At 41.7% G+C, this 111,882-nt stretch overlaps 1 protein-coding gene and 1 long non-coding RNA gene across 2 annotated transcripts; both read left to right on the forward strand.

Annotated features, from left to right (window-relative positions):
* Positions 1-548: 548 nt before the first annotated feature.
* Positions 549-71,067, forward strand: LOC127654616 (uncharacterized). Its single transcript, XM_052141843.1, has 2 exons — positions 549-566; positions 69,983-71,067. Exon 2 carries the CDS (start codon positions 70,363-70,365, stop codon positions 71,065-71,067), a length of 705 nt encoding a protein of 234 aa, XP_051997803.1. The 5' UTR covers positions 549-566; positions 69,983-70,362.
* Positions 71,068-71,192: 125 nt separating this feature from the next.
* LOC127654690 (uncharacterized) lies at positions 71,193-72,296 on the forward strand. The gene is made up of 3 exons (XR_007971963.1): positions 71,193-71,245; positions 71,324-71,416; positions 71,561-72,296. It is a non-coding gene; the product is annotated as an uncharacterized LOC127654690 (long non-coding RNA).
* The last annotated feature ends 39,586 nt before the right edge of the window (positions 72,297-111,882 follow it).

Here is a 111,882-nt window from a genome sequence, read left to right on the forward strand (position 1 = left end):
TCACAAAACTAATTTTTTATTTTGGAACTTTAAATCTTAAAGGGATAGTTCACACAATAATTAACATTTTCTCATCATGTACTCACCTTCATGCCATCCCAGATGTGCATAACCTTTTAGAAAAATAAACATAAAAGTAATCCTTAAGACTCCAGTGGTTAAATCCATATCTGTGGAAGTGATATGAGGGTGTTGGTGAGAAACAGATGTGTTAATCAATCAGCATTCTTTTACTATTTTATAGGATATTTACAATCACATCATCTATCTGTATCTCTTATTATGCAAGCTCTGTTTTGACTCATCTGTCGGTTTTTGAAAGTTGGAAAGCAGTTACTTGATTTCTGTATATGAGTCATTTGTTCTAACAAGTGATCTCAACAGACATCTGTTTCACAAACACGATGAAAACCTGGAGAACGACATGTTCATGCAGCTGTCTTGATTAATCTGGGCCACCCTTAAATGGGGTCATACCATTGACATTGTGTTCAAGTAAATGCACGCAAAACCCTATTCATTCAATAACGTACATTCATTCAGAACATGGACAGAGCGCAGCTAACGTAAGTGTCTAACTGCTTGTGCACAGTTCAGTTAAATTATAAGGTTTATCCTCTTTAACTTAATGCTGTTGATCTGAATATATGAAGCATGCTGTCTGCTGAAAAATAAGAACAAAATTAACTTATTTAATAAAAAAAAAAAGAATAACTTTTTTTAACTGTTGTAAAAAAAAACCTTAGTCACAAAAGCACTATGTAAACAGGCATCCATGTAAAAGTTAAATTAGGCCCTATAATGATGGCAAATTATCGCAACATGAAGTAGTATTCACAACAAATAATAAATCCTTCCTTTTGTACTGAGATTTCAATCACCAATGTAGAACAAAGAGGACATGTATTTACTATTCTGTGAACAAGATAGTATAGGAGTAGTTAAGAAAGTGCATGATAATATTTACATCTTGGGTAATCTATCCATGGAGCCATTATTTGATTGCTTTACATTAAATGTATTGTAACATGTTGAAATAATGTTGTGTATCCATTAACGTAATACAATTAATTAACATGAAAAATTAACAAAACTTTTACAGAATTTTAATCTTGATTAATGTTCATCTCTACATATACTAATACAGTTTAATAAAAAAAATTAACATGGTAATATAACATCATTAAGAACTAACATGAACTAACAATGAACAATATGTATAAATTAACATTAACTACAATGAACAAATTCATAAAAAAATATTATGTCATGCCTTTTAATTTACGTGTACCTGAATTGTGGAAACTTCATGTTTGGCCCCTGAAGGGTACCAACTGAGGCACACAGGGCTGCCACCTGAGGTTATCGAGACCACTCTAAGTGCTAGGGCTGCCTCTACTAGAAGAAGTTATGTCAATAAATGGGGTGTCTTTGAAAGATGGTGCAGTGCACATAATGCAGACCCAGATAACTCCCAGATTGCTTCAGTTCTGGACTTTCTGCAGGAAAAAGTATTAGCAGGCACATGCCCTGCCACTCTCAGGGTTTATGTGGACACTCTGTTGGCTTGCCACGCCTTGATTGACGGGATGCCATTGGGGAAACATCCTCAGGTCGCTCGCTTTGCAATAGTCCTTGAGGGTCTGGTTGAGACCCCCTTTGAACCTCTAGAGTCAGCATCTGATAAACTTCTGACACTCAAGATGGTTTTTCTTATGGCGATTGATTTGTAGGTTATGTCTGTCTTGCCATCCTGCTTAGATTTTGCCCCAGGAATGGCTAAAGCAATATTGCACCCTCATCCTGACTACCTGCCTAAGGTTCCTTCCTCGGCCGTATATCCAGTCACTCTCGAAGCCTTCTGTTCCCCGCCGTTTACAATGCCGGATCAGGAACAACTTCACGGACTGTGTCCAGGCTTACATCCACCGCACTAGCCAGTGGCATAAGTCAGGGCAACTATTTGTTTGTCATGGGGGCCATAAGAAGGGGGCTGCCACCACCAAGCAGACAATGTCGCATTGGGTGAGGGAAGGTATTGCCCTGGCCTATGAGGCTCATGGTCAAGCTTCGCCAGTAGGGATCAGGGCTCACTCAACCAGAGGGGTTGCCTCCTCTAAAGCCTTGGCTAGAGGTGTCCCTCTGTTGCATGTTTGTAATGCGGCAGGCTGGTCCTCTCTGCGCATCTTCATGAGATTTTATAGTTGGATATTCATGCCACTCCGGGCTCTTCTGTCCTTGACAGTCAACATCACAAGCTCATGTCTGAGACATCTCACGCTCTTGTGAGCACAACTACACAACCGTAAGGGGTCCAGACATCCACAGTGTTCCCAAAGCACTAAATCAGCGCAGCATGAAAGTGTAGCTTTTGATAGGGATCGTCTTGGGTTACTAAACTATAACCCCTGTTCCCTGAAAAAGTGGAACGAGAACAAGGGTTACAGTTAAGTAACCTGAGACGTTATTGTTACTTGCTATCACAGAATCTCAAATGTATTCTGTTCTGCATCTAAAACAAAATTCAGTTACTGTAATCTGATTATAAGAATTATAATGTAATGTATTACACTATTTTAATAAAAATAATTAGATTACAGTAACTAATCACTTGATAATCATCAGATTACACACAACACTGAAAATCATCACACATTGATCTCTGGGGAAAAAAACCCCTTGCAAACACCACAATCCAATAATTCTTTGGTAAAGATTCTTTAAAAGACTTTGCAGTGTAACTGGTAGTAAAGATAACATTGTCTTTTTATTTTCTGAGCAACCTTTGGCCCAAAGCGTCTTGCACTGAAATGAACACATTAGCAGAATTGTCACATGAATGGGTAAATGTGGCATCCTATGGCACAGCGGGAACTGACTTGCCCTTATATCATACTCTACACACCAGGGTCTGTATTGTGTCTGTTGACGGGCACCTGTGCCAGCTGCTCATACCATGCCCTCTTTATTTGCAATGCTCCACAAGTGTTTAACATACAGCATGAGAATCAAGAAAAGTCCCAGTTCTTTAAACAAATATGCATCATCTATTCTCAATAACAGTCAATTGTCAATTGGATTCCAGGGGTGGAAAGAGTACTGAAAAATCATACTCAAGTAGAAGTACGTTACTTCCCAAAAATGTAATGTGAATAGAGTAAAAGTAGCTGTCCTAAAAACTAAGAGGAAATGAGTAGCTCATTTAAAAGTTCTCATGAGTATTGAGTATTGAGTACCGAGTTGCAAAACCTATGCCCCATTATAATTAACACTGTATGCCAAATTTTTAAATACATCACTTATCTAAGATAAACACTACATCTGATTCGAAAATATAAAAGGGACACATGATAACTGAAATGAAAAGATTAAAAAAGTTATTTTAAATACACAGATCACCATTTTAAATCGTAATGTATGAAACAATTACATTAAAATCAGAAGAATATCTCAGCTCTTTTGGTCATACAATGAAAGTGAATCATTATATTGAAGCTCCACAAATCACATAAATCAACATAAAAGTAGTCTAATCCATGTGACTCCAGTGGTTTAATCCATGTCTTCAGAAGCGAGATGATAGATGTGGTGAGAAACAGATCAATATTAAATTCCTTTCTTACTAATTCTCCACCCTGCTCTGTCAATCTTCACATTAACTTTCACTTTCTTCTTGTGTTTTTGGTGATTCACATTCTTCATGCATATCGACATCTACTGGGCAGAGAAAATAATTGCTAGCAAAAATTGACTTAAAAATGTACCTGTTTCTCACCCACACCTGTCATATCAATTTTGAAGTCATGGATTAAACCACTGCAATTGTATGTATTACTTTTATGCTACTTTTATGTGCTTTTTGGAGCGTCAACATTTTGGCACCCCTTCACTTACATTGAATGGACCTACAGAGCTGAAATATTCTTCTAAAATGTTTTATTTGTATTCTAAAGAAAATCATAGACAGACAGCATGAGGGTGAGTAAATGATAAGATAATTTTCATTTTTGTGTGAATTATTCCTTTAAGTAGCACATGGGGGGACAACACATTGTACCCCTTTTGAGATACAATGTCCCACGTTGATTTAGTTCTTGTATCTTTTAAGCCCAGAAATTGTTGTGTTCTCATTCTAATGTATAATGCACAATTTTCTGAAGTTTGTGACTGGTGGAATGTTCTGCTGAAGTATTGCTCTGCAAATGTTGATACTTTTCTATTTTTATAAAGGATAAGCATAATTATACATAATTTTATCATCTGTACTTTCCTGGTAATTTATTATACTAATTAACACACTCTCTACCTCACAGGTCAGTATTATTGAAAAATGAACAATATTTTCAAAATATTGTATTGTTAAAAATGTCACTGTTTTATTCTATTACATTAATACTTTTAATGTATTTTTAATACTAAAGTTATTCAGCCAACAGTAGTGAGTGGCTTTCTCATTTTGTTGTTATTGTTGTTTGATTAATAACCTTTATATGACATAGCCTACTAGACAGTGCTCAGTTCGGATAAATGGACACTTCAGGCTTTTTGTCCCACTATTTTAATTCAATTACACATAAACGACTTAGTTTACGTTAAATTCTCATCAAGACGGGTGTTGGTGGAATTATAATGTGTATTTGATCATTTAGGTGCATTAGCACTCAAACATTAGTCGCCTGTCAATCAAACAACATGCAGCAACAGATGTCAGGAAATAAAAAGTCAATCTTTTATATTTCATCTAGATCAACCAACCAGTGGTGCTCTTGCGATCACGATTGTTTGATCGAGGACATTCACTTTTTTCTGATAAACATCTAGATCATTTTATTGCCCAGCCCTCTTGATTACACTGCATTAATCTCTCACAGCAGCCCAATAATCTCAGTGATAGATAGTTAAATTACAGGCTATGTTATAGACACAGAATTTAGTAAGCAGAAATGTGAAATTTACTTTGATATGTTTCTTCAAATTAGAGGCAGAATGAATGCTGATATCTGGCTTGAGCAAGTTAAACTTGTAAGTTTAACAAGTAAGAATTTGTAATTCGTTAGGCCCTATAATGATGGCAAATTATCCCTGTTGGTTTCTCAGCTTGATGAGGACTATGCTTATGTAAACCAGTTAAGCCAGTGTGGAGTACAAAATGTCACTTCTGTCAACACTTTCTACAGTGAGTTTACTTTCAGCAAATACTTGAGGTAGGTGTAAAAGTATTTCATGATGTCCTGTGTTATACAGTACTTGGCTTGGCACCAGGGGCTGTTTTACCAACATTCCCTTTCACAAAGACACTGTGAAATTACTTAACGAGTGCTGTTTACTTTCAAGCATTGATGTATTTCCTAGTGAAACAGGTTGTTTGGGCTGCCATGATGTTTGGCTACTCGCTAATCTATTGCTGGGTTATATATGCTAAAAGTGAATTTTGTCTATGTTTAGAAGTACTGTACACTATTGCATATACTGTAGATGACCAAAAAGCACATGGACTAAAATGTCACTAACAGTCACAAAACTAATTTTAATTTCGGGTCTATAAATCTTAAAGGGATAGTTCACACAAGAATGAACATTTTCTCATCATGTACTCACCTTCATGCCATCCCAGATGTGCATGACTTTCAATCTTCTGCTAAACACAAATTAAGATTTTTAGAAGAATAAGCATAAAAGTAATTCTTAAGACTCCATTGTTTAAATACATATCTTTGGAAGTGATATAATTAGTGTTGGTGAGAAACAGAATAATATTTTATTCCTTTTTACCATCAATCTCCACTTTCACATTCACATTCTTCTTCTTTTGTTTTTGGCTATTCACATGCTTCATGCATATCGCCACCTATTGGGCAGTAAGGAGTTAAATATTGTTTCTCACCCACACCTATCATATAGTTTCTGAAGTTATATATTTTAACCACTGTTTTATGGATTACTTTCATGCTGCATTTATGTGCATTTTGGAGCTTCAATATTTTGGCCACCATTCACTTGCACTGTGAGGACGTACAGAGCTGAGATATTTGTCTAAATGTTCACCATGGTTACTAAACAAAAAAAGACAGGAATCTACCGTTAAGATGTTTTTGTAATATGACCCCAGATCAAGTTTACTAAGGGCAAATCTGATATTTCAGAGGTACTTGAGATGGAATGCAATGAATGTAAATAGCACTCCTCACGTAATAATGTTATTGGTTTTGGCAAGGATATACCCAGATATCAAGAAGTCGGCGGTCCGCTTGCGGTGCGCCGGCGGCAGTAGAAGCGGCAGAATGGCGATATCGCAAACACGTTCGACGGCGGTCCGCCGGCGGTAGCCGCTTTTTAAAAGCGGCAGCCGCCTTCCTACCGCCTTCGATACGCGGACGGCCAGCCGCCGCTCCGCCGCCGTTATATCGAAGGCGGACCGTCGGAGGAAAACGCTTTTTTCAAGCGATCTGCCGCTTGCTTATATGTATATATATATATATATATATATATATATATATATATATATATATATATATATATATATTTATAGCATGCAGTTTATCAAGAATAATGATTGATCAAACCAGACAAATTTCCATTTGGCGTTTTAATTCCACATTTCAAAGTACAGTCTGTCATTGAAACAAGATGTCAGATCACTGAAATATAAATAACAGAAAAATACAAACATTATATATACACACACAAAAGAACATGCAGGTTTCCAATTTCTTTTTTTTTTTAAAAACACTATTGTAACACTTACAATAATTGTTAATAATATAAAGAGGTCAGCTCTGGGATGAAAAGAATTACCAGTAAACACAAGCAATGAGGATATTTGGCACCAAAGAAAGTGCAGGATACCAAATAAATTGAGGTATAACATCATATTTACAAGTCATTTCTAACAATAGGTTAAGTGGTAATAATTTAGAGTAAAGCTCTGGAGTAGAATATACCATTATAACTGCAATGCTGACTTGTGGCACAAGGATTTACAAGCTATATGTTACAATAGAATAACAGTTAAACACTGTGATGGAATGAAAGTAGAATTTTTGGTACTAGTTAATGTGCAATATCAAGTATCAGAGGTATGAAATAGGATTTACAAACTATAATAGAATTGTTAAGCACTGACGGAATGAAATAAGCCAATACTAAAGTCACGGTAAGTAGAATATTTGATACCAGATAATGTGCAAATATCAAGTATTAGATGTATAATCTAGGATTTACAAGCTATATTTAAAAATAGAATAGTTAAGCACTGTAACAATGAAATAAGCAGCAAATTGTATATGAAATAATTGAGATCTTTGGTATCAAGGAATGTGCAGGTATAATATACATTTTGACATTGAACTTACACATGACAACAAGTGGGAATAAATATAATTAACAGCAGAAAATTTGGCTGTAGAGAACACAGCCAATCAGAATGTCTGGAGAGGTTGGGGACTTCTGGGCTAAGAATCACCGGTTTTCCCCGACCTCCAGAATGAGGCAGTGCAAATTGGCATATCTTCAGTGATTCCTCGTGCGCCTGTATAAAAGGACAAACCATCCCATATTCATCCAAGGAGCTGCCCTCAAAGCAGGGTCACGAGAAAAAAAAAAAAAAAAGAGCAATTTCCACAGTGAACAGTGTGGATTGGGTGAGTGTAGTCTGACACTTTTAGCAGGCTTTTTTAGGGGTCTTGATGTTACTGACTGCAGGATAAAGAAAGGGTTCCAGTTGTCAGTGATGCTGGGGTGTCAGTAGTCAGCCTAGGTTTAAGGGTTCGGCTGTGGGTCCCTCTCAGCTGTGCGGCGCCTTTTCCACCTTCATGTTCAGATGCTCCTTTCAGGTAACGCGTAACGTTAACCTGGATCGCCTCATCAGTGGCATCCTGTGTTGCTGGGTTCTTCCGGATGGCTCCTGTAGAAAATAAAGATCTGTCATTCCATTTGAATGGCATAAGGTCATACACATCTACTTAAATATAAAAAAATATCCAACTTAATTTGAACAATGGTCTTCAGGAACATGTCTCTAAAACATGCTTTATCCCCTACACCAGTCCAGGTTGTATTGATGGAAAGGTGATTAGAGAAGATACTCTGAAGCATTCGCCACACGGTTGTCTTTAGGTCCCTCCCACATTTGATTGCCAAAAACCGAAGCTGAAAATACAAAAAAACATGTTACAAATTACATTTCTCTGAAGCTTCTCATAAATATAAAATGTGACAGGCTGTGGATTCAGACTGTAGAATATGCAGTGTACGATCTTAATTGTACTTTTTAGATTACCCTATACCGTTATAAACGAAATCGGCACACTTACAAATCGTTGCTGGAGCTCTTTATCCTGCCTCAAACTGTTGTCAAGCAACGCCAAATGTTCCTGGGTGTCTAGGGGGGAGTAACAGATCCCCTGTCAGGGATAACTCTCCAACAGACACATTGGCACTGAAACGTTGCAGCATAGCATTTTGTCGTCCATGCTACGCACAACATCGCCAAACTCCCAAGACATCGCAGCATTAGGGTTTGATCTGCACCTACAGGGGTTCCCAGAATAAAAGAATAAAGTAGTCAGTCCTGGACCTTCAAATACTAAACTATGACATTTATATCTAGGTCTACTACATGTACAGGTGGCCCCAGTGGGAATTACACCAACAACCACAGGTGTTGTTTGCAAGTTGTACCCGATTGCCCAGTGCGAGCAAATGTCTTCAACATTGTCCCAACTTGCTTCACCTGCTCTTGAAGCGAGCCGCTGTCATCTGGGAAGTAACAATATATTGATATAATACACTAAATATAATAGTAATATAATATAACCACAATTATCATACCAGTAACTTTCCCTGTAATTTCTATCCACAGTATGTTATGCATGGCATACAAGTTCATAATGAAGAACCCTTATGATAACATCAATTTCATTTTTTTCTTTGAAGCAGAATATTTGTTTGTAAAAGGGAGGAAAAAGAAAATGAAATATTGGTATACAGATTTTGGTTGATATATCATACTGTACAGTGAAATGTGCTATTGTTATATCCCTACTCACCTGAAGGACGGATAGATCAGGCAAATCTCCAGTCAGGCCTTTGTAGAGTGTGTGCTCCTGCATATCCACAGGTATTTTAATTCAAACATGCAACATATTGTAATAAATCTACAATATTCAGCCTTTACCTTACACCCTCGGTTGTTGCTCTACACTTATTATATTAAATACTTATTTATATAGCTTGCTCACTGTATAATCATGATAGCCTACTTATAACACAAGATTGCATCTTAAACGAATGACTGAGTTGAAAACTTGAATAAGAACGCATTTTACACAGAGGGGACCAGTTAGGGAAACTTACCTGCCTACAATAACTGTTTTCATTTGAGTTACATTAATCATGAATAACCTTAGCCGAGTCCCCAGGAACATCGGGCTATTAAAGTAACAAGCCTATAACTGCGGTCTTATTAATTCTAGCTTCACCATACACTCAACTGTGAGGTTTATCTGTTTTCCTCATGGACCTGTAACACAATGCCCTGACAGTGACTTCACCGGTGTCCTGATCTTTATTAGAAACTGAGAGGAGACCAAGTTAATATAATTGATATCACAATTATCACAAAAATTAACAAACAGTCTGCTTTAAAACTAAGAAAAAACAAGCTTCTATACTAACGTTACATTAAAAATGAACACGTGGTGAACTAGCTTAGCCGCTATCTGCCGGCACACCACATTAGATTAAAACACTTACCCTTGTAGTTGTGCAGATAACTCGATATGTAGAGTTTAAAGCCCTTGTCCCTCTTGCTTGTCAGAGCAGGGGACCAGGCATCAACAATGCGATGAACATCGCTGACGCGTATTTTCGGAAGATTCTGGAGACGTCGAGTAAAAACAGACATTTTGGGCGACGCGCAAGTAAACCGGAAACAGATTTGGCGACAGCGGAACTTCACTGTTCAGTCTTTGTCATGTGTTTTAGCAATACATTTTTAACATTTATAATGCGTTTAGATTTTTTTATTACCTTTACAGGGACTTTAACACTTTCTTAAACATTTGTACAGGTCAAATTGCAAAACCTGTAAAAGGTAAAATAACAAAAAAAATCGAGGTTGGAAAAAATGTAGACATAAACGAAATTTCTGTGCAAGTGTGAAACCAGAGGATAATTTCGCTTTTTCATTGAGTTTATCCTTCACGTCAAAACAGGGATTTTCATGTTTATGATAGATATCACCATGGTTGCAAATTAATAAAAAATAATTAAAGTATAGGCTACCCGATATTTTGGCCATGTTGCAGATGTCTTTCACTGTTCACTGATACAGGCATTGGTGAAAAGTCTAACTTCATCAATTTATTCTGCTAAATTGTTCATACCCTGTATTAAATATCTATTTTAAAACCTAATCAGAATCAGAAAGATATTTATTGCCAAGTAAGTTTTACAAAAAGGAATTATTTTTGGTTTATTGGTGCATGTCTCAATGTGCATCAATCAAATAAATGTAAACAATTTTCACCTGTGCATAAATAATTCAATATATTTTACATATATTACTGTATAATCGCTTCAGAGTTTCAAAGTAATTTAAATGTCATTTCCTAAACCTTACCTTATCATGGAATCAAGAGTCAAGAATCTGTTATAAACCCTAATGGCTTTGGAGCAAAAAATAATAATAGCCAACATGGCTGGTCGATTTTGAGAGTCTAAGCTGTCCTCGTATTTCAAAGCGGCTTGCCGCCGGCCGGCCGCGAGGCAACCGCCAGAGAAAATGAAGCGGGCGGCCCGCTGTCTGAACGCACCTATAGCCGACAGCTTGGGGACGGCGGCAAAACGAAGCCGTGCGGACATTTTTTGCTATCTGGGAAATGGGCGTGACGAATTCGGCGGCAAACGCTTCATCCCCGCCAGTGAGACGCACCTATAGCCGACAGCTTGGGGACGGCGGCAAAACGAAGCCGTGCGGACATTTTTTGCTATCTGGGTATGTGACTTTGGTGGAAGGCTTTCGTTATTTATATGTTTTATAGAGCTGAAACATATCTGGGTGAATCTCACAAAAACTGCAAGAAAATGCCCAGGTCACATTTGACCCCAAAAGAAATAGGAATATAATATATTCTGTTGATCATGTGGTAAAACATGACCTGCACATGTTCTTGACAGGGCTTATGAGATTCAGCCATCACTTGGATTCTCATGTTGCATGTGCCCAGGGCCCTCAAGTAGATCTGCTATAAATTCAGTTAAGATTTTAATCAGAACATCTAGTTCAGAAATGTTGCCCTTATATTTTCAATCAGTAGAGAGAGGAGTGACATCGAAGGTACTGATTGTGGTGATGTCTTTGGCTTAAATAGTTTACATTACCCTGAAATATTAAATATTGTATATTTGAAAAACCAGCAATATGATCTCATCCCCTCTTCTGTACTAAAAGAGACTATTGTGCAATATTCAGTCAGTATCGATATGTGTAGGTGTACTATTGTTGTTGGTATGTGCATACAAATATTTTATTATTATTTATTGTTTTACTTTGAGGAAGTTACACTGCTATGGCGTCATCTTCGCCACTGGAGGAAGTCTTCCGATCCCTCGCCAGCATCCACCAGGCCCAACACCAGGCCTTCATAGATCTACAGGCGGAGCAGCAACAGCACATCGAGGCACTCCTTCGAGGCCAAGAGGAGGACCGCTGGGCATTGCAGAGCTTGGCACCTCAGGAGGGGGTAGACACCGGGACCCCAGCAGCAGCGAACTCCCAAGTGTTGCTCACGAAGATGGAGGTGCAAGACGATCCTGGGGCATTTCTGGAGCTCTAGGTGCCTGGCCCAAGCCCTAGATTGGCCGTGGACATAATGGGCAGTCCTGACCAGGGAGGCCCAACAGTCCAGAGTAGCACCACCAGCGGTTCCAATCCATGATGCTCAGCAAAGCTGGCTGCCCGTTTGCCATTTCTCAACAGCTCCATGATGCCTGCCAGCAGTGGGAGCCCAGCGACGTAGGGCATGTCATTGATTTTGTGGTGCTGGAGCAATTCATCTCCTGACTACCGAACGAATTGATGGCGGAGGACCATTTAGCAGCGTACCTGGGGAGTGGCACGCTCCGCTCTCTCTCTCTCTCTGTGAGCCCACCCCGGCCCTCCCCCTCCTTCCTTCCAACCTATCCCATTCCCCCGGAAATGGTGGAACAATCCCCCGAGAGTGTGCCTCTCTCTCTTCCGGCTCTACCCATTCTTCCTCTCAGGAGGAGGAAGCTGCTGCCACCGGTATGGGCTTGAGGTTCGGGCCAGTATGTTGGAGTTGCGTATGCCGCTGCTTACTTGGATAATATCATTTCTTACATTAATGATTGGCAGCGGCTCATGCAGCATCTCGGGGCGGTTCTGAGGTCACTGCGATGAGTGGGACTCATGACAAACCTGAAGAAGTGTGCAATTGGACTGCAGGTACAGTATCTGGGGTTCCACTTAGGGCATGTGCAAGTGCGACCCCAAATTGATAAAATTGCAGCGATTGCAAACTGCCTGAGTTCTAAGACCAAAAAGGAGATGAAACAGTTCTTGGGGCTAGCTGGCTATTATTGATGGTTTGTGCCTAATTATTTGAACGTCACCAGCCCACTAACTGATTTCACTAAAAAGGAGCTCCAGACTCAAGTGGACTGAGCAGTGCCAACAGGCTTTCACACAGGTAAAAATTGCACTTTGTGGTGGGACTCTTCTGCATTCCCCTGATTTCTCGCTCCCTTTTTTTTTTTTACAGACGGATGCAATGGACAGGTGGCTGGATGCTGTTCTTTCCCAAGTGGTGGAGGGGGAGGAGCACCCGGTGCTGTATATTAGTCGAAAGCTCTCAATGAGAGAGACGAATTACAGAACCATAGAGAAGGTGTGTTTGGCAATCTCCGCTACTATTTGTTGGGACAAGCATTCATCCTCTGTTCGGACCATGCCCTACTCCAGGGGTTCTCAACCTTTTGCAAGCTGGGGCCCCAGTGCTCCCCACCCCGCCCCGCCCCATGCTTTATTGTTGTTATTATTATTATTATTATTATTATAATTGGCAGTAGCACCAGACTTCTACTGTGAGCTTGCAGGCATTATTATTATTATTATTATGAGTAGTAGTAGGCCTATCATCATTACTAGGCTATTGCTATATAATTATATGAGGTTACATGCTTTATTGTTGTTATTATTATTATTATCATCATCAGTAGGCCTATTATCATTACTAGGCTATTGCTATAATTGGGAATTGGCACCAGACCTCTGATATTAATTTATGCTTTATTATTGTTATTATTACTAGGCCTAATAGTAGGCATCATCTGCATTTTTACAGAAGCTTGCTGGTAGGTGATGTTAATGTGAGACCTGAGCCTGCTTTGCCTTGCAAAGATCCTCAATTCTTGGCTCAATGTTTGATAAACATAGCCTCAAATCATCCTCGATTTGTGCACGATTGCGGTATTTCGTTTTGAGTGCAGTCATTTTTGAGAATCCTGCCTCACACAAATATGTCGACGCGAAAGGAAGGAGAATCTTCAAGGCGACGTCACAGAGTTCAGGGTATTCCTGCATCAATGCTGCCCAGAATGACGAAAGAGGGCAGGAGCTAAAGAGTTCCTTCAGTCTACTGTCACTCTTCAGCTCAATAAGCTGTTCCTGCATATCAATTGATAGCTCGTTTGCTGTGCACACAAACGGATCTCGAACCCACGCAAAAGAGCGATAATCCTCTTTAAAGTACGTCGCAAATTGTTTTCTCATTGCTGACAGGTGCTCAGACGCTGATTGAAATAGGGAGGAGAAATCGTGTGATGTGCCTGCATCAGTGATAAAGTCTGCAAGGTTGGGGAACATGTCGCAGTTCCCTCGACTGATGCGGCCATGCCAGAGGTCTAGTTTTTGTGTGAAGGCATGCACTTTGTCTGCAAGGAGCAAAATATGAGTTTCGCGGCCTTGCAAAGACAGGTTGAGGCCATTCAAGCGGTCAAATATATCGACCAAATAGGACAGAGACGCAAGCCACATAGTGTCATCCAGATGCTTCGCCAGATCTGATTTGATTTCTGTCAAAAACCACTTCACCTCCTCTCGCAGCTCATACAACCGCTGTAACACCCGCCCCCTGGAGAGCCAGCGAACAGTGTGCAGAAGCAGCTGTTCGTGCCCTGACCCCATCTCCTGGCAGAGGACCCCAAACAAGCGAGAGCTTAGCGGCCGTGATTAAATGAGATTTATTATTTTCACGGATTGGTTCAGCACGGAGTCAAAGAGAACCGGCATTTTTTTAGCAGCTAGTGCTTCGCGATGGACCATGCAATGTGTCCATTTCACAAGTGGAGCTACTTGCTGAACGCGAGCAGCTAGGCCACGCTCACGACCCGTCATTGCCTGCGCACCATCCGTGCATAGGCCAACGCATCGGTCCCAAGCCAAACCATTTTCACGGATAAAAATATCAAGGACATTGAAAATGGCTTCTCCTGTAGTGTGCAACTGAAGAGGCCAGCAAAACAGGACATCCTCCTCAATCGCCTTGTCCCGCAGATACCTGACATAGGTGAGGAGCTGTGCCTGCCCAGCAATATCAGTGGATTTGTCCAGCTGCAGTGCGTAGTAAGGACTCTTTTTTACGAACTCTATCAGTTGCTCTCTGATATCATTGGACATGTCTACAATTCTCCTAGCGACTGTGTCACTGGACAGTGGTACTGCTCCGAGTTTGGCTGCTGCACTATCGCACATCATTATTCTGCACATGTCTTGCGCTGCCGGCAAAATGAGAGTCTCGGCGATTGTATGCGGTTAACCCAGTTTACCGATCCTTTTGGCCACTACATACGATGCCTCCAAACACTGTTTAGACACAGTGCTGTGCACTGAAATGGTTGCCTGTTGCTGATGGAGGCCATCAAGCTTTCTTTTAAAATATTCAGCTGGTTTATTTTTAATGCCAGCATGCTTTGTTTCGAGGTGCCTTTTTAATTTGCAGGGCTTCATACTGTCATTTGCCAGCACCTCGGCACACACGACACACTGAGGTCTCAGATCAGCTGTGACTGTAAACCCAAATTGCAGGTATGCTTCATCGTACCTTCGAAGCTTTTTTGCAGCTGGTGGTGCATCGGTTGGCTTGTTGGTCCTCACAAGAAATTTCTCCATTTTGATGTGTTTTCAATCAAGTTTAGGCAATATGTAACTGTGTGTGTGGTGTATGTTGAGAGACGTATCAGGGGCTAATCAGTCGGGACTTAGGCACAATCTTTAATTAAACAAACAAAATAATTATTTTGCAGACAATTCAGATTTTATTTTAATACTTAACGATTGTAGTCCTCGTCAGTGTGTGTGTGTGTGTGTGTGTGTGTGTGTGTGTCTTAGTCGTGTGGGTAGTTTTAGCTAAGTGTAGCAACTGCCTAGCAGTTAAAAAAAAAATACTGGCTAGGGCTGAGATTTGATCTAATCTTAAAAAAGAATGTTTGTGGGTTTAGTCTTTAAAAAGACTATTGGGGTTTTGTAGTAAAGGCCTATGTAAATCGAGATTGATAAGACTAGCGAGAGCTGGCACAAGCGAACTTGGCAAGAGACTAGACTAGAGTGAATGGAAAGCTATGTCGTGAGTCAATTTAAATGCAGTGATTTATTGTTGTGTGAGAGTGAGTGAACATTTACATTTATACCCCGCTCTGTAATCCAGGGCAGGAACGGCGGCGGCCATGCGCATGCGCGATTCATTTGCAGCCTGGACGCGGATGGGTGTGTGTGTCTCCTCTCTGCTCTGACTGCTGCGCGAGGCTACAGAGGCCCAACCTGTGAGTGCTTTTGGACGGGAGAGGGGCTCACGGCAGCACCCGCTGTTCGTGGAGCACAGTAGGCCTAACTGCAGAGTGATTCGTGCTTTCGAGTCTCCAAACACCACCAAAGTCTCCAAAAACACCAGTAAAAGTCGCTGGATTTGTCGCTTTTGACAAAAAAAAAAAAAGCCGCCAGGAGGATGATTTGTTCGTGTTATAATCAGTGCTTGAACTCTCATTTTTACAGTGAAAAACAAAACTTGGAGATATTGCTGTTACAACAATGTATTGTTATTTATTTAGCATAGCGCATCTCACAGCAATACTCAATCGTGTTTTGAATGATTCAGTGTTGTGAACGAATTGGTTGAGTCAAAGATTCAATGACCCATTCACAAATATCTGTCTCATTCTTGATGAATCGGCCGTTTGAACGAATCATTTGAATGAACGACTCAATGACTCGCTTAATGAAACCACTTGCTTATCACCTGCATTTGCGCTCACTATCGACAAACCAATCAAATTTGTTCAAAACTTTTTTTTTAAATCAGTCCAAACACATTTAAATTTTTATTCAGGAGTTATGTATATACAAAACTATAACTTTTTATGACAGTAGTTTAGTTATAAAAAAAATGTGCCCAAAAATTTTTTTTTCCCAGTTTTTTTCCCTTCCATCGTAGCCTACTCGCGCCCCCCCGGGAGAGTGTCCGCGTCCCCCCGGGGGAGAACCACTGCCCTACTCCAATTGCTCCACCGCATGAAGGATGCCAATGCCAGGATCAAACATTGGTATCTGGCACTCCATCCATATAAGTTCGAGATGGTCCACATACTAGGGAAACGGATGGCTGTTGCATACTTCCTCTCCAGAAAGGGGGTATGCAGTCCGGACAGTTCCCCCAGCCTGAGTCGGACGGTGGTGGTATGTGGAGGTGAGGGCATGGTCGAGTGCCCATCTGGGGAAAGAGAAAGCAGTAAGGACATCCACCTGAGATGAATTGTTACTAATTACGATTTCTATGTGTACAGTGAGATTCGTGGGAGATAAAAGATGGCCCAGTCCACATAGAGAAGGGGGGTTGCTGAAAAGCATTAATTTGAGTGTGCCCACTGAAAAATGGAACATATATACATTTACTGTGAAGCTGTGAGAAATAAAGCCCTTTTAAGTTGGATCTTGCCATCTCTAAGAAATTTGTAACATTGTATTATTATTATTATAGTCAACTGTTTGGCATGTGACAACCTAATGTAACTTTAATATAATTTTACTGTATTTATGTAAACTTTAGTCTGATGCCTGTTGGTTTGTGCTATAAATCATTGCAGAAACTTCCCTACAGGCAGCATTATTTTACCCAAACCACTTACAAATGTGCCCAGTGGCACTTTGTTCTCAAGGTAGTGTGATCACTATACAGAGTATTGTTAAAATCAGGCTGGAAAGTCAGCTGAAATGCATGAGGCTTATAACGTGGTGAGACACATGATTTGGTCCAGTAATGAATTGCCTGATAGAGTTTTGCATACAATGCTCACAAGAGTTGTGCATGACAGTGTCCACAACAAGAAGTGAGATCTGAGATTTAGGAAATGAGAACAGAGTTTCAGAGGAAAATCCTGGTTGTAAATTAAATATACAAATATAGATAACAGAATGTTTATTAGTTTACCACATTTATAGGTTTAAATCACAAATAAAAGCCATAGGTATAATTTAATTAGATCATGATTAAATAATAAAAAAAATTCTTTCAGTTTTACAGCAAAAGAAAGAAATTATATTGTGAAAAACAATTAAGCCTAATTTAAGACAATTGAGATTGTGACATTATATTCATGACACTTAAGGAACCCCCATTATATTATTCTAATGATTTGAATGCAATAATCAAATAAATAAATTAAATAACAAAGTGTTCATGCATGATGGTAGTATTTGCTGAACTGCCTTTCATTTTTTTTTATTAAAATCTCCCCAAAATTAAAAGTAGTATAGTAAATTATGTAATAATAAAATAAAAATTGCTGTCTGCATTACAGTAGAGAGAAATTAGAGGGAAATGTTGCTTTATTTATTTATATATATATATATATATATATATATATATATATATATATATATATATATATATATATATATTAGGGCTGTAAATCGATTACAATTTTTTTATCTAATTAATTACACAGTGTCCCGATTGTCGCATTTAATCGCATATACAAATATTTGCTGAGAAAGGCCCTCATATAACAATAATTCAATATATAATGATGAAATAATTATACATAGTTATCTTTAAATATTAAAAAATTATAGACATCTTATATATATGAACATAAGCCAATCATTGGCATATATACAGTTCACAGCAATCCATTTCACAAGTGAATTTGTCAATCAGTGTGAGATTTATTATGAGGGCTTATTTAAGGACCCGTCAATTTACACCAGCGTCAGACATGCTTGTGTAGTGTCTCAGGTGAGTTGCGTCATAAACATAAAATGTTTAGGTCACTGTGTCAAGTTAAATATAGTTTAATACTCAATCTTTAAACAAATCTTGAGTTCGCTTTTGCGCTCCTTCAAGTGTTTTGAATGCAAGAATTTAACGCATGTTACAGGTGTGGGCACCCCTGCTTTAGACAATTACACAATTAGCTTCTGATAGGATTTGTACTGAATTGGAGGTATATCTGTGGAGGTATTTTAAGGCCTAGCTTCAAACTTAGTGTCTGTTTGCTTGACATCTTGGGAAAATCAAAAGAAATCAGCCAAGACATCAGAAAAAAATGTGTGAACCTCCACAAGTCTGGTGGGAGCAATTTCCAAATGCCTGATGGTACCACGTTCATCTGTACAAACAATAGTATGCAAGCATAAACTCCATGGGACCACACAACCATCATAGCGCTCAGGAAGGAGACACATTCTGTCTCCTATAGATTAACATAATTTGGTACAAAAAGTGCAAATCAATCCCAGAACAACACAAAGGACCTTGTGAAGATTTTGGAGGAAACAGGTAGACAAGAATCTATATCCACTATAAAACAAGTCCTATATCAACATAACTTGGAATGGTTCTCAGTAAGGAAGACGCCACCAATACAAAACTGCCATAAAAAAGCCATACTACAGGTTGCAAGTGCACATGGGGACCTTACTTTCTGAAGAAATGTCCTCTGGTCTAATTAAAAAAAAAATGTTGTTTGGCCATAATGACCATCATTATGTTTGAAGGAAAAAGAGTTTGCAAGCTGAATAACACCGTCCCAACTATGAAGCATGAGGGTTGCAGCATCATGTTGTGGGGGTCCTTTGCTGGAGGAGTGCTGGAGGTGCACTTCACAAAATAGATGACATTATGAAGAAGGAAAATTATGTGGATATATTGAAGGAAAATCTCAAGACATCAGCCAGGAAGTTAAAGCTCTGTCGCAAATGGGTCATCAAAATGGACAATGATCCCAAGCATACCTCCAAATTTGTGGCAAGGTGGCTTAAGTAAAACAAAGTCTAGGTATTGGAGTGGCCTTCGCAAAGCCCTGACCTCATTCCGATAGAAAATATGTGGGCAGAAATTGTGAAAAACTGAGTTTAAATGTATTTGGCTAAGGTGTATGTAAACAGACTTGAACTGCATATATATATATATATATATATATATATATATATATATATATATATATATATATATATATATATACAGTGAGGAAAATAAGTATTTGAACACCCTGCTATTTTGCAAGTTCTCCCACTTAGAAATCATGGAGGGTCTGAAATTGTCATCGTAGGTGCATGTCCACTGTGAGAGACATAATATAAAAAAAAATCCAGAAATCACAATGTATGATTTTTTAACTATTTATTTGTATGATACAGCTGCAAATAAGTATTTGAACACCTGAGAAAAGCAATGTTAATATTTGGTACAGTAGCCTTTGTTTGCAATTACAGAGGTCAAACGTTTGCACACACTGCAGGAGGGATTTTGGCCCACTCCTCCACACAGATCTTCTTTAGATCAGTCAGGTTTCTGGGCTGTCGCTGAGAAACACGGAGTTTGAGCTCCCTCCAAAGATTCTCTATTGGGTTTAGGTCTGGAGACTGGCTAGGCCACGCCAGAACCTTGATATGCTTCTTACAGAGCCACTCCTTGGTTATCCTGGCTGTGTGCTTCGGGTCATTGTCATGTTGGAAGACCCAGCCTCGACCCATCTTCAATGCTCTAACTGAGGGAAGGAGGTTGTTCCCCAAAATCTCGCAATACATGGCCCCGGTCATCCTCTCCTTAATACAGTGCAGTCGCCCTGTCCCATGTGCAGAAAAACACCCCCAAAGCATGATGCTACCACCCCCATGCTTCACAGTAGGGATGGTGTTCTTGGGATGGTATTCTTCTTCCTCTAAACACAGTTAGTGGAATTATGACCAAAAAGTTCTATTTTGGTCTCATCTGACCACATGACTTTCTCCCATGACTCCTCTGGATCATCCAAATGGTCATTGGCAAACTTAAGACGGGCCTTGACATGTGCTGGTTTAAGCAGGGGAACCTTCCGTGCCATGGATGATTTCAAACCATGACGTCTTAGTGTATTACCAACAGTAACCTTGGAAACGGTGGTCCCAGCTCTTTTCAGGTCATTGACCAGCTCCTCCCGTGTAGTTCTGGGCTGATTTCTCACCTTTCTTAGGATCATTGAGACCCCACGAGGTGAGATCTTGCATGGAGCCCCAGTCCGAGGGAGATTGACAGTCATGTTTAGCTTCTTCCATTTTCTAATGATTGCTCCAACAGTGGACCTTTTTTCACCAAGCTGCTTGGCAATTTCCCCGTAGCCCTTTCCAGCCTTGTGGAGGTGTACAATTTTGTCTCTAGTGTCTTTGGACAGCTCTTTGGTCTTGGCCATGTCACTAGTTGGATTCTTACTGATTGTATGGGGTGGACAGGTGTCTTTATGCAGCTAACGACCTCAAACAGGTGCATCTAATTTAGGATAATAAATGGAGTGGAGGTGGACATTTTAAAGGCAGACTAACAGGTCTTTGAGGGTCAGAATTCTAGCTGATAGACAGGTGTTCAAATACTTATTTGCAGCTGTATCATGCAAATAAATAGTTAAAAAATCATACATTGTGATTTCTGGATTTTTTTTTTAGATTATGTCTCTCACAGTGGACATGCACCTACGATGACAATTTCAGACCCTCCATGATTTCTAAGTGGGAGAACTTGCAAAATAGCAGGGTGTTCAAATACTTATTTTCCTCACTGTATATATATATATATATATATATATATATATATATATATATATATTCAAAAAGACTCTATGGAAAAAACAGCAAAAGGAGGAGTTACCTTGCCCGGAGGAAGCCCGGGGCCCCCGTTGGAAGCCTGGCCCAGATGGAGGGCTAATCAGCGACCGCCTGGTGGCCGGGTTTGCCATGGAGCACGGCCGGGCACAGCCCGAAATGCGACGTGACACCCCCCTCTACATCCCTTGGGCCCACCACCCATGGGAGAAACCGCAGGAGTCACTGATATATGGTTGGCAGTAAAGCCCGTGGGTCTTGACGGACCAGACCCGGGCAGCAAAGGCTAGCTCTGGGGACGTGGAACATCACCTCGCTGGGGGAAGGAGCCGGAAATGGTGAGGGAGTTGGAGCGGTACCAGTTGGATCTGATGGGGCTTACTTCGACGCACAGTCTTGGCTTTTGATCCATACTCCTGGATAGGGGATGGACTCTATTCTTCTCTGGAGTTGCCCAGGGTGTGAGGCGACGGCGGGTGTGGGGACACTCACGAGTCCCCGGCTGAGCATCGCTGCGTTGGCGTTTACCCCGGTGGACGAGAGGGTCGCCTTCCTATGCCGGGTTGTGGGGGGGAAAACTCTGACTGTTGTCTGTGCATATGGACCAAACAGCAGTTCGGAGTATTCTGCCTTCTTGGAGACCCTGAATGGAGTCCTGAATAGGGCCCCAGTAGGGGACTCCATAGTGATGCTGGGTGACTTCAACGCGCACGCGGGAAATGACAGGGACACCTGGAGAGGCATGATTGGGAGGAACGGCCTCCCCGATCTGAACCAGAGTGGATGTTTTTTGTTAGACTTCTGTGCTAGTCATGGATTATCTATAACAAACACCATGTTCGAACATGAGGATACTCATAAGTGTACGTGGTCCCAGAGCACCCTAGGCCGAAGGATGATGATCGATTTTGTAATTGTGTCGTCAGATCTGAGGCCATATGTTTTGGTCACTCGGATGAAGAGAGGGGCAGAGCTGTCAACCGAGGTCAGGGGATGGGGAAAGACACTGAACAGACCTGGGAAGCCCAAGTGAGTAGTGCAGGTGAACTGGGAATGTTTGGAGGAGGTCCCTGTCCGCGAGATCTTCAACTCACACCTCCGGCTAAGTTTTTCAGGAATTCCTGCGGAGGTTGGGGACATTGAACCGGAGTGGGAAATGTTCAAAGCTTCCATTGCCGAAGCCGTGGTGGAGAGCTGCGGCCTCAAGGGCTTAGGTGCCTCAAGGGGCAGTAACCCTCGAACACTGTGGTGGACAATGGTAGTCAGGGAAGCCGTCCGACTGAAGTAGCCTTCCGGGATATATTGTCCCGGAGGTCTCCGAGGCAGTTGCAAGGTACCGACAGGCCTGAAGGGCTGCAATCTCTGCTGTGAGGGAGGCAAAGCAGTGGGTGTGGGAAAAGTTCGGAGAAGCCATGGAGAAGGACTTTCGGTGGAAGGAACAATTTTGAAGATCTCCTAAATCTCAACATGCCGGAGCCTGATGGGGAATCAGATTAAATTTCCCTGTGGGAGGTTACTGAGATAGTCAAACAACTCCGCAGTGGCAAAGCCCCGGGGATTGATGAGATCCGACCAGAAATGCTGAAAGCTTTAGATGTGGAGTGGGTGTCATGGATGACACGCCTCTTCAACATTGCGTGGAAGTCTGGGACAGTGCCCAAGGAATGGCAGAACGGGGTGGTGGTTCCCCTCTTCAGAAAGGGGACCAGAGAGTGTGTGCCAAATACAGGTGTATCACACTTCTCAGCTTCCCTGTTAAAGCTTACTCCAAGGTGCTGGATAGGAGGGTTCGGCTGATTGTCGAACCTCAGATTGAAGAGGAACAATGCGAGTTCCATCCTGGCCATGGAACGATGGGCCAGATCTTTACTCTCGATGGGCTGGAGATCTCTGTGGCAGGGCGGAGGGCGGGGCCGGGTCGTGATACTACACACCCGGTCCCGTATTAGGCCTTTATCCCGGAGGCATAATTAGCCTAATACGGGACCGGGTGTGTAGGATCATGACCCGGCTCCACCCTCCGCCCTGCCACAATCTCATAGCTGCTTTTTGCAGATATATGTGGTCTTCATGTCATCATCGTTCCGTGACCTTCAGCTCTAACTGAATCGCTTGGCAGTCGAATGTTAAGAGGCTGGGATGAGGATTAGCTTTAGCACCTAAATCTGAGGCCATGGTTCACAGCAGGAAACCGATGGAGTGTGTACTCCGGGTAGGGAAGGAGTTATTGCCCCAAGTAAAAGAGTTCAAGTACCTCAGGGTCTTGTTCACGAGTGAGGGGACAATGGAGCGGGAGGTTGACCAGAGTATCGGGGAAGCGGGGGTGGTATTGCACTCGCTCTATTTCACCGTTGTCACGAAAGAGAGTTGAGCTGGAAGGCAAAGCTCTCGATCTACCAGTCTATTTTCATTCCACCCTCACCTATGGTCATGAAGGCTGGGTTATGACCGAAAGAACTATGTCACGAGTACAAGTGGCCGAAATGGGTTTCCTCAGAAGAGTGGCGGTCTTCTCCCTTAGAGATAGGGTGAGGAGCTCCGTCATCCGTGAGGAGCTCTGAGTAGAGTCGCTGTTCCTTTGCGTCGAAAGGAGCCAGTTGAGGTGGTTTGGGCATCTGGTAAGGATGCCCCTTGGGTGCCTCACTAGGGAGGAAGACCCAGGACTAGGTGGAGAGATTACATCTCCACACTGGCCTGGGGACACCTCGGGGTCCCCCAGTCAGAGCTGGTTTATGTAGCTCAGGATAGGAAAGTTTGGGGCCCCCTGCTGGAGCTGCTATCCCCGTAACCCGGTTAAATATGGATGGATGGATATATATATATATTGTAGGACTTCAAGTGCACAAGGCAGTGAAACATTCCAAAGGCGCAAGAGCCATCTGGAGGAATAACCTTACGGAGTTATTTTAGTTGCCAAAAGTCTCTCCCAGTTGCATCCTGAACACAAGACAAAACAAAAGAACTGTCAGAAAGATCGCACTCCCCTTGGGGAGTCCCCTGTTGAGAGACTGAAGCTCCTTTCAGGTTGTTGATCTGAGATAATTAATAAGTGCCAAATGGTCAGTCAGGAGACTAGCCATTCTGATAAAAAACAGCAAAACAGCATCATTGAAAAAAGGGGCCATTGGTCATGGAGGCCCTGCCCCCCACAGGATAGTGACAGTGAGTCAGTATGACCTTCTGAACTTTTCCACACAGCTCTGAACTTTTGAACTGTAACAAAGATACAATATAATTTTATACAGTACCCCAGGCTTAGCCTGACTATATAATCTACAATAACATATAATGAAGCATCACTATCACCAGAGCAACCATTATAATCCATTATAAACCATTAACTTGAGCGGGATAAGCTGTTTACACCCATGGTCAAGATAATTTCTGACTGGTTAGATGTCTTTTGGGTTGTGCCCAGAAAGGTTAAAACCTCATGACACTGAACAAACTATTGAGTCATGTCAGTGAGAGCCCATGACTAGTAAGAGTCCATGCTAAACACAGGGTCTATGCCTAATACGAGTCTACGCTGTATTAGTTTATGTATTAGGTTTAGAAAAGTTTAATAAATTCTAGTTTGTATTCAAAGAGAAGTGTCTTGTACTTGATATACACACACACACACACACACACACACACACACCGATGAGCCAAGCATTATGACCACCAGCCTAATATGCTGTTGGTCCTCTGTGTGGTGCCAGAACAGTGCCGACCCACCAAGTCGTGGACTCAACAAGACACCTGAAGGTGTCCTGTGGTTTCTGGCACCAAGACATTAGCATAAGTTGTAAGGTGGAGCCACTGTGTAACAGACTTGTTGGTCCAGCATATCCCACAGATGCTCAATCTGATTGAGATCAGAGTTGGGGAACATTGTCAGAGCAGAAGGAAGCACGTTTTCTTCCAGGATAACCTTGTACGTGGCTTGATACATGTATTCTTCAAAAAGACGAATCTGCCCGATTCCAGCCATGCTGAAGCACCCCCAGGTCATCACAGATCTTCCACCTGGTTGTCTAATGGCCTTAAAGCAACAGTGTTTCGTACCCACTGTGAATGCTGTACATTATGTCCTTTTATTATGTCCTAAAAAAAAATTTCAAGGAAGGCAGAGAACATTTAGAGATTAATAAATCAACAAATTTAATATTATTCTGAAGTTTACAGCATCTGAGCTACATGCCTTGTTTTTGTGTTAATCCACTACAAGTTAGGTGTGATTCTCGTCATCTTGTGAGAAACTTTCTCATTTGTGAAGAATGACTCCAACTTCAGAAATTAATCTAGAGGTGAACATTGTGTTCCTCTGTCTTTGTCTGACAAATGAACTCACAAGAAATGCTTCAGTACAATAACAGTACAGCTTTAGTGGTGTTATGAGCTTGTCTTATTTATTCTATAACTTCTCTGTGGATTCCCAGACAAAAGTGCAATACATTAAAGCCCCAATGGAAGTAACAAAAAAAAATATTTTGCTCCGCAACCAGTTTTTAGATTTTCTGAAATATCCTAGCCACAATGGTTTTTAACAACATGAAGGCAAATACATAATTTTATGGGTAAACTCTGCAGTGGCATGGGGGACGTGGACATGAGCCAGGTGACGAGCCTTACCGCTCTCTCTCTCCCGCAGACGGACACATGACCATGCCCGCCATGCCACATGCAGAGAAGCTGCATACTTTATACATTTTTATACAATTAATTTGCATTGTAAGGGCCTCACCGTAACCTCGATTTTTGTTTCTTTTTTTTAAAGGAGGGACTATGTAGTCTAAATTATTTATTTGTGGTAATCAACATTATGCTACAAATGCTGATGATTGAGCTTAACATGTATTGAACCCTGAATATTCATTTATTGTAGGCAGGAAGAAAGTGAAACATCATGTTGGTTTCAACAATGTTACTGGGAACCTGTTATTGTTCCTTACAGTTAAGCCAATGGGATCATCAAAGCTGAGAAGTTCCTCATACAGAACATCAAACAACATAATACAGTAAAATCTAATTTCCATCCATTGAACATTACTTTTTATATTCCAATGTAAAGTGTGTGCCAAACAAGCTGGGCTGCATTTCCCAAAAGCATCGTAATCTAAGTAGATCGTAGAAACCACTGATCTTAAGAAACTTAAATTGATGTCTACAATAAGCTTAAGCTTATGATTCTTTGAGAAATGCAGCCCAGGTCTATATTGTATTAAAGGGGCCAAAATAGTTTATGTTTTAGTAAAATTACTGTATGCTTATTCTAAGCTGATCTAAAATGTCAAAGCAGTGACTTCTTAAAGTGATGTTGCTAGTCTTATCAAACATGTGAGCAAGGGTCATGTTTTTCCTTCCATAGCTCAGGTCTAAATTTGTCAAAGCACTGTATAAATACAGTAATTATAGCCCTTCAAATGGACTGACGCAAAACAATACTAGTTTGCAGAAAACTAGATCACTGCAAATGGGAAAACACTGGAAATGCCCAATGCGGCGATGCAACATACATTCAGTTGACAGAATCCTGATCCTATGTATGTTGCGTGGCATAAAAATAATTATATTTACAGTTATCATATGCGTGAATTGATTACTATGATTTTAATCCATTAGATTTTCTGACCATTGCTTTAAAATCAGCTTGTGACTGCATAAAGCATAATCAGGGGTTTAAGCGCTTAGCACTGAAACCCTATTGTAATTGTTACAATTTGTATTATTATTAAGGATTCAAGCCTGAAGGGCTGAAACCCTATTGTAACTGTAAGGATTTTTAGGGGTTCAAGCACTTAGCGCTGAAACCCTATTGTTATTGTTAAGATTTGTATTATTATTAGAGGTTCAAGCAATTAGTGCTGAAACCCTGTTGTAATAGTTACGATTTTTAGGGGTTCAAGCCGGAAGGGCTAAAACCCTATTGTAATTCTAAGGATTTTTATTATTATTATTCTGCCATAAAACTGATCGTGCAGACCAAACCCATAAGTCATAGAGAGCTGAAACTTTGAGGGAAGGCAGTCCCTTAGAGTACTACAGCGTATCAAAGTTTACTTCATGTTTATGTTTTGACCCATAACTCCTAAACCTTTGATTTGCACACTCAAGTGTCTAACATCATTGAATTCCTTTGCTCAAGACGAACAAAACTTTATCTCCGATTTAATTTCCATCATGAACATTTTTGCAATATTTTGCATAATTTGGAAAACATACTTATTCTAACTCCTCCTAGGCCGTATGTCCGATTTGCATGGAAATTGGGGTGTGTCTACTATGGACCCTCCACACAAAAATGTATCAAAGGAATTTTGTATGTATTGACCAATATCTACCAAATGAAAAGGCCAAATGTTATGAAACTTCATACACATAGACAATAGGACATTCTGAGGAGGCAAGCAAAGTCACGAAAAGTTTAGCCTATAGGGGGGTGCTACAACAAAAAAACGCTCAAAACTCCATAACCATATGATCAATGAAGTTGAAAATTGGTATACATCTTGTAGGGGCCAAAGGCTAACATATCCTACAATATCAGCTGGACAAATAAAAAAACATGGCCGCCAGCAGCCAATCAAATTTCAGCAGCTAATAACATCAAATCTCAATGGCCAACCATTACGAAAGTTGAAATATTTGTAGACCGTATCAGAATTAGGCTGTGTACCAAGATTTATGAAAATCGGCCACAAGGTGGTGCTATAACAAGGAATTTTAGGTTTATGCCAATAACTCTGCAACCGAGTTGAATAATCACAAAATATTTTTTTCTTCTAATTCCTTGCACCAAGACCTACAAAATGTATATCTTCATTTTATTGCATTTTATAAAATGTTTACGCTATTGTAATTTTATAATAAAGCAACTTTTTTTTAACTCCTCCAAGGCCGTGTATCCGATTTTCACAAAAATTGATGTGTGTCTACTATGAACCCTCCTGAAAAAAAGCATTCGAAGCATTGCGAAGATATAAACGTATTGGTCAGGTGTTTAAAATTGGTATGCTTGTGGTAGGGACCAAATACTAACATATTCTACAATAACTCAAAAACATGGCCATCAGCAGCCAATCAAATTTCAGCAAAATGGTTGAATAAATGGTGTGTAAATTATTGTATATTATCCAATGTTACCTGCTATTATGAACTATATCTAGGACTCCCTTGGTCAATAATTATCAAAGAAAAGTTTAAGTTTTGGAGATTGGGTGCTTTGTGGCTTTATAACAGTTAAAAAGTGATATTTAGCTATATTTATTATTATTATTATCGTGCAAATCGGACCGTAAGTCCTAGAGACTTGAAACTTGGTCAGATGGTAGTAGTATTGCTCACTACTCAGAAACATGGACTCGGCCAAATTGGTCAATAGGGGGCGCTACAGCAATCAAAAACACGAAACTGCTCATAACTCCTAGACCAGGGGTGCCCACACTTTTTTGTGTGATGATCTACTTTTAAATGACCAACTCAATAAGATCTACCAACTAAAAAAACACAGTTTCATTTAAAATAAGAAAATGCTTGTTGGGACTATTGCATGTATGCACTACATGGAATTCATCTTCTAATTATTAAAAAAAAAATATATAATAATGTTCAATGTTGATATCATTCAGTTTTAAAACTAAACCCAAAAACACATACAGCACAATAGATTACAATAGCCAGGGCATTTACCTTATTCTGATGACTTGCACTGAATTGAATCAGACAGTTTTGCCTAATCCGGGCAGTAGCATCGCAATTTCACGCTCTGTTCTCAGAAGTCCTTGGAAGGCACGTATGCACAAACCTAGTTGTCAGGGCAACTGAATAATCAAAATCTCGCCTGGTCAATATTTACTCGTCAAGTGCAATTCAGACAGAAACTAAAAGAAGGAAAGACATTATATTTATTTGTATTAAAATTTAACGAAAGTACATTTTAATTTTGTGCGATCTACCAGCATTGCCTTTGCGATCGACTGGTAGATCGCGATCGACGTATTGGGCACCCCTGTCCTAGACCATTTGTCATAGACTCAAGTGATTTATACCATTGAAATCCTTGGCTCAAATAAAACAAAACATATATATATATATATATATATATATATATATATATATATATATATATATATATATATACAATTTAATTTCTGCCTTTAATTTTTCATTATCTTGAATTTTTCATAAAACCTACATTTGCAAACTAGTCCTAGGTTTTTCGTCCAATCACGACCAAACCAGTGCCAAATGATTCTATGGATTCTCAATATCAAAAGTTATTAAAAAAAGTTGGAACTTTGACATCGGAAGTAGGAGTGGCCAATTTTACGTGAATGGCTATAACTCTTGAACAAAATGAAATATATTCACCAGACATATCATGCTTATGTAAGAGGTCAATCTTTGATTACCAAGAAAAGTTGGCGCGGTTTTGCCACGTGACGTTATAATACCAAAAAACATGAAATTGGCTGTAACAATGAAACCGTTAATCCTATTGACTTCAAATTTGCATACATTGTGTTTGCTTTAGCTTTCATCATTGTCTATATGGACATTCATGTATGTTGAAAAACATGGCCGCCATTGGCCAATACATTTTCAGCAGCTATTACACAAGGTTAACAATGATCGATCGGAACAAAACTTGTTGGACCTATTTGACTCTTGGTCTGAGGGGGTTGTGCAAAGTTTAAAAGAAATCGGCCACTAGGTGGTGCTATCACGATTTTTGTAGCTGTTAATGGTTAACGGTTTTTGCAGTGTTGTGAAAAAATACATGTAATATATATCACCTTATTGCTCTTCTCATTCTAAACAACTTTGCCACAAGAAGCATTGATGTCTGTCAAACTGTTCTGTAAATATTTCAGATAATGTTAAAAACATACTTTAGCGAACTAGTCCTAGGTTTTTCGCCCAAACGGAACCAAACCAGGGCAGGAATATGCTCTGAAGCCTGATTATAAATACTTATAAAAAATATGTTGAAATTTCACTCCCCCTTTCGAGGCTGGATCTACCACCGCACCATACTTTCCACACGAGCCCTAAGACGGCCGTGTGACGTGTCTACCACTTTTCCTCCCCAAGAAAAAGGGCAGGTGTGGTCTCCGCAGGATCTGGGTAAGACCCCCTTCCCTATATGCGTGTAAGGCCCCCGGCCGTGATTGCTCTATGCGAGAAACATAGAGAGAAAAGAGGCCCAGCCAGGCTGGCCCATTCCCATGTTGGCAAACATCGCCTTGTTCCCCTCTCAGGGTAACTAGAAGGATCCCGATGTTCGTATGGGGCATTGGGGAAGGGTACGTGCAGCCGGGTACAGACGATGCGTGGCACTGGATGAAGCCCTGCCCGCCTCTGTATCGGCAGTTCACGTACACGGTTCAGCACATGGCAAGATTGGAATGGGTCCCCTAGTGTCGCTTCTCCGACACAACGTGGAGAGAGCGACAGAAGGGGAACGTTTGGTTACATATGTAACCTCCGTTCCCCGAGGGAGGGAACGACACGTTGTGTCTTTCCTCCGCCATGTCGCTGAACCGAGCCACTGTTGTGGCCGGACCATTTCCGGCTCCTCAGAAAAATCCTGAATGAACTCCCGTATGTCCGGGGGCGGGACATGCAAATACTGGCTGCCAACTCTCATTGGCCTTTTTTCATAGATCAGAGGTGGATATCGGCGCTCAAGAGAGACCCCTAGTGTCGCTTCTCCGACACAATGTGTCGTTCCCTCCCTCGGGGAACGGAGGTTACATAGGTAACCAAACGTTTTTTTGCTCAACCTAAATAAAACCAATGCAGTACAATTCTCTGGACTCTCTAGGTCAACAATAGATATAAATACATTTTAATTTTACTCTTTGGGTATCTATAACAGTGTTATTTAGAAAATGGGCATGGTCAAGTGTACAAATAAGCCCATAACTCCTAAACAAAAACTCACAAAAATAGGTGAGCACATGCAACATTTGATTCTAAACAAGCATGCAGTTTTTAGGGAGATTAGACCATAGGTGGCGCTATGAGCTTTAAAAAGCTTTAAAAAACATGTATTTCCTTAGTAAATTGCCTGTATTGGCTGTAAATGGTCTATTCCATCTATAATCTAGGTGGTTACATGCTTTCTAAATAAAACATAATACCTTTTTACGCATGCGCTTAAAGGCCTTAAACCGCTTGAACCCCGCTAATTGCTGCTCGCAGCTATGTTATTATTTATATTTTGTTTTTGAACAGATCATGCTATTACATACTTATGTCATTTTTTGGCTCTCAAGTCAGTGGTAAAACATGCCCATTCTGAGAAAGGTCCACAGAATTCCTGGCCGAGCACCGGCTACCAGCAAAATTTTGGTGGAGAAGGGTTACAACAGAACAAGGAGAAAAAAGAGAAACAGCAAGTTTTGAGAGATTAACCCTGTCAAACACAGTTAGAGAACAGGGCTGCTCACATCTCTCTCCTTCTGTCCAATTACACAAGCATCATTCTAATGCAGTGGTAACTAATGAAATTGTTGCGATGATGATGAATGGTGGATGGTGAAGAAGTACAGATGGGAATGTAATTACTAATGTTCAGGGATCCACCAAAAAGGAAGGTTCAAGGAATCATGGCAACATCATCCGTCATATGACAGACAACCAATAGAAATCACATCACTTTCCATTTCAGTCTCTTGCCTGGTGTTCTTTCATTTTATAGTTAACTGTACATGAATTATGATATCACAAAGATTGGCTGTAAGTCTTTTGGTTAAAGATTTTCAGAGCAACACACATATCAAAATGTGTGGGGCTCTCTTTATTTTCTTTTGATATTTTGTTGTCCAACATTATGCATTAATATTTATACATGTTTAAGTGTGACTTAATGTCCAAATACCTTTGCGACAGCATAATAACACATAAACCTTATTTAAAGATTTATCTGTAGAACCTTCTAAAATACATTTTACTGAGATTAACCCTCGATAAACATTTGAGAGTAGATTTATATCAATCCTTAGAGACTCCTCTTTTCTGCTTAGATTTGTAGTCTTTTCCACCCCAACATTCTATTAAACTTCTACCATTTAAAAGTGTCTTCTAGTGCAGATCCTTCTTGACCCAGACAAAGCACCACAGTTTTCTTTTCAGGCAGTATTGTTCTCTATCCACAATTCAGCCCTCTTTTACTTTAGACATGGTCAATTCACAAGGGATTTTCTAACGATTCAAAGTGAAATTAGCCGTGGATGGTTTCAACATAACAAATCTCTTGTGCCACAGAGTGCCAACACTATGAGAAAAGCTGACCATATATTATATAAAAGTTATTCATAATGATTCAATCTTGGCAGTTGTGGTTAGACTGATGAAAGAGATGAAAAGCGTGAAGGTTCTTTGGGTAAAGCATATGAGTGTTTGTTTAGAACTTTGAACAAATACCAATTATTTTTCAGTGTTGAGAGGTTAATTAAACATCTGGCATGAGATGTGACAAGAGGATGTAGAGAGATATCTAGCATTGCTTACCTCACCATGCTTGTTTCTCTGTGATGCATAATTGCTGGTGTAATTGCTGGTGTCTATACTGTGATCAACTAATTCAGATGAACATTCTATTAAGGTTCCATTAAAGTTCAACATTAGATAACAACATTAGTTAACATGAACTAACAATACTTTTACAGGATTTTTACGTTTATATATACACGATTGAAATCTGTGAAACACACATTTACCTGACCTCCTCAGGGAGGAATAGTCTAGACTTGTCCGAATAGGGCTTTAGCTGTCACAGATCTCTGTATTGCATCAACAGTTTCCTGTCAGCATATTCTGACATGTTTTATTTCAGTAATAAGTCCCACATTCCCACATTATTTGCATCCACATGTGATGAGTCACTCAAAATGTCTCCTGTGACACCCAGTCTAAAATATTTGTATCCTTTTTCAATCTTTGTAATCACTTAAAAAAATGTAAACTAAAATCCTAAAATCTTTTTTGGTCTGATTATTTAAGATATATACATCTAACAGGTTTTCAAAAGTTGTTTTGTTGCATGACTGCTGATGATCAATTGTACAACAGAGGCATGAAAGCAGAATGCACCGCCTGCAAATTAGGACACACAGATCTGCAAGATCATGCATGCTTATTGGTTTTATGTGTGTAAGCTGGGATTCAAGGCAAAATGCTTTGCATATATACAGTATTATTAACCCAACATATTCAATTGAGGGTGCTCAAACTTTCGCAACTCTGCAGAACTGGGCCTGCATTTAGCTGGCAGCTGCACTAACATGATGGCAAAACAACAAGATACATTACTTATCTATTAATTTATTATCGAATACTAGTGTAGCCTACTAGCTCACATTTTACTGCACTACATCGAGAAGGACATCTTCATGCTCTCTGGTAATGTGATGCGTATGATTCCAAAAGGAATATTTGCTAATTCTCACGGTCTCTCCACACTCCCTTTCGATTTCTTCATTCATAGCTTTGATTAATACTTTGCATTTATTGAGGTTATAAGGCTTGCAACGTCACTAAAACAATGTTAGAGCTCCATAAACTCAGTCCTATTGCTTATTTAGCAGATTCTCAAATCAGCATATAACAAAGCGCATTTTGGCTTGAGCGACACTGAGCGGCCTTAGAGAGTGGAGCGGAATCTTCATAAAGGCTCTCTCCGCTCAGGTGGAATTATCACTGCTCCACTCAACACTCCGTGCTCGCTCCGCTCACATGCACTAATTACTTTGGGGAAGTAATCAGATTACTAATTACTTTACTTTGAAGTCACTTTCTAAAACCAATCAAACCTGCAAAAAAACAATAGTGACACTCTTTTAGTATTTTAATATTGACTGAAAACAATAACAAAATTACAGCAATATGACAAAGACAGCAACTTGGCTAAAGAGATCCAATGTATTTCTAAATATGCAACTTAACTTTCTTATCTCAAATATGCTGTAGTAGGATCTTCAGGTGTGTGTGTGTCCTTCTTAGCTGTGTGTGGCATGTACAGTATGTGTACAGTATGCTTGTTTACCTGTGTTTGTGTTGGTGTGAAAGACAGCGGCAGCTGCAGAGGGACACACGAGGGAGGCACGTGAGGATGGGATAGAGCAAAGACATTTGAGGAGTATTTGTTGCCGGCCCAGCCTTGCGTGCCTCTCTCCTCCAGACAGGGCTGGGAACCTGCTGACATAGAGCTTGCTGAGACTGATTGTGAGTGCAAGAAATCTTGAAATTCTTAACTTTAACGCCATCGCCTCCTCTATTCCATGGTGGTTTGTTAGAGTGCACGATCATTAGCTGGCACAGCAACACACATAAAAATACTAATATAGGAATGTAATACATTTTAAAATGCATTCTACTTAATTAATATTATTATCTTTGCAGTAAATGTGTAATCCAAGTAACGTGATTTTATTCATGTCTGTAACTGTAATCATATTTTTTTTTTTTTTTAAAGTAACACATTACATTACTGTGTTACCTCAAAATGTATTTAAGTTACACCCAGTACTGCTTCTGAGCCATAACATATGTCTCTGTTTGTACTGAAGCAGTTTAGTAATGTGCTTTAAGATTTATAAGGCTGGCAGTTTTTCAACCTTTTCCTTTTCCGGTGATCCGTTGGTTGTTTATTCTATTGTAATTAGTAACTAGTTAATTGTTTTGACTGCTGCTAAAGCTGTTCATGAATGGAGATGTGACACGATACCTGTTACTTTTCTCAGCTCTGGTCTGGTTGGATCATTTGTGATTACTGGATTATGAGATTTCAGTTATTATTTATAGAGGATACAGGAACAGATTTCCTTTCGTATGTCCAGTAAAATCATCTCAATTCATATTTTTTGGCAGAAATATTGTCTTGAGTACAATTGTCATCAGTGACTTAAAAAAACATCCTTAGAAACAGCCAACAGAGGATTCCGCTTTTAAGGTCGGTTAGTGTCCAATAGAGGAGCACGGGTTACGTCATCATATATCATCAAATGAATGGAAGGGATTCAGACTAGCTTGCTCGTATTTTTGAATGAAGGCCTCGAGACAAGAGTCTCAAAACAATCCACAAATGCAAAAGCACATTTATGAACATCCTTGATGCAGAATACAAATTGTAAAGGTCTCAGTATTTGTGTGCACATTTGAGGACTGTAAGGTTAGCAAAGACATCATTGTATATTTTATATTTGTGCATTCTGATGCGTGCATTTGGGAATTTAGCTGATGTCCGGATCTGTTGTGTGCACTTGTGGATTGCCTTGTGTGTGTGTTGATCTGTTGAGTGTATGTGTGGATTGTTATGTGTGTGTGTATGGACCAGTTGCGTGCATTTGTGGATTGTCTTGTGCCTCTGTGGATCTGTTATGTGCATTTGTGGATTGAGCAGATGTGTGAATCACACTATATCCATTTTTTTTTTAATTGCTTCGTGCATGTGTGTATCTATTGTTTGTGGATTGCCTTGTGCATGTATGGATCTGTTGTGTGTATTTGTGGATTGTCTGGGCATGTGTAGATTTGTTGTGTGCATTTGTGGAATGTCGAATTGTGAAATGTTTTGATACTGTTTTATATCCATATAATATGGGCTGCATACTGCGTTATAATGGTTTGAAGAAAAGATGGGAACCTTGATCATTCTTATGAGATCAGGATATTTTCAACCCCTTTTCCTAGAAATGATAAATAAATTTGATTTCCTTTTTCCTTTAGTTAAATCCAGAAAGAAAGCTTTGAAGTCATCTTCAAAGTCTACTCTATTGCAATTATCCCCATATTTCAATACATCTGACTGTTCATTAGAGATATCTCTCAGTTTATCCTCTTTCTTCAGTCATTTCTGTACCTGTGACATATGTTATGTTACGTATGTATGTACAGCACATGAAATAACTGACAGACTTGATACTTGACTTGAACTCCATCTCAAAGACTTGAGACTTGACATGTCTGCTATTAATCTGTAGTGTATATCCACAAGTCCCATGATGCTTTGTGGGCGATGTGGGGGGAACTTATGGTTAAGTGTAAACAATTGTTTTGTAATGTACTAACACAGCATTAAAAATGACAGAAACTTGAGAACAAATGATCACAGAATTATAGCGAGGTGATATTGTTCTTTCCCACCTATCTGCTAATGGTTATTGATTTGAGGATGATGGCCAAATATCGGAAATTGAAGCATTTTAGTTATTTTGTTGAATTTATACATCTATGAAAGATCCTGAGCAGACTTACCTGGAAAGCTATGTAGCCTGTTATCACTTTCACAGCTGTAAGGTTGGATATGTTTTGAGAACTGTAGATAATTGTTTATTTTAAAGCATACAGTGGGTATGGAAAGTATTCAGACCCCCTTAAATTTTTCAATCTTTGTTATATTGCAGCCATTTGCTAAAATCATTAAAGTTCATTTTTTTTTCCTAATTATTGTACACACAGCACCCCATATTGACAGAAAAACACAGAATTGTTGACATTTTTGCACATTTATTAAAAAAGGAAAACTGAAATATCACATGGTCCTAAGTATTCAGACCCTTTGCTGTGACACTCATATATTTAACTCTTAAATATATTTAAGGTGCTGTCCATTTCTTCTGATCATCCTTGAGATGGTTCTACACCTTCAATTGAGTCCAGCTGTGTTTGATTATATTGATTGGACTTGATTAGGAAAGCCACACACCTGTCTATATAAGACCTTACAGCTCACATTGCATGTCAGAGCAAATGAGAATCATGAGGTCAAAGGAACTGCCTGAAGAGCTCAGAGACAGAATTGTGGCAAGGCACAGATCTGGCCAAGGTTACAAAAAAATGTCTGCTGCCCTTAAGGTTCATAAGAGCACAGTGGCCTCCATAATCCTTAAATGGAAGACGTTTGGGACGACCAGAACCCTTACTAGAGCTGGCCGTCTGGCCAAACTGAGCTATCGGGGGAGAAGAGCCTTGGTGAGAGAGGTAAAGAAGAACCCAAAGATCACTGTGGCTGAGCTCCAGAGATGCAGTCGGGAGATGGGAGAAAGTTGTAGTAAGTCAACCATCACTGCAGCCATCCACCAGTCGGGGCTTTATGGCAGAGTGGCCCGACGGAAGCCTCTCCTCAGTGCAAGACACATGAAAGCCCACATGGAGTTTGCTAAAAAACACCTGAAGGACTCCAAGATGGTGATAAATAAGATTCTCTGGTCTGATGAGACCAAGATAGAACTTTTTGGCCTTAATTCTAAGCGGTATGTGTGGAGAAAACCAGGCACTGCTAATCACCTGTCCAATACAGTCTCAACAGTGAAGCATGGTGGTGGCAGCATCATGCTGTGGGGGTGTTTTTCAGCTGCAGGGACAGGATGACTGGTTGCAATCAAGGGAAAGATGAATGCGGCCAAGTACAGGGATATCCTGGACGAAAACCTTCTCCAGAGTGCTCTGGACCTCAGACTGGGCCGAAGGTTCACCTTCCAACAAGACAATGACCCGAAGCACACTGCTAAAATAACGAAGGAGTGGCTTCACAACAACTCCGTGACTGTTCTTGAATGGCCCAGCCAGAGCCCTGACTTAAACCCAATTGAGCATCTCTGGAGAGACCTGAAAATGGCTGTCCACCAACGTTTAACATCCAACCTGACAGAACTGGAGAGGATCTGCAAGGAGGAATGGCAGAGGATACCCAAATCCAGATGTGAAAAACTTGTTGCATCTTTCCCAAAAAGACTCATGGCTGTATTAGATCAAAAGGGTGCTTCTACTAAATCCTGAACAAAGGATTTTTTAATAAATGTGCAAAAATGTCAACAATTCTGTGTTTTTCTGTCAATATGGGGTGCTGTGTGTACAATAATTAGGAAAAAAAATGAACTTAAATGATTTTAGCAAATGGCTGCAATATAACAAAGAGTGAAAAATTTAAGTGGGTCTGAATACTTTCCGTACCCACTGTATATTGAGTCTAGTCAGAACCTGAGGAGTGTGTTGTACCGAGATTATGTACTTACTTCAGATACAGGGGAGGTCCAGACATCAGGATGCTCATGTATTGCAGGATGAGACTGTCATGCTGCTGTTTTTCAGATAAAATTCTGTTATTTTGTATGAGATGACTGTGTAGTAAGCTTAATCTAGCTTTATAATTGCTAGTTTTCTGTCAGAAAACGAACAATTAGTTAGTCTGTCTTAAATGATTCGAGGTGGAGGTGGGGGTCTGACTGGGAGTAAAAGGAGACGAAACAAGAGGATATAATAAAGATACATAAGAATAAATGGTAGGTAACCGGATTTCCTCACCTTGCGATGCGGAAAGGACATTGAGAACATTGAGTCAGCTTGCAGGACTCTACACACAGTGACAGGTTCCTATTTGAAAGCCACACCCTTTGGCCAGGACGTAAGGCAGGTGCAGCTCAACGAAGATGATTAGCCTGGTGCTGATACTGATGGAAGGCCTGGAGAAGCTTGAGCCTAGTCTTCCTCCAGGTCAGGCGGTAGCGTTGAACAAAGCATAGAGCAGATGGAACTCCAACCTCTGCCTCTTGGTCAACCCAAACTGGCACTCAAAAGGGGAAATACCAGTGGGCAAGGAACGCAGTGTTATGGGCGTACTCTGCCCACATGACAAAATCCAGGATTTTGGATTGTTCGCTGCCATACGCCTCAGTGTGGCCTATAGGTCCTGGTTCAGTCTCTCAGTTTGTCCATTGGACTCCGTGTGGAAACCAGAAGACAGACTAACTGTCATCCCCAGCAGTTGACAGAAGGCTTTCCAGAAGAGGGATGAAAACTGTGGTCCTCTATCTGTGAAAATGTCCTGAGGAATCTCGAAGACTCAGAACACATACTCAAGTGGTTCTTGGAACTCGGTAGAGATGTCTGGTGGCTAGGGAAGGTGCATGTGGCGTGACAGGTGGGTCCCCCCTTAAGGATAGTGTTAGTGGACCAGTCAATATGGGGGTTATGCCAAAGAAGCCAGGGGTAGCCCAAGACTACTGGGAATGCTGGAGACTGGATGAGATGGAGAGATATCTCCTCCTTTTGTTGAAAAATGGAGAGGCATAGAGTGTTTGATGGGTGACTTCTCCACGGCCCAGAGGTCGTCCATCCAGAGCAGTAACAACCGGGGGAGATAAAAGGAACTCAGAGGGAAAGTTTAGCTTCTTGGCTATGAAAGCGTCCATAAAATTTCCTGCCACACTGAAATCCACCAAGGCTTGCAGAGAATGTCTTACGTTGCCCCAGGAGAGTGTGACTGGAAGGCAGTAAACCAGTGTCGGTGAGGGGAGAGGTCATAGACCTCCCAAGTCTGCACAGGACAGAGCAAAGGGGAAGAAAATGTATTCCATTCTATATTACTAACAAAACGAGCCTCATAAAAAGTGCATTAAACATTACATAAATGAAATAAACATTAACTCTAAAAGCAATGATAGTGCATGGCCAAAGTTTATAATTCTAAACACTGAGACCTCAAGTTAATTTTAAGTGCTTAAAACAATAGCAGCAATGTAATCTATAAAAAAGTAACTGTAGTCCAATTATGTAAATTAAATGTAATTTAACCTAATTACATGTACATGATTTTGTAATCTGATTAAGTTATCCAGATAGCATGTAATATGTTACAAACCAGCACTGCTTGTAAATTACCCAAGTCCTGCACAGACTTTCCAAAATTATACTTACAAATATTTTCAATAAAAATGTATTTCTTAGAGTGATCGCAATGTTTTGACTGGCAGATTATGTTGATTGTGAAGACATATCGGTAATTGTGTAGATTTTCTGTTATTTGGAGGCCCATTGGGGCTTATTACTGGGCTAAAGGCCAATGTATGTGGCTCCTGGCACTACAAATGCCAGTCAGTTTTGGGGGCGTTATTCCTACAGGAGAGGTTGATGGGATTGTTTCTCTGCTTTGCACTGACCCTGAGGCTGAGGACGTTAGCACTGCAGTGCAGCCACATCCATCTCTGTCAATCCACTACTGCGAGATTTCAGGGCAGAGAGGACTCTGGGCTGTCAGGTTATAACTCCATACCTCAATCCTTAAAGAGCAACATGCAGGTTGGACACCCCTATATAGCATAGTGTATGTTGATGATAAAACAACTAGATTTTCTGAACTGGAGTAATATATATTTAGCCATTAACGATATTTTGAGATAAATTGTGATAAAATAACTTCCGCGTCTATAAAGCATTAACCGGAAGTGACGATGGGCGAGGGAGTCTGGTCAAGTTCAAGCTCAGGTTACAATGGATGCAAATGAAGAAACCGAGTCTCCGGTGTGGACGAACATGCCTATGATGGCCCACAGGCCTATAATTATGAGCAAATTAAGAGTTAAAAGTAAGACTTACTCTGCTAAGTCCTCATTTTCGTTGCACAGAATGTCTGCTAACGTTAGCACTTTGTCCTCCAGTCCAGCCCGCGCCAAAATCCGGTGTAAACTTTGACGGTGGACTTGATTCCATCGAGTGCACCGAGGGAACAGCATCAGTAATCAGCCTCACGTGGTCCTTACTCCGAAATCCCATCCGAGACTCCAACAAATCTCCAGGTCAATAATTCTCCGGAGTGAAATGTGCGCCACAAACGACCGAGTGTGTGGTAACAGACGCGGCAGTGAAGTCTGCTCTCTTCACCTGCACAAAACGCACTCAAGACCGAAAAGCCTTGTTTTTTCTAGAAGGAAAATTATGGACACGATGTCCTGACAGGCTGGAATTCGTGCAACCAGCACAAACACAATAATTTACCATTATGGCTTCTCTAAAACTTTCTGTACTGCTCTAACTACATCAACACCCACAATGAGAGCTGACCGCGAGCTCTTTTGTTTGCCTCGCCCTACGTCATATGACGCGTTGATAGCGGGAAAGGCGTATTCCAGAGCCTAGCACATTTTCATCAAAATCTCTACATCAAATGAGATTTCATTAGTAATTTCTACATATGTGTTTTTAAAAGACCTCTGCAGACAATATAAAGTATTAATTCAGTTATAAATTCAACCTGCATGTTGCTCTTTAAATATGTGTCTATCTCACACAACCTCTCCCCTTCTATACAGCTCTAGCCTCTCCCAACCAGGAAAGCCTTGCATGTTTATATTGCAAGAACATTCACTAAAATGTCTGTCTCAATCAGCTATTGTTAGTATAAACTCATTGTCGAAAGGAATTGTTGAAAATTGAGGTTTGCAAAATGAAAGGGGCTTGGACTTTTGTAAGCAACGATTTTTAAGAACCCATAAGGCCAGAACAAAAGGAAAAGACAAGTCTTGAACTTAAGAACGTCAAGCTCCAAAAAGAAACACACACACACACACACACACACACACACACACACACACACACACACACACACACACACACACACACACACACACACACACACACACACACACTTTAGTTTTTGTTGGTGTGGCTGCCCTTATGAGAACTCTCCATAGACATAATGATTTTTATACTGTACGAACTATAGATTCTATCCCCTAACACTAACCCTACCTGTAAACCTAACCCTCACAAAACACTTTCTGCATTTTTACATAATAAATAAATAAATAAATAAATAAATAAATCATTTAGTTCGTTTTTAAGCAATTTGAATTATGGGGACACTAGAAATGTCCTCATAAACCACATTTATAGCATAATACCCTTGTAATAACCAGTTTGTAACCTAAATAAATGTACATATAAACCACCCAAACCTGCACACTCACACACACACACACACACACACACACACACACACACACACACACACACACACACACACACACACACACACACACACACACACACATAAACCTTTGGAGTACTATAAAAGTAATCAGTTTTGACAATACTAATGCGATATTAAAAGACTTCTAAAGCCATCTTATATCTTTGTGTGAGGAACTAACTACAATTTAAGTTTACTCTTATCCTCTGCTGAAACTCATATTTAGTCCACCACATCATGACTCATCGTAGACAAGGATAAGCCTATATTGTACTTTTGGTTACTATGTTTTTTCTGTTGTGGTTTTTGGGTTTTATAATTCTTAGAACCTTCTGAGAACAGTAATTTCATGTTTCAGGAGGTGTGCTTTCAGGGTGATCTGTGGTCACTCAGCATGGCACAACTCTATTTTGTTCACATGTAAAAAAAAAGGATGCAATGTTTTACATCCACAATTCTGCTAAATTACTACATACAAGAGCTCCTTACACAGGCTTACACCAGAAGAGAGAGAGAGAGAGAGCATGCAAGAGGAAGAGAAAGTGTGAAGATGCAGTTGATTTAAGCTATATGCTTCATAATTTGCCACCTGCTGGCTTGCTGCATGTAGTCTAAATTCATTGTTGCTGAAATTGCATGCACTAACCATGACAACACACATGATATACAGTAGGTTTATCCACTTCATAACACTTGCCTGTCCTGTTCTATGTATACATACGTGTGAGCGTAGTGAGGTATACCTCTAGAATGATGCTAAAACATGGGTCATTCCTTATGAAAAATGGGCAGGGACTTGAGGATGTGGCTTGTCATCTGGGGTGGAGGTAAACTGTTAAAGTAGATTCATCCATCCTGTATATTTTCAACCAAAGGGAAGACCACTATAGCTAAAGTGGTCTCATCCATCTCGCATGCCAGTACTGGATAAAAGCAGTGCGTATGATGAATGGGAAAGGCGCCCTTGTTAAAAATATGAAGCAGAAAGAGCAGAGAGTGATGAGATAGAAGGCTACACACCACAGCTTCAGTGATGCATCAGGAAACATGGGAACACACACTGAGGGTGTATCAGTTAGCCCTTTTTGTATTCTGTATTTTTTACTGGCATTTTTTGGTCAGTATAGTCAAAGTGTTTGATAGGTGTTAGACATCAACATAACATATTTGATGTATATAGGGATATATATATATATATATATATATATATATATATATATATATATATATATATATATATATATATATATATATACGTATATATATATAATAATATAAAAAAATACAAAATTTTTCACATATGGATGTATGTCTATATAGCATGTGTAGAACGTAAAATTATATTTTATTTAAAAATGATTTTTAACCATTTTAAATCAGATTTTAGGTTTTAAATAATACAGTCTCACATTAATAAGGAGCATGAAGTTGTTGTCATGGTAACCAGAAGCTGACTCGCTGAAAGACTAGAATAAAAGCAATGGCAAGTCAATGTGCAATTGCAAAGAAAAAGCATTTATTTATCTGAAAATTATACCATAGAAAATAAATAGAAAGACAGTGATGATATTTAATTTCAAAGAAAACAAATAAGTGAGCCTAACAACTGAAACTGGGACATATAAAATTTGAGAGAATTGCTAAAGAAAATCTAATGAAACTGGAACTGTCCTGGGTAAACCCCTTGTTTAGGGGCTAAATGTTAACAGCTAAAGCTGCTAAAGCTCACAAGTGACAGAGAAGCACTTTTCATCTACATGTCTAAGTGCAAAATGGAAATACCCAATTATGAGTCTTTGGCTAATCACACGTGGTTTTGTGCCTCTATATTTAACACTTCTTGTTTCACTTCCTGAAGGGACCTTTTCCGTATCATTTAATCAAGTACCAAGGGGAATATTTTATTGCTCAGAAGTAGCTCGTTCATTGATCAGGAAACTCAATGGAGTTCTCAATTGTCTCATTAAAGTATCAACTTTGTCTCAGTTGTTTCTCCTAAAATTCCTTAGGAGAAATAACAATAAATAGAAACAAACAAATCTGAACACAGTTTGTGACATTTTTGAGATTCCCTCTGAAACTCCAAAAGGAGTTTTGACATTACTTGGGTCTTTGTTAGGAGAAATATCTGAGAAGAAGGAGACTTAAGCCCCTGATATACTTCTGGAGAAGTTCTTCGTTCAGGGGTAAAAAGAAGTTCTAAATAGCTGCGCAATGGTTTACTGTTCCTGAACATTTAGACACTGTCACACCACTAGGGGAGGTGTTTATAAATGACTTATGCCTCATTCTATGAGTAGAATTCACATGAAGTCAGTTAAAGATGTTTTAACCACTTGATGATGATTTAAAGTAATATATGCAGTAGAAAATGTTTAATGTGTCTTTAGAGTCTGAATTCATGATAGTAATATGCTAACACACTATACACGGGCATAATACTCTGATTACATGATGATATTAGAATTTATGTTGACACTGATACTACTGCAAAGATGGGTGTATAAAAGATAAATAATGGGCAAAATACGATAAGAATGACGATAAGAGAGGCATACTGTATCTTACAAAAGGCACATGAGTAAATGGCCACTTGAGAGTATTTGAGTAGATTTGATTCCTTTTGTGGACTAATTAAACAAACAAATGAAAACAAAACTGCATGACATGGTCTTGCACGTGCCAGTGTGTTCATAAAAATGAAAATGTAAAATTAAAGTAGTAGGTTGAGCTTCAGGTCACACCTACCGATGATGTGGACCAGTGGCAGCAAGAAGGTGTTTAGCAGCTGGTTAGAAGCCGGTTTTACTTAAAGTTTGCCCAGTTGAGCTGTTCTGAACTACTGAAACAAATGCAAAAACTCCTTTTTGGACAGATTTTGTTCTAAATTATGTCATACCCATTTGTTTTTTGATTTCGTATGAAGTATACAGTATATGGGCCTTTAAACATGTCTCAATTTGCTCTCAATTTCCATTTGTTCTTATTGCTGTCAAGGAGAAACAATTAAGATATTAAAGAGATCTCATTTGTGATTGTGCGTATGCCCTTTCCATTGCTTGTATAGTTCAGTTAGATGAAACATCTGTTAACAGCTGCACTTACATTTAAATTTAACCTTTCACAGTGTAATTCTTCACTTTGAAGTACACTCAAGCTGACATTTACTATATAATGTGATTTATAAATGTTAAATCAAATTTAATGCAGAGTTTAGTAGTTTATGATTTTTTTTTAATATATAGTGTTAGGACATTGATGGCACTGAAATATCAAATTCTAGGATTATCTTGGTAAACTTATCACTAAAACTTATTTTTTCCCTTCTTTTTTCAGTTGGCTTTCCTATAAAAAACATAGAAGAGAGTAATAACGTATTTTTGTGTATATACAATGAATTGCTCTCACCTATCAGAATGATCTTTTCACAGGGAGATTCCTTTTTCTGGACTAAAAGGCAACAAGGTAACAACTGAAAGGCAAAACATGCAGAACAATATATTTTACATTTAGATTTAGATTTACATTTAGTCATTTAGCAGACACTTTTATTTTTTCAATTTTTTTTGTGTGTGTACAGTAAGTGCAAGTTAAGTTCAATAGTAAGAGCAATTAGTGTGGACTGGTTAAGTGCTCATGGAACAGATGTGTTTTCAGCTGGTTCTTGAATGTTGAGATGGTATCAGCAGATTGTGTTATGGTTGGAAGCTCATTCAACCACAGTGGAACAGAGAAAGTGAACGATCGGGAAATAGACTTTGAGCCTCTTTGTGATGGACTACCAGGCCCACTTGTTCATAGACCGCAGAGAGCGAGTTGGTGAATAGACCTGGAGAAGTGAATTGAAGTAACATTGCGACTCCATTGGCTGTCCTGAAGGCCAGAGTCAAAGCCTTGAATTTGATACAGGCAGCTACATGTAGCTAGTAAAATGCTTAAATGATGCCAAGACTTTTTCTTACATAATGAGACAGTCAAGTTCATACCAGGAAAAAGACACTGATCTAACTTTCTGCCAAGAAAAATGTTGTAGAGAATCTCCAAAAGGAGCATCCAAACCTCAGAGGGGGTGTAACCAAGAATGCAAATTATTGAAATTATTGGAATCCAAACATGCAATTATTTATGAGTCAGAATGGTTTAACTTGTCTGTTGTAACGCTTGCTCATGTTTGGGCCTCAGAAGTCACAGAATAAATCAGCTGCTTAGACCATATCACACCAACAGATGTAAATAACCAGGCAGAAAAAAACAAGTGTTATCTTATCCTGTATTGCATAGTACATTTGTGAAAAATAGCACTTTATTGGCTGGTAAGGATCCTAGTGGAAAGTGCTCAAATCTGGATGAAATCTGTAATTGCTTTGCTTTGAGTTCTGTTCACACACCAACATCAAAGCCCATAACACTGCAGCAAGCTAATTCAAAAAAAAAAAAAAAAGGCATCATCATGCAGGCAAAGTGGTCTAAAAAAGTGCTTCCGCTATAAATGTTCTGGTCCTTAAAACTCTGAGTGTAAAGGTGAAGAGTTTATTTTTTTCAATGTCAAAATATGGTTTTCTGTCCCTGCGTACTATACAGAGACATCTGTAGGTAAGCCATTTGTTGGACGATTCCACTGAAAACATTAAACACTATGGCCATGTCCAGAACAATTTTAAAGTTTAAAACCACTACGTATTAGCCTTCCATCCACACTGAGTCAAAAAAACACATTTACAGCAAAAATTTAGTTTTTTAAAATGCTCACCAAGTTGATACATTTGAAAACACTATCTTCAAATTGTTTTTTGGACAGGGGAAATGGAGATATTTGAAAAAGATTATGTATTTGTTGTCATGTGACAGTCAAGTGATCCATTCAACACAGAAAAATCAAGATTGCGGCCCATGTTGTAGCTGTGTGGTTGTGCCTAATATTCACTTTGATAGTGTTGTTAAAGATAAATGCTTCTGTAAATAAAGGCGACGGGAAGTTTTCTCGGTAGCTGTCCGGAGACGGAACATGAAGACACAATTGTGTTTCAGATTGTACATGGAACAGTGATTTTTCGCATTCGCAGTAGGGAGATTTAAGCGGGAGGTTTGTCTGTTACTATAGACTGTTCTTTACTGTTACGGTAGACTGCGTAATCTGTGTATAGAGAGCTGCAGAACTGCAACTCTGTACATATCGTAAATGGGTCATTACTACCTTTCTTTTACAAGTTTCTTCATGCTTCATCATAACAGGAACATATTAAATATTGTATTAGTCATACTGGTCAAGCTAAATTATGTTTAGCTTGATTAGTATGTCCATTCAGTTAAATGGGCAGCATCAGGGTGGATATTCAATGGATAAATGAGCCACTACATGGTCTGTGATTGACATCTTGTAAACATATTTGTAAACTAATATTTATTATTTTATTTCTGTTAACACAATATTTATATTGAAATTTTATCTTCCCATAATAGGGTGGACATGTTATGCTTGACTACATTTGACTAACACCACAAAATGAAGGAAAACATAAATAAAAACTTCAAATAAATCAAAGTAATTTTGCAGAATGGCTGATGCCCACCTCCAGTGTGCGTGATGTCATTTCCTAACATATATCTTCAATGAAATGTCAAAAAACCTCCACTATCAGTGTTACAATGACACATTTCCACAAATGAATACATGCTAGTAAGAGAATGTAACACTAAACTCTTAACTGTATGTGAGGAAAAAAATAGAAATCCAATGATTTCACATTTATTTTTGTCAAAGATGTTTGACGTGCAGTTTTTGGGATATAAGGAAGTGACAGTGCAATAGAAAAGGAAAATTTAAAGAAAATGCCAAATTGAACTTTTAAGCCCACAGGAGTGTATAACATTATAAATATTTATTCTTTTTAACAAACCTATAAAAATTGTAATCGGGTGCAATTAAACAATATAAATACCACACCCACACTTGTAATGTGGACTTAAATGACACAGAATTGTAGGAATGACACATATTTACAGGCTTTCCTGTGCGAGACACTGCTTAGCATTGAAAAACAGATGGATGCGCAGATGAATGCAAAAATGCGTTCAGTGTGAACGTCCCCTACTAAACTTAAAATGAAAAACACTTTAATACAATGACCAGAAAGAAGAGAAAAATTGAGAGGAAAAGGCTTAACATGAAAATGGTGTATTTTTCATTGGATTAGTGTAATTGTTTTGGCAGTAAATAGTGTTTATCACAAGGGAAATGAAAGAAAAAGTGAAACATTTAAAAGTGTTTTAAATAAACCTGTTTCTTTCTCTCTTCCAGAAAGAGCTCTCATATAAACAGTCAAATGTAATGGCATGTCATGAATAGATGTGTTTACTGGTGTTTTAAAATCTCAGTGGTGGGAAACAATTAACATGCACTAGAATGCTATATGATTTTGACAAAAGTATCTTGTTTCTGACAGAAAAATGACAGAAGGCATCCACTGATCTTTCCCCCAGCCGTTTCTGTCAAGTGTAGCATCCGTGTAAAGCAACATCCGATATCTCGCACAACTCACTCAAAAGGTGGGTGTTTCAGGTCCATTTCTCTCGATTTGTGAAACATTCTCAGCAGTTTGGGTGTGTGATGCTGAAATACATGACAAATGTCAATTATCCATTTTCATGTCAGTCGATGATAATGGTGAAGACGGTTGTCGGGGCAGGTAATAGTAGAATTCAAGTGATAATGCACTAATTACAACAAAGAATGTCCAGTTTTACAAAACAGCATCCAATACAGTACAAGGGAAATTAACACGACAGTATATTATGGACTTCTGAAGTGGGTATACCGAGAGTATATGCAAATATTGATTCTTAGAAGTCATTATACGCAAACAGCCCCGAGAAAAAAGAAAGAATACAGACTGCACAACTGGATTTAAGAGTTTTCAGACATTTTAGTGTGGACAAGCAACTTTTGAAAAACAGCAATGTGGATGGAGAACGTCTTGAAAAAGAAAACACAGTTTTAAAATGATTAATTAAAAGATTAATGTGGACGTAGTCTATGTCATATGTCTAAATCCAAAGTTTGCATCACATCCTGTCTAATCAGATTTTTTCATATGGTCAGTTTTTAAAGTCAGTGTAGGTGAAGCATTTGCTGCATTTGACATCTCAAAAATACAGTGGATACAGTTTGGTGGTTGACACATGAATAAACATGGCATCTAAATAAGAGATTGAAACCAGTTACTAGTTTATAAATGTCCCCTTTTTATTTTTTATTTTGAATTATGGCTATGAAGAAATAAGATTTGTAGTTAGTAAATATGTGCTTGGTTATGCCTAAAGCTTGATTTTTTTTCTTGATCTTTAGACATGTTGTGCCTCAGATGCTTGTCTGAAAGTAAAGTCCTTGAGAGATCATACAAAATAAAAAAAAGCTTCATGTGATGTCACTGACAGACAAGGCAGTGAGGCATCAAGGCAACTGCCTTAGGATTCAGATGCAGCCACGGTTTGCTTGGACAGACCGTAAGAACACATGAGCAGTTGACGAGCAACAGATGCACAAGTGGCGATTGAATACGTTAAGCAGTTGGCCATAACTTGTCTCAGATGAATATGTGTCGAAGTACTGTTGGCAAGGAGCCACTGAACAATCAAGCTGTGTGTTCCTGTCTCATGGTATTTAGTTAAATTATGCCATGTTCATTAATCCACTAAGCAACTGAATTGGCTCCATTCCCAAAAATCTGAGATTCTTTTTAATCATGTTCATTTACTCCCAATTAGAGTTGTGTTTCTTGGCCACATAAAGTGCATAATGGGCATAATTGCAGAAAGTCTATTCATTCTAATCTGAGAAGCAGAAACCTGTTCTGTGACAAGAACCATCTTTGATTGTTTACAGAAGTCCAAAAATGTGTTTTCCCCATATTTTCTACCACAGATAGTTTGTATGCGGATGGCACATGCTTTTCTATTTTGTCATGTAATGCAATAGCATTCAAGATTTAAGTGTGCCTCAAGTTTCCAAATACTTTTTGGGGCCACTGTATTGCACATATACAGGAAATTACAAGGATATAATCTCATTAGAGGGTACACCTGCTCATGAAAACCCCAGGCCAAAAACAAATCATGAATGGCTCCAACTCGTTATAAAAGAGCTTGCTTGTTTGACAAAACACTAGAATATGATGCATCATCCAAGTGAAAGTGACCACCTGGCCTGACAAATCGTCTAGGTTAAGGATGTAACCTCCGTTCCCTGATGGAGGGAACGAGACGTTGTGTCGAAGAAGCGACACTAGGGGTCTCTCTTGAGAGCCTTTTGCATCTCTGATCAATGAGAAAAGGACAATGAGAAATTGGCAGAAAAGAATTTGCATGTGCCGCCCCCGGACATACAGGTATAAAGGGAGGGAAATGCATCTGTTTCATTCAGGATGTTTCTGCAACAGTGGCTCAGTTCAGTGACGTGGCCAGGAGGACACAACGTCTTGTTCCCTCCATCAGCGAACGGAGGTTACATCCGTAACCTAGACGTTGTGTCAAAGAAGCGACACTAGAGGTCCAATTTAAATCACGCCATGTGCTGCCATGTACGTGTAATGCGGACACAGGAGCAGGCAGGTATTTTACGTGCCAAAGCGACCAGCTGTGCCAGGCTGCATGCACCCTTCCCCAATGCCCCATAAAATCGTCAAAGCCTTCTGGTTCTTTACTCCGACAGGGGGGAACAAGGCGACATGCCAAGCATGGGAGCAGGCCGCGCCTTTTCTCTCTCTATGTTTCTCGCATAGAGTTAAAGCGGCTGGGGCCATCTTAACGCTATCATACGCACTCAGGGAAGGTGATCTTTCCCAGTTTTCCTATTCTTTCAGGGGGGAAAGACCCTGCCGAGGCCACACCTGCCCAGACTGGGGGAGGTAAAGAGTGGTGAAATGCATCACATGGGCTTTTAGGTCACATGTGGAGAATGGTGCGGTGGTAGATCCTCCCTCATTGGGAGGGAGGAGTTGCTACAAACACAGGACCGGGGGTCCGCTCACAAGGGGACCGTACCACGGAAAATACGCACAGGGGAAAAAGTCCAGCTAACAACTCTAGGCAGTTGATGTGCCAGCGCAGCAGGGCCCCTTTCCAATGGCCTGCAGCTGCGTGCCCATTGCACACGGCACCCCAACCCAATTTGGAGGCGTCTGTGGTGACCAGGACGTGTCGGGACACCAGCTGCAAGGGGACTCCTGTCCGTAGAAAGCAGAGGTCTGTCCAGGGTCTGAAATTTTGGCGGCAGGCGGGGATGGTGAACACACGGTGCTTACCGTGGTGCCATGCTCGTCTCGGGACACGAGTCTGGAGCCAGTGCTGAAGCGGTCTCATATGCATCAACCGTGAGCGGCGCGCATACCCGAGGAACCAATCATCCAACCGATAAGGCTGTGGGGAGAACGGAGGGTTCCAGTCCAGTCCCATGCTAACCGCGGCCCGGGCAAGCATGTTGGACATCTGGGTGTCAGCCTCAGACTGGGCGTGCTGGTCCGAAGTCGGCAGCCCAGTCGAGTCATCCGTGTCAGAGGCCGGACCACTCTCTGAAGCAGCGGCGAGCTCATCTGGCTCAGGGGCTCAGGAGGATAGGCAGGCTAGCCGTGAGGCGAGCCGCTGTTACCTCGAGCCCGGATGGAAGTCAACGAGCGTGTTGGGGCAGGTGGTTCGTGGGGACGCATCCGCTGCCATCCCCAAATTGCCTCCATCGCCAGCTGGGTGATCCTCAATCCCGTGGGAAGAAAGAGCGATACAGGGGGCGGCTGGAGTGGCATTCCTTCTGAGGAAGGAAAGCCGCGACCGCAACATTGCCATGGTCATGTTCTCGCACATGAGCCATCCACAAATGCTGCCTCGGTGTGATCGCTGCCCAGACACATGAGACAGCGCCTGTGGCCATCAGGAGCAGAGAGCACTCTACCGCATCCAGGAACTACACCGGGGAGGAAGGGTATCTTTATAAAGATGCATCCTGAATGTGCTGTGCACCACGAGGAGTGTTGATGGCGTAGTGGCTAAAGCACAGGGCTGTTAATCAGAAGGTCGCTGGTTCGAACCCCACGGCCACCACCATTGTGCCCTTGAGCAAGGCACTTAACTCCTGGTTGCTCCAGGGGGATTATCCCTGTAATAATTGCACTGTAAGTCGCTTTGGATAAAAGTGTCTGCCAAATGCATAAATGTAAATGTAATGTGATCTTTTAGAGAAATAACTCTTTTAACTGCGCTGTCGAAGCGCCCAGGTGCAAAGCTGCACTGCTGTGCAGAGAAGGAGAAAGCCGCTGATATGCGCCGTAGATCCAACAGCAATCGCTCAGAGATGGGAGGAACAGTGTGTGACTCGCAGCTCGCTGCATATTTCATCGGTCGGCTCCGAAGAAAATTTCTGAATGAAACAGACGCATTTCCCTCCCTTTATACCCGTATGTCTGAGGGCGGGACATGCAAATTATGTCTGCCAATTTCTCATTGGCCTGTTCTCATAGATCAGAGATGCAAAAGGCTCTCAAGAGAGACCCCTAGTGTCACTTCTTCGACACAACATCGAAGTGAGCGACAGATGGGGAACTTGAGTTCTGAGACATGCAGAAGGTGGGGCTGCAAAATGAAGTAAACAGTTTAAATCCTCAAATACATCCTGCCTTTTATTTACATTTACATTCAATCATTTGGCAGACTCTTTTATCCAAAGCGACTTACAAAAGAGGAAAACATAAGCGAATCATCTTAAGGAGACATATTACAAAGTTTCACTGGCATCAGAATAGTATTCAAAACATATACAAGTGCAAATGTTTTTTTTTTTTTTTGGGACCAGTTAAGTGCTCTTGGAAAATATGCATTTTAAGTAGTTTTTTAAAGACAGAGAGGGAGTGTGCTTCACGGATGGAGTTGGGGAGGTCATTCCACCAATGTGGTATGATGAAGCTGAAAGTCAGAGAAAGTGTTTTGGTGCCTCTTTTTGTTGGTACAACAAGGCAACGTTCTGTTGTGAACTTTTTCTTCGTCGTCGAAGCAGAGACCAGGAGACGTTGGGATATCTTTTAAGCAGAAATTACTCTTTATTGAGAACTCGCTGTTGCATCGCTGTAGTCATCCAAGTCTGACTCTATAACTCAGTACGATAGGGTTTTATACCTTTCAAGGGTGAGGGGACTTGATTATACATAGAGGTGGAGACACTCTGAAACAAAGCATGTAAATGAGGTACAGGAGTCACCTCGTTAAAGGAAATTCCCCAGCCCTGATCTCATCAGCATAACTGTGATTCGCAACTAATCTAATCAGCCGGACTATTTAACGACTGGGTCAGGGGCTCCAAGAGTCATTTAAAGACAAAAGGTGATAGTCTCAGCAATCCGACTAATTTAACTTACAATAGTGAGATCAGGACAGGCAGGAATCTCCTGTTGGAAAGCCTGACAGGCAGGTCTATGACATTCATTTATACCTCAAATAGTAAATTCAATCTACTAAACTTTCTCAGTTTATAAACTAATGTATTGGAACCTAAATTAAACATTTAATAAATTTGTAATACAACAGTTCCTTAGCCGAACGCAGGCTGCTAGTGGGTGTGTAGCTCTGCAGAAATTATTTTAGGTATGTTGGAGCAGAACCAGTGACTGTTCTGTATGCCAGCATCAGAGCCTTGAATTTGATACGTGCATCAACCGGTAGCCAGTAGAGAGAGACAAGGAGTGGTGTAACATGTGCTCTCTTTGGTTCATTAAAGACCAGGCATGCTGCTGCATTCTGGATCATTTGCAGAGGTCTAATTACACGTGAAGGGAGGCCTGCAATGAGAGCGTTACAGTAGTCCTTAGGGTTGTGCCGATGGACGATATCATCGTCCATCGTGATGGCTGAACAACATCACGATGTAGAGCCACCATCGTGATGCCACGCCCCCTTTTGCGAGTCTTGCTAGTGTGACTCACTAATCCTAGTCTCTTCTATAGTTAACCTAAAAACTTTGCAGGGATTGCTCTGTAAATTAAATTGAGAATATAACTAATGCATATATGCTATTTTAAATACTGTGGTATATGCCAGAGACGTGATGTGTTAGTCTGTGAAAATACCGTGTCAGGCAGGCTACACAAATATTGATCTTGACATTGTTAGCTTCTTGTCTTTTTTACATGTCTTACACTGTACATTTAGATTAAAATATTTTTATGTTGTAGGCTACAAGAAAATAGCCTTTATTAATTAATTATTAGTAGTTGTAGTGTCTCAGAAAATCTTGCTCATTGTCACATAGCTCTTGTATACACTGAAGCAGCAGTTTAAGATAAACCCAGACCAGCGAATGTCAAATAACTTTTTGTCTGGTTAATACTTTTAAAGAAAAATTTCCTTGGCCATAAATCCATAATGTCAAATCAAATGAAAGAAACAAGGTGAATATGAATAACACACATTTATTAAAACATAGAAGAACAACAAATAAAGAACAAGAAAACGGAACAACACTCAGACCGAAACTCGGCATTAACATTTCACTTATAATTAGCAGCACAATTAACTTCAGCACAGGCTACAAAATAAATTATGTTATTGAAATATTGTAAAGTGGTCATATGAACTACACAAATGAACGTTTAAAAAATAACCTATGCAAAATCGAATAGCTCCACAACGGATGGCTGAAAAATGCGTAAAGAAGTCTAATATCTTTCACCATAGACCATGTTTAAATTTCGATGTTTCTGGCCAGAAATACCAACATATTCACTTTATCTGGTTTTAATAAGCTGCGGATTGGAGTAACTACACTACCCGCTGTGCTGAAGACCCGCTCTGATGGAGTACTGGTAGCACATATGCACAGATATTTCCGTGCTAATCTTGCCATGAACGGAAACCTTTTGTCGTTCGTTTTCCACCAAGTCAGTGGGTCCTCTTCCCCATCAATGGCCATTTCCTGCAGGTACATGGTCATTTCTGCCTCGACCTTTTGCTCATCAGTGAGTTAAAATAACGAAATTATAGTTTTTAAGTGGAAACTAGTATTTATGTAAAGAGATATATTAAAATAAATAGTGCACAACTCTTAAGTGAAAGCTAAAAAAAAAAAATGCTTCACGTGTCGTGCAACCTACTGATAAAGCGCCGACGAGTCATTAGTTGGGTTGGTAAAATAACGAAATGATAAATTTTTTATATAATTAATTATATACCCCCCCCCCGACGATATCATCGTCCATCGTGATGTTTTACTGTCAACATCGTCAACTGCCAATTTAGGGGACATCGCCCAACCCTAGTAGTCCAGTCTATTTGTGACAAGTGACTGAACAAGCAGTTGTGTGGCATGTTCAGATAAGAAGGGTCTTATCTTCCTGATATTGTAGAGTGTAAATCTACATAATCTTTCAGTCTTTGAGATGTGGTCCGTGAAATGTAGTTTGTTATCAATGGTTACCCCTAGATTTCTGATAATTTTTGAAGGTGTTACTGTAATCGAACCCAGCTGCACGGTGATGTTGTGTTCAACAGCAGGGTTGGCTGGAAAGACCAAGAGTTCAGTTTTGGCTGGATTGAGTTGAAGGTGGTGTTCGATTACCACTGAATGCACCAACAACTCTTTTTGTCACTGCAGGATAGGTTGGCAGGGCTTTTTTATTTTAAAAAGGAAAATTAGCAAGATTATGAATTGGTATGCTGTGCATAGACCTAAATGTAACTAAATAGATTTTGTTATCTGTGGCCTGTTGCATGAGGCTAGTTGAACAAACTCAGCGTTTCAGAGTAAGTTTCATGGTGAGAAAACCAGAGACAGCCAAACTGGTTGAGATTGGGTACAGCGATCTCAAGAGCCTCAGTACAAATGTTTTCTGTCAACTCAGAGGTCCAAAATGTATGCTTAACCCTGAAGCTCATGCACATGAATGAGTGATGTTTGCCACAAACAACCAATGGATGAAGCTTGGAGAGTCGGCTTGATTTATTCTCGCGAGACAATCAGCGTGATTTACATCTCTGCTAAATATAACTATAAAAATATGAAGAATTTAAACATTTACATAGCATTGTCACGATTCCCTTGTTGTCTGCCCCGTGTTTTCTGTTTCACTCGTCACTGATCACATTCCATGTCATGTTTTCCTTATTGTCTGCCCCATGTTTCACTTGTCTTTCTAAAAACTACACTTCCCACAATTCCCTGATATCATCATTGCATCATTGTTCTCACCTGTGTCTCGTTTTGTTATCATCATGTCTCCTGTGTATTTAACCCTGCTGTTTCTTCATTCCCCTGTCGATTGTTGATGTTTGTGGACGCCTGTCTCCGTGCTCTTTCTATGTTTATCCTGCCGGTTCAACCTTTCATGTTTCCCGTGTTTGTTTTATTTCCCCATTGCGGGTATTTCCTTTGTTTTTGTTTTGTCTGTTCAGTTTTCACCGTCTCCAAATAAAGTACACTGCATTTAGATCCAACCCCTTGTCTGCCTCCTCCTGCATCGTAACAAGCATAAAGAAACTGCTACCGTGAAATAAAAAACAAACTGAAAATAATGTTTAATTTAACTGATATAGGTTCACAATAAGACACATTCTTATTAATAGAAAAAGCATAAAAATCTATATATTTATAAAAAATGTAAAAGCTTTTATATTAATTTAAATTAAAAGCCTATATAGTTTAATTAAGTGCAAGCAATGTCAGTTTGTGTGATAGTCTACAATATAATTTTACCAGTATATTTGTTCTTGTGCAAAGACTCTTCACACAATAAATTTACTTTTAAAGCATGAGAATCACCTTACAAACACTTCTGCAAGCAGTATTTATTTTCAAGTTTCTCAGCATTATACACTGCAAACAGGTACAGTATGTAAATAAATGCAAAGAAACTCAATAATACATATTAATGTGCTGCTCATGAGATAAAAGGTTCCCAGATCTCTCAAATAAACCGTTTTATAATATCTTAATATGCAGGTATATTAAATCGCAATATATAAATCTAAATTCATGACATATATACATTTCCTAGTGATGGCCGGTTTTACTTGGAGTGAGACATACAGGGGGAGTGACTTAATTGCAACTCTATGATAATCTCTTTTAGACTGGATGCATCAGTTGCCAGTGTTAAAGATCATTGTTGCACGCAGCTCTTCACTTAGCGCTTATCTGAGGCCCACTTGACTTTCCAGTGAATTTATTAAATAAAATGCAAATACGTCATTGTTCCTGATTTACATTTACATTGGCTGCAGTTGCATTTAGCTTAAACCTACCTGGATTTGACCCTGAACCCAGCCCCTTGCACTCAAAGCATTAATTACCTCTAGTGTAATGAATTAATTGTTCATCTAATTATTAGATTATTTGTTTTATTACAGTTTTTTATTGTATCAAATAGTTAAATGTTATACACCAAAAAAGGTTTCATCCAACCAGAGAATCATGGCTGGTTTCAACATATCAAGCAAAAAGGCAGTCATGTGGGGTATAATATTAAAAACAAACTATCTAACTGTGGCTATAGAAAACCCTTATTCGGGCAGTTCTCTCTCTCTTATAAAGCACCAAGTGAGCCAAGAATGCCACATAACAAGACTATTTTACTTAATTCCCATGAAATTTTAAACATGACATTATTATTTTTATTGTGTATTGGTGGAATGTTATGCATAGTAAAAATATCTAGCATCTTTGTCTGTATGCAGATCGTGTAGCCAAGACGGTACAGCTGAATAAGTGTGCCATTTTAGTTAATCAGTTTATGGTTAGTTGCCATACTCCTTAGTAACAAGAAATGAGAACTATACTTGTAGCCATTTAAAATATATAGTTAATTCTGCTCTGTTTAACACATATAATTATAAAACTGAAGGAGTTAGCACAAATGTATTTCTTCATAGTATTCTTTACAAAATGTATAAAGATAGACATGTCTGTCGAAATCGTGTCCTTTCTTTGGATCTAAGCATAGTAACATCATATTTGGAACACTCTTGGGAAGCTATTTCCAGTCATGGAAAGGCGAGGTTTTGCTTTCCCGCCGCAGGCACACCTCTTTCTGTGTCTACTCTGTTTAGTGAGTGGCAGACAGATGAGCAGCATATTCAGTTAACTGCACAGCAGCTGACACAGATGTGAATGAGCTGCACATGTACAAACAGAGTTGCCAAAGACCAATCAATAATCTGCATGGTTTGCTCCTCCTATGTTTTAATTTAAACAATTTAATTAGACCATTATTTTTCTTGCTTCTCACTCACTGTTACACAGATGGTGGCTGTGCAGTGTGTGAGAGAAAAAAATAAGACATTCTATTGCTTCTAACGTTCTCTCTGAGTGATCATTTTACATGTAAATATAGTCGAAATCACAGCACAGCCATTGTCTTAAAACCGTTATAAATTCAGGATTTTAGTGCAGAGCAGCAGCATGGAAATTGCTTGGACGTGACTACTGGTTAACATGTAGTCTTAATGGGTGACGTTTCAGTCAATATTTCATAATCATTCCATTGTCTGACAACAGAAACAGAGCAAAGATGTACAAGAGAACAGCTTTATTGGCAATTCAGCTGTATTAAAATACAGTATGTGACCACAGAATGTAGGAGAGAAACAAACAGATGTAAAGCGCTGACACAAGGCAGAATGCAAATACGACATGATCACATCATGAATATGCTAATTAACACATGATGTCATCTAGCGACTTTTAGCAACTTTTTTAGCAGGCTTTAGCTACTTTTCATTGAAAGTAGTTGGCAACACTGTGTAATTTCTTAAGTTGATTGACAGGCGACGTCTGCATGTATCTAAATTGTGATTGGCTCTTTTACTAGTAAGGAAAGTCTTCTTTTCTACATCCATTGACCGTTGGGTGTTCCAATTTCTCCCATTTATTTTTATAGAAGTGGCCCGTCTCAATAATTTATGGCCAAACAAATTTTTCACAGATCTTTGGATCTGTGAAAAATCATAGTCTAAAGGCCAATTTACACTGCCCCAACAAACTCCAATATTCTAAAGTTGGCAGTTTGATGCAGTGTTGAGAGGCATAACTATCAAACTGCCCCCAACAAACACTAACAGGGTGAACACACTGACCCAACAAAACACAACAAACATGTTAGTTGGAGCAGTATGAATTGGTCTTTAGATTGTTGGAGTTTATTTGGGCTGTTTAAATTGGCCTTAAGAGACCGGATTTTGTGTAGTTCAGTGTATAGTTACCACTGATATATATAATGTGTATATATAGAACTCGATAGCTGACATGTCGTTAAACTGCCAGCAAGAGGTAAAGCCACCGGAAGTGTTTGAGCGGCCATCTTGGTGTGCCCCAAATGCTATAGAGCCTCAATGACTGACAGCTGATAACGCCGCCATTTCACCTTCTCTGACCTATGATACGTTTAGTGACCTCTAGTGATGTTTGCATTGTAGGGATGTACAGACAGATTTTAGAAATATAAATCGGTGATTAAATGGCCAATATGTTTACTTAATGAAATTTGATTATTTTGTATTGAGTCAATTAAAAGCACATTAGAATGTTTGGGCTTAGCAATATGCAAAGGTGGGTAGTAAAACACTACATTACTTAAAATGTACTTTTAGAGTATGTTTAAAATTAGGTACTTTATACTCTCACTCAAGTAAATTTCTAATGAAAACATGTACATTTACTTCTTTACATTGGGCGGCGCTCTTTTGGTTACATGACAGGGTTTAATTTTAATTCAAGTGCAATTTATTGAGAGATTATTTAATTTATGACAGCAGAAGTTCACACAGCTGCGTGTGCTGTCACAGACTGTCACTCAAGCCGAGTCCATCACTGCTGCAGCATCATGCTCTTCAAACTATGTGAAACACTTTCTTCACTCTGCACAGTGAAAAAATAATAGTTTTGTCATGCATTGCCTTCATTTAACACAAAGACAAGCGGATATTTCAAATCAAATCAAATCACTTTATTGTCACACTACCATGTACAGTGCAACAATAGGTGAAATTCTTGTGTGCAGTTCCGAGCAACATAGCAGTCATGACAGTGACGAGACATATACCAATTACAGTAAACAACATACTTGCACAACACAATTTACATATCAAATGTACACATACTTACACAACACAATAATTATATACAATGTACCGTAAACAATACACACAATATAGAATACACAATATACAATACAATAAGTAAAGAGTATATGAAATATATATATATATATATATATATATATATATATATATAAGTAGATGTATTGAGGAGAATATGTTAACAGTCCAGTGTGATCCTGATAGATCAAGTGTTCAACAGTCTGACTGCTTGGGGAAGAAGCTGTCATGTAGTCGGCTGGTGCGGGTCCTGATGCTGCGATACCACCTGCCTGATGGTAGCAGTGAGAACAGACCATGACTCGGGTGGCTGGAGTCTCTGATGATCCTCCGAGCTTTTTTCACACACCGCCTGGTATATATGTCCTGGAGGGAGGGAAGCTCACCTCCGAGGCTCAACGCCAAGAAAAGCGTACTCTCTTCCACTCAGAACACTGTCTATCGGGGCATCGTATGAAGTTCAATCACAATGCGGGCACAACTGTCTCCCGCTAGGATTGAGTCCATTCAGATCACCCTGAGCAAAGTCAGGCTAGGTCAAGGTTGCACTGTTATCAGTATCAACGATTTCCAGGTCTCAGGGCGACCGCGTCCACGGTGATCCCTCTGGACCTTCTGCTCCTGAGACCGTTTTTGTTGTGGCCAAAAGCCAGGGGATTTCTTCCAAGGGCCAAAACCCCTAGGCTAAAAAGGGTTACGCGCCTCAGGCTTCGTTCCCTTTCTATGTGGTTCAGACCCCGGTTTTCTGCCTTGGGTCCCACTCTAGGTGCGTCTTGTTGTCGCAGGCTGCTAACGACAGACGCCTCCCTGACAGGCGGGGTAGCGGCCTTAAGTGGTCGTCCAGCTTAATGGGATATGAGGGTCGTCAGCTCGGTTGTCACAGTCACTGTCTCGGGTTGATGGCTGTTTTTCTGGCCCTGAAATACCTCCTCCTGAGGCTGCCATGTCTTGGTGCGGGTGGACAATAAAGCGGTAGCCTCTTACATAAATCATCAAGGAGACCCACGTTCTTGTCAGCTGTATTTCTGACACGTCGGATTCTCCTTAGGGCCCAGGGAAAGCTCCTGTCACTCAGGTCAGTTATATCACTGGATGCCCATATATGGGAGCAGATTTACTGTCCAGACAGAAAATACCAACGGGGGAGTTAAGAACTCCACCCTAAGGTAGTAGCTGGCCAGAGTTCGCCAGCAAGGGTTTTTGCCTCTTACTGATAGCACCGCGCTGGCCGAACAGGGCTTGGTTCTCGGAGCGAATTTCTTCCCTCGACGGCTCGCCTTGGGCGATTCCGAAGAGGAAGGATCTTCTATCTCAGGCACAGGGCAATATTTCATCCCTGCCACGAATTGTGGAATCTTTCATGTTTGGCCCCTAAGGGTACCAACTGAGGGACACAGGGCTCTCTCCTGAGGTTATCGAGACCTTTTTAAATGCTGGGCTTTTTCCACTTGGAACAAGTTTGGGTGAGATCTTAGGGCAGAAGAGGACCACTTCGCCTCTATGAATAGCGCAATGTCTCCTCTACTTCTCCCTGAAATCACCCAGCCCCCTTGGGTCTGGACGTTAAGACACATATATGACCCAGAATGCGTCTGTATGCGTTTCTTTCCCCGGTTTCTCTGCTCCTGGCAGTCTTGGCAATGTTCTCCAGCAAGGGTCTTGCCTCCTATTAATGGCGCTGCGCTGGCCGAACAGGATATGTTTCTCGGAGTTAATTCCTCTCCTCCACGGCTCGCCTTGGGCGATTCCGAACAGGGAGGATCTTCTCATCCTTGGCCCGAATTGTGAAACCTTTCATGTCTGGCCCCTAAGGGTACCAAATTAGGTTCACAGGGTTTTCTCTTGAGGTTATCGAGACCAAGTGCTAGGGCTCCCTCCACTTGGAACTGATCTGGGTAGATTTTACAGGGCAGAAGAGGACCTCTTCGCCTCTGTTGATAGCGCAATGTCTCCTCTACTTCTCCCCGAGTCGCCCAGACCCCCCCCCCCCTCGGTAGGGGCTGATCGTAGCAACGCATACATAGCACAAATGCGCCTGCATGCGTTTCCTTCTACTAAAGTTCTTATTACAGAACCAGCTAACTGCCAGTTTGAAAGAACTGTCAGCGGGCACTTGCCTCGCCACTGCCAGGTTCTATGTGGCCACTGCGGTTTGACACGGCTTGGTGGGTGGGGTGCCCTCAAAGAGGCATCCTCATTATTGCCCGGGCCTACGAGGCACGCGGTCAAGCTTCGCCAGTAGGTTTTAGGGCGCACTCTACCAGAGGGCTCTCCTCCTCTAAAACCTTGGCTAGAGGTCTCCCTCTGCAGCAAGTTTGTGATGCGGCAGGTTGTCCTCTCCACACACATTCATTAGATTTTTATAGTTTGGATGTTCTGCCACTCCGGGCTCTTATGCCCTTGAGTCGACATCTCAAGCTCACATCTGGACAAGTTTGTGATGCGGCAGGCTGGTCCTCTCCACTCACATTCATCAGTTTTTATGACAAGTTTGTGTTGCGATAGGGTACTCTTCGAACACATTCATCGAACTTTATGGGCTAGATGCTTTGCTACTCTGGACTCTTATGTCCATGAGTCGACATCTCAGCCCATGCCTAAACAAGTCTGTGATGCAGCAGGTTGTCCTCTCCGCACACATTCATTGGACTTTTTTAGTTTGGATGTTCTGCACTCCGGGCTCTTATGCCCTTGAGTCGACATCTCAGCTCATACCTGAGCAAGTTTGTGATGCGGCAGGCTGGTCCTCTCCGCTCACATTCATCAGTTTTTATGACAAGTTTGTGTTGCGATAGGGTTCTCTTCGCACACATTCATCGAACTTTATGGGTTAGATGCTTTGCTACTCCGGACTCTTATGTCCTTGAGTCGACATCTCAGCCCATGCCTAAACAAGTTTGTGATGCGGCAGGCTGGTCCTCTCTGCTCACATTCATCAGTTTTTATGACAAGTTTGTGTTGCGATAGGGTTCTCTTCGCACACATTCATCGAACTTTATGGGTTAGATGCTTTCCTACTCCGGGCTCTTATGCCCTTGAGTCGACATCTCAGCTCATGCCTGAACAAGTTTGTGATGCGGCAGGCTGGTCCTCTCCGCTCACATTCATCAGTTTTTATGACAAGTTTGTGTTGCGATAGGGTCCTCTCCGCACACATTCATCAAAATTTAATGGTTTAGATATTTATGCTACTCCGGGCTCTTATGCCCTTGAGTCGACATCTCAAGCTCATGTCTGAGACCGCTTGCGTTTTTGTGAGTACACTGCACAACCGTAGGGGTCCGGACAGCCCCAAGTGCGGCGGCGTGGGTATTGCGTTCCCCGTAGCGCTTAGCAGCGCAGCATCGTAGTGAAGCTTTTTGTAAAGGGAACGTCTCGGGTTATATGTGTAACCCTTGTTCCCTGGAAAAAGCGGAACGAGATGCTGCGCTGCTTTGCCGCACTGGGACGTCCCAGGACTGCTCTTCAAAAAGAAGTATCTGACGACACCTGGTGACATATCCATTTATAGCCTGGCCGCAGGTGCATCTAATGATTACATCAGCCGAGGCTATAAATTCCGGTCAATGTTCATTGACGTGTTGCACACATTATTCAGCTCGGTCACAACTAGGGTTGTTCCCTGTAGCGCTTAGCAGCACAGCATCTCGTTCCACGTTTTTCAGGGAACAAGGGTTACACATGTAACCCGAGACGTTTTAACTATAATGTCCCCATATATTTCAAAGCTTCCTACTTAATGTACAGTAGGCAGCATTTTAAAGCATCATAGGTATGCTTCTGACAGATGTTTCAACAGGCACAAAGCATAATTATGCAGATACCTTAAGGTATGTAGATACCTTATTTTGGCCAAATTCTAAGGCAAAATCCCATTATGAATTTCGACAACCTCAGTAAAAATATCTATCCAAGGTGGCGGATGAAGTGAGATAAATTCTGATTTTAAATACAATTAATTTCATTTCAATCAGCAAAAAATTTATTGAAATATTGTGTTGTTTGCTTAGCAGTAAGCTAACACCAAACTCTATAAAGGTTGCCAACTCCCCCAAATTACCTAGGACATCTCTTATTTTGGTCTAAAAGAAGCACTGTATGGGACGAAGATGCAACATTTTGTATCGATTTGTGATTGAAGTGGCAAACGCTCAAGGGTGACCCCCTTCAGTTAGGATGCTGATTAAGTGGCCAGTAAATATCATTGGAGCTCACTAAGTTTTGGAAAAGAGGCGAAATGTCAGATTGGATGATTAAATGCAATGCAAGCACAGCTAAAATGGCCATTACTTTGAACCCATACCCCCCATTTGCTTCAGAGAAGTGAATGACATTGTCATGTATTACTATGGGAGAACAAATCAATTTCAAAAATCTTTTGAAAATTGCTCAAAGTCACCCTACACACACTGCAAGTCACAGCAAAGGGCTACAGCCTTCAAGTTGTGCAAAATCAAAACACAATTCCCCTACCACATTTTAAAACCAATTGTTATGACAAGCACAGTTTTTTATTTTTTTATTTGTCTTAAAACAACCTTCAGAGCAACAACAGACACAACTAAGAATAGGAAAAAACTTTTTCACTTCCCCTGGAATGGTCACACGAGTCTGTTCCTCAATCTTGAGTGTGACTATCTAATCTTTTATGATCTTACACCTCCAGTTTAGCTTGATATATTGTATTGAGCAGGAGTGGAAACCAATGTTCAGGAAACACTGATCTGGAAATTAGATTTTTCAAAAGGCCATTTCTTTGTAATCTTTGTGACCATTTTAGGCTTTGTAACTAAACTTTTTTGAACCTAAGATATAATATGATGTAATTTGTTAGTTTATAGAGCAGGATATTTGTCAGCTCTTTAATAGCATACACATTTTTTCAAAGTGACCTGTGGCCAGATTAACAAAAATATTTTTAAGAAAAACATTTCTTGGAAGAAGAAAGTAAGACATAAAATGTACATAACTTTTTCTTATGTGTATGCAGAGAACGGTAATAAATATAATTTTATTCAGGGGTGGAAAGAGTACTGAAAAATCATACTCAAGTAGAAGTACTGTTACTTCCCATAAAATGTAGTGTGAATAGAATAAAAGTAGCTGTCCTAAAAACTACTCAAGCAAGAGTAAAAGAGTAGCTCTTTAAAAGTACTCATGAGTAGGGAGTATTGAGTACCGAGTTGCAAAACTTCTGCCCCATTATAATGAACACTGTATGCCAACTTTTAAAACACATCACTTATCTATGATAAACACTATGAATGTGATTCCAAAAAACATGATAACAGAAATTAAAATATGAAAAAAATATTTTCAATACACTGATCACCATTTCAAATCGTGATGAAGGGAAAATTACAGCACTGTAAAAAATGTCAGTAATTTGAACAGTAAAATACTGTAAAAATGCTAGAGAAATAAAATATGAATTGATTAACAAATATTAACTGTAAAATATACAGTAATTTTAATATAGAGTAAGATTTTCCTGTATAATTAATGGTGAAAAAACAAGAGAGTACTTTTTTAAAGTAAATTATTGTTAAAATTACAGTAAAAAACAGTAATCGGGCGTTCCCACAATTCCCTGCGTGACCCATTACAGTTCATTATATTTTATGGGAATAGTTATGTTTCATCATATTTTTAATATCAGTTACATACTGTAAAGGGATCAATGGAAAGAAGGAGGCGAGAAACGGCTTGACGATATAAATAATATTTTAATGAGAAACTTAAAACAAGGATACAAACACACATGACGGACATGTCCGTAAACTATCTCTCTCTCCCGAATGAACCTCTGCAGTCAACCTTTATCCCTCTCTGGAGGCTTGATTAGCCTAATACGGGACCGGGTGTGTAGGATCACGACCCGGCCCCGCCCTCCGTCCTGCCACACATACACTGGGGTGTTCTGTGTTATATTTGATGTAATTTAGTTGTTTACTGCATTACTTGAATCTTACATGTGTTACCATGATGGTGTTTAGTGTTTGTTTGAGTGATACTGAGCACCGTCTCTATAGGTTTATTGGTCATTGCTCCTGAAAGAGCCACTACTGATGAATGTCATGTCATCATGAGCCCTTCTATAGTTACTACAGGGATTAACAAATACCTTATAAAGTAAACAACAGAATTTTACAGTTTCAGAAGTCTTTTTTTACTGTAAATTTAACAGAATTTTTTATTTTTTTTACAGTGCCAGCATGTAAATTACAACTATTTTAAACTGTAAAATGTACAGGTTGTTCTGTAAAGTGGTTTACATTTTAACTGTATTTTTTACATAATTATTCTGGCAACCGCAGCTGCCAGATTCTTTTTGTAAAAACAACAGGATTTTTTTTACAGTGAGTTTATGTGTAAGGTCTAAATTTCCCTCAATGCTGACAGAGCGTTATTGCTGTGTATAAAACATGTTCAAACAATGCAATGAATACTAAAAAAGCAGGATCACTTGTTTCAAAAATGAAAATTCTCTCATCATTTACTCACCCTCATGCCATCCTGGATGTGAATGACTTTCTTCTGCAGAACACAAATTAAGATTTCTAGAAGAATATCTTAGCTCTTTTGGAACCATACAATGAAAGTGAATCGGTGCTACAATATTGAAGCTCCAAAAATCACATAAATCAGCATAAAAGTAGTCTAATCCATAAGCCTCCAGTGGTTTAATCTACACTCAAAAAAATTAACTTCGTTGGAGTCAGTTTTACTGAATAATTTCTTGTTCACATTACTAAACAATCACAAGCAACTGCATTAAATGTGTTTAACTTAGTTATTTCAACAAAAAAATGTGTCTTTTCACCTTTACTGTAGGCGTTTTTGTTCAATCAACAAATCATTGTCTAGTGAAACGCACAAATACAAGAAAAACAAAACGGGATGTCCCATTGCGCACATTGTATGTAAATGCAGCAGCGCGAAGCACGTTGAGGAGATATTGCCAATTTTGTAAGGTATGCATATTTTGTTTAAATCATTTGCCATCCTGAAAAATACTGCCAACAAAAGTATTTGTAGTACACTATATAGTTTTATTACTTCAGGATTTAAGTTTGTGTCATAGTCTGGCTCTGCATTTCTATTATAATATACGTGTTCTTTCATTTTAGATGAGCTGTGTGATGCAGACGAATCAGACTGAAGAGATTATTTCAGCAACTTTGTAAGGTATTAATATTTTGAAATCCTTTCACATTTTGACAAGTACTGCCAGAAAAATAAAAATAATAAACTGCTGTAGAAGACCAAATAGTTTTTGTACTTCAGGTTATGAGTTTATGTCGGAGTCTGGACCTGCATCTTGAGTTTTTTTTTCCCGTTTTTTTTTCTTTAGTCTTTTTTTGGATTTGAATCAGTTATGCGACATTTTCCAGAACATGTGGCAATGTAAGGACTGTAAGATAACAGTGCAAACTCAATCTCAATTGTTGAAGCATTACAGATTAATGCATGGTCATTTTGGTCGGAGTAATAGTTTTCCGTGCACTTATTCCAATTGTCCTTGCCGTTTTAAAACCTGGAATGCGCTACACAGTCATTTATGTCAATTACATGCTAATAAGAGTGCAGGCTTAGCCACATTTAACTGTCACTTGTGTTCTTGCAGTGATTTAGTGTCAGAACGGGAATACTTTTGTCATATCTACAAACACCTTAAAAATCATGAAACTGTGCGTTGTATGTTTGAGAATTGCTCTTTTCATACAAATGTGTATGGCACATTCAAGTCTCATAAAAATCGGAGGCACAATCCATATTCTCTTCACGATTTCAAACAAGGGGTAATCATAGAAAGTGGGTCACAAATTTCCACTGATGGATTCAATGAGAATGAATTGCTAGTTGAGGAGGGAAATGTAGATGTTTCAAGTAATGTGGAAATTGGAACACAAGGGCAAGATTTGTCTAAGACAATCGAGCTAAAATTTGCATGTATTCTTCTAAAATTGGAAAATTATTTTCATGTTCCTAGCAATGCAGGTGATGAACTTCTGACAGATTTACAGTACTTACATTCTGCATCAGTGCCCATATCAACTCAAGTTATTCTTGAGACCTTTCAAAAACATGATCTCCATGTAGATCAGCAGGTCGTTAAAGAGCTTTTCAGTTCATTATCATTGCACAACCCTCTGTTGAGAACATTTTGATGTCATTGATCCGGAGGAATACATTCTTCAGTCAGAAACAAATCGTTCTTTTCATTATGTGCCAATCTTAAAATCATTACAACAACTACTCAGTCGGAAAGACATAATTAGTAAAGTTGTCGATGGTCATACAGAGCAACACAACATAAATGAGGAATGTTACAGATCTTTCAAAGATGGTCAGCATTTTCAACATAATGAGTTTCTCTCAGGGATTGAGCTTAGACTCTCATTGTCTGTACATAGATGACTTTGAACTGTGCAACCCATTAGGGACCTCACGCAAAAAGCATAACATTTGTGCAGTTTATTGGATTTTAGGAAACTTGCCACCAGGTTGTAATTCATCATTGTCATCAATTCATCTTGCACTGTTATGCAAGAGTGATGATGTGAAGACCTTTGGCTATCAAAAGATTTTGGAACCTCTTGTGACTGATCTCATCACTTTAGAGCAACAAGGGGTGTTTGTCAGTCACCTGGGAGCTTTCCTTAAAGGTACAGTGCAATATGTTGCTGCGGACAGCCTTGGAGCACATGCTTTGGCTGGTTTTGTTGAGTGTTTTTCAGGGGAGTACTTTTGTAGGTTTTGCACTGCTACACGCAAAGATATTCAGGCAAAGATGGTGTTTTCCCTCTCAGATCTGAAGAGCAGCATGGTGTACATTTATCAAGTGCATGTGAAAAAGGAGAAGCTTGTTGTGGTGTGAAAAAAGCTTGCCCTTTAGCTGAGAATATGTCTTACTTTAAAGTCACTTCAGGCTTTCCCCCAGATGTTGCACATGATCTCCTGGAGGGTATTGTACCTGTTGAATTGGCAGGGTGCATTGAAATACTTCTAAAGAAGAAATATTTCACTTTTGATTCTCTTAACAAACTGATTAAAGAATTTCCATTCAAGTGGGGAGATAAGACCAATCGCCCTCATGTGCTTCCACAAACATTTGTCCGGAAAAAAACAATTGGTGGAAATGCACATGAGAACTGGTGTTTGCTACGGCTATTACCTTTAATTGTTGGAAAACTTATACCTCAAGATGAACCTGCTTGGGAAGTCATTCTACTCTTGAAAGACATTGTTGAACTTGCTGTATGTCCTGTGCATACTAACGAGTCTGTTGCATACTTTGAGAGTAAAATATCTGAACATCGAAATCGATACCAGATACTCTTTTCAGAAAAAAGGATATTGCCAAAGCATCACTTTCCTGAACATTATCCAGCAATGATCCGTCTGTTTGGTCCACTTGTCTTGTTGTGGACAATGAGATTTGAAGCCAAGCACAGTTTTTTTAAACAAGTGGCTAGGCATACAAACTGCTTCAAAAATATCACAAAGACTTTATGCAGTCATTTAGCTGTGACAATTCCTCTGTAGAGGTTACTCGTATTTCAACTGTTCCTGTTGATGTTCTTAATGAGGATGTTGCTCATACCATTAACCAGAAATACCCAAATGCTGCTGCTATTAATTTAGCTCAGACAGTATTTTCTGATGGCATAAAGTACACAAAGGGCATGATCATTGTGCATGGAACAGTCAGTGGACTTCCAGATTTCGCAGAAATTATGCAGATATGTGTTCTGGATGATGGAATTGCTTTCATAGCAAGAAAGTTAGATTCCTGGTACAATGAACACTTTCGTTCATTTGAACTGGAACCACCTCCTAGGGATGTCTCATTTATAGAGCTGGGTGAATTAGCAGATCGCTATCCTCTCTCTGATTACAAAGTTGGATCTGTTCATATGGTTACCTTGAAAAGGTACATACATGCTACTTAACTCATCTTTCTCCTTCAGAGTGGTGGATGGAACAAATACAATGAGTGCTTCAGCAAAGTTTCGGATTCTACTTGGAGACAATGACTCTGTGAAATTGACACTGCCCTCTGGAATTCCCAAGACAATTGAAGAGTTAAAAACTGAGATTAAGAAGCAATGTGGGGTTACAGGGGATTTCAGGCTGCAGTATCTAGACAGTGACTTTGAGGATTATGTAAATCTTACGTCAACTGTGGACCTCCAAGACAAGGCAACAATCAAAGTACTAACACAAAGATCATGTGATGTCTGCTCTCTCTCTTCTGCTGACACTGATATACGCTCATCATCTTCATCACCAACACCTTGCTCTTTAGTTGCAGCATCACAGACCGATTCGTCTGGCTCCGACCGAGTCAATGTCTTCTTCAACAATGCTGAGGAGTGAAACCTGGCCAACTAATTTTCCAATCCCTCAGTTTCCCTATGAGATAGAACTGGAACTGCAGAGAGCCCATGAGGATTTCTTGCAAAATGGCACTTCACTAAAAATAGAATCCAAGCCTAAACTAAAGACAGAAATTCTGAAAGCCTTGGCTGCAGAAATACTGAAGTACAAAGTTTACCCTAGGAGTGATGAGTATGAAGATGTTGCGAAAGCACTGATTGCAAAGTATCCATGCCTAAAAGAAAAGGGATCTGCTTGTGGATTCTTCGGTTGGAAAGTCAGTCTACAGTGGAAGATGGGGAACTACCGTCGTACCCTAAGGGCTGCTGGATGTCCAGAAATAAAGATAAATTCTTTAAAACGTAGACCAGATGGTGAATGCACACATTCAGTCCAGTTCAAGAAGCCTAAGAAAGCAGAAGTAAATTTCTATCCTGACTATCCAGCTGGAGAAGACAAAGAAAGTCTAGAGAAAGAGAGATTGGCACTGCTGTCTGAAATCCAGAAAAAGGACAACCATCAAACAATTAAACAGAAAATGGACAAAACCTTTGCCTACAGACAACATGAAGTAGTTCAAGACATGCCCTTCATTGCTGAATTCAAAAGCAGCTGGCCAGCTCTGTTTAGTGAACATCAGGCAAGTTTAATAGAATTACTGGTTTTACTCTGTTAATAGTAACTAGCCTCTCATTTGTTCTTGCCCATTTAGGCTAAATGTTGTTTTCTATAGATTAACGATCAGTGTCATTTTAAAACATTTTTATCCTTATGTCTTATTTTTATGTCTCTTAAATCTCTAGATGGCTACTGAGTTCAATCGAATCTGTGAATTGATGTCTGTCATTGACGAGGTTTGTGATCTGTTGATTGTGAATGATTTCCGTTAACGATTTCTGTTTAGTCTAATTTATCTCAAAAATCTTCTACAGGATGATACTACCTCAACTCGGAGAGCCTGCATTCTCAAATCACTTTCTGTGTATCTTAATGAAGACAATGAGAAGCTCATGAAGGAATATATAGTAAGTCCTCCCAGGCATTCTTTCTAATCATTGAAAATTCAGTATCCACTAGATATATGCAAGTGTGAATCTATCTTCAATGTAATTACAGTATGTTTATTTTTGGGATAATTATTCTTTTAATATATAGCTTAATTTCTTCAGAACCTGGTACCTGTTATGATTTGGGGAGCAGGAGAAGGCAGACGGGTGGTTTGGATCCAGATGCGGTCTTTATTTGAAATAACACAAACACTGGGGCAAATAAAAGGTCCACGATGGGAAAAGGAAACTAAAATAAATGCTGGATAACGTACAGGAGGAGTGCAGACAGCGAACATACAAGAAGGGTAGGGAAATCCTCGAACGGGCTAAGACCTGGGAACAAGAGCAGCAGGGAGAGAGGTTAACCAAGAACATGTAACGTCAACGATCGACAGCGTAAGGGGAAAACAGCGGGGTTTAAATGGACAGACACGGTGATAACAAAATGACGAACAGATGCGGACAATAAAGCTGTGACAGCGCCGGGAATGACGGGAAGTGAAGTTTCCACACGGACAGTGAGACTCAGGGCGGACAACAGGGAAAACGTGACATGGAACGGGATTAGTGCTGGGTGAAACAGAAAACATGGTGCAGACGACACGAAACCGTGACAGTACCCATCAGCAATCAGAACATCATGCACATTGTGTTTTTAAATAATAATGTAATATAGTGTAATTTAGTAAGTAAATATGTAACAAATAAGTTGGTAAGTAAATATAGTAATTTAATTTAAATTTAGATTCATCAGTTGAACAAAGCCATTGTTTCTGTTACAATAATATTTATTTTGTGATTTGGAACAGATTGACAGATTTTTCACCCTAAAATGAAAATATGAAACTCTTCAGACTGTGATATGTAATTTTAATCCACATACAGTGCATCTGGAAAGTTTTCACAGCGCTTCACTTTTTCCACAATTTCTTATGTTACAGCCTTATTCCAAAATGTATTAAATTCATAATTTTCCTCAAAATTCTACAAACAATATCCCATAATGACAATGTGAAAGAAGTTTGTTTGAAATCTTTGCAAATTTATTAAAAATAAAAAAATAAAAATAAATCACATGTACAGAAGTATTCACAGCCTTTGCTCAATACTTTGTTGAAGCACCTTTAACAAAGTCATTGGTGCCCAATTACAGCCTCAAGTCTTTTTGAGTATGATGCTACAAGCTTGTGTTATGTATACCCTGTCTTGTTTCACTGTTGCCCTTTTGTTTGCCATTTTTGTCACTTTTGCATTTCTTAGTTTTCACTTTAGTCCTTTATGTAACTCCATAGTCCCCTTGTTAGCGTTCGTGTTTTCTGTCATTGTTTTCACCTGCCCTCATTAGTTTGCCTTTTGCTTCTGTTAATCACCTTGTTATCTTGTTTGAGTTCTGTTCGTTCATTGGCCCCTTTTTCCCGTGTTTATGTATTTATATCCTGTTTCTTTGTTCAGTCCTTGTCTATCGTTGTTTGATGTCAGCCTGGTGTGTGTTTCCTTCCCGAGTCCTCTGTTTGTTTACATCGTGTTTAGTTAGCAGTTTTTTTTATGTTTGATTTCCCCATTGTGGGTTGTTCCTTTGTGTTTACCTGTTTGTTAATTAAATAAAGTTTAAACTGCGTTTGGATCCACATCTCCTCGTCTGCCTCGTTGCTCAAGCGTTACAGAACGATAGACCACACATGGATCCAGCAGCTATACGGGCCAAATGCCGGCTGCTCAACTTGCGGCAAGAAGACCAGCCTTTGGTAGACCACGCTCTCTACTTTCTCCTCCTGGCGACCTTTACGGACTTCCCGGACTCCGCATTGGTGGTTTTTTTTAAGGACAGCTTAAATCCCTCGCTGAGGGAGCGGGTGCCACAGGCAACGCCCGGCTGCACTCTCCGCGACTACCTGGAGACGACCCTACTAGCGTGCAGCTCACCGCTCCCTGTCACACCAGCCTCACCTGTCAGCGAGCAACCCCCCCACACCAGTGGCTTCTCTTGAACCTGCACAGTCCACTTCGTCCGCCTGGAGGAGGAGGAAAAGACAGGCTTCCGCCTCCCAGCCCACGCCTGCCCCGGTCTGCAAGCCAGAGCCCACGCCTGTCACAGTGAGTGAGCCAGCAGCCACGCATGTCACAGTGAGCGAGCCAGCGGCCACACTTGTCACAGTGAGCGAGCCAGCGGCCACGCGTGTCACAGTGAGCGAACCAGCGCCTACGGCCTCTACTGCCAGCGAGCCTGAGCCCTCGTCAACCACGGCCAGCGAGCCTGAGCCCTCGTCAACCACGGCCAGCGAGCCTGAAGCCACGCTGACCAGGAACAGCATCCCAGCTTCGCCAGTCGCATCAGCCCGGAGGAAGAGGAGAAAGGGAGTGGTCTCTGCACTCCAGCCTCCGCCTGCCGCAGCCCCATGCCCTAAACCCCCCTTGGCTCTGCCCTCAGCGCCCGGCGAACCCAAGCCGGCACATACCACGGTAACCCAGCCAGAGCCTGTAGCCTCAGACATCAGTGAGCCAGTGCCGATAGCCTCAAACATCAGTGTGCCAGTGCCTGTAGCCTCAGATGTCCCTGAGCCAGCGCCTGTAGCCTCAGATGTCCCTGAGCCAGCGCCTGTAGCCTCGACCGTCCCTGAGCCAGCGCCTGTAGCCTCGACCGTCCCTGAGCCAGCGCCTGTAGCCTCGACCATCCCTGAGCCAGCGCCTGTAGCCTCGACCGTCCCTGAGCCAGCGCCTGTAGCCTCGACCGTCCCTGAGCCAGCGCCTGTAGCCAGGGCCGTCCAAGAGCCAGCGCCAGTGGTCATGCCCGTCCTAGAGCCAGCCCTCGAGCCTTCCAGGGCTCGCTCCCGAGCCTTCCAGGGCTCCGCCTCTCGAGCCTACCAGGGCTCCGCCTCCCAAGTCTCTCAAGTCTCTCGAGTCTTCCAGGGCTCCTCATCCCGAGCTTTCCAGAGCTCCGCCTTCCGAGTTTCCCGAGCTTTCCAGAGCTCCGCCTTCCGAGTTTCCCGAGCTCCGCCTTCCGAGTTTCCCGAGCTTTCCAGAGCTCTGCCTTCTGAGCTTTCCAGAGCTCTGCCTTCTGAGCTTTCCAGAGCTCCACCTTCTGAGCTTTCCAGAGCTCCGCCTCCTGGGCTTTCCAGAGCCCCGCCTTCCGAGCTTCCTGAGCTTTCCAGAGCTCCGCCTCCCGAGCTTTCCAGAGCTCCGCCCCCCGAGCTTCCCAGGGCTCCACCTCTCAAGCTTCTCGAGCCTTCCAGGGCTCCGCCCCTCAAGCCTCTCAAGCTTCCCAGGGCTCCGCCTCTCAAGTCTCGAGTCTTCCAGGGCTCCGTCTCTCAAGCCTCCCAGGGCTCCGCCTCTCGAACCTCTCGAGCCTTCCAGGGCTCCGCCTTCCAGGCCTCTCGAGCCACCCAGGGCTCAGCCTCCCGAGCTTTCCAGAGCTCCTCCTCCCGAGCCTCCTGGGGCTCCGCCTCTCAAGCCTCTCGAGCCTCCCAGGGCTCCGCCTCTCGAACCTCTCGAGCCTTCCAGGGCTCCGCCTTCCAGGCCTCTCGAGCCACCCAGGGCTCCGCCTCTCGGCTCTCAGAGCCTCCCGAGCCTCCTATGGCTCCGCCTCTCGAGCCACTCAAGCCTTCGATGGCACCGCCCTCAGAGCCTCCCGAGCCTCCTACGGCTCCGCATCTCCAGCCACTCAAGCCTTCGACGGCTCCGCCCGCAGAGCCTCCCGAGCCTCCTACGGCTCCACCTCTCGAGCCACTCAAGCCTTCGACGGCTCCACCCTCAGAGCCTCCTACGTCTCTGTCCCCAAAGACTCCAGAGCCTTCCTGGTCTCCGTTCCTAAAGCCTCCCACGGCGCCGCCTCCCTCAGCTCCGCCTCCTGAGCCTCCTTCAGTTCCATCTCCTGAGCCTCCCTCAGCTCCGCCTTCTGAGCCATCACCTCCCTCGGCTCCGCCTCAGAGGTCCTCCTTGGCTCCGCCGGCCTCCCCTGTGGCCACTCCATCTCCTAGGCCACCAAAACCGGCCTCTGTCCTGTGGTCACCTCCCAGGTCCCCTGAACCGGCCCTTGGCCCACGACCACCTCCCAGGCCACCAAAGCCGGCCTCTATCCTGTGGCCTCCTCCCAGGCCTCCTCACCCTGTTCCCGTCCTGTGGCCTCTTCCCAGGCCCCCTGACCCAGTCCCTGTCCTGTGGCCTCTTCCCAGGCCCCCTGACCCAGTCCCTGTCCTGTGGCCTCCTCCCAGGGCTTCTGACCCTGTTCCCGTCCTGTGGCCTCTTCCCAGGCCCCCTGACCCAGTCCCTGTCCTGTGGCCTCTTCCCAGACCTCCTGACCCAGTCCCAGTCCCGTGGCCTCTTCCCAGGCCCCCTGACCCAGTCCCTGTCCTGTGGCCTCCACCCAGGGCTCCTGACCCTGTTCCCGTCCTGAGGCCTCCCCCCTGGCCTCCTGACCCAGTCCCTGTCCAGTGGCCTCCTCCCAGGTCCCCCAAACCTGTCCTTGCCCTGTGGCCAGCTCCCAGGCCTCCTGCACCTACCCTTGCCCGGTGGCCAGCTCCCAGACCATCGAAACCTGTCCCTGCCCGGTCGATACCACCCCGGCCTCCTAAACCTGTCCCTTTGTGCCCCCATGGACTGCCTAATTGTCCCTTGTGCCCCCGTGGACTGTCTCATCTCCCTTTGTGCATCCGTGGACTGTCTCATTTCCCCTCGTGGCCCCCCTTGGACTTCCTGCCTGCCCTCTGGACTGCCTCCTTGTTCTTGTGCCCCCCCGGTCTGCCTGTCTGCCCCCGGTGCCATCATTTTGTTCTCTGTGGGTTTTTTGTCTTTTGTCTTTGTCTTCTAGGATCGTCTGGAAGCCGATCCTTTGAGGGGGGGCTCTGTTATGTATACCCTGTCTTGTTTCACTGTTGCCCTTTTGTTTGCCATTTTTGTCACTTTTGCATTTCTTAGTTTTCACTTTAGTCCTTTATGTAACTCCATAGTCCCCTTGTTAGCGTTCGTGTTTTCTGTCATTGTTTTCACCTGCCCTCATTAGTTTGCCTTTTGCTTCTGTTAATCACCTTGTTATCTTGTTTGAGTTCTGTTCGTTCATTGGCCCCTTTTTCCCATGTTTATGTATTTATACCCTGTTCCTTTGTTCAGTCCTTGTCTATCGTTGTTTGATGTCAGCCTGGTGTGTGTTTCCTTCCTGAGTCCTCTGTTTGTTTACATCGTGTTTAGTTAGCAGTTTTTTTATGTTTGATTTTCCCATTGTGGGTTGTTCCTTTGTGTTTACCTGTTTGTTAATTAAATAAAGTTTAAACTGCGTTTGGATCCGCATCTCCTCGTCTGCCTCGTTGCTCAAGCGTTACAGCTTGGCACACCTATTTTTGGGCAGTTTCTCCCATTCTTCTTTGCAGGACCTCTCAAGCTCCATCAGGTTGGATGGGGAGCGTCGGTGCACAGCCATTTTCAGTTCTCTCCAGAGATGTTCAATCGGGTTAAAGTCTGGGCTCTGGCTGGGCCACTCAAGGACATTCAGAGTTGTCAACAGAGTTGTCCCATAGCCACTCCTTTGTTATCTTGGCTGTGTGCTTAGGGTCGTTGTCCTGTTGGATGATGAACCTTCGCCCCAGTCTGAAGTCCAGAGCGCTCTGGAGCAGGTTTTCATCAAGGATGTCTCTGTACATTGCTGCATTCATCTTTCCCTCGATCCTGACTAGTCTCCCAGTTCCTGCCACTGAAAAACATCCCCACAGCATGATGCTGCCACCACCATGTTTCACTGTAGGTATGGGATTGGCCAGGTGATGAGCAGTGCCTGGTTTCCTCCAGACATGATGCTTGCCATTCAGGTCAAAGAGTTCAATCATTGTTTCATCAGACCAGAGAATTTAGGTTCTCATGGTCTGAGAGTCCTTCAGGTGCCTTTTGTAAAACACCAGGCAGGCTGTCATGTGCCTTTTACTGAGGAGAGGCTTCCATCTGGCCACTCTACCATACAGGCCTGATTGGTGGAGTGCTGCAGAGATGGTTGTTCTTCTGGAAAAACGCTGGAAACGCTGGAGCTCTGTCAGAGTGACCATCTGGTTCTTGGTCTCCTCCCTGACTAAGGTCCTTCTCCCCTGATTGCTCAGTTTGGCCAGGCAGCCAGCTCTAGGAAGAGTCCCGGTGGTTCCAAACATCTTCCATTTATTGATGATGGAGGCCACTGTGCTCATTGGGACCTTCAATGCTGCAGAAATGTGTCTGTACCCTTCCCCAGATCTGTGCATCGATACAATCCTGTCTCAGAGGTCCACAGACAATTCCTTTGGACTTCATGACTTGGTTTGTGCTCTGACATGCACTGTTAACTGTGGGACCTTATATAGACAGGTGTGTGTGCCTTTCCAAATCATGTCCAATCAACTGAATTTACCACAGGTGGACTCCAATCAAGTTGTAGAAACATCTCAAGGATGATCAGTGGAAACAGGACGCACCTGAGCTCAATTTTGAGTGTCATGGCAAAGGCTGTGAATACTTATGTACATGTGATTTATTTTTTTAATTTTTTAGATATTTTTTTAGTGAAGATTTCAAACAAAATTCTTTTACATTGTCATTATGGGGTATCGTTTGTAGAATTTTTAGGAAAATTATGAATTTAATCCATTTTGGAATAATGCTGTAACATAACAAAATGTGGAAAAAGTGAAGCGCTGTGAATACTTTCCGGATGCACTGTACCTATAATTTTATATTCTTAAAAGTAATAATTTTACTAAATTCTTCACTTGTATTTGAAACCCAACTAACATTCTGATACAGTGCCAGTCAGCATTGAGTTCTCTTTCATGAAATAGTGTTCTATTAATAAATTGATCTCTTTCTTTAAAATGTACACCCAAACACTGTCATCTGCCAGTAAAATGGCTTGAAAAGCAAAACTGAAATCTTTTCTCAAGCTTCCCTACTCACTAAATAGGTAGATCATACAGGTTTGGAGCATGGACAGTGAATAATGACATTATTTTTGTCTAAAGTTATAGCATATTAATTAAATTATTGAAATAATTAAATTAATGAAAATATACTATAGGACAAAACACTACACTCGGAAAATACACATCATTATAGACGGTACAAAAAACATACGAAGAAATGATGTGCAATAGTAGATTAATTACCAACTCTATCAATAAAATTAAAACTTTTTAACTGTTGTTGTTTTTCTCCTTGTTTTAGGACGTCGACATTGAGAAAGCTGAGAGAGACATGGCCAATACAGTCATTGGAATTTTCATTGTCCGAGCTGAAGGTGCAGGACCTGAAGAACCACCATTGGATGTTGGGATCATTGTTGAAGGAGTGAAAGTGCTTCAGGAGCTTGGAGATGTCACCAATGCTTGTGCTCTGTTCTTGGCAGTAATATGTAGCTTGAGTCTGAGCTATCCATCTGATCTCAAGTACACCTTTGAGTTTCTTCAGAAGGTGTTAATGGAACTTGATGCAAACAAACTTTCACACAAAATACAGGTACTTAAAAACAAACTTATGGAATAAATAATTGCATGTTCAGTTTCTTATTCCAGTGCAATGCTGCAGTTTATGTTGTTGTTTATTTTATTTATTTCTCAGAATGTGAAATTGTATTTTATTGCTTTTATTTTATTGAACATAAATATATGCCAGCCATAAATATTCCTTTTAATAAGGGCTAAAACTTTTGAGTTCTGTAGCATTTTAGGGTATGCTGTCAATTTTCAGTGGATGTCATGCTCATTACTTGTATTTTTTTTAAGAAGAAAAAAACTTTATTGCAAGGCTTGGCTGTGTTGCAAATAAAAAGTTATTTGTTTCTGCAAAATATGTGTCTGATTATTTAATGTTTTTCTTGTGCGCTTGTATGGTAAAGTATTATAATTACAATGTAACTGAAATCCATAACAAAAGTTTATTGCATATTAAATTACATATCATTAATTCAACTGTAAATGTATATTTATAGTATGTAATAGTGACTTTACTAGGATTTCTTTAGTTCATACAACAAATTTAAACGAGTTGTATTTAAGGAATATTTGTCAACTTTACATGAACCTTTTTGTAAATACAACATACATTTTTTTGTTGAGATTACTTAAAAAAGCTATGTGGAACCCACTTGACGAAGTTTTTTTAAGTAAATCCAACATTTCATTTTTTTGAGTGTATGTCTTTAGAAGCGATATGATAGATGTGGTGAGAAACCGATCAATTACCTTTTTTACTATTTTTTCAATCTCCACTTTTACTTTCTTCTTGTGTATTTGGTGATTCACATTCTTCATGCATATTGCCATCTACTGGTCAGGGAGAAGAAATTCTAGCAAAAATGTTGACTTAATATTGATCTGTTTCTCATCCACACCTATCATATAAATTCTGAAGTCATGGATTAAACCACTCGAGTTGTATATATAACTTTTATGCTGTTTTTATGTGCTTTTTGGGGCATCCAAATTTTGGTATTTGGCATTAAAATCTTAATTTGTGTTCTGAAGAAAGAAAGTCATAGACAGATGGCATGAGGGTTGAATTATTTCTTTAAGTAGCACATTGGGGGCCACATTGTCCTCTTGAGATACAATGTTCAACATTTATTTAGTTTATTTAGCCAAGAAATAGTTGTGTTCTCATTCTAATGCATGATTCACAATTTTCTGAAGTTTGTGGAATGTTCTACTGAAGTATTGCTCTGGAAATGTTAATAATTTTCTGTTTTTATAAAGGCTAATCATAATTATACATGATTTTATCGTCTCTACTTTCCTGGTAATTTATTATACCAATTAAAACACTCTCTACATCAGGGGTGAGTATTATTAAAAAAACAAAAATTGTTATTAAATTGTTGCTAAAATAAATATTAATATTAAAAATATCACTGTTTTATTCTATTACATTAATACTTTTAAAGCTACTCAAGTTAGTGAAAGGTAGTGAGTGGTTTTCTCATTCCCTTGTTAATGTTGTTTGATTAATAGACTTTATATGACAGCCTACTCAATTTTTGATCGAGGACATCTCTCTTTTTCCAATAAACATCTACATCCTTTTATTGCACAGCCCTATTGATAACATTGCATTAATCTCTCACAGCAGCCTAATAATCTCAGTGATAGATAGCGAAATTACAGACTACATTATAGACACACAGAATCTAGTAAGCAGAAATATGAAATTTACCTTGATATGTTTCTTCAAATTAGAGGCAGGATTAATGCTGATATATGGCTTGAGCAAGTTAAACTCAGATGACATGATCAAGCAATTGGCCTTTTTCACTGCGAAAAGCCCTTTCAGGTGCTGCTGTGATGTTCAGGTGTTGAACTGTGCTTGAGGCATTCTCTACAGTTGGTGCCAGATCTGCAGCTGCCCTTCAAGTTTTTTATGTGTGATTTGATTTGATCTTTAATTTGTTACTTTACACCCCTGATTTTATTCTTAAGAATGCTTGGTGAATCTGTCCCGACTTCAGAATTACATTTGAGTATGTGTGTATGGAGATATAATTGCTCCTGTTCTAACAGATTATAGTTGTTGTGACAATTTACAACCTTGTTTTACACATTAACCCTTCTACAATAATCATCATGAATTGAGCCATAGGGAAACATGCTATGATTTGAATGGAAATGGAAAAGAAAAAAAAATCAATTAAACTAAAGGCCTTGTTAACAATTAGCACTCAAAATTTGTTTTAAAGATCGCTATCATTACTAATATCACTAAGTGGTGCAGTCCGTCCCAGTATTGACTGACTGTTCTAGAGAGAGAAAGAGAGAGAGAGAGAGAATTTTTGAATTATAATACACCTTTTGTCACAGATAAAATGATGGATCCAAAAGCAGTGATGACAGGTATTAGAGATGGGAAGTTCGGATCATTTTACTGACTCGGATCTTTGAGTCTCGTTCAGCAAAATGAACGAATCTTTTTTCGAGTCATTTCGTTCATTTCAGCAGAATATAATTAAATGTCATGTTAAATAGCCCAAAACATCAAGTAGTCTACTTACGAAAATGTTGATTCAATTTGAAATAAATAAATAAAAATAAACTATAGGGTAATGCAGCCAAAGCCAATTTATAAGAAACCGAAATGTTAATTTATTAATTGGGTCTTAAGTTTAAGCTATTGCAGTTAGTTCACCTCACCTCCTTTTTCTCCGCCTCTTGTGTCATCGGGTTCGAACTTCAAAACGTTAAGAATACTTAGTTGTCGATGTCGACTCGTCAGTGTCTGTGTGTGGGCCGTGTGGTGTGACACAGCAGCCAATGCACTCACTGACTGCATGCACATGCAGCATACCGGTCCGGATCCGGAAAGATAAATGATTAGTTCAAGTCTCGACTCTCGAGTCTTCGGGTTTGGGTTCGGCCGGGTCCGAGTCTTTCGTTCTTCCTGTCAGTCCCATAGAGACTATGCTGTCAGTACCGGAAAGAGAAATGATTAGTTCGTCTCTTCGGTTCGAGTCGTTCGTTCTTCAAGTCAGACTCACAAACCCATAGCACAGCACTATGCAGAGACAGAAATGATTAGTTCATCTTTCGAGTCTGAGTCCTTCGTTCTTTTGTCACGTGACAGCCCTATTAAATACTTAACCTAGTTCATAATTCACATCATTCTTACAAACATGTTGTAGTTAGTTTTTTTATTTGATTTTTACTTTTACAGTTACATGTTACATTTCTGGTCTCAAATTGTATCTTTTTTCATATGTATTTGTGAATTTCTGTCATGAAGATTCTTTTCTATAACATTGAATGTAGTAATGTAGAATGTAGTATTCATGCATTTTTCCATTCACTATGTTTTTTAGTCCATAAAAAAATCACCTAAAAAGTCTACGAGTTGTTTTGTGAAAAGTCACAGTATATAACTTAAATATGCAGTTATTTAATAAACCTATGAAACCTACACCTTTGTAACATAGCTTATTACAACACTGTACACACTATATTGACTGGATGTTTATTGTTTGTTTATTTTTTGCCAACAATGCTTTAAAAAAATTGGATAACTATCCAAAAGGAATTAAATAAAAATAAATAAAAAATAAATAAGAATGAAAAGGACACTATAAAGCCACAGAGCATAACCATATAACTTAAATCACAATATGCAAAATGCATAGTGCTATGGGTTTGTGAGTCTGACTTGAAGAACGAACGACTCGAAACCGAAGAGACGAACTAATCATTTCTCTTTCCGGTACTGACAGCATAGTCTCTATGGGACTGACAGGAAGAACGAAAGACTCGCACCCGGCCGAAACCGAACCAGACGAACTAATCATTTCTCTTTCCGGTACTGACAGCAGCATAGTCTCTATGGGACTGACAGGAAGAACGAAAGACTCGGACCCGGCCGAACCCGAAGACTCGCGAAAGATGAACTAATCATTTATGACTTCATGTACCTTATGCGATGTTGCGCGCATGCGCGGTCAACACAAAATGAACGAATCACTCTCTGTGACAACTCGGTAGTCCCGAGTCATATTAAAGATTCGTTCAAAATGAACGAATCGTTCATGAACGACACATCACTAACAGGTATAACAGTCCTTTAATGAAGATATAACAAACAAAGGCAGTCTCTCGTTAATGCACAGATAACTGGATAGAGTAACTTAAAGAAAAGAGCGGACTCCTGTCACGATGAAAAAAACAGATCAGGACTCCCTTGGAGCAGACTTGATGAACAGGGGTCACAGTCTCAGTCAGGGAGAGAGAACCGAACAGGTTCACATGCAGCAGCAACAGCAGGGCATGGAAAAAACTTCGAAGCAAGACTGATCCAGAAAAACAGGGTAAGCATCAAACTGTAAAGACATGAAGGTCGCAGAACCTGTAACGTGTAACATGCAACAATAATCCGACAAAGAATCTACCAGAACAAACACCAGATAAAGGGTGCAAACTCAGGGAAAAGTAGAAACAGGTGTCAAAGCAAATCAGCGCGAGCGCTAATTGTGATGACTAACAGGTGCGGATAGAGAGAGGGCCTGCAGAACGAAGCAGAAGAGAGAAAGAGTGTGCGTGTGGGTGTGCGTGGGCGTGCGCGTGCGCGCGTGCTTGCGAGTGCGTGCAAGAGTGAAAAGGGAAGAAAAACCTGACTCATGACACCTTTGTTAAAACAAAAAAGTATCAACAAAAATATTACAACCTCACAAACAAAAAAGAAAAATAGATAATAAAGTAATAATAATAACAACAATAAATACTATTAATAAGTAAAAACAAGAAAACCTTTTAAAAAGCAAGCATTAAATCATCATCATCATCATCTACTGTACAAAGTATCTCATTTATCCCCCAAATGTACATGAAAAGTTCTACACATTTAATCATTTTATAATAGGCATGCTCTATTCTAAGCCGAGCTGCAACCAAGCCTTTGAAGATCTTCAACACATCCAGAGAACCCTGCCCTGACAACTAATTTTTTCTAGATTTCCAAATAGCAAGTTTTGCTGTACCAGACAAAAAATACAATCAAATCAACTGACTGTAAACTTTGGACCATATATAAACATTTCAAAAGAGAAAGCTTCACCAATTTCAGTAAACCATTGAGATAAAAGTGAAAACAAATCATTTAAACGAGCACACTGTACAAATAAATGAAAAACCATTTAAACGTCTGTACAAGAGGGACAACCCACTCCTACGGAAGGATCAATGTACATCACGTATCTGTTTGTGGGTATAGCCCCATGTACAATCCTCCACTGAATGTCACCCGTTCTTTTATAAAATGGGCATTCGTATAAGGACTGCCAGCAGCCACTAAGAAATAGTTCCAAAAAATCAGTCCATTTTGTTGAAGGAAGTCCACTCAAAAGATTAGCATCAGATGCCTTCACACAAGAAATATAGAGGTCTTTTTTTCCCTACTTCCTCCAAAACTTCAAGCTGAGGGGTTTTATGAGACAAAAGACACTTCTCGTTATCTTGCCATTCTCCCGCAGCAATATTTACATTAAGAGAGTGGAAAACATAAGGAAACCCCTTTCTCCATTAATCAAATGCTATGGAGTCATTTGCCAAAGTCTTATGATCCACATGCAGAGAGTTGAATGTTGAAATATGTCCCAACTTTATGCATCCAGCAGCAGTAAGACATGCTCGCAGACTGGGACCAGACATAAGTCTTGAAGGTAGAAAGTCATTAAGAAAACTTGGCTCTTCAAAAAGCCATAATCAAGCATATGTATTTGATGAATGTAAAATGGTAAACACCTTTCCATGCCTCCAGTTCTGGACTTAAAGAAGGATGTAAGATTCACACGATCATCATTCTAGAGCTCCATTAAGAACAAGTGTTTGTCCAACCCCATACTTCTGACCCGCCTGAGAAGAGCAGAAGCTGTCTCTAGCCATGATACATCCGTGTAATACAACAGTCTCTGAGCTGATTTTAACCGGAAAGCCATAATTCTAGATCTAATGTCTATTAATCCTTGACCTTTAGCTGATGAAGCTTTCTCATAAAGATTGAGTATGTCAGATAAACACTTAATATCCTCAGTGTGATTTACAAAACATGATATTATCAGCATAAGCAGAAAGAGAAATTCTTGAGTCTAAAGAAAAACCAGGCACATTAAAACCGGGCAATCTTTCTCGAAGTTTAAAAAGCAGAGGCTCAATTGCTAAACTATATTGTTGATCAGACAGTGGACAGCCTTGCATAATGCCCCTTAGAGTAGGAATTGGCCAACTCAAAGCACCCCTTACCTTAACCATACATGATGCACCATATGTAATAACTGTATCAAATTTAAAAATGTTCCACCAAAACCAAAAACTTTCAATATATTAAAAAGATAATTGTGATCAAAACGATCAAAAGCCTTCTCTTGATCCAGGGCAATTATTACAACATTCACACTGAAACCATTACAAATATCTACAATGTCTCGCACTAAAAACAAATGATCCATAATAGATCCTTGTGTACAACCAAACACAAATAATGTTTTAATCTATTTGGCAGACATTTTGAAAATGTGTTATATTCTGTTGTAAGAAGGGCAACAGGACGCCAGTTCTTTAAAAAGTCTAAATCCTCCTTTTTTGGCAATAATGATAAAACAGTCCAGCTGAGGAAGACCCTCAAGAAGCGGTGTCATACAGTCATCATTTTCACAGTTTTCTGCAGCATAAAGACTTGAATAAAAATCCACAACATGGTTTCTCATTTCTATAGTCTTAGACGTTATCCTCCCATCAGGGAGTTTAAGACAAGGCATTTGTTTTTGTTGAGCCACCTTATATTCCAGGTTAAAAAAAAGAAGTTGGGGCATCCATTTCTGCTACAGACATGAAACGGGACTGTGGCAGCGGGGGCGTGGTCAAGCGCCCGTCCGGGAGAGAAAAGCGGTAAGGGCGGTCACAACTGAGCTAAATGATGACTAACACCTGTGTCTGATTGCAGTAACATGAGGAGAGCGGCATAAAAAGGGCAGGAGCGACGGAGCACGGGAGAAAAAAGAAGCAAAGACTGTCTCTGGATACCCTTTAAAGAAAAGATTAAAAAGACTTACCCTTTAAGTTGACGCTGGTTTCCTTGTATTGTTTTACATTGGTGCAGAAACCCGGGACCATTTTTTTTTTTGTGATGGAACAAGGTCGCCCCATAGAGTCCTCCCAGCTGGCGGAAATCCTCCAGTCCCTCGCTAATCTCCATCAAGGCCACCAACAATCCCTGCTTGAGCTCCGGCAGGATCAAGATCGGCGGTTCTTCGAGATCATGCGGGCTCAGGCAGAGGACCGACTCGCTATCCGGAGCCTCCTCAGCCAGGAGGCTGCGTCAGCCCCAGCCGCGACCCCGGACACCCACGCTACGCTGCCCCCGCCCATGTTACAGAAGATGGGGGTGGCAGATGATCCTGAGGCCTTCCTCGACCTGTTTGAGAGGACGGCTGAAATCTGGGGCTGGCCGCCCGAACAGTGGGCAGCCCGTCTAATTCCTCTCCTGTCTGGGGAAGCACAGCTCGCGGCACAACAACTGCCAGCTGACGAACCTCCTGGCTTACTCTGACCTGAAGAGGGCCATTCTGCAGCGGGTTGGTCGGAGCCCGGAAGAGAATCGCCAGCTCTTCCGAGCATGACGCTGGAGAAGTCCGACCGCCCGTTTGCGTTTGTTCAACGGCTCCGGGGCGCTTGTCGGCGGTGGCTGCTCGCGGGGACCGCGACGTCGAGGAGTCATCGATCAGGTGGTACTGGAGCAATTTACGCAAAGACTGCCCAGGAGAACGGCGGAATGGGTCCAGTGCCACCGCCCGGCGTCGCTGGAGGCAGCTGTTCAGCTCGCGGGAGGACCACCTGGCGGCGATGCCGAGGGCAGATGAGCCCTCCCCTCTCTCTCTCTCTCCCCTTCCCCTGTGTCTTCCCCTGTTTCCCCCGTTCCCTCTCGCTCTGCTCTCTCCCCAGGGCCCGTTCCTGCCCCCGCAGGCGTGGAGGATACATCAGGCCAACTTCCTGGCCGTGGGCGAACCCGCCTAACCCTTCCCCGTCCTTCAGCCGCTCTCCTCCTCAGGTGGTGGCGCCCGCCAGCTACGGGTGCGGCCGTGGCGCCTGGGCGGTCTGTTGGAGGTGCGGAAACCGGACCACTTCCGGGATCAGTGTCCGCTGATGGAGGTGGGGACGGTGGTGCGGGTCTCCGATGTCCCGCAGGCTGCCCCGGTCGGGCTGGAGCGTGCCGGGTCCGGTAAGGATCCAGGGGGTACATACCAAGCATTGATGGATACCGGCTGTAATCAGACCACCATCCACCAACGCTTGGTTCAACCCGGGGCTTTGGGCACAGCTAAACGGGTGAGGGTGAGGTGTGTGCGATATTCACAAGTACCCCATGGTGACTTTAGCAATCAAATTCCGGGGAGAAAAACATAGTGTGGAGGCAGCGGTTAGTTCCCGCCTCACCCATCCGCTAATCTTGGGTACTGATTGGCCGGTCACCTAGGGGAACGGAAAACACTTTTCCGTCTAATAGCCCGTTTCTATTGGCCGGGCATTGGCGGCGACGTCCGCAGGTGGTGTGCGGCGTGCCGCGAATGTCAGCTGGTAAACCCACCGGCCACCCCAAAAGTGCCTTTGCGCCCCCTTCCATTGATCGAGGTTCCCTTCGAGAGAATTGGAATGGACCTCGTCAGGCCATTAGAACGGACGTCACGCGGACATCGCTTTGTGTTAGTCCTGGTGGATTACGCAACGCGATATCCGGAAGCAGTGCCTCTGAGCAACATCTCAGCACGCGGTGTTGCCGGGGCACTCTTCAAGATAATCTCCGGGTGGGGGTTCGAAAGAAATCCTCACCGACCAAGGCACTACGTTTATGTCACGAACACTTCGCGAACTTTACGAATTATTGGGCGTTAAGTTGATTCAGCACTAGCGTGTACCATCCGCAGAGCGGATGGGCTGGTGGAAACGATTTAATAAAACACTCAAAAATATGATTCAGTAAATTCGTGCACGAAGACGCTAGGAATTGGTATAAGTGGCTGGACCCCTGTTATTCGCAGTACGAGAGGTCCCGCAAGCCTCCACGGGATTTTCCCCATTTGAGCTGCTGTACGGACGACGCCCATGCGGGGTCCTCGACGTCATCCGTGAAACTTGGGAGGAGGGACCTTCTAGTGCCAAAAATGAAATTCAATACGTTCTTGATCTTCGTGCAAAACTCCACACACTGGGGCAATTAACACAGGAGAATTTGCTCCAGGTTCAAGAACGCCAACGCCGGCTGTATGACAGGGGTGCTCAGCTACGGGAATTTGCACCGGGAGATAAAGTGCTTGTATTACTCCCAACGTCGAGCTCAAAATTACTCGCCAAGTGGCAAGGACCCTTTGAGGTCACCACGACGAGTAGGGGACCTCGATTATGAAGTTAAACGTACCGATAGAGGGGCGGCGTCAAATATATCACCTCAACCTCCTGAAATTGTGGAGGGAAGAGGCGGCCTCTGTGACGTTGGCAACGGTAGTTCCGGAGAGGGCGGAGCTCGGACCGGAGGTAAACAAAGCCTGCGATCCTAACACCCCGGTTCCTTGTGGAGACCACCTCTCACCACGCCAACTCGCAGAGGTTTCCGAACTACAAAAGGAGTTTGCAGACGTGTTCTCTCCTCTACCGGGCCGTACAGACATCATACAACACCACATCGAGACCGAGCCGGGCGTAGTGGTACGTTGCCGCCCTTATCGCTTGCCCGAGCATAAAAAGAAAATAGTTCGGGAAGAATTGGACGCGATGCTGGACATGGGAGTAATAGAAGAATCTCACAGCGATTGGTCCAGCCCGGTCGTCCTTGTTCCCAAGAGTGACGGGTCTGTACGTTTCTGTGTGGATTATAGAAAAGTCAATCGCGGTGTCTAAATTTGACGCGTACCCAATGCCCCGTGTTGATGAACTGCTTCGATCGGTTAGGTTCTGCTCGGTTTTATTCGACCTTGGATCTAACGAAGGGTTATTGGCAGATCCCTTGACACCAATATCCCGTGAAAAAACGGCCTTCACCACGCCGTTCGGATTACACCAATTCGTGACGCTTCCTTTCGGTTTGTTCGGGGCACCAGCCACGTTTCAGTGCCTCATGGATAGGATCCTCAGACCGCATACTGCTTACGCCGCTGCTTATCTAAATGATATCATCATTTATAGCAATGATTGGCAGCGGCACTTGCAACATCTGAGGGCCGTCCTGAGATCGTTGCGGCGGGCGGGGCTCACGGCAAACCCGAAAAAGTGCGCGGTTGGGCGTGTGGAGGTACGGTATCTGGGGTTCCACTTGGGTCATGGCCAGGTGCGACCCCAAAATGACAAGACCGCGGCGATTGCGACTTGCCCTAGACCCAAGACCAAAAAGGGGGTGAGGCAGTTCCTGGGGCTGGCTGGCTATTACAGACGGTTTGTACCTAATTATTCGGATGTCACCAGCCCGCTGACTGACCTTACTAAAAGGGGGCTCCAGATCCGGTCCAGTGGTCAGAGCAGTGCCAACAGGCGTTTACAGAGATTAAAGCTGCACTTTGTGGGGGCCGCTTTTGCATGCACCTGACTTCTCTCTCCCTTTTGTTTTGCAGACGGACGCTTCAGACAGAGGGTTGGGCGCCGTGCTCTCGCAGTTGGTGGAGGGAGAGGAACGCCGGTGCTGTACATTAGCCGGAAGCTCTCCTTGAGGGAGACTAAGTACAGCACCGTAGAGAAGGAGTGTTTGGCCATCAAGTGGGCGGTCCTCACCCTCCGATACTACCTGCTGAGGCGAGCCTTCACCCTCTGCTCGGATCACGCCCCACTGCAGTGGCTCCACCGCATGAAAGATACTGAACGCCCGGATCACCCGTTGGTATCTGGCCCTCCAGCCTTTTAAGTTCAAGGTGGTCCACAGACCGGGGGTGCAGATGGCTGCCGCTGACTTCCTCTCCAGAAATGGGGGAGTGGTAGGCAGGCCGGATGACGCCCGGCCTGAGTCGGGCGGTGGGGGTATGTGGCAGCGGGGCGTGGTCAAGCGCCCGTCCGGAGAGAAAGCGGTAAGGGCTCACACCTGAGCTAAATGATGACTAACACCTGTGTCTGATTGCAGTAACATGAGGAGAGCGGCATAAAAAGGGCAGGAGCGACGGAGCACGGGAGAAAAAAGAAGCAAAGACTGTCTCTGGATACCCTTTAAAGAAAAGATTAAAAAGACTTACCCTTTAAGTTGACGCTGGTTTCCTTGTATTGTTTTACAGGGACCTTATCAAAGCACCCTTTACTTTCTCATTTAGGACCAGACTTAGCTCTCTCTTTTTCTTTTGCAAATCATTGTACAATACATAATTATGTGCATCAACCTACTGCAATTCCATTGAATTAATTTGCTTTTCAAGTGATTCAATCACATTCTTTATTCAACTACAGTTAGCTGTATACTGCTTTGACAACTTTCCTACATCCCACCATTGTTTCAAGTTTTCAAAATAACTTATTTTCTTTTTCCAATTTTCCCAAAAGAAAACATAATTATCACAAAAAGCAGCATCCTGCAACAATTTAGCATTAAAATGCCAGTAAACCGATTTTTTAGGTACATTTGACATGGTCATTATCATAATGATTAAATGTTGATCAGAAAAACCTACAGGACAAATGCAACATTCAATTACTCTACTATTAAAATATTTTGACACATAAAATCTGTCTAATCGGGCAACACTAACTCTATTATTAAAAGACTTAATCCATGTATACTGTCTATCATTAGGGTTTAATTCTCCACATATCTAAGAGCTGGAATTCTTTTATTAGTTTTGACAATGCACTTGAGGACTGTATATGAGGTTCCCGTCTGTCGCTCACTTCGACGTTGTGTCAAATAAGCGACACTAGGGGTCTCTCTTGAGCGCCGACTAGACCTCTGATCTATGAAAAAAGGCCAATGAGAAGTTGGCAGACAGAATTTGCATGTCCCTTCCGGACATACGGGTATAAAGGCGGGGAAATACATCTGTTTTATTCATACATTTTCTTAGGAGCCGATGGTTGTGTATGCAGCGAGCTGCGAGTCACACACACCTGTTCCTCTTACCTCTGAGCAATCTGCTGTTGGATCTATTGCGCACTTCAGCGGCTTTCTTCTCTGCACGGCAGTGCAGATTTGCCCCTGGGCACTTCGACAGCGCAATCTAAAAGAATGTTTGTAAAAGAGTGATTTTCTCTAAAAGAGTATTTTCCTCTAAAAGAGCAATACACAGCGGCGTTGAATGTTCTTTTCAGAACGCGCCTTTATAAAGATGCCTTTCTGCCCCTGTGTAGTTACTGGATGCGGTAGAGTGCTCTCCGCTTAAGATGGCCACATGCGCTGTCTCGTGTGTCTGGGCTGCGATCACACCTAGGCAGCGTTTGTGGATGGTTGATGTTCTCAACATCTCATGACCATGGCAACGCTGCGGTCACGGTTTTCCTTCAACCGAATGAATGCCACTCCAGCCACCCCCCAACGCCGCTCCTTCTTGCCGACGCCCAGATGTCCGACATGCTTGTGTGGGCCGCCGCCAGCGTGGGGCTGGACTGGAACCCTCCGTCCTCCCCACAGCCGTCGCGGCTGGATGATTTGTTGCTTGGGTCTGTGCGCCGCTCACATCCACACCCCCCCCGGGGCCCTTTCTTCTCGGAGGTGCATGATGAGCTGACGACTGCATGGAGAGCACACCTCTCCACTCGTCACAAAGCGGCCCACGGGTACACGGCGATTTCCCAGGTGGATAGGGCAGTTGCGATCCACCTATGCCCCGAGAACGGCGCCACCTGGTGAGGTTGCCCTGTGCTCACCTCCAAGGCCTGTAGGACAACGTCATCATTGGTCGCCAAAGCCTACAGCGCCACTGGACAGGCCGCTTCCGCCCTGCATGCCATGGCCCTCTTGCAAGTCCACCAGGCCAAAGCACTCAAAGATCTGCTTGAGGGTAGTCCTGACCCCGACGTGCTGCAGGAACTCTGGCTGGCGATGGCCACACTTGTGGTTCAGGAACGTCATCTGTGGCTGAACTTGGTCGAGATGCGCGAGACGGACAAGACACGCTTCCTCGTCTCCCAGTTCGGCCTCTTCGGCGACACCGTCGAGGACTTCGCCCAGCAGTTCTCCGCGGTGAAAAAGCAGACGGAGGCCATTTCACACATCCTGCCCCGCCACAAACCTGCCGCCATGGGCCAAGCCCCGTCTGCTCGCCGAGGGCATCAGCTCCGCCTCAACCCGGGCACAGCTCTCAGCCCCCGCGTCGAGGGCCCCACAGGAAGCACACACCCCCCGTCTCACGGACTGCCTCGAGGACCCGGAAGGCTCCCAGGCACTCCTGAGACACTCGACCCAGAGACCAAGACGTTTGCTCCGGAGCTGGCAAGCAGACCACTCCATCCCCCGGTGGAGGGCCGGGAGGAGAATCCTTCAATAAATCAATAAAAGAGCTATTTCCTTCGTCTCTGGGTCACCTGGCCCACAAATGCCATTTCATGGCACTCTGCCGCCACACCTCAACAGTTCCGGCATGCTGGACTCGGACCCCACGACTTCAGCCCCACGACTGTTCCCGGTCGGCCGGTTCTGACGAGTCTAGAGGACACCTCCACCAGACCTCCTCCTCAGTCACTAACCTGCCCCCTGCCGGGTGTGCGGAGCAAGGTAAGTGCTTTGAGTCTTTTCTCAGCACCAGAGCCTCGGGACACACCTTTGCCTCCCGACGCCGTACTACCTGCTCTGCCCCGCCGTGAAACCCCGCCGGATACGTCAAAAATAATTGGCCCGTTAGTGCCCCTAGCACGGAGCTTGGATGCATGGCTTTCACTTCCCAACCCATCTCGCTGGCTGGCCAGGACCATCCAACTCAGTTACGCAATTCAGTTTGCCAGCACCGCAACCCCCCCCCTTCGGGGGCGTCCGCTTTACTGCAGTACACGGCGAACATGCCAAATCCCAGCGTGCGGAAATCGCGACCCTCTTATTCAAAGATGCGATAGAGCCTGTCCCTCCAACTGAGATGAAGAAGGGTTTCTACAGCCCTTACTTCATCGTACCCAAGAAAGGCGGTGGCTTAAGACCGATCTTGAACTTGCGAGTTTTCAACCAGGCTTTGCAAAAACTCCCATTCAAAATGCTCACACAAAAACACATTTTAACTTGCGTCCGGCATCTAGATTGGTTCGCAGCAGTAGACCTGAAGGACGCATACATTCACGTCTCAATATTGCCTCGACATCGACCCTTTCTACGGTTCACGTTTGATGGTCAGGCGTATCAGTACATGTCCCTGGCCCCTCGCGTCTTTACGAAGGTCGCAGAGGCAGCCCTTGCCCCGCTCCAAGAAGCCGGCATCCGCATACTCAACTACCTCGATGACTGGCTCATCCTGGCCCGCTCCCGAGAGTTACTATGTGCCCACAGAGACCAGGTGCTCAGGCACCTCAGCCGCTTAGGGCTTCAGGTCAACTGGGAAAAGAGCAAGCTCGCCCCGGTTCAGAGCATCTCTTTTCTCGGCATGGAGTTAGACTCAGTCTCAATGTCAGTGCGCCTCACCAACGAGCGTGAGCAGTCAGTGCTGGTATGCCTCGCCACCTTCAGGCAAGGCACTGCGGTCCCTTTAAAACTTTTCCAGAGGCTCCTGGGGCATATGGCGTCCTCCGCGACGGTCGCACCACTGGGGTTGATGCATATTAGACTGCTTCAGCACTGGCTCCAGACTCGAGTCCTGAGACTAGCATGGATTGTCAAAAAGGAGTGTTACATCTTCATGGGCACTGGCCAGAGGCACCTCTCTGGCAGACATATGCAGAGCAGCGGGTTGGGCAACACCTAATACCTTTGCGAGATTTTACATTCTTAGTCAGTTTCGTTCTATGTTTTCTCAGTTCCGAGCCAGTAGAACTCGGTAACACGCTGAAGGACTGACCAGGTGGATCGCTTGCACCTAGCGCACATTCCCTTGGTTGAGGTAAAACCATCACATGTGACCTAAAAGCTCATGTGGTGAATGTCACCAATCTTACCTCCCCCTCTCTGGGCAGGTGTGGTCTCCGCAGGGTATTTTCCGCCTGAAAGAATAGAAAACTGGGTAAGACCCCCTTCCCCGATGCGTGTAAGGGCCCCAGTTGTTGACACAATTCGAGAAACATAGAGAGAAAAGAGGCCCGGCTAGGCTCGGCCCATTCCCAGGTTGGCAAGCGTCGCCTTGTTCCCCTGTCTAGGGTAACTATAAGGATTCTGACGAATTTATGGGGCATTGGGGGAAGGATACGAGCAGTCTGATACAGCTGGTCGTTTTGGCACATCAAGTACCAGCCCACTCCTGTGTCAGCAGTACACGTACACGGCTCAGCGCATGGCGTGATTTAAATTGGACCATTAGTGTCGCTTCTTCGACACAACGTCGAAGTGAGCGACAGACAGGGAATGTCTAGGTTACGGATGTAACCTCCGTTTCCTGATGGAGGAAACGAGCCACGTCGCTGAGCCAAACATTTACGGCTCCTCAGAAAAATCCTGAATGAAACAGACGTATTTCCCCACCTTTATACCCATATGTCCGGGTGCGGGACATGCAAATCCTGTCTGCCAACTTCTCATTGGCCTTTTTTCATAGATCAGAGGTATATAAGGTGCTCAAGAGAGACTCCTATTGTCGCTTCTTCGACACATCAGGGAACGGAGGTTACATCCGTAACCTAGACGTTCCTCAGTATTACGGTCTTTAGTAAAATTTATAGTGCAGTTCCAGTCTCCACCAATGACAACACATCCTTAACTAGAACACTTTTTAAGACTCTCATTAAGTATATTTAAAAAATATAGGCATACCTGTCCCACTGTTGGTGCATAAATATTTATCAGGTTGAATTTGCACTTTAACAACCAACTAACGACCCTTCACTGGTTCCCCTGTACTTATAATATCCATCCTAATGGTTGAAGAGAAAAAGATGCCCACCCCTCTACTTAAATTGGTACCATGACCAAGTATTTTGTGTCCTTTCCACCACAAATTCCACTCAGCTTCATTCATTAAATCACTATGTGTTTCTTGGAGCTTTTTTTGTTCAATTGTTTCATAGACTATAGCACGCTTTGTAATGCATGATTATTTGTGATCTTTTGATTTACTTTTTCTCCTACTCATTGCTTTACTCTTTATTATAGTGGTAAGATGCTTTTTCAGCAGAAAACGCTTCTTCTCACTAAGTTCCTCAACTCCAACAGTCCTCTGATAAAAAATAACAGATTGAACAAATTTGTCTACATCAGAGAAAAAGTAATTTATGTTCATTTGTTTACCATACGTTTCATCCAGAAAACTAATAATTTGTTCCAGACAACAAATAATATTTGTTGAAATCTCCTGAAGAAACTGCCTGAGATATGTTAAATACAACTCCCTGTGAATTACCATAATTTTCACACATATAAACTTGTGACTCAGTATCATCAGACTGCTCCTCATTATTCAAGATGCATGAATACAATTTTTCAATTCCATAATTTGCACTTTCCAACTGTTTAGTACCACTAGTACTAGTTACTTCTTCATCAGTATTAACATCAGAAATTAACTCAGTTGCGCTAATCTGAGGGGCCACATTAGCTACAGCATCATCATTTGCAGTGTCAACAGCCAGTAACACAACAACTGAATTATCATCACTCACCTCAGCAAGTGGAACAACCTCATCTTGGGCCACATCAACAGATCAACGCTATTATTTGCGACCTCATCCTCCGATCCTACCACGTTTTCTGTACCCGTTTTCTTATGTGGACATGTAAGACGCCTGTGTCCGATGTCTCCACACTCAAAACATCTTATGCTGCCAGTAGTTGCATACACCATATATAATCGTCCCTCATGTTTCACATGAAAATTTATATCCAGTGTATTCTCAGGCGCTTCTAGCACCATGTACACATACCGTCTAAAAGACGCAACATGCTTCAGAGCCGGATGTTTACATCCAAGCACAACAATTTTAAAGGGACTTACAACTTTCCCAAAAGCACTAACTCACGTTGCAAAAGGTCATTGGATACGAAAGATGGGACATTTGAAATTGTTACCTTCATTGTTACCTACTACTAAACGATTAACTAAATTTTGTTCCTTCAAAAAACAACGACAGCCTGATTCATGCATGATGCAGATACAATGTTCTCATGACCAATCTGATCCCCAACTGCAATTAACACATCCTCCACTATGGCATTATCCTCAGGAACACACCTAAAACCATAGGTGAGAGAGAGAGATCTATACAATTGATTTAAACAAAAATCTATACTTAATTAATATACAATCATTTTAAATACCAATTTGAATCTGGCTCAATATATTCCAATCAGTTATAAAATCTATTGCATTATATGGCAGCGAAGCATGTGGTCCTCTTCTGAATCATGAATTTGAAAATGGGACAAAAACCTGATTGAAACCCTACATAAAGAGTTTCGTGAGAGTATCCTCAGAGTGCAGTGGAACACACCAAACAACCATTGACTTGGACTCTGCAATGAATGGAGGAATGTCAAAGGATTATGATCAGAATAGATGACAACTAAAGACCCTCCTCCCACGTAAACATCAAAATGTTGAAGTGCCCAAATCAATGCAAGTCTCTACTTCTCGATAACGGAGTAATTTTTCTGATAAGAGTTAAATTTACGTGAGAAATAGCTAACTGGATGGTACCATCCCATCTGAATGAGTCTGAAGGAGAACTGCTCCTACTCTGACTTCACTTGCGTCAGCCTGAATTTTGAATGGACTATCACTTTGTGAAGCTGCTAACACAGGAGCAGCAGACATCAACATTGGACATTGCGAAGACCACTCAAACTTAACAGAACTCTTTAACAAATTAGTTAAAGGACAAGCGACGGATGAAAAATCTCATCAGCTCCTTTTTAGTACAGAGCGTGGGAAATGTTCTACTGCAAGCACTTTAGCACGCAAAGGACACACTCGACTCTGACCCACATCCTTTTCCAAATGGGAGACTGTTGCGCGAGCAAACTCACATTTGGACAGGTTTACAGTCAACCTAGCCTCCATTAGATGCTGGAACAAGGTTCGGACACGGTTCACATGCTGATCCCAGCTGTCACTATAAACGATAACATCGTCCAAATAAATGGCACAGCCCTCCAGGCCAGAGACTACACGGTTCATTAACCATTTGAAAGGTCGATGGAGCATTTAGCAACCCAAAACTGATAACAGAATACGAGTATAACCCTGAGGAAGTAATAAAAGTGGAAGTAATAATTTCCTGTGCCTGAGATGTCAAAGGCACCAGCCAGTAACCCTTCAGCAAGTCAACATTACTGACATATCTCACAGAGCCCACTTGGTCAACGCAGTCCTCCATCCGAGGAAGTGGAAAAGCATCAGGTTTTGTGATTTTATTAATTTTCCGGTAATCCGTACAAAACCAAATTGTTCCAGCCGATTTACTCACCAATAGACACAGTGATGCCCAACTAGAACATTTGACATTTACATTTATGCATTTGGCAGACACTTTTATCCAAAGCGACTTACAGTGCAATTATTACAGGGACAATCCCCCCAGAGCAACCTGGAGTTAAGTGCCTTGCTCAAGGACACAATGGTGGTGGCTGTGGGGATCGAACCAGCATCCTTCTGATTACCAGTTATGTGCTTTAGACCACTACACCACCACCACTCTACATGAAGGTGCTGCAATGTCATTCTCCAACATATATTGAACCTCAGACTCAGTTTTATTACGTTTTTCAAAAGGAACATGCACCGCTGACGTATTGGTGGAGCGTCACCCACATCTACATCATGCTCTATTAAATAGTTTTGTGATGGAACATCCCCAAACAGTAATGGGAAATCATATATTAACTGTGACAGCTCGGCCCACTGCAAAATGGATAAATTAAATAACAACCTCCCCAGATCTTTAAGGGTTCCAGAATTGTTTAACCTGGGTTGCAATACAGCATCATCAGGGACTTTAACACTTTCCGTATCCACTACAGAAGGTTGACCAAACCCACCCAACACCGAACTAGCAAACATGGTTGGTTTAACAGTGATTTGATTACAGTCATGGGAAAAGTAGGGTTTCAATAGATTTACATGACAAACTTGACTAGATTTCTTCCTGTCTGGAGTTGAAATTTCATAATTAAGATCAGATAACGACGCACAATGATGTAAGGCCCCACACATTTTTGCACTAATTGGGGAGGCAGGTAGAGGCAACAGGGCCAGGACCTGATCACCCGGACTGAATACACGCTGCTCAGACTGGCGATCGAAAAGCTTTTTCATCTTTATTTGAGCTTTTCCCAAATTGTCTCGTGCTGCTTGACCGGCTAAAAATAACCATCTTCGAAAGCTTTTCCCTGTAAATAATCATGTAAAACAGCAAGCGGACCACGTACCTTAAGTCTAAAGACTAATTAATTTGGACTAAACCCCAAACTAGACTGCGTAACCTCCCTGGTGGCTAACAAAAGCCATGGAACTCCTTCCTCCCAGTCTTGGTTCAATTCAACGTAATACGCACACAAAAGAGCCTTTAGCGTTTGACGAATCCACTCTGTGGATGGTACGCGCTGGACTGGTGATGCCGAATTCCCAATTGCTTTAACACCTCCGCAAACAATTTTGACGTAAAATTTTTCCCTTGGTCACACTGAATGACTTTAGGTATTCCAAAAATAGAAATGAATTGAGACACGGCTTTAACAACAGATAGAGTAGTGATGTTACGCATCACATAAGCCGCTGGATAACGAGTACTCTGACACATTACGGTCAATAAATATTTATTTTCCTACTTTGAAGGAGGTAATGGACAGACACAATCAATTAAAAGATGCTATAACGGTTGATCCACAGGATGTATTGGGCACAGCGGAGTCTGTTTCAGGGGCTGATTAGGTTTTCCAGTCAATTGACAGGTTTGACATGTTTGAATAAACCGTGAAATGTCTTTCTTCAATAACGGCCAATAAAAATGGCGCAAAATTCTGTCAGATAACGGGAGAGACAATCCCGGAGCGACCGACTTAATATGTTTTTAAGCAACTGAAAAAAGCACAAATGTCAAGGCATGTCAAAACTTGTCCATGGCCCAAAACACCCTCAGACCCCAGAGGGTTAACCGGCCTACCGATCTCATGCTAGTTAGGGTCACAATCAGGTAGTATTTTAGTCTTTGAGCGCATCACAACACAAGATGCATCCTCAACCATATCAGTAACCGGTCCAGGAAGTGGAGATGGAGTAACAATAGGTGAGGGGGACAATCCCGGATGAGCCCCCATACGTCACACCTGGGTCAAAGATGCAACATTATAGGGAGACGACACGGCAATATTAACCCAAAATAATTTATTACAAAAAAACTAAGTTAAACCAAAACAAAGGTTCCCAAAACTGGAGCGCGGCTCTGGCAAACTGCCTAAGCAACAGCTTAGAAGCGACCAATTCACATCTGCACATTGTTTAAATAAGGTGCCATGAAGAGTTTCAGGTGCACTTAAGTCACACCCCAGTCACCAATCAGACCTACAAAAAACAAAGAAACAACCAAACCACAACAACTGGGTCATAACAAATGACACTGTACAGACTGAGCAATCACACTCTGGCAATAGATCCAGGCAACTAAACTGGCTGCCCAGAGAGGGCAGAATATGCCCATACTGTAGCCAAGGAGATAAAGCAACAGAGCAACACTTCCTCACCATCTGCCCAAACTATGGGGAAATTCTGAAACAAATATATTCCAAATTTGAAACCTGACTTCAGAAAGTTGGACAATAATACACATCTTGAATATTTATTAGGTGAAAGAAGATATCGCATTTTACTAGCATGATGGTACATCAATGCCTGCAACAAAACTAGGGAGGAGTTTACCAGTCAGTGATGCTCTATCTCTCTCTCACACACACACACACACACACACACACACACACACACACACACACACACACACACACACACACACACACACACACACACACACACTCATGTTGTGTTTCCATGTTTTATGGGGACTTTCCATAGACATAATGGTTTTTATACTGTACAAACTTTATATTCTATCCCCTAAACCTAACCCTACCCCTAAACCTAACCCTCACAGAAAACTTTCTGCATTTTTACATTTTCAAAAAACATAATTTAGTATGATTTATAAGCTGTTTTCCTCATGGGGACCGACAAAATGTCCCCACAAGGTCAAAAATTTCGGGTTTTACTATCCTAATGGGGACATTTGGTCCCCACAAAGTGATAAATACACGCTCACACACACACACACACACACACATACACACACACACACTTCTACTGTATATGTTAATTTATCCTATATTTAGTAATTCAAACTCTAGACTTAAACTGAGTGAGTGTGTCTGCATCTCAAACAGTGTTAGGAAGACTATTCCATAATTTAGGAGCCAAATATGAAAAGGATCTACCTCCTTATGTGGATATTCTAGGAACTATTAACAAACCAGAATTTTTCAATCGTAATGAACATGATGGAATATAGCGTGGTAGAAGGTAACTTAAGTACTGCAGAGCTTGACCATTCAAAGCTTTGTATGTAGTTAACAGAATTTTAAAATGAATACCTAATTTAACAGGTAGCAAATGTAACGATGATAAAATGGGACTAATATGATCATATTATTTATTTTTTTGTCAGCACTCTGGCTGCTGCATTTTGAACCAATTGAAGTTTATTTATTGATCTTGCTGGACATCCTCCCAGTAATGCATTACAATAATCTAGTCTTGAGGTAAAGAACGCATTAATTCGTTTTTCAGCATCAGCAACAGAGAGCATGTGTCGTAATTTAGCAATATTTCTTAGGTGGAAGTATGCTGTTCTACAAACATTGGTAATTTGATTTTCAAAGGACAGATTGGTATCAAATATAACACCTAATTTCTTCACTGTTGAAGATCATGTAACAGTACATCCATCAAGAGATAATTTATATTTTAGCTGCTTATTTTTTAGAGGTTCGTGGTCCAATAATTAGTACCTCTTTTTTGTCGGAATTGAGTAGAAGGACATTTCTGGTCATTCAATCTTATATTTCATTGATACACTAAACCAAATCTCATCAGGTTTTGAAGAAATATAAAGTTGGGTATCATCGGCATAACAGTGGAAACTGTTATCTATCTCCCAGGGGAAGCATATACCAGGAGAAAAGCAGAGGCCCTAAATCTGATCCCTGTGGAACTCCATACTTTACTTTTGTTTGGTTTGACAATTCCTCATTTACATAGTCAAAGTGGTAGCGGTCTGAATAAATAGGACCAAAAACCATGCTAATGCATCTCCAGAAGTCGAGGTCAGGGTGGCAAGAATGAACCACAACCCTTTGCTTCTCCACTTCTTTCCCACTAACCCTTGTTTCCTCATCTTTCTATTTGAGTGGGAGTTCACAATTGGAGAATGTCAGAGTGAGCGGCTAGAACTGTGCTCTGGGTTTTCCGCAAGGATACTGCCCAGACCTGCTACATTCAGAAACAGCTGGTGCTGTCCATCCAGCCCAAGCAAGAGCAAGTGTGTTTGTAAAGACTGACTGCCCAATCCCTGACCCAGCCTCCAACATATGGCCCACAGCAACCAGAGGGTACCTGTGCCAAAACCATGTCACTCACAAAGATTGAAATAGAAGATTTGGTACCCCATGGCATCTCTGCCCACTGTGGAGGTGGAACAGATGTTTCCTGTAGCTTTTGATGAGCGGAAAGGAGTTTAAACCTTTGACATTCAGTAAGGTTTCAGGTTGGTGAACAGGCCCAAAAATAGAGGTTTTACCTGAGTAAAGGTGTGCTTTCACACTGACTGTGTTTCTGCTGTGTAAAAGAGCTGTGGCTATATACAGTAACCAAATTTCTAATGGCCGAAAATTATGAAATGGTTATCAGGAGAGGGCTATGGAGACTCATTTCAAGCCTGATTGTCATGAAATAATTAACATGAGGAGGGGGAACAAATTTACATCAACATAGAAATTAATCTACACAAAATGGAACACAAACCCCAAAGTGTAACCATAAACTGCTTGAAACATCTGGAAATCAGTAAGAATTACCATGCAGAAATTTGAAGAAGATTCTGTGCTGTTACTGTGCATGTAACTTGCATCAAGTTTGACAGATATCTCTTTTCAAACAACGGGAGAGTAGTCCATTATTTTATGTTGCTTTATAAATACTATATTGCAAAAGATGCTGCTTAAGCGAACAATGTGAATTCCTTTGATATTAGGGCAAAAATTTTATTCTTGATAATAATTTTTGTAATGTTTTCCTGTAAAATATCTAAAAATCCTTAAAACAAGATCAATTAGATTGATCTTGTTTTAGAAATAACACTGGATAAGACATTTAGGTTTTTTAGAGAATGTATTTTTAAAATGTATTTTCCATCATTTAATAAAATATCAATTCTTGTTCAGTTATTGTTAAAGGAATAATCAATTTGGTTTTGGGTGAGAAGATACGAAAATATAACTCCTTTTCACAATAAATCTCACCAGCAGTCTCTTTGGTGAGCATTATTTCAAGCTTGATTACACTTCCTAGCGCCATCTAGTGCTCTGATTATTTGTCAAGTAGTAGAAAGTGTAATTAGGCTTAAAATCATGATCATAACTGCAATGGTAAGATGCACTGTGAAAAAGTGAAAAACATTTTAGTCTCTTGTCACCCATAATTGATTTGATTGCACAAGAAGACATGGATTAACTAGAGTCTTATGGACAGGGTTGGGAGGATTACTTTTGAAATGTATTCCACTACAGATTACAGAATACATGCTGTAAAATGTAATTCATAACATATTCTAAATACTTTGGATTACTTCTTCAGCACTGGTAGATTTTTTACTATAAAAACTCAGTACAAAAAGACAAAATAGATTAAATTACCTGGGAAAGTTCCTACATCCCTGCCAATCAATCAGATATAGACAGGTGTACTTATACTATGCAGTACGGTGTATAATCAAGTGTAGATTGTAGAAGTGTAAAATAAGGCTATGATCTCAACTAGGTCCTAAGTGATGCATCAGTAATGGCCTCTAAAGTTTTCCTTTGATTGATGTACACTACCCCAAGTGTGTTCCAGATTAATGGATTTACTTCCTTCCAAATTGCTTTGAAGTGGTGCTGAAACTGAACAAACTGCCTAGATGAGTGCCCACTTACTTGACGGAACAAGGCTTAATTGTAACCATTTTACAAATAGACTAGAAGCTAGGTGACCATGTCTGCACTGAGAGATCTGTGAATTTTCTTATGGGAAGACATTCAGAGCAATGATTGTGATGGAGAGTATGACTGGGTTTGAAAGCATAATTGATGGGAAGAAAATCTGGGAGAAAATCTGGAAAAGTGCAGCGCACATCTCATGAAAGGACCTTTGTGACAGCAGTGGAATAACACTGATCATGCATGTAGGAATTCTAATCACCCTTCATATGTGAACAGTGACCTATCTGTGGTTAGTACCATTGCGAAATGGAAGCAATTTGTTTGTGACTGTAAAAAGGCTGACTGTATGCGAACATTTCGACACCAGGTACACCAATGTGCTTAGAAGAGGATTTAAAGGGGTCATGACATTTTTTTATAGATAATTTATTATCTTCCCTGAGGTCCACTGATAATGTTAGTAATATTTATTTTTTTTGCATTTATACAGTCATAATTTAGTAATATATGATCATTTTCCAACCTGTCTCTGGCCCGCTGTCTGAAATGCTCAGTTTTGGCAGAAGTGCCTCCTTAAAACTTCAATGTAAACGCCCAGTGTTCTGATTGGCTAACATTGTGCAGCCCCTCAAATTCAGCCATTTTTTAAACTTACTCACTCTGAAGAGAATGAACAAGATCCACAACATTATAAAACTAAGTTTCAGGAGTTACACATTACGCACATCCTATTGCATATTACATATTGCATCTGAATATATTAAACTGTTCATCTCAAGCATAACTGTTAACATTCACTCCTTGTCAGCACTGGATGTGAAAGTCACGCCATGTTAAAAACAATAGAACCCATTACCATCAATGATGCTGTCTACCATGGAAGCGTTGATTGCGGCGCGATGCGTTGCATCAACAGTAAACAGATATCCCATTCCATTTTGCGCTGCATGCGCTGATGCTACTACTGCCAACAACACAAATAAACGTTTTAGAATGTTTGTGTCGACGTGCCCGGTGTAGACGGCCTCAAGCTGTTGCATCACTTCGTGTCAATGGACATGCCCAGTGTATACAGTGTCAGCAGGCTCATTTGATATTAGCTGAATATGCATAGCACCAATCACCGGTGATCACTGCAAGGTGCATGCCAGTTAGAAATGTGTCAGAGTGTGGTCCATATTGCTCTGATATCATTCTGAGGTATGCCAAAAAACTCAAGGCAATGTGGCCATGACAGGTGGCGTAGTCGGGGGAGAGCAACTGCTGACATGGGCATGATGGAAAGACTTGCTTATGACATTGCTTAATGCTCATTGGCTTAAACAACCATTATACTTTATGCTCTATTAAAATATTTATGTGCATGAATTATATTTGAATATTTCCAACACTCTGACAGTGCAATCTCGGTATGTGATATGTGATTATTATAACATTTTTGAAATGCACTGTGTGCACAATTATTAAGCAAGTGAGTATTCTGATCTTATCATTATTTCCATACACATTTTCCAACTCCAAACCCTATAAACTTGTGATATGTATTTGTGTAATGAGGGAGGTTGTGGTGAAAGTGACCTTATATCAAGGTGTGCATAATTACTAAGCAGCTTCATTACCTCGTGTAAAATGGGCCAAAAAAGAGATTTAGCTGACTCCAAAAAGTCAAAAATTGTAAAATGCCTTTCAGATGGATGCAACACTCTTGAAATAGCTAAACAATTGGGGCATGACCACCGGACAATAAAACGTTTTGTTGTGCAAAAACGCATGGAGAAGAAAAAGTGCAAATTAACTGCAAAAGACTTGAGCAGAATTAAATGTGAAGCTACCAGGAACCTATTATCCTCAAGTGCCACCATATTCCAGAACTGCAACCTGTCTGGAGTGTCCAGAAGTACAAAGTGTCAAGTGCTCAGAGACATGGCCAAGGTCTAGAAGGCTGAAGCACAACCACCACTGAATATATTAACAAGTTGAAGCGTCAAGACTGGTCAAAGAAATACCTGAAGACAGATTTTTCAAAGATTGTAAGGACAGATGAAATGAGAGTGATTCTTGATGGACCAGATGGATGGGCCCATGGCTGGATAACTAATGGACACAGGTCACCACTTTGAGTCAGGCACTAGCAAGTTGAAGGAGCAGTACTGGGATGGGTTGCTATCATTAAGGATGAGGTAGTTGGACCTTTTCAAGTTGAAGATGGACTGAAACTTAACTCCCAAACCTACTGCCAGTTTCTTGAGAATACATTGTTCAAGCAGTGGTACAGGAAGTAGTCCTCAGCAATCAAGAAGGCCATGATCTTTATGCAGGACAATGCTCAATCGCATGCATCCTAGTACTCCACTGCTTGGCTAGACAGCAAGGGCCTCAAAGATGCCCAAATAATGACTTGGCCCCTTCCTCACCTGACTTAAATACTACTGAGAACTTGTGGGCCCTTCTCAAATGTGAAATTTACAGTGAGGAAAGACAATACACCTCTTTGAACAGCATTTGGGAGGTTGTGGTTGCTGCTTCAGTGAAGGTTGATATTGGAACAGATCAAGAAACTGACAGACTCCATAGATGGAAGGCTTATAGCAGTTATTGAAATGAAGGGTGGCTATATTGGTCACTGGATATTTTTGAAAGGCCAACAATTTTATTAAATTGTCATTTTATGTTACTTATTTGTTGCACTTACTCTAAAAATGGAGAATAAACAATTTAGTTGCCTAAGTGCACACTTATATATTCCCCTGAGAAAGACAAAACTCACTTTTCCTTTGTTAAACATTCAGGTTTGAGGTTCAATAACATTTTGGAGTGACTGAGATCATTGTGTTTGTTCAACAATGAAATTAATCCTGAGGAATACAATTTGCGTAATAACTGTGCAAGCAGTGTATGTAAAATATGTGTCTTTAAAATAAAAAGACAATGAAAATTAAATAACAGGTACATCGAATGTCTTTTTCATCATATTTTTTTACTTTTAAAGAAACAGAATTGAAATATATCCATTTTATCAGCAACAGCGCATTACAGCAGGTGGCGGTCCAACTTGACAGCTTTTATTTCACTTCTCCCCTGACTGGAAGAAGTGAAATATTCACCACCTTCCCCTACAGTCACGGTTATTAAGGGCATGGATATTGAGCCCGTGGAGACATACAAATATCTTGGAGTCATTCTAGATAACAAACTGTGTTTTGAACCGTTGGTTGATGCTGTCTCAAAGAAATTCCAACAAAGAATGTACTTTCTTAGGAAAATGAATACTTTTAATGTTTCGTCAGACATGATGATTCTGTTTTATCGTGCTTTTATTGAATCGGTTTTATCTTTCTGCATATCTGCTTGGTTTGGAAGCCTCTCCTGACAAATAAAAACAGACTTGGTAGTCTGGTCAAAGTGGCGAGCAAGATTTCCAGGGAAGTCAGGCTCAACCAGGGGAGTTATACATAAAACAGGTACAGAGGAAAGTTAGAGCTATAGCTCATTCACAGGATCATCCCCTTAGAACAGAGTTTGAGCTTTTGCCCTCTGAGCGGCGTTATCGAGTTCCTAGATGCAGAACAAAGAGGATGCACATATCTTTCATTTCGGCAGCTGTGAGGCACCTTAATGGCAATTAGCACTTCATATTAACTTGCACAAGTTGCATTTTTGCAATTGACGGTGTCCTGTATTTTACTTATTTATTTATTATACATTATGTATATTGGGCGCTAATGTGAATTCCTTCTTTGCTGGTTGGTTTTGTTGGTGAGTGTTGTTGTATGTTATGTGTTTTATGTTGAGCATTGCTGCAAATTCAATTTCCCCTTGTGGGACAATAAAGGTACTTTGAACTTTTTGAACTTTGGACTGCACCAGCCAACTCTCATCTATTTTCAAGGTGAGGCGTTTGGCATCTCAAACAAGCCTAGCACCATAAACTAACAAACAGTCATGATATTTGAAATATTCATGAATAAAACATTTTATTTCCTTTTTTTTATTGGGTCCAAGAGTTTTTAACTGCCCCTTACTTCAGTAAAAATTTCTTTGCAAAGCTTGAATCGTTTTATGACTGTTCGTAAGCAGTCCACATTAATATGAGCAGAAAAAACTTCCAGTTTCCTGCAGTGAAATGCACATAGCCAGAGACGCATCTAAATGGTCAAAGACATCCATCCGGCGGATATTTACATACACCAACAATTAAAAATTGTGCAGATGAGTGAAAGAATGTGTCCATGATGCATTTGTGCTCAAAACAGCTAGAGGCATCAGCTGAATGACAGAGAGTAGATTCTCCTCTTCAGAGTTGTAAATTGAAACTCTGTGTCTTTTAAAAGTGTCCCGTGATATGTATAAAGTGGTCAATGACGTCTGTCTATGCATGTTTAAATTCAAAAATAATTTAAAATAGTTCAGATGTGTCCCCTTTGGTGTTAGGAATAGTTAGGAATATAATAGCCACAGTAGGCATAGTGCATAGAACTGAAGCACCAGTGGGTGGGGCCAAGGATGCAATGATTTTATGTAGGCGTTAAAGTTTTTGAGCTGTAGAGGTGGTCATGAATTAATTTACTCCAAATGATGTAGGGTTGCTGCGGAAGTAGAGAATGTGGTGTTTTTGCAGCTTGGTTTCAATAAATGCTTTTATTGCACTGGGGATTAAAATGTGAGTCTGAAATTTACAGTATATTTTTATAGTAGAAAGACCTCTTATATGTCAAAATATCAAGGAAAACGTGATTCCTGATTACATGAACCCTTTAAATATAAGGGCATACAAGACTATTTGTTAAACCGTAACTAATGTGACATTAAAATGTGTTATCCATGACTTCAAACCACAATTCTATGACTAGAATTCACACAAGATAAGTAAAAGATGATGATGATTCAAAGTAATATATACTGTATGCAGTAGATCATGTGCAATTTGTCATGTTTACATTCTACATTCATGGCACTAATGTGCTAACATGATATATGCTGGAACTATATGTGCCAGTTACACTCTGTTATTGTAATTTATGATTAAACTGATACTACAGTAAATAAATATCCCATGTTGATGGGCAAAATACAGACAAAACCTTTAATTAAGTACACTAGTGTAACAGTTACCCTGTCTTGTTTCACTGTTCCCTCTTGTTTGCCATTTTTGTCATTTTGTGCATTTCTTAGTTTTCACTTTTGTCCCTTATGTAACGCCATAGTCTCTTTGTTAGCATTCGTGTTTCCCGTCATTGCTTTCACCTGTCTCTCGTTAATTTACCATTGGTTTCTGTCTATCACCTTGTTACCTTGTTTGAGTTCTGTTTGTTCATTGGCCCCTTTTTCCATTGTTCATGTATTTAACCCTGTCTGTTTGTTCAGTCTCGGTCGGTCGTTGTTTGTGAATGGATGTATGGATCGTTTCATGTTTTGCTGTTCTTGTTCCCTGATGTTAATTCGTGTTCGTTCCCCTTCGTGGATGTTTGTCAACTTGTGTTCACCCACTTTGAGTTTATTTTCCCCTCGAGGACGTTTCTTTTGTTCCCGTGCTTTTTCATGTGTGTACATATATGAATAAAAACTGCGTTTGGATCCGCATCTGCCGTCTCCCTTCTCCTGATTACCCACATCGTGACAGAACGACCGACCACACATGGATCCAGCAGCCTATTCGGCGAATTATCGGCTCCTTTGCCTCAAGCAGGGGGACCGCCCTTTGGAGGACCACATCCAGGACTTCCTTCACCTGGCAAGCGTCTCTGACTTCCCGGACCTAAACCTGGTGAGCTTCTTCAGGGGCAATCTGAACGCCTCACTGAGGGAGCGGTTGCCACCGGCAACGCACGAGTGGACGCTCTGTGAATTCATGGAGGAGACACTTCTGGCATGCGGCTCACTGCTTACTGTGGAGGTGGTTGAGGAGCCTGCCTCTCCTCCCACGGCGGTGACCCTCCAGTCGTCCTTGGCTCATCCTCTTTCACCTGCCCCACCGGTCAGCGAGCTCGCCCCCACGCCAGTCCCATCTGTCAGCAAACGCACCCCCACGCCAGTCACTCTCTACGAGCCAGTGCGGTCCACTTCGTCTGCCCGGAGGAGGAACAGAAGACGGGCTTCCGCCTTCCGGCCAACGTCAGCCATGGTCAGCGAGCCTGTGCCCACGTCAGCCACGGTCAGCCAGCCGGCACCTCCGCATATCACGGTGAGCGAGCCAACGCCTACGCACATCACTGTGAGCGAGCCTGTAGCCTCGACCGTCCCTGAGCCAGCGCCTGTAGCCTCGACCGTCCCTGAGCCAGCGCCTGTAGCCTCGACCGTCCCTGAGCCAGCGCCTGTAGCCTCGACCGTCCCTGAGCCAGCGCCTGTAGCCTCGACCGTCCAAGAGCCAGCGCCTGTAGCCTCGACCGTCCAAGAGCCAGCGCCAGCAGCCAGGACCGTCCAACAGCCAGCGCCCCTCGAACCTTCTAGGGCTCTGCTTCCTGAGCCTCCCAGGGCTCCGCCTCTCGAGCTTTCCAGAGCTCCACCTCTCGAGCTTTCCAGAGCTCCGCCCCTCAAGTCACTCGGGCCTTCCAGGGCTCCGCCCCTCAAGTCACTCGAGCCTTCCAGGGCTCCATCTCTTGAGCCTTCTAGAGCTCCACCCCCTGAGCCTCCTGAGCCTCCCACGGCTCTGCCTCCTGAGCCTCCCACGGCTCCACCCCCTGATCCTCCAGAGCTTTCCACGGTTCCGCCTCCCTTGGCTCCATCTCCTGAGCCTTCCTCAGCTTTGTCTCCTGAGCCTTCCAGGTCTCCGCCCCTAAAGCCTCCTACGGTGCCACCGCCCTCGGCTCCGCCTCCTAAGCCCTCCTCAGCACCGTCTCCTGAGCTTCCAGAGCCTCCCTCAGATCCGCCTCCTGAGCCTCCCTCAGCTTCGTCCCCAGAGCCCCTCCCAGCTCCGCCTCCGGGACCTGTCCCTGTCCGATGGCCTCCTCCCAGGCCCCCTGAACCGGCCCTTGCCAAGTGGCCAGCCCCCGGGTCATCTAAACCGGCCTCTGTCCTGTGGCTACCTCCCAGGCCCCCCGAACCGGTCCCTTTTCCTTGTCTGCCCCTTGTTGCCCCCTGGACTGTCTGTCTGCCCCTTGTTGCCCCCTGGACTCTCTGTCTGCCCCTTGTTGCCCCCTGGACTCTCTGTCTGCCCCTCGTTGGCCCCTGGACTGTCTGTCTGCCCTTCGTTGCTCCCCTTGGCCTGTCTGCCCACCACAAGCTTCCCCCCCCCAGTCAATGGACATTTGTTCCTGTTTTTTGTTATGTCACTTTTGAGCGTCTGGAATCCGCTCCTTCAAGGGGGGCTCTGTAACAGTTACCCTGTCTTGTTTCAATGTTCCCTCTTGTTTGCCATTTTTGTCATTTTGTGCATTTCTTAGTTTTCACTTTTGTCCCTTATGTAACGCCATAGTCTCTTTGTTAGCGTTCGTGTTTTCCGTCATTGCTTTCACCTGTCTCTCGTTAATTTACCATTGGTTTCTGTCTATCACCTTGTTACCTTGTTTGAGTTCTGTTTGTTCATTGGCCCCTTTTTCCCTTGTTCATGTATTTAACCCTGTCTGTTTGTTCAGTCTCGGTCGGTCGTTGTTTGTGAATGGATGTATGGATCGTTTCATGTTTTGCTGTTCTTGTTCCCTGATGTTAATTCGTGTTCGTTCCCCTTTGTGGATGTTTGTCAACTTGTGTTCACCCACTTTGAGTTTATTTTCCCCTCGAGGACATTTCTTTTGTTCCCATGCTTTTTCATGTGTGTACATATATGAATAAAAACTGCGTTTGGATCCGCATCTGCCGTCTCCCTTCTCCTGATTACCCACATCGTGACAACTAGGTGCTAAAAAAACAAAGCACTTTTACAGGGTGCTAAAGGTGTTTAATGATATTTTTATGGTTGTTATGCCGAGTTTACACTACACAATTTTAGACCAGATATTCACTCGCTGACAGTTTTGTGGAGATCATGGACAAAAGCCCGGAATCGTAGGCAAATCAGAGCTCGCTTCCATAAGCAAAGAACGCAATATATTAATTCTAAAAGATGCGATCTGAGAGAAGTGCCGACGTGTCACCGATGTCAGCGAGATATCTAGCATGTTAAATATCTGGACATGTCTGCGATTCCAAATCGTAAAATGTGTTTTGACTGAATACGACTGCAGCGTTGACCTACAGCCAATGAGAGAGCAAGAAACAGGGCACGGGAAAAACAAACACCAGCAGGCAGTTATCTGCGCTCATTGCAACATTTCTTATTTACCTCCAAGTCTCTCTGCAGAACAGACAATCCTTGCTGCCTGCGTCTCCCCAATCATTCCCCCCTCCATGGTCTTTTCTTATTCTTTAATGACTTTTTCGCTGTAAATCAGTGCAAAAAGTGTATCGCAAACTTCTTGCTGTCTGCCATTTTCAAAACCCTGCCTAATTCCAGTGAGCATGGGGAGAGCGGCATAAAAGACAAACACATACACAGATGTCGGACAGCTACCCGTAAATCTCTCTCTCTCTCTCTCTCTCGCACTGCCATCCTCGGTTGGCCCTTTTGCCTCTCAAGGGCAAATTAGCCTGATTAGGGGCCGGGTGTGCGGAATCACAACCACTGAAACTTCCCGTGCCTCATTTCTTGCTCTCTCATTTGCTGTAGGTTAATGCTGCAGTTGTAATAAGGCAAAACACATTTCACATTGTATGTTGATTTCCATTGATTTGGAATT

The sequence above is a fragment of the Xyrauchen texanus genome, chromosome 14 (assembly GCF_025860055.1).
Source record: "Xyrauchen texanus isolate HMW12.3.18 chromosome 14, RBS_HiC_50CHRs, whole genome shotgun sequence".
Classification (NCBI taxonomy): Eukaryota; Metazoa; Chordata; class Actinopteri; order Cypriniformes; family Catostomidae; genus Xyrauchen; species Xyrauchen texanus.

Coding starts and splice junctions, on each gene's coding strand:
- LOC127654616 (XM_052141843.1), top strand. CDS start 70,363: ATGTCTTCTTCAACAATGCTGAGGAGTGAAACCTGGCCAACTAATTTT.